Source organism: Manis pentadactyla, chromosome 8 (assembly GCF_030020395.1).
Source record: "Manis pentadactyla isolate mManPen7 chromosome 8, mManPen7.hap1, whole genome shotgun sequence".
Lineage (NCBI taxonomy): Eukaryota > Metazoa > Chordata > Mammalia > Pholidota > Manidae > Manis > Manis pentadactyla.
The window spans coordinates 91,492,669-91,619,587 of NC_080026.1; the positions used below are offsets into that span (position 1 = coordinate 91,492,669).

Sequence of the window (126,919 nt, forward strand, 5' to 3'; positions counted from 1 at the left end):
ACCTGGAGAAAAGAACAGAACTCATGGAACAGGGTAACGTACCAAAGCCGTGATCCAGCAGGACCCAAGCCCTTCCCCACCACAGCTCACTGGTGGGAGGAAGAGAAACAGAGAAAGGAGGGGGTGGAAGCCTAGGACTGCTAAACACCCAGTCCTGGAGATCTGCTCTGGGAGCATGAGCCTACACTGCAGGGTGCTCTGGAGATTAGTGGGGTTGGAAAGCTAAGACACATGGAATACTTGCAGAGACTGAGATTCCAGCTGCTTGTAGAAAAGAGGGACCCACACCCAGATGCTCTGGGACAAAAGAAAGGCAGACAGTCTGAGAGACACTTACTAACAGAGAGAGGGCTGCGAAAGAGGCAAGGATTGCACAGAGCTTGCTGCTCAGGACAAAGGGCAGTGGACAATATTGTCTGGGTGCACTCTGCCCAGCAGGTTGGGAACATTCAGGAGCTTCAGGCGCTCCATCCCCATAACTGGCTACACAGCTCCAAGGCCCCCCACAATGATACGCAGCCTGCTGCACCTTCCTCTGGGCCGGCACCAGCATGTAAACTGGCAGTCCTTGCCCTGGCATCAGGCCAGTGAGTGAGAAACCCCACCTACACTAGCTACAAACACATAGAGAGCTATATGCTTGTGCACTTGGCCCATTGGTTATGGTGGTGGAGACAGGAACAGCAGCCAGGAAGCAAGAAACAGCTCTTTCCTAACCCTAGGCAACAGCGTTGCACCCCCGTGACCCCAAACATTGCTCCAGGGGCTGAGCAGCTCCACAAAGTAGAGCTTCTGGGCACTAGAGAGTGGCACATAAAAATATGAAATGTCAAATGAACCTGGTTCAAACCAAAATCTCACCAACACCAGAAAAAGCACCAAGTGAAACAGAAATCATCAATCTTCTGGAAAGAAAGTCAAAATAAAATTCATAAACGTGCTCTTGCACGTACAGAAAAAAAATTCAAGAACTCAGGGTAGAATTAAGGAGTGAGATTCACTTATTAAAGAATACAATACATGAAATGAAAAATACAATGGAGGGATTTAAAAGCAGATTAGATATAGTAGAGGAGACAGTAAATGAAACAGAAATTAGAGAAGAGGAATACAAAGAAGCTGAGGCACAGAGAGAAAAAGGATCTCTAGGAATGAAAAGAATATTGAGAGAACTGTGTAACCAATCCAAATGGAACAATATTCTCATTATAGGGGTACCAGAAGAAGTAGAGAGAGAAAAAGGGAAAGAAAGTGTCTTTGAGGAGGTAATTGCTGAAAAATTCCCCAGTCTGGTGAAGGAGATAGTCTCTCAGGCCATGGAGGTGCACAGATCTCTCAACACAAGGGACCCAAGAAAGACAACACAAAGACATATAGTAATTAAAATGGCAAAGATCAAGGATCAGGACAGACTACTAAAAGTAGTCAGAGAGAGAAATAAGATCACATACAAAGGAAAGCCCCCATCAGGCTAACATCAGTCTTCTCAGCAGAAACCTTACAGAACAGAAGGGAGCGGCATGATGTATTTAATGAAATGAAGCTGAAGAGCCTGGAACCAAGACTACTTGATCTGGCAAGATTATCATTTAAATTTAAAAGAGGGATTAAATGATTTCTAGATAAGCAAAAGCTGAGAGAATTTACTTCCCAAAAACCATCTCTACAGTTTATTTTGGAGTGACTGCTATAAATGGAAGTGTTCCTAAGGCTAAATAGCTGTCACCAGAGGAAATAAAACTACAGTAAAGAGAGTAGAACAATTAATTTAAAGCAGATTCAAAATCAAATCAACTACCCCCAAAGTCAGTCAAGGGATAGACAAAGAGTACAGAATATGATACTTAATATATAAAGAATGGAGGAGGAAGAAAAAGGAGGGGGAAAAAAGAAACTTTAGGTTGTGTTTGTAATAGCATACAAATTGAGTTAAATTAGACTGTTAGATAGTAAGGAAGTTACCCTTGAACCTTTGGTAACCACTAATCTAAAGCCAGCAATGGCAATAAGTACACACTTATCGATAATCACACTAAATGTAAATGGTCTGAATGCACCAATTAAAAGAGATAAAGTCACTGAATGGATAAAAAAAAGAAGACCTGTCTATATGCTCACTCAAAGGATAGTTCAACCAGACAGAAAATAAGGAGACAAAGGCACTGAACAACACAGAACAGTTGGACCTAACAGACATCTACAAAACACTCCACCCAAAAGCAGCAGGATACACATTCTTCTCAAGTGCATATGGAACATTTTCAAGAATAGATCATATACAAGGCCACAAAAAGAGCCTCAGTAAATTCAAAAAGACTGAAATTGTACCAACCACCTTCTCAGACCACAAAGGTTTGAAACTAGAAATAACTTACTCAAAGGAAACAAAAAAGCCCACAAACACAGGGAGGCTTAACAACATGCTCCGTTAAATAATCAATAGATCAATGACCAAATAAAAACAGAGATCAAGAATATATGGAGACAAATGACAATAATAATTCAACACCGCAAAATCTGTGGGACACCACAAAGGTCATGCTATACTGCAATACAGGCCTACCTCAGGAAAGAAGAACAATCCCATATGGACAGTCTAAACTCACAATTAATGGAATTAGAAAAAGAACAAATAAGGCCCAATGTTAGTAGAAGGAGGGACATTATAAAGATTAGAGCAGAAATAAATAAAATCAAGAAGAATGAAACAATAGAAAGAGTCAATGAAAGCAGGAACTGGTTCTTTGAGAAAATAAACAAAATAAATAAACCCCTAGCCAGACTTATCAAGAAAAAAAGAGAGTCTATACACATAAACAGAATAAAAAATGAGAAAGTAAAAATCACTATGGACACCACCGAAACACAAATAACTATTAAAGAATACTATGAAAAATTATATGCTAAGAAACTGGATAACCTAGTAGAAATGGATAACTTTCTAGAAAAATACAACCTTCCAAGGCTGACCCAGGAAGAAACAAAAAAATCTGAACAGACCAATTGCCAGCAATGAAACTGATTTGGTAATAAAAACTACCTAACAAAAGCCCTAGACCAGAAGGCTTCAATGCTGAATTTTATCAAACATTTACTGAAGACCTAGTGCCCATTCTCCTTTTAGTTTTCCAAAACGTAGAAGAGGAGGGAGTACTCCCAAACTCATTCTATGAGGCCAGCATCACTCTAATACCAAAACCAGACAAAGACATCACACAAAAGAGAAAATTACAGACCAATATCCCTGATGAACATAGATGCAAAAATATTCAACAAAATATTAGCAAACCAAACTCAAAAATATGTCAAAAAGATCATCCATCATGATCAGGGAGAATTTATTCCAGGGATGCAAGGATGGTACAGTATTCAAAAATTCATCAACATCATATACTACATCAACAAAAAGAACAAAAACCATAAATCATCTCCATAGATGCTGAAAAAGCATTTGACATAATTCAACATCCATTCATGATAAAAACTCTCAACAAAATGGGTATAGAGGACAAGTACCTCAACATAATAAAGGCCATACATGACAAATCCACAGCCAACATCACACTTACCAGCGAGAAGCTGAGAGCTTTTTAAGATTGGGAAAAGGCAAAGATGCCCACCCTCCCCACTTTTATTCAACATAATTCAGGAGGTCCTAGCCATGACAATCAGACAACATAAAGAAATAAAAGGCATCCAGATTGGTAAGGAAGAAATTAAAGTATCACTGTTTGCAGATGACATGATAATGTATATTAAAAAAACCCTAAAGAATTCCCTCCAAAACTAACAGATCTAATATCTGAATTCAGCAAAGTTAAAGGATACAAAATTAATGCACAGAAATCTGTTGCATTCCTGTATACTAACAATGAACTAGAGGAAAGAGAAATCAGGAAAACAATTCCATTCACAATTGCATCAAAAAGAATGAAATACCTAGGAATAAACCTAACCAAGGAAGTGAAAGACCTATACTCTGAGAACTATAAGACACTATGAGAGAAATTAAAGAAGACACCAAAAAATATAAATACATCCCATGCTCATGGAAAGGAAGAATTAATGTTATCAAAACGGCCATCCTCCCTAAAGCAATATACAGATTCAATGCAATCCCTATCAAAATACCTACAGCATTCTTCAACGAACTGGAACAAATAGTTCTAAAATTCATATGGAACCACAAAAGACCCCAAATAGCCAAAGCAATCCTGAGAAGGAAGAATAAAGCAGGGGGATCTCACTTGCCAACTTCAAGCTCTACTACAAAGCCACAGTAATTAACACAATTTGGTACTGGCTACTGGCACAAGATCAGACCCACAGACCAGTGGAGCAGAACTGAGAGTCCAGATATTAACCCAAACATATATGGCCAATTAATATGCAATAAAGGAGCCATGGATATACAATGGGGAAATGACAGCCTCTTCAACAGCTGGTGTTGGCAAAACTGGATAGCTACATGTAAGAGAATGAAACTGGATCATTGTCTAACCCCATACACAAAAGTAAATTCAAAATGGATCAAAGACCTGAACGTAAGTCATGAAACCATAAAACTCTTAGAAAAAAACACAGGCAAAAATCTCTTGGACATAAACATGAACAACTTCTTCATGAACATATCACCCCAGGCAGAGCAAACAAAAGTAAAAATGAACAAGTGGGACTATATCAAGCTGAAAAGCTTCTGTACAGCAAAAGACACCACCAATAGAACAAAAAGGCATCCTACATTATGGGAGAATATATTCATAAATGACAGATCCAATAAAGGGTTGACATCCAAAATATATAACGAGCTCACACACCTCAACAAACAAAAAGCAAATAGTCCAATAAAAAAATGGTCAGAGGAGCTGAACAGACAGTTCTCCAAAGAAGAAATTCAGATGGCCAACAGGCACATGAAAAAGATGCTCCACATTGCTAGTCATCAGAGAAATGCAAATTAAAACCACAATGAGATATCACCTCACACCAGTAAGGATCACCACCATCCAAAAGACAAACAACAACAAATGTTGGTGAGGTTATGGAGTAAGGGGAACCCTCCTACACTGCTGGTGGGAATATAAATTAGTTCATTCATTGTGGAAAGCAGTATGGAGGTTCCTCAAAAAGCTCAAAATAGAAATACCATTTGAACCAGGAATATTCCACTCCTAGGAATTTACCCTAAGAATGCAGCAGCCCAATTTGAAAAAGACATATGCACCCCTATGTTTATTGCAGCAGTGTTTACAATAGCCAAGAAATGGAAGCAACCTAAGTGTCCATCAATAGATGAATGGATAAAGAAGATGTGGTACATACACACAATGGCATATTATTCAGCCATAAGAAGAAAACAAATCCTACAATTTGCAACAACATGGATGGAGCTAGAGGGTATTATGCTCAGTGAAATAAGCCAGGCAGAGAAAGACAAGTATCAAATGATTTCACTCATCTGTGGAGTATAAGAACAAAGAAAAAACTGAAGGAGCAAAACAGCAGAAGACTCACAGAACCCAAGAATGGACTCAGAGTTACCAAAGGGAAAGGGACTGGGGAGGATGGGTGGGAAGGGAGGGATAATCAAGGTGGGGAAAGGAAAGGGGGCATTATGACTAGCATGTATAATGTGGGGGTGTACGGGGAAGGCTGTACAACACAGAGAACACAAGTAGTGAGTCTACAGCATCTTACTACCCTGATAGACAGTGACTGCAATGGGGCTTGTGGGGGGTAGTTGGTGATGGGGGAAGTCTGGTAAACCTAATGTTCCTCATGTAATTGTAGATTAATGATACCAAAAAAATAGCATAAATTAACAAGCAACATTTATATATACATGATCCCATTTATAAAAATTAAAAAATACAAATATATACAGTAATTGTTTATAAACACAGATGGACTATCAAGAGTGGTCATATTTTTAAAAAAGAAAGGAATGTGTTTGGGAAGAGGGTTTTCACCTTTATCTTCATTTCTTAAAAAATATTTCCTAATAATGCATTACAGTAAAACGTTTTTAATTGGAAAAAGAAGCAATTATTTAATAACTGAGTAACTGGAACCATGTGAACGGAAGTCAGTTACACCAAGCTTGATAATAATTACTGATGATCATGGTGCTCAGAAACAGTATCTTAAACCTGGAAGTTACATGCCTAGAAAGCAAACAATCCAAGTCTTCTGAGTGATAAACAATTGCTTTTCCAAATTATGCAGCACTGCTTTTAACTTGCTGATTTGACTAAAAATTTTCCTATTTCCTAATTATAGTGTAGGTCAGCTTTGCCAGCTTACATTTCTAATCTAATCTACCCTTGAAATATTTGTCACCTGGCTTAGCAACATATTTAACTGATGAAGAATTCAAATCAAGAATAAGGAAATCCTACATACTAATAAAAAATAAAATAAAAGGACAGCAAGTAAAGAGAAGAGAAGAACAAAAGGATTTCACAGAGTGGAACTAGAATAGACAAATAGCCAATAAAAACATAAATAGATGCTGCATTTCATTAGTAATCAGAAGAATGCTATTTCAAGTCACAATGAGATAGCCCTCTTCACATCCTCTGACCCAGTAAGTCCACCCCTTGGAATATGAACTCTTGCACAAGTGTACCACAGGCATGTGTAATAAAGAAGCACTATAAGATAAAAAAAAATCTAAGTAGTCAACAGGAGAATGGATAAATTTCAGTATACACAATGGAGTATTATACAGCAGTGAAATTGATTACAACTAAATATAAATGAATCTTGGGAATATGATATGAAAAATAAAAATCTCAGAAGAATACAATATACTGATTGGAGATAAATGACAAACATGCTTTACCTTATATTTTTAAAATTAAGAAAAAGTTACACAAAACATTCAGTAGAGTAACTGCTGTGGGACTAGCCCCACAAGCAGTTGTATCAATTTTTTCAGACTATACCCATTTAAGTATTTTTTTGTAACTAAGTCAAAGTAATAAAAAATAATTCCTTGAAACTATTTCAAATTTTAGAAAAAGTCTAAATACAATATAAAATCAAGAAGCCATAAGAGAAAAATAAATTCAAATTAATGAAAATCAAAATTTGCTCTAAGGCAAAAAGATCTATAATCAAAGTCAAGAAAATTGGCAATGCGGGAAGAGAGTTATGCAATTTATATCCTTAAAAGGCTAATTTCCTGAATATGTAATAAGGTCCTATTAAGCAAAAAAAAAAAAAAACCCACAACCCAAACTAAAAAGGCAAAGGATAAGAGTATAAAGTTCACAGGAAGAAAAATACAAATGGTTTTTAAACAAAAAGATAACTAGAGAAATACAAATTAGACTTATAGTGAAATATACTATCTGTCAAATTAGCAAATATCAAAAAAGTATGATAAAATACTAGTTTGTGGATAAGGGTACAGAAAAATCTTTTAACAATCATACACTACTTTGGCATGTAAACTGGCATAACATCTAAGGAGAATAAATATCAAAATCACAAATGCACAAGCTATAGACCCCAAAATTCTACTTACAGCAATTTATATCAAAGAATGACTTGTAAATGTGCAAAATGACATTGCTGCATAATTTCAATCAGCAGAAGACTGGAAACTACCTGAACTGTCCAATAGGGGGTGAATTAAACTAATGGCAATGCATTTTATAGTCATCGAATAGCTCATTTTGGAGTCTCCTTTTATCCTGATGTGAAATAACAGCCAAGACATACTATAAACAAGGTTCACAACAGTGCTCACAGGGTGTTTTCATTTTTTAATAGGAAAAAAGAGAAAGGATAGAGAGGACAAAGAAGTAAAGAGAAAATAATTGGTAACATTTGATGCCTTGGAGGGAAACTTGATTGCTGAAAGGCGTGGGAGTTTTTTTCCTCACTATACATACTTTTGTATATTTTAAATTTGGAATCATGTGATTTTATTTCCTATTTAAAAATTAAACTATAATAAAAACTTGTTCAAACTGCACAGCATAATTTCCTAAATACTATCTGCAAACAAAAGTTTGCTTTTTAATTTTTGGGGAAAGTTGAACCTGGCAGTCCTTAAAAGAAAGAAAAGATTCTAACCCTACAAGAGGAGGCACATATTTTTCTTAATGTTGGAAAGTCTTCAGTTTTTTTACAGTGGCTAAATTTTCTTTTGTGAAGTAGCTTCTCATTTTAAGAAAAATAATGGAGTTGACAAACGTTCTGTTCAGTCCTAAAATTAGTATCTAAACTTGATACATAAGGAAAATACTTTTTGTTGTTTAAATTGGCCACACAATTTTTCAAATAACCTACCTCTTTCTGTACTTGTTCAATCTGCTTTTTGGCATCAGCCAATTTCTCTCTGAGCTCACCATAATCTTCCTTCCTCTGAAGATCTGCTTTCAGATTCTGGGTAATAGCAGAGCTTGCAGAGAGCTCCTCTTTCAATCTAGAAAATCACTTTTCTATATTAAGACACCAAATCACTCAGGATCACATGTGTAAACTAGTAACAATCTACAAAATTGTTATCTTTTCACAAATTCAGAATGTCTACACCATGAATGAATCCTTCAGAGAGGACTTAGTATGTTTTTATAAACAGATCTTTGTTTTGCATCTATCTTTTGGTTCCAAAGGTTTACATGCACGAAGTTCTTTACTTATCATACATGTTACACTTTAACAGATTAAGTTATGCCCACCTAAATTATTTAAGTTACTCAGGAAAATCAATGACATGCTTTTGCATATTTTGGAACATTTTAATTAACATTTATCTTACTTTTCTGTTTCTTGACAATTGGTTTCTTCTTCCTTTAATTGAAGTGAATGTTTTGCATCTTGCAAATTATTTATTAATTGTGCGATTTCTTCTTTCAGTTTAACTTCCCTGTTACTTAAATCTTTGGTGCTTTTGATAGAATCCTGAAGATTTGCTTGAAATTCCTTCAGATTTCTTTCTAGCTTTAAAACGATTGATTCCTTTTCCAAAATTTCGTGTTCTAACTTGGCGGAATGACACAGTCACCTTTCTGAGTTTCTAAGATCGTCTCAAGTTCCTTTATTTTCACCTTATAGCAAGAAACATCTTGGCTAAGTTCTGAAAGTGCTCTCTTTCCTTCAACTACATGCTGCCTTTGAACCTCAAGACTAATGTTTTTTTCTTGCAGCTCTTCTTCCAGCTGCTGTATAAGACTTCCTTTTTCTTTTAGTAGGTCACCTTGATTTTTCTTCTCCCTCTCTTCTGTTTCTGGTCTACTGTTTTCATCCTTACAGCCTTTTACTTCTGCCTGTAATTCTCCAATCTGTTGTTTCTTGGATCTTGCGACATTTTTTTGGAGGAGGCCTTTACAATCTCCTTACATTCTTCCCAAATAGCTTCAATACTAGAGTGGAAAGCACTCTCCCTACTGAGTTCCTGAATATGATAGTCTTGAACCTGCTTATTTACCAAATAATCATAATCCAAAAGATGTAACCATGTATTTGGCAAGTTATCCTCCTGAGAACCACCTGACAGATCCCTGAGATTGAGTAAATCTGTTTGAGATCTAAGAAACGGAATCAAGCGTATGCAGTTCATCTATTTTTTGCTTCATTAATTTCATTTGTGAAACATTATTTGTGGTGATGTTTCTTCTAGCAGTTTTTGTCGCCTTTGACAATTTCATGATCTCCTCCCCCTGGTCTTGATTTATACCTCTCTGCACAGGTAATTCAGAAATTACATTATCATAATTTGACTGCATATATTGGACCTCTATACTTAAAGCCACAATCTTTTTTTCAGAAAAAGAAACTTCCTGCTGCAAACTAACAATCTTTTTATTTGTTGCTGCTTTTTCTTCATTTTCATTTATAAGTTCACTCTCAGCAATGAGTAAACATGTTTTTGACTCTTCATTAGTTTCTTGTAAAACTCTGTCTTTCTTTTCTTCTGAGATGCTCTGTTGCATTTCTTCACTTTTCATCTGGTCTTCAGTGATAGCTGGACTAACATGTATAGGTCCATTAAAAATAAAATTATTATTAATTTGGCGATCCTTAGTAGAACCAAAAAGCTACCATACATGCCAATTGTCAAACATATGATAGCAAACTTTCAGTGAAAAACCGACATAAAGTAAAAAAGAAAAAACAGGTTGCAAAACACATAAGCCCATTTAAAATGATAGCTCCGTAAGTTAATGCAGAGTTAGCAGGAGCAGTACACCAAAGTGACGGTAGCTGCCTCTGAGTAGGATTACCAGTTATTTTTACTTTCTTTTCATAACTCAATATCATGTGAATTTTCTACCACAAATCTTTATTATCATTATAATATGGGGCAGAGGGTCAAGGAGATCATATTCATTGAGACACCCCAAGGCAAGCATCCCAAATCCTAAAGAACAGTTTAAAAGTATAATTATTACAGATCTACTAAATTAGTGATTTGAAAACTGAGTATCTTAAAATTTTCATAGGTGAAATTAGGGAAAAAATGGTTGAAATTCTGGTAAGTCTAACGTAGCCTTACCCTTCACTGGCTGCATTAACTGTCAATAGACTGCTTAACCCTATAAATACTTCCTCAAATGTAAAATGGAAATAAAATCACCTATCTCAAAGTTATTGTGAAGATCAAAATGATAAATAAGTTTAGAAAATTGGGCACGAGATGTAGTTAGGCATTATTAGGACCTAAAAAAACTTAAAGAAGAGTTCAGCTATTAAAACTAAATAAAATTTTGCCTTTTTCAGGCTCAGTATATACATTTCTAGAATAAGGTATTTTTACCCTCCCTACAGGATAGTGTTAAGAGTCCCAACTGGCTAATATATATGTTAAAACATTTTGTAAATGTTATACAAATATAAGAATATAGTTGGTATAGATTAAGCTATGCCCGGAATAGATGCACTACTAAAACTTAATAATGTTCATTTTGACAAAGGAACTCACCTCATAACTGGGTTATTTGTGGAATAAGCCAGTCTTCACTGGTTCAGACTCCTGTTCTACCTTCCAATGTAATTCTCTACTTAGGATGCTATTTTTACACCTATGACTTCATCATGGAAAAGACTAATCAAGAAAACTACACAATGATGTTAAGAGTCCTGGATTTTTTTCATAACTTAGAAATGTTAAAAAAAAAAAAAAAAAAGGAAGAAGAATCCTCTTGCCTTTTGAAAAGACAAGTTATAAAAATGTCTGAACCTTTCATCAAGAGAGAGAAATTAAGAACTCAGCAAGTTAAAAACGACAACAAATTGCTTGTACTTTCCTACACTGAATGAATGGCTTCTCATTTCCATGACTGTGCATTATGATTCCTATATCTGGAAGAACACAGTATCTTTTTTGTCCTTCACATCTACGACCTAACCTCTTCCCATACTTTCAATTGGCTAAGTTTTAATCACCCTTTAAGGCTCAACTTAATCATTTTCATCTCCAGAAAGTATCCCCTAAACTCCCTCCTATTCTCAGCTTCTTGCATATACTGACTACCACTGCATTATTACATTATAATTATGTCAAAGTGGTTTCTCTCTTACTGGGGAGTTCTTAAGGGAACTAGTTTTTATTAATTCATGTAACTCCTAGAATCTAGCACAGTACCTGGCAACATGGCAGACACTCAATGAAATGACTGAAATAAACGATTTCACACTTCTCATCCTTACTCTCTACCTTATTACAAGGGTGGTTCTCCCAGTTCAGGTACAAAAAAGTCAGACAGACTGAATAACACATCTAATAAATGCCCAAAGAGAGATCTGCTACCAGAAATTAAACAAAGCTTAACTAAAAAAAAAAGAAAGAAAAAAAAACCCAAAGGATAAGCCACTTTTCTAGAATGTTTATTATTTACCCCTGTAGTATCAAAAGCCATCTAATGTTGAGATGGTTCGGAGAATCATCAGAATGGTATATTGCAGCTTGACTGTCAAGCTACAAAAAAGAAAGGTCAACAGTCATTTTTTTACAAGATACCATTCTTGCTTCTTCTGGTTCAGAGAAAAGACACAAAATCACCTCTAAACAAAGCAAAGAGGATTGGTTATCAGTTTACTCAAACTCTTATGTTATTGCCATGTGTCTTACCATTTCTACTTCAAAAAATGATTTAAAGGAGTTTACAATAAAAACAAGGAAACCAGAAACCATTGTTTAAAACAAGGATTAAATGATGCATTGATCATCCTAAACCAAATAAATACGAAATTACTTAGATCTGCATTTATGAAACCCTTAAAGGCTTTACATGCCACAGTACATAATGTAATCTAAAAAAAATCCTTGCTATTAAGTATATTAAAACCATGTGAAAATTGACACAAGTGCATAAAAGAAACAAGCCTCTAAAGAAAAAAATCTAATTCCACTGAATTTCATTTATAATTCTATATAGATATGGACAGATAGATAGCTTTATGATCTGTGGACACCTAAGCACATCTAAGTTCCCTTCACCCCAGAGGCCCCCTTCCAATCAGCTGAAGCTTAACCTTCGAAAACTACATTTTCTCCTCCCTCTTATGTTAAAGCACTGTCAGCATAGTTTGTGGGTTATGTTCAGACATCAAATGCCCTCCTGTAAATTCTCAAGAATCCAGATTTGCACAATAGTAAATTGAATTTCACACCAGAATAACCCAGCATGCTTAGTAAATTAATCTTAAATTATATAATCTATTTTAAATTATCTTATTTTGAACAAAAATAGACTTTGTAATATAATTTGTAATGCAAAGTTAAATTCTTACACTGCTTTTAAATGTACTTTCCATATAAAACTTTAGTTTCTGAAATGTGTTGACAGTATCCTCTTTTTGATCAATTATACCTATCAACTCTTGAATTATTTGATTCTACATAATTATTTTCTTGAGAAAGAAGAAAAATAGCAATGTTTAGTAAATATATTTTAAGATAACTAAAATGTAAATGTGATGCAGTTTTAGAATTCCTTCAAATTTTAAGACTAAGCAAAAATGCCAGCAGCAAAACACTTTGCATTGTGTTGACCTTACCTTTGTTCAAAAAATAACATGTTTTCGTAAGAACTTGTTCGTTATGCTTCAGAAGATGGGAGACGGATGAAAATTAGGCTTGGGGTGGATTAATGATTGTGCATTGAGCATTAAATCCCCTATACAGAATTTTATTGTTGTTAACAACCATTTGATCAATAAATATGAGAGATGCCCTCACAAAAAAAAAAAAAAAAGTACACACTTCCAATTGTAAAATAAATAAGTAACCAGAATGTAATGTATAGCATAAGGAATATAGTCAAAATATTGTAACAACTTGGTATGGTGATAGCTGGTACCTAGAATTATCATGTATATAAATGTTGAATCACTGTGTTGTACACCTGAAACTAATGTAATACTGTGTGTCAACTACCCTTCAATAAAAAATAATTATCTACAAAAAAAAAACCAAAAAAAAACATGTTTTATATAAACAAAGGAAAGAGAAGTAACATAGCATACTGGGTAAGTGGACTCTGGAATCACACTGTCTTGCTTTGAATCCTAGCTACTCTACCTTCCAGCTGTGACCATGAGCAAGTTATGTACATCTCTGTAAAAATAAAAAATAACAACATATATTACAAAGCTGTTGAGATTTAAATGAGTTAATATATGTAAATCACTTAAAAGAGTACACAGTAAGTGTTCTATAAACATAAATATATATGAAGTAAATAAAAGAGCTACCAAACTAACTTGGTGATTTTCACTTTTAATTTAGGAGGCAGATTACAGGCTACTCAATTTCTGATTTACATAGTTTAATATAACTGAATTTTTACAACTAGCACCTACTATTTGAATAACTAGAAAAAATAAAGGAAACAATTAGGAATTATCTAAAGAATAGCTGTAGAGTCCTCTGCTAAGTACATTATTTGGGTTACTTCTTTAAATATTGGATAATAGATATAAGATCTTGAATTATTTATATCTGATCATATTTTAAAATATTTAGCTCTTTAGAAGAATAAATATAAGTTAAAATAAGAAGATTCATGCCAGAGAAGGTCAGGAAAAATATTAAGCTTAGAGGGCTAAATTCATTTCACCCCTATGTATATTTGCAGTTTTATATTTAGAACTGTATCAATGTCAAATTCATCTACAAACATTTGGAATAATTATCTGATCAAAGGTACAATGTGTTGACAGTATCCTCTTTTTGATCAATTGGGACATGGAAAGTGCAGGGCAGAATCCCAGTTCTGCCACTTACCAACCACAGGATCTTTGCTCAGTTTACCTAACCTCTCTGACTCATGTTTTCTCAGCCAAAAAATGAGAATAATACTTATTATATTATTTTGCTAGAGCTGCCATAACAAAATACCACAGACTCTGTGGTGCCTTAAACAACAAAAATCTATTTTCTCACAGTTCTGGAGACTAATAGTCCAAGACCAAGGAGCCAGCAGGTTTGGTTTCTTCTGAGACCTCGCTCCTTGGCTCGCAGATGGCCACCTACTCACGATATCCTCACACAGTTATCCCTTGTTGTGTGTTACCTGTGCCCTGATCTCCTCTTCTTATAAGGACAGTAAGTCATACTAGATTAGAGCTCACCCGCATGAGCTCACTTTTCTTCAGTTACCTCTGTAAAAGCCCTATCTCCAAATACAGTCTCATTCTGAGAGTGAGAATAAGAGTTTCAACTTGTGAATCTGGGAGAGAACACAATGTAGGCATTTACTTTTTAGAGTGACTGTAAGATTAGGAAAATATAAATAACTTGTCTAGAATTAGGAAGACTCTATGTTCTAATACCTCTGTTATAGATTAGTAAAGCCAGTGTAATTTGGGTAGCTATTACCTTTTCCTACCTATATAAACTGGTAGAAACATGCATATATTCCAAATGCTGATGTGACAAGAAAGGGTCCAGTTTTAATTCTCAGACCAGTACTATTTAAATTCAACTACCTAAAGTTATCTTTCATTTCATTAAAGGACATCTAAGGAGACAAATAGAAAATAAATATCCTTACTAAGAGAAAATACTTAAACCTACCTAAACTTTAAGTCACCACATATACAACTTAATGGGACTTTAGAAACTTTCTCAAACACTTACTTTGCAGGTGAGAAAGGTAAAATGACTTGTCCAAGGTCACACACAGAGTTAGTTTCTGGCAGAGCAAGTGCTGTTTCAGAGCTGCCATGCCAATGGGTTTCAGCCCCAGACAAGTTCACTGTGGGTTCAATGAGACCAAAGAAATGACAATGGAACATTCTTGGGGTGAAAGGGTTTATGCCCAACTTTATTCCCATGGTGGCAGGTCAATCACTAGAATCCCGCTGACTCAGAGCAATTCTGTGTGCAGCAAGCCAGCCTCTGCTTCTGGGCACCTCTGCCCATGCAGTCGTCTCAGTCTCTGTCCTTGGCACTGCCACCACTCCAGTCTCTGCTCTTCTGCAGCCATGCATCCTTGCAGCTGTGCGGCAGCCATGCCACCATGTTGTGCAGAGCACTTTATATAGAGTCAAAAACAATGTATTGCCCAGATGTGTGTAGTGAGTGAGCCGACCAGGAAAAGGTGATGATCCTGGTCACAGGAACCTTCACTTTACCTACAGTAGCTCACTACTGTTCTTTGCCCTGTTTCCATTGCCTCCTGTGGTTTGCCCAAGATCACAGGTTTATCTGCTTTAAAAATAACACTTCATGTAGGAAGAGTTTCACATGTAGCTGCCTTCCTAATTGGCTTATTTAACCAACACCAAATTTAAGCTAAAACCAATACTTTAAAATCTATGATCTAATTTTGCAAAATATTTTTTAAGTCCTTATGAGTAATTGCAGACAAGAATCTCACACGTCAAATAATATACATTTTCCTAGTTGAATGTGGAGAAAATAGATGTTTCTATGGCCAGGAACCTCACCTTACCCTAAAGTTCTTGATGATGTAATTGGCCTCCTGCTAGGCTAATGTTTTCACACCTGTTAGCAATGGGCCATTATTGACTGAGTCACTAGACAAACAGCTCCGCCTAGTGGAGAGATGAAGGAGAATTACAGACCTGCAGACTACCTTTGGTTTCACAGTCCTGTGTCTTCCAGATGCATAGTTTTGGATTATGATCGTGTGGGGAGGCAATTCCCCGAGTTCTACCCTTAACATGCTGTGTGACTGCGGGCAAGTCACCAGCCTTGTCTGAGCTCCACCCCCACCCTCGGCTTCCCTGCTGCCCCTGCCGGCGGTGCTGGAGATCATGGAATAGATGATGCTGAACACAGCCACAGTAGGGAAGAGGTTCTGGAAGTAGCGGAAGGCACGGCCAAAGTACCAGGTGTTGTGGCTGGTGTAGATGAAGCTGAGGCAGAAGGCAGCAACACCGAGGTTGGCCAGGCCAGGTGACGTTGAAGTAGCTGGTGACCATGTGCATTCTCTGATGGGCAAGGATGATTCAGATGAGTGCAGCAAAGCCTGTCGTGGGCCCCAGCATCAGGGCCAGGCAGGCTGTGGCCCCCAGCGCCAGCGGCCAAGCAGGCCTGGAGAAGGTCATGATGGCCATGACATTGCTCTCAAGGCGAGATGTCAGTGTCAGTCAGTCCCAGCAGCACAGGTCCCCATGGCTGCCTGTAGGTCTGGGTCAAGGGGCCTGGCTCCTCGGCTCCTCCTGGGCCCTGGTATCCTGTTCCGATATGCTATAGAAGAGAAATTCTCTTTGGTGCATGATTACGTGGGGGAGGGAGGAATAGGTGTGGAGCTCAGCACATCAGGGAAGCTGGAGATCACTGCTAATCTCAAGCAAAGATGAGTTAGGCTGAGCAGAAAGTGGGGCCAGAGCCATTGGCATGTCAGATTCCATGTCCTGGCCTGACTTTTGAAGTATTCTGGAAATCTCGAATACAAGACCCAATTTCCAAGCAGGAAATATCCTTGTAAACCATCTGTCAACCCCTCCACTGCAGAAATGGGAGAACAGATTCCAACAAGGGACACAGTCAGCCCAGGTTAATCAGCAAGCTTGTGACAATCCAGGACGCATACCCAGGTCTCTCCTGATGCTCGCTATTCAGGAAACGTTTGGATCCAACAAGCACACAGAAGCAGTCTGGGATCCCACGGGTCAACTGTGCAGAAGGCTGTCCTGCAGGCTTTGGGGGCTGGCTGGGCTGGGGCCTGGACTGTGCTCACGGGTCTGCCAGCTGCCAGCCCTGGGAGGTGCTGCCGTCCTGAGTGGGCAGGTGAGGGCCTCGGTCAAGGGGCTGCCTGCCACTTGCCCCATCCCTGCTTGGACAGCCTGGACTTGTCTCTTGAGGAAAGATTTATGACGAGCTGCCCAAGCAGGAAGAGACCCAGAAGGATAGGGGGTGGAGGGGTTGCTACATGGAGGGCACGGTCCATGGCAGGTTCAACATTCAGCCTGGGCCAGGAGCTGCATCTGAAAAGTGATTAGGAGCATGCTCTTGGGAGCCAGACTGGGTTTGAGTCCATTTGATGCCTCCTGGCAAGTCTCTTGTGGATAAAATAAAAGTTCCTGTGGCCAGGATTCTCACCTGGCCCTGGTTGGCTAGCTCACTACACATGTGTGGTCAATGTGTCGTTATTGACTCTATATAAAGAGCTCTGCCCTGGGTGACACGTTACTGACTCTATATAAAGAGCTCCGCTCTGGGTGACATGGTGGCATGGCTGCAGGAGAGCAGAGCAGAGGCTGGAGTGGTGGCAGCACTGAGGACAGAGGCCCAGAGGATGGCTAAGCCAGCTGAGAGGCCCAGAGGCACAGACCGGCTTGCTGCATGCAGACTTGCTCTGAGGGGATGGGATTCTAGTGATTGACCTGCTACTGCAGGAATAAAGTTGGGTGTAACCCTTTCACCCAGAGAACATTTTACTGTCATTTTTTTTGGTCACATTGAATCCATAGCAAACTTGCCCGGGCAGGAAACCCATTGGCAAGACATCTCTTAACTTTTCTGAACTTTAGTTTCCTCATCTGAAGAAAATTGGGAAGATAAGGTATACATCTCACCGTATATTTGTGAGTTTTAAATGAGATACTGTATGTGAAGTCGATTTCACACAAGGGCTGGCACACAAATCGAGAGAGGGGATTGTAGCACCATGGGAGGCCCCCAGGGAGCTCAGAGCCCTGCAGGAGGGAGAAGACGTAACTCAGAGCATTTCCAACAAGTCTCTGGTGTGGCTGATGCTGCTGGTCTGGGGACCTCACTTTGAGAACCGCTCTCTTAGGACGAGGACAGGGCTCACTGCCTCTTCTGTGAGCCCCAGACAGGCCTGAGTTTGAAGCACTGAGGGGCCAGTCTGGTTTGTCCACAGGAGTCCGTGGTCATTGGCATGTGCACGCTTGCTGGCCAGCAGGTCAAAAGGGTTACTCAGCAGCCTTGCTGCTCTGGGCTGAATGGCTGAGTCCATTGCCAGACAATTGTCTTGAAGGTTAGTCCTGTTAAAGGAGAAAAAAATTATAAATTCCTTTTTCTCCTGTGGACCCGTGAAGACTCCAGTTTGCTCGCTGAGGTTTGTGGGAAGCCCCCTCTGCCCCTAAGTGGAGGGGGCAAGACTGCGCATTGGTTCTGTCCGGATGGGCTGGCTGATGGCGCGGGTTGGGTACCCCCGGCAAGCAACTCTGATTCCGACTTTCAGGTGCAGGATGTTTATTAAGGAGTGCTCTGGGACCAGCACCTGGGGAAGGAAGGGAACGGAAGCAGGAGTGGGCGGCAGAGGAAGTTGAGCTGTGACATGTTAGCAGCCTTGGACAACCCCACGGGTTGGGCGGCTCTGCACTGGAATGGCCCTTTAGAGTTACCCTGTGCTGGGCAACTTCCACGTTGATCACTGGATGCAGGCTGCCTCAAGAAGAGGCATGACCTTGGACTAGGTAGCTCTCTGCGGCTGAGACAATGGCTGAAGGGGGTGCAGCGCAACACTTCTGCCGGCAGCACTCCCAGCAGCTGGAAGGGGCTCTTAGAAACACAGGGCAGCGTCTGCTGAGGCGAAAAGCAGCTTCCCCGGCTACACGGGCTGGCTGTGCACGAATGCTCCTCCTAATCTGTGCTCTCTTGCTCCCTAGGCTGGTGGCTTGAACGCCAGAATTGGGAAAGGAATTGTTTTCCACGGAGTTTGGAGGAAGAAGGTGGAGACAGCTCCAGGGACGCAGGAAGAGGGTGGGAGAGAAAGGGGGCTTCAGGAGGCCCTGTGGACTGGGTGCCCCTTAAATAGGATGAGAGCAGCCTTTTGAGGTCACTTGACTGGGTCTCTGGCCTAGAGACTGTGCTGGCCTTGGGCCACTTGGTCATGGCTTCAATGGGTCACATGCAGCATCATGGAACATTCGTGCTGGGAAGTGCTGTGTTTCACGTAGTCACCACAAGGTTCACCTGGACTGGGCAACACGGGGACAAGGACGACACAGACAGCATTTAATTCTCCTAAATGAATCTGGTTTGAAGGCTCAGACTTCATTCTGAGACTATCTCCGCCCTGCTTTTTGGGCTAAAATGTCCTTTCTTTCATGAAATGATGATGATGGTAGGGGGTAGGATGGTTTTCCTTTTTCTCTAAAATTCCTTACTCTCTAGAATAAAATGTTGCTGACCCCTTGTAGTCCCCTCAGATTTTGGTGGGATTTTTTGGTCCATGAAATTCAAAGACTCAGGAGTTCCATGTAGTTCCTCACTCGGAGAAGAGGCTGGGAGCCCCAGGAGGGGAAGGCCTCCCAGGCCCCCTTGCTGGCGAGGCGGGTGCACAGCCCTGCTCACTCCCTCTGTCCTGCATGGCCTTCACTGGCCTGTCTCCTCTCTGTCTAGGCCCCTTAAGACCGCCTTCCTGGTACCTCCCTCTCACATGGATGTGGGGGCTCCTCAGGGCCTGGGTTGTGTCTTGTTTATGTCCAAAATCTAGGAGAGTGGCCAACACATCACAGACGCCCTAGAGGTGTTGGCTGAATGAAAATGATGAACAAAATTTAAAACATGACTCATGGATGAGGGATGGGGCATCTTATGTATATATCGTCTATCTGTCCAGCTCTATATCTGTGTCTAATGAGTATAGGTATCATTATAAAGGCCTGAAACTAATAGAACTAGCCCCAATGGGGGGGTTTTAGGCAACTCTGGTGGGCAGGGCAGTGTAATGCTTGGCACCTTGGCACATAGTAGGCACTCAATAAATGTCAGGTGAATACATTAACAACAAACACTGAGTAAAACTGAAAATGTCGCCCTTTCGGGGTTGAAGGAAATAGAATTCTCCTTTTCATAGGACCTAAAGCTTAAACTAGAAGAGTATGTCTCTGCAGGTCACACAGGACTGTTGGAGTACATCGTGGTTTCTAGCATATAAAAAGTAATAATAAATTCCAGGATTTATTCCTCATGGATAGCCTCCCTTTGTCCATAAACCAGAGGTCCCAGGTTGTCCCCTTTAGGAGGTGAGCACCGTGCCCCCTGATCCCTGGCCTGAACATCGGTGGCCCCAAGCCTGAGACTTCAGCTGGGAGAGGGAGAGCTGGTCTCCACCAAGAACTCGGGCTGCGGCTGACACCTTTTTACGCACCATGAGCTTGCTGGGTACTGCCTCTTCCTGAAAGCCTGAAGCTTATCTAGCTGAGGAAGAGAGTCCGCAGGTGTTTACATCTGCTCTGTCCTGGTGTGCACAGGGCTCAAGGCTTTTAACACAGAACGGGTTCATTTCTCAGCATCAGGCTCCAGCAACATCTGTCCATCTATGGGAGGCAGAGGAGGAAGTAGGTGAGGTTTATCCTAGAAGGGGCACCCTAACACCTGCCCGCTGGTTGGGTGACTGGGGGTCACCCCAGTGGCAGCCTGAGTTTTGCAGATAAAGGGGACGTGGTGTCTTCACAAGGTGCTGGCAAATGTGGCAATGGGTGCTGTGGCAGGGATGCGGTGAGGACAGGTTGACAAAAGGTAGGCACCTCTCTGGGAGGACAGGGCCTCCCCTGCAGGGCTCCAATGATCAGCCCAGAGTCAGGAGAAAGGGCCATGTCTCTATCTTCATGAAGCCCCCAGCCAAGTTGGGGAGCCAGGTCCCAGTGCAGCAGAGAGAGCTCACGATACTCGTCAAATGGGACACCATGAACTTCGAGCTTCAGAGGAGAGAGAGAGAAACCTTTGGAGGTGTGGGGAGTGAGGGGTGCTGCTAGAGTGGCCCCTGGAAGTAACAGAGGAGGGGACATGGGGGTGAGCTCCAATCCTGACAGAGGGGTCAGATGAGCTTGGCTGGAGCTGAGGGTTCCTGCAGGAAAGGAGTGGGAGATGGGCAAGTATAAATCTCAGTCCACAAACCCAGGGGTGTGAGAAAGCTCCTTTCCTTATTCTCTAAAAATTAACTTAATCTTGACTCCAAGTCCCCATCTCATTGTGTTGGCAGGGAAATCCTGTTTCTCCTGGGGCCCCACCGGCCCGCATGCCCACCCTGGGCTGCCCAGAGTGCTAGGGCGTCCGTGGCTGGGCATTTTTTGGTCACTGGGTGTTAATCCATACAGGTAGCTTTGCAGATGCCTCTTCACCCTGTTCTGCAGGGTCCTCCAAGCCAGGAAACTGTTATTTCTAAGACATGCTGGGGCCCAGCTGGGCATTGGGTCTTGGAGATCCTTCTATTCAGAGTGTGCCACCTCCCCTCCCCCACCTGCCATGGTCATTCCTCCCAGGGCCCTGCCAGGGAGAGGGACTGAGTACTCACTTCTGGCCCCAAGTCCCCTCTCCCCTTTGCCCTCTCAAGGAAGGCCTTCCTCTGTAAAATCTCAGCCTCTTCTTCCAAACCCCACCACCCTTCATGTTCTTTCATGGTGTCGAGCAACCAAAAGAAACCATTGTGCTTTCCCCAAGGGCACAGAGACCTTTAACCTGTAGGTGTTCCTAGGAAGTGAAAAAACTAATTGGCATTTCATCCTTCAAGTGTGGTAAAAGGCAGGAAAAACTAAAGCTAAGTTTCCATATTGACATAATTGGACTGTCCATCTCCTGCCAGGAATGAGGCTAGAAAGGGAGAAAGGGGACTGACGAAGAGAGCCTTCAACAGCCTTTCGGGGACACTTTGTCTGAAGTATTCTTACTGGTCCTTCAAAGGCCCCTCCAGTGCCACCTCCTTGAGGATATATCAGCATGTGCTGTTTGGGCCAAATGGTCTTCTTGACCATTGATCCTGACCCTGGAGTGGGCCACCTGAGATCAGTTGCAAAATATGTCTTCCCTCACCTACCTATCATAGGGGAGCAGAGCCTGGCAGGCATGGCTCTACTGGAAATCACAGCTGACCGTCCTCACAACGTCAGCTTGGAGTACTCTAGTTTAATTCCACTAAGATGACATCATGAGGCCGGGGGGTTCCGAAGACCCTCTGACCAGTGGAAAACAAGAATGAACAAAGGTGTTCTGTGCCTTCAACTCATGATGGAATCCCATCTATTTCTTATCATACTTGTTAAAAAATGTTTTTCACTTGGCCAAATAGGTGCCTGGATTCATGTGCCCTTCTGTCCAGCCCCACCAGGTCCAGGTCACCTTTATCATTAGATTTCCTGCAACAGCCTCCCCACTACCCCCTGCATCATCTGGCTCCCCTTCACTCCATCCTCTGCCACAGTGATCTTTTAAAAAATACAGATCTGACATGCACGTCTGGCTTGAAACCCTACAATAATTCCTTTAGCTCTCAGGGATAAGAGGCAAATAGATCCCACTCCTTCACTCTGTGTGACTGCTGACTGCCCCTCAGGACCACTTCCCCTTTGTCTTTTTTAGCAGTAGAAGCTTCCTGTCACCTGGCTGCCCAGCCACCCACCACATTTCCAAGCCTCCCCTCCAAGCTGGATGTGGTCACATGATTAAGATCTGGCCAATGAGATGTGGGCAAAAGTAATATAAACGTGTATACTTACAACTTCAAGTTCTCATCTTTAAAGAGGGAGCTGATTGCCCCCACTTCTGCTCCCCTGTTCTTACTCACTGGGAAATGGGAACAGGAGCTGCCATCCTGAATCCAGAGAGGGAAGCCATGTGTGGATGGCTGAGCTCAGGGCTGTTATATGACAAAGAAAAAGAAAAGAAAGCAAGAAAAAAAACTTCTCTGTTATTTGAGGCACTGTATTTTGGACTCTATGATAGCACTTAACCCTAAATAATACACTAGCCTTCAAGGACTTCCTTGATACTTACTCAGGTTAACTATCTTTTTCTGTACTCCAATAGCATTTCTGCTTTTTCCTTCTTGTTAACATCCTGACCGATCATACTGTTTGAAGGATGTTTCCCTTACCAAGCTAAGAATTCATGAGAGCAGGTATTATGTCTGTTCTTGATTATGGCCATATCTTCCCTTCTCTCCTTTGTGATTAGCACATATATGCACAGGTACTTGCTGATTAAATAAATGAATGATTGAGCAAGTGAATAAACACATTGACAACAACTGAGATGTAATATTAGGAGTGCTTTTTGCTATAAGTAACACTGACTTAAACTAGAATTAGAAGTAGATGATTCCATGCTGAACACCTCAATGATTTCGAATTTTGGTGACCTTTATCTCATGACTACAAGATGGTTGCAGTAGCTCCAAATGTCACAGCCTTACACGACAGCATTCCTGTCCCTGGAAGGGAGCAGGAAGGAAAAGAATTCTCATTTTAGGCCTCTCTCTTTTGGCAGAGAGGAAAATCTCAGGACTGTCCCAGCAGAAGTCCCTTATATCTTATTGACCAGAATGAGGTCACATGACCAACCTTAGCTGCATGGGAAGCTGGGAGAAGATATCTTCCTTCTTTAGGACTCTGGTGGGCTTTGGCACCATGGCACTCACTGGGGCAGTGGGGAGAAGCCAATTCTAAGGGCCCTTGCCCTTTCTTCCTGCCATGGTCCCATTTGAAATGTCTGGGACCATGAGGTGTCACGATGTGGTCATAAATGATCATGCTTTGTTCTTGATGCTTATTGGAGAACGTCACTTTCTATCTCTTGAGATTCTCTCCTTAACACTGACCTACCCAGAAGACTGAGCTCAGCCAATGAGCTCACTTCTTCTATGCTGTTGTTCACACTAATGTATAATCCATCAGGTGTCATCTCTGTGGTCACAGCAGTTGCTGTGCACCATGTGCCTTGTGATGAAACAAGTTGCATAACCTCTTTGTGCCTCATCTTCCTTATCTGTGAAATGGGGCTAATTGTACAACCTCAAAGGATTGCTGTGAGGATTAAATTAGTTAACACATGTAAAATGCTTAGAACAGTGCCTGGCACACAGGGTAAAAAGTGTTTGCTGTTGTTATTATATCATATCCCCATTTCTCAGGTGGGAATATATGCTCAGAAAATAAATAACTTGTTCAAGGTTATGCAATTGAGGGAGCCAACATTCAAAGCCTGATCTGTCCCAACCCCTTCTTCTCTTACCACTGGGCTTCTCTGTGACAAGTCTCTCCTGAATTTCCCAAGGTTGGAGTGTAAGACACAGTGCCATAGACACTATTTTTTAATCTATTTAGGGCCCAGATTGAACCTCTTCCTGGAAGCTTCTCCTGCTCCCTACTCATGGCATTTGGCAGGCCCTCTGGGAAACATGAGATCTGCCCCTTGTGTCTTCTCTGGAGGACAGAGAATGTCAGTCTTGCCCACTATTTGGCCATCGACACAGATATAATCTTAGCCCTTCAGAGATGCCTACTCTGCATAAGGACACTGATGTCCAGGCACGGCACTCACGCGAGGTCAGACAGCCAGTGCTGACAGAGCTATGGCTGAAGCTTGAGCTTCCAGGCTCCCCGTCCAGTGCCCTTTCTTCTGCACTGGGCTTCCTCCATGACGTGAGCACTTTGCAGAGACAGTATCATCCAAAGGAGACCCTTACTCACAGTTACGCCAAGCGTGGCGCTCACCTGGGAGATCCTGGCCTGAGTATTAAGGGGAAACCATGTCTTACTCCTCTCTGACCTCCACTCTGCTTCTACCTGCGACCAGCGCGTCCCCTGCTGTGCTGCCTGCGGTCTGAGGGCCTGTAATACACAGATGATGACGCCAGAGGGCGAAAGCACTGCTCTAATCCTTGTAAAACCGCGGGTTTGAACAGCCTCTCAGATGATGACGACCCCGGCCGTGGTTGCTATTTATGGAGCCAAATCTCCTTGTGAAAAGCACGCACCGTCTCTAATACGCAGGTCTTCCCTGCCACACATCCCTTTCTCCTGTTGTATTCCGCATCTCAGAAAACGGATCACATTTACCCAGTTATCCAAACCGGACGCCTGGGCCTCACCCTCAGCTTCGCCGGCCCTGTCTCTCTCCACTGCTGCCTCCTGTCCGTTCTCCGTCCTGTCTTCACTCACCCACCTCTCTCCACCCCCACTTCACTCCAGCTCCCCATTCAGTTTACAGAGAGCCTCAGGCTCTTGCCCTGCTCTGGTGTAGGCCAGTGATTTCAAACTTTGCTGCACATTAGAATGACCTGGGAGCTTTGAAAACTCCCGAGGCCACGTCACACCTCAGGCCAATTAAGTCAGGATGTATGGGACTGGGAGCCAGGTATTACTGTTTTTTAAAGATCTCCACGTAGTTCCAGTTTGCAACCAAGTGTAGGCACTCCTCTTCCCTTGTTCTGAAACCCTCTTCCCTAACCTGGACAACTCCCACTTAATCTGGAAGGCCTCTCTTTAAGGCTACTGACTCCTGAAGCCTTCCTGAAACATGGATCCAAGCAATATGGATACTTCCCGCCCTGTATGGTTACTGCTTTTCCAAGTGTCTGCCTTGTCCCTTACCTTCAGCCCCTTCCTCACCGAGTGACACGACTGGGCTCCAGGATGTGTGGAAACATGAGTGGAACTACTCTTCACAACAGCAAGAGAGGTACATTTCACTAATCTTAGGATTTTGAATTTTCCCAGGATTTCGTTTTTGGAGTTGATCTGTTTACAGCATTTGAGGCATAAAGAAATATATTTTCTCTTCAAATGTGGATGTAGATGTAAAGACGCCTACTGTCAGTACTCTTAACACCAATGTTTACCTGTTTTCTGTTTGAGATTTCCAAGCTGTGGCTTATATCTGCCCAGGAAACTTGAGACTAAAATACCTAACACGCTTGTGGTTTATGGAAAAACTAAACCAAAACAACAATTTTAACCAAGTGAAACCAGGGAGCTGATGCACGAGTGAATCTGCAAGTGTCTGTGGCTAGGGCTTCTGCCTCTGCTGGGGAAGGGGGTGGGAGGGGACACCTGGTCTGCCCCAGGAGGCTGGAACCCATTCTGTCCTCTCCTGTAGTGGTGTACAAGTCAATGCCCCAGTTTTGCAAAGGGAGAAATCCAGACTTAAAGGCCAAGTGTGTCACCCAAGATCCTATTACAGTAAGCAGGAGAGGCAAAATTCAAACTCAGCCCTGTTTGACTATCCATATTCTTTCCACTATATCAGGATGGATCAAAGTTCCCAGATCTACTTTACCTTTGCTCAAAAATCTTTTAATTTAATTTTCATCAAAGTCATCAATATTGTTAAAGAAGTTGTGGGGAAAATTGAAGTTTCTATGGCCAGGATCCTCACCTGAACCTAAACTACTTGATGATGTAACTGGCCTACTGCTAGGCTACTGCTTCCACACCCAAGGCAATAAGCTATTATTGACCGAGTCATTGTATAAAGAGCTCTGCCCAGTGCACTGGGCAGAGGCAGAGACAAGCGTTACAGACCTGCAGACTGTTGGATGCAGGTGTCATTCTAGTGTTCGATCTATTGCTGGGAGAACAAGCCCGGTAATGAACCCTTTTACCCTGAGAATGTTTCATTGCCATTCCTCATTCTCACTGAATCTGTAGTGAACTTGCCCAGGGCTGAAACCCACTGGCAAGACAGACATCAATACCATAAACTTATAATGATAAAAAGTGGTTCTCTGTAATACTTTACCAACCCAATTTCTCCCAGAGGCAACTATTTCAATTCTTTGATATTATTCTGGAATTTATGCACCTAAATCTTAAAAGCAGAAAAACACTACTATTTCTTGATTTAGAAGTTTAAGTTATCATCCTCTTTTATTATTATTTTTTTGAGTTAGTATATATTTGGCCAATCTTATTTTTTCTAATTTTCTAAATTGAAGGAAGTCAGACATTTTCAGCTTCCCATTTTAAGTAAAAAAGAATTTAAGGTCATAATATTTCCTTTGAATGCAGCTTTAACTCAAGGGTTTTTAGATGTATTCTTCATTACTTTCTAGAAAGTCTTATTTTTACTGCTGTTTTCTCATTGGTCTAGGAGTTCTGTCAAAAAACAAGATTCAGCTGGGTAAATCTGAAGATCTAATTGGCTTTATTAAGTGATTCATAAATCAGGCAGCATCCCGTCTGGTAAGCAGAGAGATGCTCTGAGGAATTATACAAAATGGAAGGTTTTTATAGGAAGGGGAATGGGGCAAGAAATTATCAGCAAAAAAGAAAAAGGATTGTTTCAGGCAAGGTCACCTTCTCTTAGTGGGAGGAGCAGGGGTATTATATAGATTACCTCACTAGGTCTGACCAGGAAATTTCAAATTGACTGTTAAAAGTTCTCATTCCTAGGATAGGTTGAAACTCTAGTTAAATGTTGATTTGCTGTTGTGAGGGGCAAGTGACTCCATTTTGGGCTTGTTTCTTTTTTTTTTAAATTTATTTTGTTATCATTAATTTACAATTACATGAAGAATATTATGTTTACTAGGCTCTCCCCTACCCACGTCCCCCCCCACAAACCTCATTACAGTCACTGTCCATCAGCATAGTAAGAGGTAGAATCACTACTTGTCTTCTCTATGTTGCACAGCCCTCCCCGTGCCCCCACCCATCACATTATACATGATAATCATAATACCCCCTTTCTTCTTCCTCACACTTATCCTGCCCTACCCTCCCATTCTTCCCAGTCTCTTTCCCTTTGGTAACTGTTAGTCCATTCTTGGGTTCTGTGATTCTGTTGTTTTGTTCCTTCAGTTTTTCTTTTGTTCTTATACTCCACAGATGAGTGAAATCATTTGGTATTTGTCTTTCTCCACTTGGCTTATTTCACTGAGCATAATACCCTCTAGCTCCATCCATGTTGTTGCAAATTGTAGGATTTGTTTTCTTCTTATGGCTGAATAATATGCCATTGTGTATATGTACCACATCTTCTTTATCCATTCATCTACTGATGGACACTTAGGTTGCTTCCATTTCTTGGCTATTGTAAACAGTGCTGCGATAAACATAGGGGTGAATCTGTCTTTCTCAAACTGGAGTGCTGCATCCTTAGGGTAAATTCCTAGAAGTGGAATTCCTGGGTCAAATGGTAAGTCTATTTTGAGCATTTTGAGGAACCTCCATACTGCTTTCCACAATGGTTGAACTAATTTACATTCCCACCAGCAGTGTAGGAGGGTTCCCCTTTCTCCACAACCTTGCCAACATTTGTTGTTGTTTGTCTTTTGGATGGTAGCCATCCTTACTGGTGTGAGGAGATATCTCATCATGGTTTTAATTTGCATTTCTCTGATAACTAGTGATGTGGAGCATCTTTTCATGTGTCTGCTGGCCATCTGAATTTCTTCTTTGGAGAACTGTCTGTTCACCTCCTCTGCCCATTTTTTAATTGGATTATTTGCTTTTTGTTTGTTGAGGTGCATGAGCTCTTTATATATTTTGGATGTCAACCCTTTATCTGATCTGTCATTTACGAATATATTCTCCTGTACGGTAGGGTACCTTTTTGTTCTATTGATGCTGTCCTTTGCTGTACAGAAGCTTTTCAGCTTGATATAGTCCCACTTCTTCATTTTTGCTTTTGTTTGCCTTGCCTGGGGAGATATGTTCATGAAGAAGTTGCTAATGTTTATGTACAAGAGATTTTTTGCCTATATTTTTTCTAAGAGTTTTATGGTTTCATGACTTACATTCAGGGCTTTGATCCATTTTGAATTTACTTTAGTGTATGGGGTTACACAGTGATCCAGTTTTATTCTCTTACATGTAGCTGTCCAGTTTTGCCAGCACCATCTGTTGAAGACACTGTCATTTCCCCATTATATGTCCATGGCTCCTTTATCAAATATTAATTGACCATATATGTTTGGGTTAATGTCTGGAGTCTCTATTCTGTTCCACTGGTCTGTGGCTCTCTTCTTGTGCCATTACCAAATTGTCTTGATTACTGTGGCTTTGTAGTAGAGCTTGAAGTTGGGGAGTGAGATCCCCCCTACTTTATTCTTCTTTCTCAGGATTCCTTTGGCTATTCGGGGTCTTTGGTGTTTCCATATGAATTTTTGAACTATTTGTTCTAGTTCATTGAAGAATGTTGTTGGTAATTTGATAGGGATTGAATCGAATCTGTATATTGCTTTGGGAAGGATGGCCATTTTGATGATATTAATTCTTCCTAGCCAAGAGCATGGGATGAGTTTCCATTTGTTAGTGCCCTCTTTAACTTCTCTTAAGAGTGTCTTATAGTTTTCAGGGTACAGGTCTTTCACTTATTTGGTTAGGTTTATACCTAGGTATTTTATTCTTTTTGATGCAATTGTGAATGGAATTGTTTTCCTGATTTCTCTTTCTATTGGTTCATTGTTAGTGTATACGAAAGCCACAGATTTCTGTGTGTTAATTTTGTATCCTGCAACTTTGCTGTATTCCGATATTAGTTCTAGTAGTTTTGCAGTGGAGTCTTTAGGGTTTCTTATGTACAATATCATGTCATCTGCAAATAGTGACAGTTTGACTTCTTCTTTACCAATGTGGATTCCTTGTATTTCATTGTTTTGTCTAATTGCCATGGCTAGGACCTCTAGTACTGTGTTAAATAACTGTGAAGAGAGTGGGTATCCCTGTCTTGTTCCTGATCTCAGAGGAAAAGCTTTCAGCTTCTCACTGTTCAGTATGATGTTGGCGGTGGGTTTATCATATATGGCCTTTATTATGTTGAGGTACTTGCCCTCTATACCCATTTTGTTGAGAGTTTTTATCATTAATGGATGTTGAATTTTGTTGAATGCTTTTTCAGCATCTATGGAGATGATCATGTGATTTTTGTCTTTCTTTTTGTGTATGTGGTGGATGATGCTGATGGATTTTCGAATGTTGTACCATCCTTGCATCCCTGGGATGAATCCCACTTGGTCGTGGTGTATGATCCTTTTGATATATTTTTGAATTCAGTTTGCTAATATTTTATTGAGTACTTTTGCATCTACGTTCATCAAGGATATTGGTCTGTAATTTTCTTTTTTGGTGGGGTCTTTGCCTGGTTTTAGTATTAGGGTGATGTTGGCTTCATAGAATGAGTTTGGAAGTATTCCCTCCTCTTCTATTTTTTGGAAAACTTTAAGGAGAATGGGTATTATGTCTTTTCTGTATGTCTGATAAAATTCTGAGGTAAATCCATCTGGCCCGGGGGTTTTGTTCTTGGGTAGTTTTTTGATTACCGCTTCAATTTCTTTGCTGGTAATTGGTTTGTTTAGATTTTTTGTTTCTTCCTTGGTCAGTCTTGGAAGGTTGTGTTTTTCTAGGAAGTTGTCCATTTCTTCTAGGTTTTCCAGCTTCTTAGCATATAGGTTTTCATAGTAGTCTCTAATAATTCTCTGTATTTCTGTTGGGTCCGTTGTGATGTTTCCTTTCTCGTTTCTGATTCTGTTGATGTGTGTTGATTCTCTTTTTCTCTTAATAAGTCTGGCTAGAGGCTTATCTATTTTGTTTATTTTCTCAAAGAACCAGCTCTTGTTTTCATAGATTTTTTTTCTATTGTTTTATTCTTCTCAATTTTATTTATTTCTTCTCTGATCTTTATTATGTCCCTCTTTCTGCTGACTTTAGGCCTCATTTGTTCTTCTTTTTCCAATTTTGATAATTGTGATGTTAGACTATTTATTTTGGTTTGTTCTTCCTTCTTTAAATATGCCTGGATTGCTATATACTTTCCTCTTAAGACTGCTTTTGCTGCGTCCCACAGAAGTTGGAGCTTTGTGTTGTTGTTGTCATTTATTTCCATATATTGCTGGATCTCCATTTTAATTTGGTCGTTGATCCATTGACTACTTAGAAGCGCGTTTTTAAGCCTCCATGTGTTTGTCAGCCTTTTTCCTTTCTTTGCACAATTTTTTTCTCATTTTATACCTTTGTGGTCTGAAAAGTTGGTTGGTAGAGTTTCAATCTTTTTGAATTTACTGAAACTCTTTTTGTGGCCTAGTATGTGATCTATTCTGGAGAATGTTCCATGTGCACTTGAGAAGAATGTGTATCCTGTTGCTTTTGCGTGTAGAGTACCATAGATGTCTATTAAGTCCATGTGTTCTAGTGTGTTGTTCAGTGCCTCTGTGTCCTTACTTACTTTCTGTCTGGTGGATCTGTCCTTTGGAGTGAATGGTGTGTTGAAGTCTCCCAAAATGAATGCATTGCCTTCTATATCCTCCTTTAGTCCTGTTAGTATTTGTTTCACATATGCTGGTGCTCCTGTGTTGGGTGCATATATATTTATAATGGTTATATCCTCTTGTTGGACTGAGCCCTTTATCATTATGTAATGTCCTTCTTTATCTCTTGTTACTTTCTTTGTACTTTCTTTGTTTTGAAGTCTATTTCGTCTGATACTAGTACTACATCACCTGCTTTTTTCTCCCTATTGTTTGCATGAAATATCTTTTTCCATCCCTTGACTTTTAGTCTTTGCATGTCTTTGAGTTTGAGGTGAGTCTCTTGTAAGCAGCTTATAGATGGGTCTTGTTTTATTATCCATTCAGTGACTCTGTGTCTTTTGTTTGGTGCATTCAGTCCATTTACATTTAGGGTGATTATCGAGAAGTGTGTACTTATTTCTATTGCAGGCCTTAGATTCTTGGTTACCAAAGGTTCGAGGTTAATTTCCTTACTATCTAAGAGTCTAACTTAACTCACTTAGTATGCTGTTACAAACACAATCTAAGGGTTCTTTCCTATTTCCCCTCCTTTTTCTTCTCCTTCATTCTTTATATATTAGGTATCAAATTCTGTACTTTTTGTCTATCCCTTGATTGACTTTGGGGATAGTCAATTTAATTTTGCATTGGCCTCATAATCTGCTGCTCCACCCTCCCTAACGTGGTTTTACTACCTCTGGTGACAGCTATCCAACCCTAGGAACACTTCCATCTATAGCAGTCCCTCCAAAATAGACTGCAGAGATGGTTTGTGGGAGGTAAACTCTCTCAGCTTTTGCTTATCTGGAACTTGTTTAATCCCTCCTTCAAATTTAAATGATAATCTTGCCAGATAAAGTAATGTTGGTTCCAGGCCGTTCTGCTTCATGGCATTAAATACATCATGCCACTCCCTTCTGGCCTATAAGGTTTCTGCTGAGAAGTCTGATGTTAGCCTGATGGGCTTTCCTTTGTAGGTGATCTTATTTATGCCTTTGGCTGCTTTTAACAGTCTGTCCTTATCCTTGATCTTTCCCATTTTAATTACTATGTGTCCTCGTGTTGTCCTCCTTGGGTCCCTTGTGTTGGGGGATCTGTGGATCTCCATGGCCTGAGAGACTATCTCCTTCCCCAGATTGGGGAAGTTTTCAGCAACTACCTCCTCAAAGACACTTTGTATCCCTTTTTTTCTCTCTTCTTCTTCTGGTATCCCTATAATGCGAATATTGTTACGCTTGGATTGGTCACACAGTTCTCTCAATATTCTTTCATTTTTAGAGATCCTTTTTTCTCTCTGTGCCTCAGCTTCTTTGTATTCCTCTTCTCTAGTTTCTATTTCATTTATTGTCTCCTCGACCATATCCAACCTGCTTTTAATACCCTCCATCGTGTTCTTTAACGATTGGATCTCTGACCTGAATTCATTCCTGAGTTCTTGGATATCTTTCTGTACCTCCATTAGGATGTTGATGATTTTTATTTTGAACTCCCTTTTTAGGAAGAGTCATGAGATCCATATCATTTAAAACTTTCTTGGGAGTTGTATTAACAATTTTCATCTGGACAAGGTTCCTTTGGCGTTTCATGTTTGTATATGGTGCCCTCTAGTGTCAAGAAGCTCTATTCTGGAGCTGCCCAGCCCCTGAAGCAATGTCAGGGGTCGCAGGGGAGCGGTACTGGTGCCTGGGGGTAGGAAAGAGCTGTTCCCCACCTCTCGGCTGCTGTGCCTGTCTCCACTGTCTGAGCCAGTGGGCCAGTCACACAGGTATAAGTTTTTGTCCCAGAGCAGCCGGGTATGGATCACTGCTTTCCACAAGCAGCCAGAATCCCAGTCTCCCCAGGAACTCTGCCTGTATTAACTTTCCAACCCAGTAGTCATGCGAGTCTCATGAAAGCACCATGAAATGTAGGTTTGTGCTCCCAGAGCAGATCTCTGGAGCCAGGTATTCAGCAGTCCCAAGCCTTCCACTCCCTCCCTGCTCCGTTTCTCTTCCTCCCACCGGTGAGCTGGGGTTGGGGAGGAGCACAGGTCCCATGGAGGTTCTGGTACATACCCCGTTCGCTGTGGTCTGCTCTTTTCTCCTGGTGTGTGCAGTCTGATGCCGTCCTCTTTCCTGTTGCTCTCTCAGGATTAGTTGTGCCAATTAGATTTTCTAATTGTATCCAGTTTTAGTAGGAAGCCTCTGTCTCTCCTCTCATGCCACCATCTTTGTATTTTCCAGTTTTAATGAGATATAATTGGCATACTGAACTCTCATTTCTGACCCATTGATCCATATATCTATACTTACACTGGTTTGACTAGTGTTCCTTTGTGGTAAATTTTTAAACTGAGAAGTCCTCCAACTTTGTCCCTCTTTTCAAGGCTGTTTTGGCTATTCTGGGTTCCTTGAGCTTTTCTTCTTTTTTTAAAAATAATAGTTGTTCCTTAAGCACAAAGTTGAGAGAGTTACAAGTAAAATGAAGCAGATGAAGCCCTTAGACTGGAGTACAGAAAGGTTCCGTGGCTGGTAGCTGATGGTAAAATAAAGTGCTTTCCACATGCTGCTACTTCATTCTCCTGAGAGGTGCTGCCTTATGTGGAATTCAGTTTTTAACCTGGTAGTAGTGGAAGCACATGAGGGTTACGATTCTGATGGGAGCCCAAAGAAAACCCTAAATTGATTCAAACAACCCATAAAGTTAGGGTCAGAATTTCCCACAAATCTATGACGTCTGCTCCCCAGCCTTCTCCCTTAGTCTCTTTCCTTTGGACCATAGTAGAGGTAATTTAAAAACTGTGACATCAATTTAAGACAATGTGACAACACTTGAAAATCAGTGGTACATCCATACAATGGAATGTAGTTCAGCCATAGAGAGCAGTGAGGTACTGATACATGCTACAACATAGATGAACCTTGAAACATTGGAGTGGGTGAAAGAAGTCAGACACAACAGACCCCACATTATGTGAATCCATTGTTATGACATGGCCCAAATAGGGAAATCATAGACATAGACCATAGATTAGTGGTTGCTGGTAGATAATGAGGGTTAGGGGAAAATGGGGAGTGACTGCTAATGGGTATGGAGTTTCTGTTCGGAATGATGAAAATTTTCTAATTATATAGTGGTGATGGTTGCACAACTCTGTAAATATACTAAAAACCGCTAAACTATACACTTTAAAGCAGGTGACTTGTATGACATGTGAATTATTTCTCAATAAAGCTTATATTTTAAAAAACCAGTGGCATAGCTGCTCCATGCTTAGTGAACAACAAACGGGTGCCTTGAATGAATGAATGGGCAACTCACCCCTGTGTTCAAACAGCTCCACGCATTTAGTGAATTGTCCTGGGTGACAAGGGCAGATGCAGAGTTCTAAGTTGTGGTCTTTCCCTCAGGGAACTTGAGAGAGAGGATTAAGAACAGTGAAATTCACTGTGAGAGTTCTTTGGTTGTTCATTGGCCCATTACCATCCTCATTAGTTCAAGTAGTACTGAGCTCTGATTGTATGTCACATACCATTCTTAGTTCCAGAAACAGAGCAGTGTGCCAGAGCTTACAGCTTGGCCGAATCAGATAAAGGATGTCAGCTTTATAAAGAGAAGCTTTTTTTTTTTAAAAAAAAGAACTATTACTTAAAAAAAAAGAAGAAAAGCTCAAGGAACCCAGAAAAGCCAAAACAGCCTTGAAAAGAGGAAGAAAGTTGGAGGACTTCTCAGTTTAAAAATTTACTACAAAGTAAGATTAGTCAAGCCAGTGTGGTACTGGCATAAGGATAGATTTGTGGATCAATGGGTCAGAAATGAGAGTTCAGTATGCCAATTATGTCTCATTCAAACTGGAAAATAGGGAATCGAGAGTTCAGAAATAAACCTGTGCATTTATGGTCATTTTTGACAAGGTTACCAAGACTATTCAATGAAGGAAAATCTGTTTCCTTTCTAATGTTAGAAAATTTCATCATCCCCAAAAGAAACTGCATACTCCATTTCAGCGAATGATGCTGGAATAGCTGGATATCCACATGCAGAAGAGTGGAGTTGGACTCCTACCTCATACTGTATATGAAAATCAACCCAAAATGGATCAAATACTAAATGTAAGAATTCAAACTATAAAACTCTAAGAAGGAAACATAGGTGTGAGTCTTTGTGACTTCAGACTTAGCAATGGATTCTCAGACATGGCAGCAAAAGCACAAATAACTAAAGAATAAATAAACTGTACTTCATCAAAATGAAAAACTTCATGCTTTAAAAGTCACCATCAAGAAAGTGAAAAGACAACCCACAGAAGGAGAGAAAGTGTTTCCAAGTGATGTATTGATAGGAACTTTTACCTAGAACATAAAGAACTCTTACAACTCAGCACTCAACACAAATAACCCAAATTTTAAAACGAGCCAGGGATCTAATAGGGGCTGACAAGCACATGAAATAGTGTGCATTGTCATTAGTCATCAGAGAAATGCAAATCAAAGTTGAAAAGACAGAGAATAACAAGTACTGAGGACGTGAAAAAATCAGAACTTCCTGTGTTACTGTTGCAAATGTAAAATACTGTAGCTGCTTTGGAAACAATGGCAGTGCCTCAAGAAGTTAAACATGGGTTGCCGTTTGATAGAACAATTCTACTTCTATGTATATACCCAAGGGAAATAAGATGTCCACACAAAAAGTTGGGCACAAATATTCATTATTCATAATAGCCAAAAGGTGGAGACAACCCAAATGTCCGTCAACAGGCAAATGGGCAAATGAAAGAGTTATATCCACACAGTGGAATATTACTTGGCCACGAAGGAGTGAAGGTCAAATGCAGATCATGCTACATGATGAATCTTCAAAATATTTTGCTAAGTGTAAAGAGCTGGTCACAAAATGCCACAAATTGTATGATTCCAGTTTGATGTCATGTCCAGGATGGGCAAATCTATGGAGACATAGAGTAGATCAACGGTTGCTTAGGGCTGTGGGCAATGAGGGACTTGAGAAGTGGTGATATTAAAGGGGACAGGATTTCTTTCTGAGGTGATGAAAATGTTCTAAGACTGGTTTGTGGTAATGGTGGTGTAACTGAATATATTAAAAACCATTGAGTTGTATACTTTCAATGGGTGAACTGTATGGTGCGTGGATTATATCTCAACAACACTATTTCCAAAAAATAGAATAATAATATAAGATGCTTCCCTAGGAAAATGAGATGTTCCCTAGGAAGGGGAGTGAAATACACAAACAGACTTGTATTTACTGTGGTAGGACTGAGGGCTTACTAGACCGCCGGGGCTCAGGGTGGCAGGAGTGGCTGTCACCCTTGTATATTGGGACAGGATGTCACGTCAGAAGTAAAATTAACAGAGTTTAACTGATTTTTTTGAGCATGTCTGGGGATAACTAATAAGAATATGGCAAGGAACGTCTGATGGTGGCTTAATGGTTTGGAATCCTGCCCAAGGCCACCTCCCTTTGTGCTATATGGTGTCTCACTGTACAGCCCTGTCCTCTTTCTCTGTCCTGCAAATCCACCCCAGCACATACTGGGCCTGAGAGATGTAACCATGTCAAGCTGGTTTACTCTCACGTGACCAAGAGGGACTTCTGTCAGAAACATCCCCCGGGTGGAAACAACATATGTATCCATCTGCACATGAGTGGATAAACCAATGTGGCATATACATACAGCGGGATATCATTCAGCTGCCTAAGAGTGAAACACTGACACAGCTGAGGCATGGGTGAGCCTTTGAGGCTTTATGCAAAGTGAAAAAAGCCGTACACAAAAGGACAAGTACGCATCTTACTACGCTGATGGACAGTGACTGTAATGGGGGTTATGGGGGGACTTGGTGAAGGGGGGACCCTAGTAAACATAATGTTCCTCATGTAATTGTAGATTAATGATACAAAAAAAAAAGGACAAATACTTTATGATTCCTCTTACATGAAATATCTAGAATAGGCACATTCATAGAGACAGGAAGTGGAATGGTGGTTACCAGGGCCCAGGGGAAGGGGAAATAGGGAGTTATTGCTTAATGGTTATAGAACTTCTGTTTGGGGTGATAGAACTGGAAATAGAGGTCATGGTCACACAACATTATGAATGTTCTTCAAGCCACTGAACTGTACACTTAGAAATGGTTACAATAGTAAATTTTATGTTACATATATTTTACTACAATTAAAAAAAGATCCCTTGGGGAGTAAGTGGAGCTCTGGACTCATCATAGTAGTTGTCTTGAGCTTACCTGGAAGCCACCCATGGTACGGGGTAGACCTCAGATACAGGGCTTTCTGAGTTGAAATCTTTTATTTTTAGTCTATGGCTAACAGTGCCATTTTTGAAAAAGGGTAAAGAATTAGAGAAAGATGAGTGGGGCTTTGTGCTTAATTCAGTACTCCATTGCCCCAGAGTTGAGAGCAGGGCTGCTTAAAGGCAGTCTGCCTAAGGACCTTGGCTGGGAAAGGGTTTCTTTTGCCTACTCTTCCAGACAGGGCCGTGTTTGGATGACTCCTGCTCTCTGGCCAAAAGCACAGTGGGAGGTGGGAGGAAGGTGGGCCAAAGCCGAGAAGTGGGCAAAGCATGGGGCCGTCTGGTAACTCTTGAATCTGAAATGATCCCTGTTGTCCCCTTAAACAGAAAAGGGAGATTTCATTGCCCTGGATCTTGGCGGGTCTTTCTTTCGAATTCTGCGGGTGCAAGTGAATCATGAGAAAAACCAGAATGTTCACATGGAGTCTGAGATTTATGACACCCCGGAGAACATCGTGCAAGGCAGTGGAAGCCAGGTGGGTCCCTGCTCCCCTCCAATCAGCCCCAGTGGCCTGGCATACCCAGTGGCCGTAGGGTGCCTCCAGGAACCAGACCCCAAAGCTCTGGTGTCTTGAGCCCATGGAAGAAGTCCCTCATAGATGCGAGTGCAGAGGGACTCCTAGGTGAAAGGATGTGACTGCCCGTGGAGGCCCCACTGTCTGGACAAACTGGTGGATGGGATGGGAGGGGCTTCTGGGGCTTGCACAGGGTGAAGAGGGAGGCCCAGCAGCTCTGTTGGGTAAATACATTCATTCCCCAAGAATCCTGGGTGTTGGTTAACCAGCTCAGGTTTAGCAGGTGAGAATGCCCTTTCTTCCAAGTTATACACCTCCTCACCAAAGGCCTAGGTGCCCTAGGGAGTGGCTGTCACCTTGTGAGGCCACAAGAATTTGAGTTCACAGCCCTAGGGCTAATCTGCACTACTGGATTTAATAGTCTCCTAGGAGTCCTTGGAACAGAAAGCAAAGAGGCGTTGCTTGGGAAATCACCATTCTCTCCTCTCACACTTGGTACCCGAGGCCCATCCCTTTGAGGATGACCCCTCCACCCCCAAGGGCTGCCTGCCTTAGTGGGCTGAGGAGCTGAGGGCAAGCTCAGAAGGGCCTGTCTGCCCCTCTCCTGCCCATCTGCTTGTGGTGGGTGGTGGGCTCCTAGCTCACTGAGGACCCTGTGATCAGGGTGTAGGCAGCCTCCCATCTGGTGTTCTGGGTTCCATCAGCCCGTCGGGTGTGGGAGCTCCTCCTTGCCCTCTCCTGGAGATGTCCTGCTCCCCCAGTGTGTAGCTCACCTGCTGCATCATGGCTGCTGTCCAGGATACTGATTCAGAGCTCGCCAAATATTTGCTTTAGGGAGGGTGTGTTCATGGCAAGGTTCATGACTAAGTTCTCCAGGACACTCGTTTGTTCTGGGCTGGACTTCAAGATGAGACCCAGGAGCCTTCTCCTCTTGACTCCTCTTTGTTCCTAAATTAATGTGGGTTTGACCTGGAGCAAGCTCTCTGCCTTTTCTTTGAGAGAAAAGGGCTAATGCCAGCTTTTAACCTGCTTCCAGGGGTTTGGGTTCAGAGCTTTCAGACCATGTCACAGCGAGCATTGAAGGTGACACTGTCACTAGGATAGATGAAACACTTCTCCGTCAGCCACTGAAACGGGTGCTTCACTCATTGGATGGCCCTGCCTGGAGGCTCCCCCACTTATGCCTCATTCCTGGGCTCCAGAAATCGTCCTGCTCATCAGCTGTTTGCAGCAAGGCTGCCGGCTGGTATGTCTCATCCTGCCCCGTGGGCGCCGTGTTGCTCCTTTCTGCAGGTGGCCAGCAGCCTCTCGTTGGCATCCTGCTCTTCCCATTTGGCAACCAGTACTGACCTGTCACTCTCTGTTCCCCAGGGTCCTTGGGTTGAGCCACCTTGCCTGCTGCTTTATCATCTGGACTCTCCCCCTGCGCTGCGGGCATTCCTGTGGGCTTGGCCTGACCTTTTAGGGGCAGGGTTTGTGGATGAAGGGGAGCACACTTGCTACCTTCACTTCCACAGCAACTTTCTTCTTATTACTGCTGTCCCCAGGGCCTCCCCTCTCCATAACTCTGTCCTCATCTTCTCAGCCCAGGATCACTTTGTATCCTGCTGTCTGTTTCTTCCTCTGCCCCTTTTAAGCAGTTTGCAAAGAGAAGATGGTGATGAGGATTATGTGGTATTATTACAACAAAAACTTACATAGTACTTGTATGTACGCAGCACTGATCTAAATACTTTATATGGATTAATCATTTAATCACAACAACCACCCAATGGGGGTAGGTGTTACTGTCATTCCCATTTTATAGATGAGGAAATTGAGGCCCAGATCATAAGGAACCAACCCGTTGAGTCACACAGCTCATAAGTGATAGAGCTGGGATTTGAACCCAGGCAGTCTGGCTTCAGATGTCACAGTTTTAGCAACATGGAATACTCTTAGACTGCTTTTTGTCTTTGTTTTATGTATGTATTTAAAATTTTTTGACACTGAGGAAATGTGAAGGCTGTGGGCAAGGAGGAAGATCCAGGGGATGAAGCAAAGGACTGTTAATTGAAAAACAGGGGTGAAACAGGAACTTCCTTTCTTCCATAAGTTTTGTGTGAAGTTAAAATAAGTATTGGTGGCCCATTTTTCTGAGCTCTCTTAGGGATCTACAGAGTGCTCTGATAAACCAAGGGCCCCATTTTGCACATGAAGCAACTCAGCCTCACAGACTATGAACGGTGGTAATTCTTGGAGTTGTGATTCTCATCTTCTGTGATGTGCAACAATTTTCAGTAGATTTTTAAACCTTGTATTTGAAATGATACTATGCTCACAGGAAGGTTTTAAGATAAACACAAACATTTCCTGCATATGCTCTTCCCCTGGATTCTCCGGTTGTTTTACTTGCTTTGTCCTTCTTTGGCTCTTTCCCTCCCCCTCTGCACACACACACACACACACACATGCACACACAATATCCCAGAAGTTTCAGTGCAGTTTTAAGCTTCAATAATTTTGGAAGCATAAATGCAATCTTGTTAAAACATCATTTATTTAGTTTTGGGAATTTTGAATAATAAATGTTTAGGTATTTCTTGTAGTCATTGCCTGCCATTTTCAGTCAGAGAAACTGAGTCTCTGTGGTATTGGTAGAGGATTTTTAAAATAAACGTGTTGGCAGAAAAAAAATTTCTTTAGGCATTAAAATGTTGAGTTCAGAGGGGCTGGGTGACTTCCCCTCTCGCTGCTCACAGGCATAGGTTAGCCTGGGGGTAGCTTCCCTTCCAGAGCAGCTTCGTAGCCCTGGATTGTGGGCATTGCACAAACACGGTGTTTCATCCTCAACAGAGTACTTTGGGGTGGCTGTGTTTGGCTTGGATGTGGGGACCAGTCACAGGTCCCCATCCGTGCAAACTCACTTCCACAGCCCGAGCTCTCCCCACCACTTCCTGCCGGCAGCCTGCCTTTTGCCGTCCAGCTCTCCTGAAGGCCACTGGGGAGCCTGCAGCTTCTGAGCGCCAATGACGTGGGGTGTGCAGATGGATTTAGTAATGGGTTTATCATCACTCAGAAATAGAGGTCGCGGGAAGCTTAGCCAGGCTTCTCTAGGGATGGTGGTCATGAGTTCCCTCAGTCCATGCCACCCACTGCGGCCATAGCCTGGGTGGTAGTGACTCAGGGACAGAGGCTCCTAACTCAAAGCCGACAGGATCCCCTTTACCATGGCAGGAAAGTCAGGCTTCGGAGCTGAGTTAGCAGCATTCTGGGGAGAGATGGGGGTAGGGATATTGCCTTCCAGCCCCCTGTCCAGCATACCACTGTGGGCAAAGCCTTCGGGCAGATGGCCTTGTCTGGGCACGCAGGCTGCGGTGGCTTCCTGTGGCTGTGTGGTTTGGCCCTGCCAGCACTGCCTTCTGGGCCTCTGGAAGCTCCGTGGCTGTGTCAGTTCCAAGAATAAGGGAGGTCTAGTGTCACGACAGCTGTGTGAAAGAGACTGGGGTTACCTCGACTGTAGCATGGTTGCCCAAAGAGTATATACAGTTTGACTCTGAACAATGCAGGGGTTAGGAGTGCTGACCTCCCACACAGTCAGAAATCCATGTATAACTTTTGACTCCCCCAAAACTTAGCTACTAATAGCCTACTATTGACTGGAGCTTTACCAATAACATAAACACTTGATCAACACATATTTTGTATGTTATATATATCATATGCTGTATTCTTATAGTAAAATAAGCTAGAGAAAATGTTTTTTTAAACTGTTGGAAATCTCCAAAAATTGTCCAATGAACTTATTTTAAAAATCCACATATAAGTGGACCTGTGCAGTTCAAACTCAGGTTGTTCATGAGTCATCTGTATATGCTTTGGTTACATTAATAGAGCTAAGGAAAAGGAAGGTTCTTAATTCAGCTAAGCTCTTCTTTAGTTACAATTCATATGAAACATTATATCCAGTTCAAGGTATATTTTAGAGATGAGGGGGAGGAATTAGATCCAAAATAGAGGTGGTGAGATTTCCGTCATTGATAGTGTTCAAGCAGAGGCTAGGCGAAGTGTTCTGGGTTCTAGTGGACCATAAAGTACATATCCCAGACAATATGTTGTGGAGCAGGTGAGCTTAAATTGAAACCCATGAACTAAACTGTGGTGTAGTCACACCATAGAATACTATGCAGAAGTGAGGATAAATAGTCTAGAAGGATGCACGACTGTGTGGCTGACCCTCATACACACAGTATAGAGAGAAAGAAGGCAGACACCAAAGAGGGCACATTGTCATTCTATTTATACACAGTAGACAGACTGACGACACTAATCAAGAGTGTTAAAAGTCAGAGAGGCTGGCGATCCCCCTTGAGGGGTTGGGGCAATGGTAGTGACTTTGGGGGGCCCACCGGGTGTCTAGTGCTGATAACATTGTGTTTTGTGGTCAGGTGCTGTTGACATGGGTGGGTGCAGCTTCTGTGAACCCAGTGACCTCTACACTTAGGATTGTGAGCTCTTTGGTGTGTGCATGCACATTGTACTTCAGTTAAAAAGTAAAAATATGATAGTTTGAAGATTGTTAAATCACTCAGTGGGCTGAAGACTGTAGAATTGCTCATGGAACTTCTGAAATTGCAGAGAGAGAGGGAGACAGAGGGAGAGATACAGCAAAGGGGCCAGACAGGCCTCCCCAAGGGCGTCTGGAGACCCAGAGAGGCCTGTCTTAGGGAGGGATGAACTGATTCTCCATTATTTAAAAATTTCCTCAATACCCAGATAATACACCTTATTGCCCACTGAGGGGCCAGTTCTATTTGCAGGGTTTGAAATGCTTCCTAAGCTGTGCTGGCCCAGAGGGCAGGCTCTTTTTGAGGGAGTCTTCTCTGGCGTTCACACCCGCATGAATTTTCAAGCCCAGCAGCTGTGGGATGGGCAGCGGGGGTGGACCTGCTCCTTTATGCGTGTCTTGGAGGGAATCATTCATATTTTTCCCTAAAATGCCCAGTTGCCTTGTCCCTTCCGACTGCTCTCTTGTGCTTCCTCCAGCTTTTTGATCATGTTGCCGAGTGCCTGGGAGACTTCATGGAGAAAAAGAAAATCGAGGACAAGAAATTGCCTGTGGGATTCACATTTTCTTTCCCTTGTCAGCAATCCAAGATAGATGAGGTAAGGACGTTCTGGAGTATCAAGCTGTACGGAAGCCAAAGAGTGGAAAAACTAATGAACCCTCTTCCTCACTGCTGCTCCCTTCTGCTTACAGGATCGCCTTGCATGCCTTTTTCTTGGAACATTTTTGGGAATTAATACAAGGACATGAAATTGTGTTTATTTTTCAATGACTTTAGTTATTTATATATTTTTGGAGACAAAACATGGCATTTGTATCCATCAGGTAGAGAGAAGTGTTATTACTAAGCTCGTGCTCATGACTAGCCTGCTGCTCTGCAGGGTAGTAACATCGGGGTATGTGGCGCCCCCCACACTTCTGGGTAGCATCCCTGTGCCTCTTCATCAGTAGGCTAAGTGCCCTCTCCTGAGCACTGCTTCATGTGCTGGAGCCCGTATACCTGTATGACTTGTGCAGCCACATAAAGTTAGAGCAAGAAGGGGCTTGACACCTCCCAGCAGGCCAAGGCCCTCGTTCCACAGATGGACAATGAGGCCTTCCAAGGTCAGAGAGCTTATTAATGGCAGTTCTAGGATCAGAATCCCAGGCTCCGCTTCCCACCCAGTAGGCCCCTACCTGCCCCACCCCGCCTCCCCCGACACACACATGCATACACACAAGGGTTTCTGAGGTGCTCCATTTGGGAGGGCTGTGGCCAGTCCAGACCCTGTCTGCTATCTGCCATTGCTGCACCTCCAAGGTGTCAGATCACTTTGGCTTCCAGGGCTTCTCCCCAAGCCTTTCACAAAGCCTGTTGTTGGTACTGTTTCTCTTGGCTTTTGAGAACCGAGACATGACAGTCACACTCCCTGGGCAGGGAAAGTGTGGGACAGCCCATCCCACCAGGTGGGAGAGGGCCTGGGAATGACACGGCTGTGTTCCCTGTGCTCACTCATTTATTAGCGGCTGCTGACCGACCTCTGTCCCTGCACAGACCTGGCTAGGCCCTGGGTGACGACAGCCGTGAGCAGCCATGCCTGCCCGCCAAAAGGTGCAGCCTTCAGGAACAAGGCCTTGCAGAGGCAGGAAAGGAGTGTTCTCAGGAGCATCAGAGCCCAGCGGAGTGGAGCAGACGTGCCTGGCAGAGAGGTTTGTAGGCAGATAGGAGCCGAAGGCAGGGCCCCACCTTCAGGCCTTGACCCACATCTGGGGAGGGCTTCCTAGGTCTGGCCGTGCTACCTGTTGGGAAGCCAATGGATTACAGGCCCTAATTACCCATCCAGGGAGCCTGTGACCACTCCTCAAGACTGCCTGGGAACTTCAAGATTATCCAAATATAGGTCAACTGCCTTATTCCACAGATGAGCAAAATGGCGTTAGGGGAACTGCGCGCAAGAGAATGGGCAAAATCTTATGATTTCCAACCCCATGTTCTTTCTACAACACCATGTTCTCAGAGGTTTTGTGGTGGCGGTTGTGGGGGAGAGAGCTTGAGGGAAAGAAAACTGAGTATCCGTGGGCTTTTGGAATGCTGGCTTAGCTGCAGGCTGCTGCTGAGCAAAGAACCCCACATTCTCCCAAGTGTTCCCCCTTCCTGGTGCACCTGGCAGGCCGTGTGGCTTTCACAGCTAGTGAGGAGGCTCCATGCAGACATGCTCCCTCCTCTTCCTGTGTCATCCCTGGAGGCCTGTGAGGTCTCGGAGGACAGCTCTTCCTGACCCTGCCACCTTTATAGTGACTTTCTCCATTCCATGGAAAATGGTCAAGTATAACAATTACTTTTCTTTTCTAGTATCTTTGATTTTCAAGCAAAAAAAAAATACAAAAACAATATGTAAAACTACAAAATAACATAAAGATGTAAGCAAAAACCAAAATTCCTACCCTTCTACATTCCCAAGTGAAAACCATTGGATGTCTGTCCTTTTTGGTGTTTCTCCATTCATATACAAACAGAAACGGGTCATGTTGTCTAAGTAGTAGACTTGCTGCTTACAAACGGGGGTAAAGTTCCAAAGTTTGGGAAGAGGCATAAATCATACATAGTCAATACCCTTAAATCTCTAGGACCTGACTTTTGAAGTTCAATAGCCAAGAAGTATCTTATCATTTTATTTCTCTCCCCAATTTGGCTCTGACTTTGTTTCCTTGGGGCAGTGGAAGCCGAGGTCTGGTTTGAAAGTAGGGAAGAGCAATCAGGTAATAACAGGATTTCTCTTGTTCTCTATTTAAATGAAGTCTGGCAACGCGGCTGATATGCAGTCAGGTCTACATGCTCTGTGACACTGTGGTGCTGGCCAGCCTTTTGCTGTATTTCAGTGGGAGCTGCAGGTTTTTACCCATGGCGGCTCCCAGGGAAATCTGTCGTGTGGGTGGCTGAACAGGAAATGGGACAAAGTCTGGCTCTGTTACCCAGTGTGGTCTGGAGTGAGCCACTTGTCCCCTCTGGGCCTCTGCTTTGTCACTGCCCTTGAGCGGTCTCCCCAGGGACCTGGGGGTTCTGGAGGCCTCCCAGCCTGACTCCACCTACTCTCTCCTTGGCAGGCCATCCTGATCACTTGGACAAAGAAATTTAAAGCAAGTGGAGTGGAGGGAGCAGATGTGGTGAAGCTGCTCAGCAAAGCCATCAAAAAGCGTGGGGTAACTTCTCCCGGGCCACCTGCCTGAGCCATTTGGAGGTGGGGGAGCGTGGGGAAAAGGCTATGTTCTCAAACAGAGCAAGGTCCTTTCCGGGGGCAAAAGTACATAGCCTGAGGCATCACACGGGGCATCTTGAAGACCCCGGCAGGTGAGTGGTGAGGGTCCACAGTCCAGAGGTCAGGCGGTTCCAAGCATAGCTGCCCAAAGGAGCCCAACCCAGAGGACAGCTGGGCCGTGCAGGAGCCGGGCGTTGCCAGTGCAGCCTGCCATGGTAGAACAAGGGGCTCGTGGATGTAGTGGGATGGTTTGCAGAGCGCTGTGGCTCTGTGAGTGAAACTCTGCAAAGAATCTTAAGCCAGATGCTTCAGGGGACTGTGCAGTTCCTGTAATTTAATCACCAGGCTCTGATCCAGTTCTCTGAGTGGCCACAGTAATGAAAGCTGCACCACTAGCACCAGAGGTGCCAGGAAACAGGAGCTCTCCTGCCATGTTCTCTTTACCGCTGGCGATCTCTGTCCCCTCCTGCGAGTGGACAGTGGCACCCTTTGTCCCTGCCCAGGACTATGACGCCAGCATTGTGGCCGTGGTGAATGACACAGTGGGGACCATGATGACGTGTGCATATGACGACCAGCAGTGTGAAGTTGGCCTCATCATTGGTAACATGCGCCCCACCCTGTCCTTGTCCCTTCCTTCAGCTGGTGTTTCTACAAGGCACTGCGCCCTCCCACATGGTTTTATGTGGCCACAGCTTCTGATCTGTCTCTTCAAGGCACTGGCAAGAATGCTTGCTATATGGAGGAACTGAGATACATAGACCTGGTGGAGGGCGACGAGGGGAAAAAGTGCATCAACACGGAGTGGGGGTCCTTTGGGGATGACGGGGCCCTGGAAGACATCCGCACCGAGTTTGACTGGGAGATAGACCGGGGGTCTCTCAATCCCGGAAAACAGCTGTGAGTCCCGTTTCTTCCTTTTCACTTAACGTTTTCTTACTTGTTGCATATATGACTTAGGGGACACTTAATGAAAGGTTTGGGCTGGGAGATGAAAGGGGCAGAAAGCCAGGTGATCACAGAGGAGCAAGCCCATCAAGTCTGCGTTACCCGTCACTCCTTCTCTGGATAGGTACACACCTGTGGCGTCTACAGCTGTAGAAGCACATTTGCAATGATTGCTTTTGTTTAATGACATGATGGCTGTGTCTTTGTGAAAACTTGAAAACTAAATGCATAGAAGCATTAGTATAAAGCTAAGGCTTAAAAACATTTCCATATATTGTAGTCACCAGTGTTGCCTCTCAGGGTGAGAGAGGCCATGTGGTCCACGGCATGTCTGCAGAGCAAGGGAGAGTGTGTCTGTTCACTCAGCACATGTTTCCTGTGCACCTACTACATGCCAGCTCTGTGCTAGGCTCTGAGGATACAAAGCAGCACCTTCCCTTCAAAGATTTAAGATGTTATTTGGTGAGGTAAGTCACATATGCAAAGGAGTAGGTGAGAACCACATGAGTCATACAGATTTTAGGGAGATTGGAGAATGGAGAAACTTCTTCCATTAGTGTACAGACAGATGGATCAGAGTTGATAAAGAACATCAGGTTTATTGGGCAAGTTGTTTGGGCTTTGGAGAGGTCGTGGCTGTGGAAGTATGAGTGGCATTGTGCAGGGCAGTGTGGGTGTTGCCTCATTGGAGCTACTTACTTCCTGAAGCACATGCTCAGGTTCCTCTGTGATGTTAGCATGCTGCTAGCTCTCTCTTGGCCTCCCAGTAGCCTTATCCGGGAACTGGACGGCATCAGCGTGCTGAGAGGTGTTCACTGACCCTGTTGGCTTAACAGCCCTTATCCTATGCCAGAGAGAAATGGGAGCATTTTGAAACCTCTCATCCAAAAGATCTAGATATCCCAGGCTGAACAATTGGGCTTTCCACCTGAATTAATAGAATTGCATTACTGGCCTGTGCCCCTCCACTGGGAGTGGTGGTGGTCAATGGACTAGGTTTCTCAGTGAGAGAGTCCCAAGTTCTTAGAATTAGACTTGAATATCTACTTTGCTTCCTGCGACTAGGGCAGCAGCTTGGTGATAAAGGGCCCCAGTGCCAAAGCAGTGACAGCCAAAGGTTTTTTGCCCTCCCCAATCCATTGACCTAACTTCTAATTTTAACGTCTGGCCCCAGCTGGCATGAGGGTATTTCACGAGCCTGTTTATATGTTTCATGGGAGATCTGTGGATGTGCTTGATTACAGAGCTCCCTGAGGCACCTCGGGAGGTGTTCTGTAATATGTGGCATAAGCACCATAGTGCATCTCTGAAATCCTCAGATCTCCACATTCCCAAGCATATGTGACCCCAAGGGTTTCAGATAAGAGATTATGTGCCTGTAGTTACTATCAATCACTTAATCAGAAGTTGCCTTTCTCAGCAGAGCAGGTGGGGCAGTTACCTGTGGCAAGAGAGCAGTATGGCCTAGGTGTCTGTATCCTTAGCCCCAGTGTGAACACCCTGTGCCGGTTGGGTGGAAACCTAGATTTCTCTGACATCCACTTTGACGTATTTCTGAATTTTTCTGAAGGGCTGAACTGTATCCCCAGGCTGAACTGGGAACTGGGCTCACAGTTAGTTTGCAATAAACATTTTTGGAATGGAATGAAGATGGATATGTGGATAGATGGATGGGGGGTTATGGGAATGGGAGGTAGATGTAGGATGGGTGGTGGATGGGAGGTGGGAAGTGGCTGGGTGGAAAAACAGGTGACTGGACGACAGCGTAAAAGGGTGGGGTGAAGCCCATCTTCTCCAGTAGGCTTCCCTGCTTACTGATCACCATAGGTCAGGTCTTGTTGTGAACAATGCCAAAGAGATGACAAATTCTTGAATTGCGTCACATATTCCTGGAAATAGGCAACTGGCCAGATAGTTTTTTGCCAAAGCAGATTTTTGCTCTTCTCCCAGGCTCTGGCGTGAGTTTTTGAGTCTTCGCTTTGTCTTCTGTGCAGTGCCATGTTCTTCAAAGCCATTTTATCCTCACTGTGCCAGGGAAAGGTGTTTGTTAATTTAACTGATGAAGAAATGAATCCACTGCGACAATCTGATAGAACAAAAGTGGCCCAAGACTGTTGATGTTTAATCTGGCTTAAGGTTGGGGTTTTCTGCCCTGTTGAAAGTTTGAGTTTTTCACCGTGAGCTTTCAAAAAGTGTCTTCAAGAGGCATCCCATCATTTATGGACAAAAATCACCAGGGATGTTCTGGAGGAGTGGCTTTTCATTCCTGACTGCACACTGGAATTTCATGGGGGCCTTTGAAAACCATCCTGCTGTGCAGGCGTCCCTCACCCACCCATCTCCCTTCCCAGGCCTGATTGAGTTGGCCTGGGCTGGGACCTGTCCTCAGGAGCCTAAAAGTTTCCCAACTGATTCCACTTTTTAACCAGGCCTGAAAACATAGGTGTATTAGATTTGTGCAAAGCCTCTCATTGCCAAGGTGGGCTCTAGACCACCACACATCCATTCATTCATTTTGATTGAAGCTTGTGTTTATAGAGTTTACAGACTGTGTGTGCCCCTCCACTGGGAGTGGAGGGTATTTCCTTATCTGTGATATGGAGGTAATGATAGTGTCTGCCTCATAGGGTGTCCGTGAGGATGAAATAAGTTAATACATGGGAAGCACTTAGTAAACTGTGAGACACCTAACAAGGGCCATAGCTCATTACTAGCCAGACACTGCAGCCCTTTACTTGTATTAACCCATGTCCTCCATACAGCAGCCTTGTAAGTAGGGCCGTGCCATCATCCTGATTATCTAGGCTGGGAAACCAAGGCCCAGAGAGCTGAGCAGCACAGCCACTGCAGAGCCAGGGCTACGCCCAGGCAGTCTGGCTCCTGCCTGTTCTGAGATTCCAGCTCAGGGCTGCGCAGAGCCTGTTCCCACAGGTACTTGGGGCAGCACCTGGGCAGCTAGGATGCAGAAAGGTACTCTTCTGCCAGGGATCCTCAACACAGCCATGGCTGGAGTGGTTCTGTCTGGTCCTGTCAGGAGCGGGAACAATGAGAACTGTGTTTCTCTGCGGCCTGTGTTGGAGAGAGGGAGGGCTGAGTGCTCAGGTCCCAGCAGCATCCCTGGCTCCTGGGCCCAGCTCTGAACGGACAGACCGTTTTGCTCTGTTGTCACAGCAGCCTCCGAGGAGAGGTTGGCCACCTGATGTGGGCCTACCACTTTGGTTTGTCTTGCTCAGGGCTTCCTCTTGGCCCCTGCTCAGCCAGGATGGGGCCTAAGTCTGGCTTAGCTATTGCATCAAGCCCCAGTTTGCAGGCCTCTGCCCTGTAGCGCTGGGCTCACCGTGGCTGCGGCAGTGCACACCTCCCAGGGGAGGTGAGAGAGCAGATCCATTCCCTGACTGGCCAGTGGCTGAATGTGACCAGAGCAGTGGGATGAGCCGATTGGCTTTTAGCTGCTTAGAGCCCTCCCACGGAGTTTAGGGTCAGCCCAGTGCTTTCCAGCCCTAAAGCAAGTTCTTGGTCCTTTTGGCTAGAGAAGGAGAGCATGGCTGTCAGGGAGGTGACCAGTGACGAGTCTCCTGGAGAATGGCTGCATCTCAGCCCCGTCATCTACTCAACCTTCCCTCGGAGAAGGCATTTACCTTTTCTTAGCTGGGAAATGGAGAGACTACTTCTGGGCCACCCCCAACTCACAGGGCTTGGGGATCACCCTGCGAGCGTGATGGAGATGAAGGCCCTAAAAAGTGCAGTGTATTGTAGATTATCATATTCTGTTTATTTCTATCTGGGGGCCTTCTTGCCATCCCCAGTCTAAATCCTAACATTTTCCCTGCCCTGGGGCAGCCTTCCCTGCCTGCCCCTGTCCCTGTCCCATGGTGCTCACCTCCTGTTGCCCACCCTGGGGGTCTGGATGACACCTACCCCCTCTTCCCCCAACCCCTTGCTATCTCCTCATCATTGAACCAAACAAGTGCATGGTGTTTCCTGCCAGTGAGACTGAGCTTGTGGGGGTGAGGGGGTACCTTCTCCTCCTCTGTGTCTGCTGCAATCCTCGTGAGCTGCCCAGAGGTGGGCATGTAGGAAGGAACTGACCAGTGCCTGGGCACCTTTCTCCTGCAGGTTTGAGAAGATGGTCAGTGGCATGTACCTGGGGGAGCTGGTTCGACTGATCCTGGTCAAGATGGCCAAGGAAGGCCTCTTATTTGAAGGGCGGATCACCCCAGAGCTGCTCACGAGAGGAAAATTTAACACCAGTGATGTGTCAGCCATTGAAAAGTAGGTGCTGCCCCTTGAGGCCTTCTGGGGGGTGGGGCAGAGCAGAGCAATGGGTCCTGGTTGGGTGGGCTCATCCCTCAGGAGTGTCAGGCCTTTCTGAGTCAGTCTTCCCTCTCTCACTGACCCAACCTGCACTGGTCTCCCTGCAGGTACCTGGTGGCAGCGCATTAAAGAATATTTTAGTTCGCAGCAAATACTTCCTGGATGATTTAGTTACAAAAGCAGCCTCTTCTCCTTCACGCCCCCTGCAACCCAACACACACATAGGGTGAGATTAGAGGCCAGGAAGCAGATGATCCTAGTGGTGAACAAGGAACTGACTGAGCCTGGGGCCTGGGCCTGGAACTCCCCCTTGGGATTTCAGGACCTTCTCTGGACTGTGTTCCTGGGAACCTTAATGACCTTGAGATAATTAGGTGTTCTCTGAAGAAAGGGTTCTGTGGCCAGTAGGATTGGGAAATACTGCATATTTATCCTCCATTTAGAGATTGAAGTATTCATTATTATGTTAAGGAAAACCCAGTTCACTCTACTTAACCCATCATTTCCCAAACTTCTTTGTGCCTGAATCACCCTTCCCACTGCCCTTTACCCCCCCACACAGAAAGTTAACACCTGCTAACAGTCAGAAGTGTTCCCTGGCGTAACTAGTGTTGAGACACACTGGTTAACAGATGAGACAGGGCAGATAGATATAGAAGGACAGAGTCCAGCCAGCAGCCTATTAGCCTCAACTTAAGAAACACAGACTTCTCTGCTTTGACTGTTATTTGTGGTCCTTCACCCTGAGAGGGAAGGTGAACATGATTCTATTGGCAATGTGACATAGTTGGGCACCTCCAATTCTAAGGGACTCCTGTCTTGCGACTGGCTTCCATGTGCCACCAGGTTCTCTAAAGATACAGCTAGCTTGCTGCTGTAAATGGCCTTTCATCTCTGCATGAAGCAGTCATTCCCAGCACCCCTGCTGTGGTCCTGGAAATGCAGATAATGCAGGGCTCCATAGCTCTGGCTCCTGGGAGAAGATGCGCATTAGCTGTCTTTGTGGTTAGAGAAGGAGGCTGACAGAAGTGGAAAGGAGTTGACCTGGGCTTAACACTTCTGTCACATCCGCGTGCTGGCATTTGTCCCAGGATCACGCTCCTTTGGGAGCAGTCGGGGCAGTCACAGAAGCAGGGAGCCACACTACTGAGTTACTGACCATCTCTCTTCTCAAGCCTCCTGCTCAGCTGCTGGGAGAAGAGGAACAGGAGGCTCATCGCTTGTCTTCAAAGTCATTAACAAAGTCAGGAAATGCCTGGTTTGTTGCTGAGTTGTCTGCTGGTTTACCAAGAAAGAAAAATCCTCCTGAACTTCTAATAAAGGCTATCTCAGAAAAATGTGAACATCCTACTGGGGCAGATGTTGGAAACATTATCATTAAGATTAGAAGCAAGGCAGTATCACCCATTTCTATTAAACATTATCCTGGAGTTTGGGCCAGTGCTTAAAAGAAAAAGAAAAAGGAAAAGGAAATTAGAGACATAAGAATCAAAAAAAGAGGAAGTAAAAACTGTCATTATTTGCAGACGGTAATTGGATAGAACACCAAAAAATGTCTAGACAAATGAATAGAGTAACGAGAGGTTAGAAGTTGTCTGGAGAAAAGATACAGAAGTCAGCTATATTGCTGTGTATTGACAATAAGAATATCTACATATTTTAAAAATAAACCTTTTATTTTTAGGGTATTTCTAGATTCGTGGGAAAATTGCAAAGATAGCACAGGGTTCCCACATATCCTTGACCCAATTTTCCCTATTGTTAACATCTTACATTATTACTTCGGCACATTAAGAGAAAAAATATAAGAAAAAAATGTGTTTCTTTTTCCTAAGGACACCATCTATAATAGTAACAAAACTGTAAAGTACCTTGGAGTGAATCCAACAAAAGATACAGAAAACACTTAAGCAGAAAATTAAAATTTGACTAGAAAACATCAAGGAAGGATATGTAAGCCTTCCAGGGTAACTCATAGATCCCCAGAACAGGAGATCCCAAGCCTCCTGAGCACTGAGCCCTGGGGTGGAGGCAGCCAGAGCCACGTGGTTCTACCTCTCTGGGTGCCTGGCGTGTCATAGCGCATCAGAGTGCAGTTCTTTCTCCTGCTCCCCTTCTCATGCTCTTCTCAGGCGTTTGACCGTCTTAACTCCCATGCCATACACACAAGGTGACCTTCTGATCTTTCTAGGACCTCTGAGCCTCAGTGGTTTGCTCTCCCTGGTGTGGTCCTTACTTATAAATAAGTACGGGCCTCTAACCCCACAGGAATAAGGAAGGCCTTCACAATGCCAAAGAAATCCTGACCCGCCTGGGAGTGGAGCCATCTAATGATGACTGCATCGCTGTCCAGCATGTGTGCACCATTGTGTCCTTTCGTTCTGCCAACCTGGTGGCTGCGACACTGGGCGCCATCTTGAACCGCCTTCGAGATAACAAGGGCATACGCAGGCTGCGGACCACGGTTGGTGTCGACGGGTCTCTGTACAAGACGCACCCACAGTGAGTCTGCCCTTTGCTATCATTGGTACTCAGTACCTGTCTGGGCTCAGGACTTTCTCCAGAGGTCAGACTCTGGCACTCAGTGGAGGTTTTTGACAGATAAGACAACACCGATTTCTGGGCAGAAAGGTCAGAGCTGCCCACTTGGGAAGTTTCTGGCCCTCAGCTGATCTCACTAGTGTTGCTGTTGCTCTGCATGCTGTCATCTCTCCTCTTTTCATAAGTCTTGTTGGAGATTATGTAGTTCCCAGGATGCTGGGTGGAATTTGTCTATATTTTAAATTCTCTTGCCTGTCTGCATTTCATCAGAATCCTTCATCTTTACTATCTAGCTGGGGGCACAGTTGCAGTGCCCATATTCTTGTTTTAGAAGCTCCAGTGAAAGTCCCCCAAACCCTAAGACTTTACCTTTTTAAATGGGCAACCTGTTGATGCTTTGCATCTGAGAGCCAGAGGGAGGTGCCAGGGATCAGCGGTCCCCCTGACGACAGGGACTCATCGCCATGCTGCTCTCTGGTCTGTTGGGTGCTGTAGCTTCAAGAGCCTTCTGTGGCCACTAAGAGCATGGTTTGTACCATTTTGTGAATTCTAAAGGCGAATTCTAAGTCTTTATATACTACATTTTTGTAACTGCCTGTGACGTTCTTGGTGTGGGACCTCAGATATTTCTCCATTGTCTATATAGTGTATATGAGGTGGCCTTGCAGACACTCTACCTTCACACCCAGTTTGAGTGACAACTCAAAAATAAAACACGCCTTGTGTGTGACTTAAATTGAAATCGTTCTGTGTTGCTGAGGCGATAGGGTTTAAGCTAGTTAGATGCTGTTAACTGTTAATTTTATTTCTTTGTTTTCTCAAGGTACTTATAAAATTCTTGATAGTGAAACCAGCCATCTTTTGGTGGGGGGTGAATTTCTTGGCAAATTTGGAAATTACGGATTTGCAACATCGCATTCAAATTTTTTTTAATTGTAAAATTTACCGTCTGAACCATTTCTGAGTGTACAGTTCAGTTGTGTGAAGTGTGTTCACGCGGTTCTGCCATCACCACCACCAGCTGTCTCTAGAACTCTTCATCTACTACGTCCTCACATTTAAAAAAATTAACTGCTTGTTTATTTTAGAAATAATATATATTTGGTATAGAAATTTTAGGTAGTTCAAAAAATTACAGAGAAGTCATTTTTAATCCCCCCCACCCAGTTGATATTTTGGGATTCCAGTGTCCGCATTTCCTTTGGCAGGCAGCCTTCCATGGTTACAACAGACCGTAAGTATTGAGAAGGTTCTGTGTCTCACTGAATCCTGTCCTAAAGGCCTCTTCTAGCTCCGTGCTCAAAAAAAAATTTCTAGATGCTTGGGGCAGAGGGAAAGGGCCAAGTGAAAACAAAAAATTGATCATTGCCTCAATGCCAGTTACCAATCTAAGCATTTAATGAACTCACACGGCCCCCACTACATCACTGTCAGCTAGATACTGCCGCCCTCGAGGACTCCGAGGTCAGTGAGGGCGGAGCTCCCCGCTTGTCTCCTGGTCTGGCTTCCAAACACTGGGCTCTTGACCACTGTGCAGTATTATCTCCTTGTCATGCTGGTAGACAAAATCCTTTTTGGACCCTGAATTTTCTGTGTTCATTACACATATAATAATGAGAATCCTCTCTTTACATATGACTATGGGCAATTTCATTTTTCCTTTTTACTTAATCTGCATTTGCTACATGTTCTACAGTAGATATATATGTCTTATATAATGAGAAAACCAAGTATAGAAGATGGAATTAAAATGTGGAGAAAGAAAAGAAGGGGTCCCAGAGGTCCCTGACAGATGGCTCAATCCAACTGGGATGCACCCCTTCCCTCCCACCATCCTCCAGGTATTCCCGGCGTTTCCACAAGACTCTGAGGCGCTTGGTGCCTGACTCTGATGTGCGTTTCCTCCTCTCGGAGAGTGGCAGTGGCAAGGGGGCCGCCATGGTGACCGCGGTGGCCTACCGCCTGGCTGAGCAGCACCGGCAGATAGAGGAGACCCTGGCCCACTTCCGCCTCACCAAGGAGATGCTGCTGGAGGTGAAGAGGAGGATGCGGGCTGAGATGGATTTGGGGCTCAAGAAGCAGACACACGAAAAGGCAGCAGTCAAGATGTTGCCCTCCTTCGTCCGAAGCACTCCAGATGGGACCGGTGAGGGCCTGTGTGGGGGCTGACATGCCCCTCTGCTTTCCGGGCCAGTGACCCACTGAGAGTGGGACAGGGAGGTTGGCTTCTCCAGTGGGTGCATTTGCTCTGGGGTTGCATGATTTTGGCAAGAGCTAGACTCAAACTCTGCTTTCCATTTTTACCATTTTATCGCTGACCTGTCACATGTGTGACTTCCAGGCAAGCACCAGCTCTACCACCACAGCCCTGCTCAGTGGTAGAAAAACTTCTTGAAAGAACAAAGCTGGGCAAATCCTGCAGCACTGAGGTTGCTGTAGGATCTCTCACAAGCAATAAACCAGCAGAAGGATAAATACCCAATGCACCCTTCGTGAGCCCTGACAGTGTGCACGTGAGGCAGATGGGCCTGGGGATTTTCACACCCAGGCAGATTGGAGAACAGAATCCAACTCTTTATGTTGACCTTGCTGGTCCTCATTGGAGTTGCACTCTGTTGGTATTCTGAAGGGTTTCTTCGGTGCATCCTTGGAGTAATAAATGTCTGTGATATGAATGTGTTCTATGTGTAAGTTAACTTACTATTGCATTGTATTATTTATTGCATTGTAACCCACCCTAAACCTAGTGGCTTAAAACAGCAATCAGTTATTATTGATTACGTGTCTGAGGGTCAGCGGTTTGTTTATTACTCATATGGACCAGGCTCGACTCATGTTTGCTCTACTCATTCATGCAGTCACTGGTGGCCAGCTGGGAAACCTCCCTCACATGTCCAGCAGTTGGCTGGCTGTTAGCAGGGGTGCAGGAGTATCTGACCATGGGTCTCATCCTCCAGTGGGCCACGGGGCTTGTTCATATGGTAGCAGTAAGGTCCAGGAGGGAGAGGGAAGACTTCAAAGTTGGGACTGGCCTAGCTTTGCTTCTGCAATGCTCTGTTGGCCAAAGCAAGCAATGGGCTGGGCCAGATCCAGGGGGTTGAGAAGTAGATTCCATCTTTTAATGGGAAGAGCTGTAAAGTCAGTTTGCAAAGAGGCATGAGTATAGTGAGGAGAGTGATTGTGGCCATTTTTGCAAACATTCTACCCACTCACATAAATTGCCAATTTTTGTATGTAGTTCGCTAAAGTCAGGTCAGTGTTGCCAAGTGTTTCAGTAGCCCTAGTGAAGTTTATTATTATTTTTTGTTTATTGTGACAAGTGGCTCAGCCATGGGCCTTTTGTCCTTCTTGTGTGGCTCAAGGATCGTGATGGTCAGTGAGTGAGTGCCAGCCCCTCTCCGACCCTGAGCTGTGTGCTGGAGGGTGGACTTAGACTTTCTTCCCTGTCCTTAATACAGGCGTTCCCCTGGAAAGCATGAAGTCTTGGGATTACTGGCTGTCAGGAGACACTCATTTTTGATGTTCTTTATGTTCTTGACTATGACAGAGCACGGTGACTTCTTGGCCCTGGATCTTGGAGGAACGAACTTCCGTGTCCTACTGGTGAAAATCCGTAGTGGGAAAAAGAGGATGGTGGAAATGCACAACAAGATCTATGCCATTCCCACTGAAATCATGCAGGGCACTGGGGAAGAGGTGAGAAACATTTTGCCTTTCCACCACTGTGGCACATGTGTGTCACACACATGGGCAGTAGCATTGGTGGTTCCCCTAACCTGCTATGGGGTGCCTACAGCTGTGTACTTGTGTCCTGTGTCTGAAAGCATGGGGTACTTTCAGTGATGCTGGGCTTAATGATGGTTAGGAGGCTCTAAAAGATCTTCAAGGGGGGGTGCTTGCTCTGCATGTGTCATTGTGTGTACGTGTGTGTGCATTTATGCACTTGTATGTGTGTACCAAAAGTAGGAAACCAGAGCACAGTAACCCTTTCTTTTCTCCTAAAGCTGTTTGACCACATCGTCTCCTGCATCTCTGACTTCCTGGACTACATGGGGATCAAAGGCCCCAGAATGCCTCTGGGCTTCACCTTCTCATTCCCCTGCAAGCAGACGAGCTTGGATGCGGTAAGTCTCTGTCCTGAGGCGTTGGGCCTCGGGCGGTGCTGACTGGCCTGTGGCATGTGCTGGCTCAAGGCTTCCTCCAGTTTGAGGATCCTCCCTGGATGTTGAGTGACTCACATGTTACAGTGGGTTGACCCAAGTTTTATATCACACTCTCCAGTTCATCTTAAGCCTCTTCTCTCTTTTGTTGTTTAAAGTGTTCATCTCTTCTGGGATGCTTTCTGGCTCCTACAGGCAAAAGGAAGCTCTCCCTCCTAGGTGTTCCCTGTGCCTTTGACTGTTGCCTTGATGCTAGCATTTCTTACATAGGAGTGATTGTGTCTCTCTTTCTGCTATACTCTATGCTCCTTGAGGCAGGACTTGTGTTCCCCACTTGCCCCAGTACAGTGTTCTGTCAGGGGAGATACTTAAAAAGTGTGTTCATTGTTCACCATGTAAGAACTTGTTCGTTATGCTTCAGAAGATTGGAGACTGTTTAGAATTAGGTTTGGGGTTGATTAATGATTGTGCATTGAATCCCCTATACAGAATTTTATTGTTGTTAACAACCATTTGATCAATAAATATGAGAGATGCCCTCTCAAAAAAAAAAAAAGTGTTTTCAGTAGATGGGATGAAACAGGGTCGAAGATTAGGGCTTGGCACCTGCTAAGTACTAAGTGCTGGGTACAGACTGAAGGTTACAGTTCCGGTCCTCGGGGCCACAGGGGCCATAGTCTCACGGAGGGCCTCAGCTTCACCCTGGCAGCTCCAGCTCTGTGCCTAAGGGCTGTTGGTTCGTGTCGGGGGGATCCCAGCCAAGAGGACCCAATGGTGCAGAGTCACAGAGGCAAGACCCGGCCTGTGGTACTGGAAGGGCCTCAGGTGTCTCTGTGAGTCATAGGTGGGGGTGTGGCCAGGGAGGAGGCCCAGTTGGTGACATCCTATCGCAGGGGCCTTGGGCCAGGTTTGAGGCATGGGATGAGCAGCACTAGGGAGCAAGGAAGGGCCGCCTGCCTGTGCAGCCACTCAGCCCAGTCACTGTGCTGGCCTGGGGCTTTGCGCCTCTTCGGCCCCTTTAGATCTCAGCAGGGAGGTCATATAAACTTGCTTTTTGCAGTGTTTGAAGACCTGGTGATTTTTTAAAGCAGTTCACTTATACCATCACCTGGTGCTCATGGTGGTGCGCGTATCCCCAGCCAGTGCAGAACTTCAGTCCAGTCAGACCTAGAATATGCTTTAGGTAGTAAGAGTGCTGCTAAAAGTTTGCATTTCTCCAACAACTTATGTTGTTGGCAAGCTATTCTTTAGGGGAACTGGTTGGTTGTACCAGGGGTAGCACCATTAACCTTCTGTGCCTTACTTTCTCCATCTGTGAAATGGAGATTATAAGCTAGGCTGCAGTGGGCACAGTGAGGAGGGGTGGGTTCTTAGGAAGGACTATTCATGTCTTATCAGATTGGGCCTCAGATGTTCCAGTGCCATCTCACTATAAATTCTCAGCAGATGTTTAGTTGGAGGGGAGGGAGGGAAATTTTGTATTCTGCCCAGAAGTTTAGTAAAACAGGACTCTCCTGGTGCCGTTCCTGTTTCAGGGCATCTTGATCACCTGGACGAAGGGTTTTAAGGCAACCGACTGTGTGGGCCATGATGTAGTGACCTTACTAAGGGATGCTGTAAAAAGAAGAGAGGTAACTATTAAAAGGATGTTTTAAAAAAATCCTTACTGTTTTTTTGGGTTATAAAAATTGTACTTGCTTGTCATAAAAAATTCAAATAATAAACGTGTGACCTGGATAAAAGAAGTTTCCCCAACTATCAGCCATAAAACAGATGAAGGAGGGTTTAAGAAAGGTAAAATCATGACTGTCCTACAGATTGCAGAAGAGAAAAACACGTCCCCACCATGGGCACAGCCTGGCAGTATCAGTCAGAGTTCCCAGTTGCACACACACAGTGTTGCAGAGCACAGACATCACAGTCCCTCTGAGTATAATGGAATTAGATGAGAATAAGGGGACTCCATAATCCCATCGGAGCTCCGCACACACTCCGAGAATTGCCCTGCTTCGTGACAGCATCCAGTCCAGAGCAAAGCCCTGTTTCTTTGATCCCTCCAAAGCCACCAACACAGGTTCAAAACCTACAAGTGTTTCTAACACTTTCTGGGATTGCCTGTGTTGGAACCAGTCAGTAAGCCCAGCTTTGTTTGACTATAGGTGTGTTTCTGCTGGTGTTTGGCTGGAGGACATTGATAAAATTTAAAATGAAAAATTCCAAAGAATTTATATAACTCATTTAATGAGATAATCAGTAAGAGGGGGAAAAAAGATCAGTTCAGGTGTCTCCATTCAAAAGATCAGAGAAATACAAAAGCAATCTGGAAGGCTGAAAGGAATGGGTTTGAAAGAGGGAGGAATTGCACCCAGAAGAGTACGCTAGACAGCAGCTAATGTTTCATTGCAAAGAGGCCTGGTGATCTGTTTACCCATTTCACAACTCTTAATGCTCATGTTCTTCCAGCTTACTTTCCATGCATATAACATATACACACATATGCACATTTATTTTTACATGGTAAGCTACATATACTGTATTACAACTTCCTTTTTCCATTTACTATGAAAGTCACCTTTCGTGCCACTGCATATAGACCAACCTCACTGTTTTTCGCGTCTGTACAGGATTCCAGTGTTTGCCTGAGTCATGGTCTACATAGCCCCTTTTGATCTATATTTGGGTTATTTCTCTCTCTGGCTCATGCAAGTCATGCAGTAAATATCCTTGTATGTACCTTGGGGTACCTGCATGGCTGTTTCTACAGGACAGGTTCTGAGAAATGGATTTCATATTTCCATTTTGCTCTGTGAAATGCTATAACATTTGAAACTCCCAAGACAAGAGCTATTTGGCCATTGCCCCATGTCTTTTCTCCATTCAGCAGTTCCCTCTGCATTGCCTCACTAACTACGCAGGACCATCTGTGAAATGGGAAGAATACTTCCTTTCTTTAGAGCTCAGATTTCAGGTACATCATTAATAGTAGGTGTGTAGTCAGTGAAGGGGCATTAAATTACCTTTTATAGAGGCTGGTAAGAAAGCTGTTTGAGGTGGTGTGTTAGTGCCTCTCTGAGTGTGTGCCGCAGAGTGAACTGGCTGACTCCAAGCCAGGAAGCACTGTCCCTCCCCTAAAGCTGTGTCCTCTCTTCCCGAAGGAATTCGACCTGGATGTGGTGGCTGTGGTCAACGACACGGTGGGCACCATGATGACCTGTGCTTATGAGGAGCCCACCTGTGAGGTTGGCCTCATCGTAGGTGGGTGTCCTGGAGGTCTCTCTCCTTGGGGTGGGAGGGCTGGGTTTCCCTGCTCTGTGGGGCCTTGAGCCAGTCTCTGGAGGGCAGGATATCTCTCAGTTCCATCCCCTTACTGCCTCCTGAGTTTCATCCTGGACGATGGCTGCAGGGCTCGCCAGGGGCCTTCCTCCTCCCAAACACCCAACCTGACGCCTGTGACCTGACCGTCAAGACCAGGCTCTGCAGTAATGAGCCCAAATGGCTCACATGGCTTGGAGCCACGGTGGGAATAGCTGGGGCTGGCCTGGCTAGCAGGGCAACTGTTAGGCTTGTGCAGAGGGGCTCCGGGCAGGCATTAGGGTCCTGCAACTGGGAAAGAAGCAGAGTCCTCCCTCCTCTCCTGACCATGGGAAAAGTCCAGAGAGTAGTCTGGGCACCATTTTGCCCTTATTAGCCACTGTTTGTGAGTGGCCCCGGCTACTGAAGTAGATTACAAGGAGGTCGCTCTGTAGATTGTTTCCTTATAGTGCAAACACGGTAGGGATCTGTAATTCCTGAAGCATACTGACCTCAGCTGTGGGACAACCATTGGTCCACTTGAACCTGCTCCTAGTGTCGGGAGGCCAGGAAAAGGCCCATTTGTTAGTCAACATCCGCATATGTAGGAGCAGTGGCACTGCTGCTGTGCGGGGTATTTGCTAAGTACCTGGGAGATTGGTATAAGGCCCCAGCAGGCTCCCTCCTGGCGCCAGGAAGGCCTTTTCATATGCTGTCATATACTTTTGGCTCCTGTGGTCATTCAAAAACTGGGGAGTAGCTTCCAGTAGAAAGGTTGTCTGGGGCCTGGTTCTGGGGCTTTTGTTTCTTACTGTCTTTTCCAAAGCTTGCTTTCTTCACCCAGCCCCACCTTGCCTTCCGTGTATGAATGGACATAGGTAAGAACTGTACAGCTGGAGGGACACAGCGCATTCTCCACTTCGGGCCAGGCCCAGCCTGGGAGGGAGGTTAGGGCCGCCCAGTTCAGGGCCGCCCCTTAGCTGTGCTTGGCCCCGGGCACAGAGCTGGGACAGGTTCTCCATGGCTCCAGCTGCATTCAGAGTCACATTTTCCTTTCCTCATCAATTGATCTCTTTGCTCAAAACACCCAAGGGCAAGAAGTAGGGCTTACAAGTTTTAGCTTTCTTTGTATCCCTTCCTATTTCTGGGGCTTCTCTTCTCAGTTTTACACTTTGGCTGAAAGGAGCTAAGAAAACAAAACAAAACAAACAAAAAATCAACCGAGTTACACAGTTAGAAGCCTCTGCAAATTCTGTGTAAGTTTCTTTAGAGAGGATGGAAAGACCAAAGCCCTTTGCTCTGGTCAGTGCGAATGGCCTTGTACTTGCTGGTGGTGGTGGAAGCCTGTCTCCATCTCTGTCCACTCTGGAAGGTCCTGGCCATTCAAAGTGAGGACCTCAGGCCAGCAGCATTGGTATCACCTGGGAGCAGAGTCCCCGGCCCCACACCGCAGCCCTCCTGAATCAGAACCTGCATCTCGCAGGGCCCCCCAAGTGATATTGGCATTGATTAAAATATTTGTTTAAGTAGCCCCGTGCTGGGGAGTTGAGGGGTGAAAATCAGGCTTTTGAGCCCCTGGGAACCCTCAGATTGGGTGGGTACACTCAGGGAAATGTTCCTTTTCTCAGGAGAATCATGATATTTTCAGAGGTCTGTGATACCACAACAGTGAGAAACCATTGCTTTAGAAAGGCACTCTTGAAATGCTCAGGACACTGGCCTTCCTGTGGGCTTCATTCTGGGACACAGAGTAAAGTTTTTTGAGTAGACATAGTCCATGACCATCTTTGATAAAATAAATGGACATCCATGGTATAATAGTAGACAACTCCTCAGTATAATATGTGTGTGTGTGTGTACAGCTATGTATATATGTGTCTGCATGTATGTATATATAGAGAGAATGCCTTCCATTCATACACGGAAGGCAAGGTGGGGCTGGGGGAAGAAAGCAAGCTTTGGAAAAGACAGTAAGAAACAAAAGCCCCAGAACCAGAAATTATTCAGAAATTTCCAGTCTGAATATTGCCTAAACTAATGTCATTGAGGATACATCCATTCATTGTAAGAGTGTCTCCTATTAAAGTAAGTAGAGCCCTGCCTGGACAGGTAAACACATAGGCTCTCCATATTGATGTCTTCATATGAAGCAAGTTAATTAAGTGCAATCTGGTGGTTTAATAATCTGACTTTCCTTTTATATTTATAGACTTTCCTGGAAAATGTTAGGAAAGCAAAGCTATTATTTTCTTCATCTCAAAAATATACCCCATGTCTGGAATCTCAGGCCCTCGGCCTGGTTCCAGGATCCCCCCGCCCCCAGCACGACAGCACGGCCACTCAGTCCTCCCCCTGTGTGTTTCAGGGACCGGCAGCAATGCCTGCTACATGGAAGAGATGAGGAACGTCGAGATGGTGGAGGGAAATGAGGGACGAATGTGCATCAACATGGAGTGGGGGGCCTTCGGGGACAATGGGTGCCTAGACGATATCAGAACAAACTATGACAGACTGGTGGATGAGTATTCACTGAACCCTGGGAAACAAAGGTAATTCTTGTGGAGGAGACACGTAAGGAGTCAGGATGGGCAGGGTGTGTGCCTGCATCCTGCCTGTTACAGTGGAAGAAGTTTCTAGCAGGGATGGGGTTTGGACAGAGGCTTGGGAGACTGGTCCCTCAGGTTCTCTCCTGACCTGGGGTTTGGGCCCAAGGAGAGCAGAATAAGGGGAGGAGTGGGGGATGGGCATCCTACGTGCTACAGGGGGGCCCGAGTCCATCAACCCATCCAGGTGCTCTCTCTGCATAGAGGACAGAGTGGAGTGGCCACACCACTTCCCTCAGGGACCATGTTCATCTTGGAACAGTCTCACCTCCCCCATGCTCTCTTCTCCATCATACTAATAGAAGCCCCTTGGTCAGCAGGTTTTTGTTTTTAGTGGAAATACAACACACTTGACCTGCAATTGTCAAAGGACAAGGGAAATTAGGACATGGCCAGTGTAGGTGGGAATAGGGGTGGGGTGGGGGTCTGGGCAGGGGTGAGGTGAGGCCCAGGTCCACTCATGCTTCCCACAGCTGGCCTCTGGAACCACCCAGTGGCTGGTTGGAGCTTTGCAGCTCGGGTCTCAGGGACTCTGCCTGACATGGGTCAGGCCATCCGCTGCCATAGCCAGTGTGGGTTGGTCCCAGCTTTTCCCCAGGAGCAGAGAGAAGGGCTGGGGTAGAACAGAGCTGTTCTCCAGCCACCCTCAAGACTTTTGCCTTTTCCATATACCGTCTATGCTTACTTAATGGTTTTAAATCAGCTTATATTCCTTACTTAAATTTAATGAGGGAGAAAAAAAGGGAAAACCAGTATTAGCATAAATAACTGGTAACCATAAAATGAATATGGCAGAGAGCAGCATTCAATTCTAGCTACTGTTGCCTACCAAGGTTGTAGAGCAAAACCCCCAGTGATGATAAGGGAAGGGTTAAAGCCATATTAGCACCAAACTGAGATGGTCTCCTTGATGGAATAAAGACTGGGTAGGAATTGGCAATAATAGCGCTATTCCGTGTTTTTACTGAGGACCACCTGAAATCTGGAGTCTCCAAATTCCAGTGGGCACTCCCCAGCTTGAGGACACTGGGATTGGATGTGTGCTGTGGAAGCGCTGATGTCGTTCATCATTTCATGAGGCCCTTGAGCATGCACAGGGCAGGAGTTAGAAGCCCCAAGAACAGGTTGCCCTCAGGAGTACAGATGCCGCCTGAATCCTGCAGTCTGTGTGGCTTTCTCACTCTTCTGGGTGCTTGACCAGTACTCCGGGCTTCTGCAAAACCTTCCAAAAACCTCATAGGAACTTTCTTCTTGTTTCTTCTTATCCTTTGAAGACTCAGCTCAATCAGTTGCTTATTCTGCAAATACTCACTGAGCAATGACTGTGAGCCAGGCAGTGTGTGGTCTCAAGGCTTTTGCTGCAGGGATGACGAGAGGCAGTGGACCCAGGTGCAGGAGAGGGGAGGGTGTGTGAGAGCCTGAGATGGGCAGAAATAGCCTGGTCTGGGGGAGGAGGACAGGCCTCTCGGAGAAGAAATGTTTGAGCTGAGACGTAGTGTGGGATTTCACCAGACAATGGAGGAAGGCGGTGAGGAGGGAGACGGTGTAGCACTTAGACGTTAGTGCTGCTGGTTTTGTTTCTCGTCCAAGGGAGGGTTGAGAATCCTCCAGTCCTTCCTGGTTTACTTTCTGCCTCTGCTGGGAGCACAGGACTGGGCATGTAGATTGGGGATGGCTTCAGGGTAAGAAGCCCAGGGTTACTGGGAGCCTGAAGGTGTCAGTTAGATGCTCTAGCCTGTTCCTCCTGTTTTAGGTTTGAGAAGATGATCAGTGGTATGTACCTGGGTGAAATTGTCCGCAACATATTGATCGACTTCACCAAAAAGGGATTCCTCTTCCGCGGGCAGATCTCTGAGACACTGAAGACTCGGGGCATCTTTCAGACCAAGTATCTCTCTCAGATCGAGAGGTGAGCGGGGAGGGGTTTGTTGGAGGTGGACCTGGAGTAGTAGGCCCTGAGCAGTTGAATAGTGAAGTTACATAATTTTGTTATAAGTCATTTTCTTTTTACTCATCCTTTATGTTGGGGCATTATATTGATTTGCTTGAAATTATGTGTGTAAGTAGGAGAAAAGGTGCATTAGGACATTTGTATTGAAGGGGCACTGAGTCCATTGGAGCCAAGAACCACTGGCCTTGCCCACCCTCATTTCATCTGAGAGGCAGCCTGCGATTGTGTAGCTCGGTCACCCCGTGTGTGTGCCTCACAGCAGAGTGCTTCTGTCTGCCTCCTGTTTCTCTCATGTGGAGTGAACACTGTGTCTGCCTTGGCCTTTTCCATGGTGAGCTGTGAGAGAGGGTAGAACATGCTCTGTAAAAGCAAGAGCAGTTGTGCAAAAGCCACCTTATTTTTAGAATGGTCATAATAGCAAAGGTAACAGCGGCTCTGCTGGCGCCTGCTCACTGCTCTCCCCCATGCCTGATTCTGTGACCTGCACGGGAAACTCACTGCCCACCAGAACCGAAGCAGTGGAGTAGATGGCATCCAGAAGGCCCCTAAACGGTGGCTCTGGAAGACCTGAGCACATCAATGGTAGCATTTCACAGCCACGGGGGAGAGGGGCGCTGTCTGCAAATGGTGCTGGGTGCTCACTAGTGACTAGGAAACAAGTTCCAGTCTTCTTTCTTATTCTAAATTCGTCCAAGAGCTAAATGGGGGGGAAAAAAGGAGCCATAAAACAATGAGAAGAAAGTATCAGTGAATATTTTTCATAACATTTTTGATTGTGGTAAAATACATGTAACATTTACCATTGCAGCCATTTTGAAGCATATAGTTCAGTGACATTAAATTCTTTCACATCGTTATACAGTCATCGCCATCATCTATCTCCAAAATTTCTTCATCTTCCTAAACTGAAACACCGTATTAGTTAAACACCAATGCCCCATTTGTCCCTCCCCGAGCCCCAGCAACTACCTGCCTACTTTCTGTCCCTATGAATGTGACTACTCTAGGTACCTCATGTAAGCGGAATCATACAGTATTTGTCCTTTCCGTCTCTGGCTTATTTCACTTAGCATAATGTCTTCAAGGCTCATCCATGTTGTAGCACATGTCAGAATTTCCTTTAAAGACAGAATAATATTCTGTAGTATGTATGTGCACATTTAGTTCATCTATTCATCTGTCCATGGCCACTCAGGTTGCCTCGACCTTTTGGCTATTGTGAATAATGCTGCTGTGAACATGGGTATACAAACACACAGTCAAGTCCCTGCTTTCGATTCTTTTGGGTATATATCCAGAAGTGGAATTACTAGATCATACCATGATTTTATTTTTAATTTTTTAAGAAACTACCATACCATTTTCTGCAGTGGCTGCACCACTTTGCATTCCCACCAACAGTATACATGACGGTCCAACTTGTCCACATCTTCACCAACACTTATTATTTTCTCTATTTTTAATAGAGCCATCCTGATGCGTGTGACTTGGTAGGAAAGGTCTTTTTAAGCATAATTGTGAAGAAAGAAATCATAAAGAAAAAATTGCCAAACTTAGCTATACATAGCTTCTGTAAGTTAAAAAAAAAATCAGTCATCAAACCTAAAAAGTGAGAATCAAAGTAAGGAAAACATTTGCATTGTATATGACAGGATGCACCCTTGCACAGTGCGTGAGAGCACTGGCAGGTCTGGTATTGAGACCTGCTCGGTCCCACTGGCTGTGTGCTTTGAGTTTGAATTCAGTCTCCCAGCCAGTTTCCTCATCTTTAAAAGGGCGTGATCCTGCATATATCCATTGGTTGTTAGGAGGAGGAAATGAGGTCATGTATGTAAAGCACCTATCCCATACTAAGTCCTCAAAAAAGTGTTCTTATCACTGTCATTATCATCATCAGTCATTGTCATCTCTTTCAGTTTAGCAAGAACAGCCAAATATCCCAGGAGAACAAAAGTCTTGACATAATAGTAGTTCATATGGTCAATAAACAAATGAAAAAACAAAGGTCGTCTCAGGAATAGAGAAGATTGCAGATTAAACCACAGTGTGACACCATTCTTACCAAAGTGTCAAAGGTTTTGAAGAGACCCTTTCCACTGGGTATAAGTATGGGCAAACTCAGCTGGGGAGACAGTGACTTGACATAACTTCTGAAAGGCACTTGGAAATATGTATCAGAAGCCCTTTGATCCAGACATGTGTCCTAAGGGAAAAATCATTTGCACACAAAGCTTTCTGAATAGGAAACTTCACCAGAATGTTACTTCATAATAGCAGGAAATTACAAACAAATTTCTCTAAACTGGCTAAATAAACTACGATGTGTCCCCAGAATGAATACTATGGCAGCCTTTTCCAATCCTCATCTCAGATAAGAATGTGGGAAATTGCTCAGATGTATGAAACAGGGAAAAAGCAAGAAAGAAAACCACCTAAGAAGGATGAGCCCATTTGGCACATCAAAATTACAAAGATTTTCTTTGGTGATGTTTAAGAAAAGAAATGGGAAAGAAATATATAAATATATTAATAGCATTTTCCCTGGTGTTGGGATTGTGGATACTTTTAATTTTCCAATTTTCATTTTTCTGAATTTGGCAAGTTTTCAACAATTTAACATGTAATACTTTTTAAAAAGATACAAATAAATGTTATTTTGAAGGGAAAACCCCCCACAACCCAGGTAAGTACAGTGATTTGGGGCCCATCCTGCGGGGTCAGCTTCCAGGCTGTTCTCATGGATCCCACCTCATCCAGCTTCTTGGTTTTCGTCTGCCACAGTGACCGATTAGCGCTGCTCCAGGTCCGGGCCATCCTCCAGCAGCTGGGCCTGAACAGCACCTGTGACGACAGTATCCTTGTCAAGATGGTGTGCGGGGTGGTGTCCAGGAGGGCGGCACAGATGTGTGGCGCCGGTGTGGCTGCTGTGGTGGATAAGATCCGCGAGAACAGGGGGCTGGACCATCTCAGCGTGACTGTGGGGGTGGATGGAACACTCTACAAGCTACATCCGCAGTGAGTGGGGCTTCCGGTGGGTGGGCAGAGCTTCCTGGGCTGCTGAGTTCCCTTGATGGTTATGGGACATGATCGTGGGAAATTCTGCACTGGGACACAGCCTCCCAAAGGCTGTGCGGTCAGAGAGTGGGGCTTGTCTGCGACTGGGTAATGAGCTGCTGTCAAGTTTAACTGGGGTCCTTGGGGAGGTAGAGAAGTGGCTTCACTTGACCAGCTCCCACATCCTTTAACTAGTGACATGGCATGACCCACCCTGCCCCTCCTGGGTCCCTCTTAGGTCAGGCAGAGTCCAGGTGGGGAGCAGAAAGGGAGGTGAGGGTGGGCCTGGGTTTACCCACCAGCCTGGTTAGCTGCAGGCTGGCAGGAGGCCGCTTTTGGTAAGTGGGAGACGGAGTGAAGGACTTGGGGAGGAGGGCCCATTGATTTTTCACTTGCTAAATCAGTTTTTAAGAGGCTTGGAAAGGAGAAGATTTGACCCTGGGCTTTGTAGCAGGGAAGGGGTGGGGAGCGGCGTCCTTTCGGTCAAGTGTCTGGCACCCATTCCGGAGAAGGATATATGGCTGCATGTGCTCGTTGACCCAGTGCTTATCCCAAAGTGTAGCTCTGAGGAATAGAGTGACCATATTATTTACTGTCTGAACTGGTGTACTTTAGCCAGAGGAGAGAGTGCTACTAATAATTACCCTGGGTCATCCCACTTAAACCTAGTCATAACGTCACCCTACTTCAAAGCAGCCTTGCCCAACTCAGTGTAGGCATTCCCTGCTTTGGGCATGGCCACGACTTGGGATAGAGCCCTCTTCCTCGCTCCTCATCCACCTCTGTCTCTGGACCTTAGTAGCTATCCTCTACCTGAGGCAGCACACAGTCGTGGTTTAGACCTGGGCTTTGAAGCCATACACATACATGCTTAGATTTAATCCTGGCACCATCGTTCAGAAGCTGTGCTTCACTGCTTGCTTCATCTCTGCAAGTCTCACCTTCCTCGGGATAACAGCCACTGGCAGGCCTGGAAATGTAATGAATTGAGGGCCCCAAGTAGGTGTTCCTTAGAGGCGGTCAGTATTCCCTCAGCCTGGCCCTGTCTTATTTTCAGCACAAAATGCAAGAACCTAGAGTGACCTCATTTAGAGATTATCCTTCATGGGAAGGGGTGGGGCTGGGGGAATCCTGCTTTGAGAATGGGTGTGTCTGAGTGTGCTCTTCATGCTCCGGCCCTTATAAGCTGCACAGAGCAGCTTGTTTGGGGATTCTCAGTTGTGCCTCTTTGCTGACAACCTGCTTATGAATCTGATTGGCTGTGAGTCCACTTTCCTCCCAGCCGTTCTCAGTGAGTTGCTGCTGCTTCTGAGCAGCACCCCTGTCCTGTTTGCCCTCCTTCCTGATGAGGTCCAGCGTCTCGTCTCATCTTCCGCTACTTACCTGTCCCCGTTTTCTGTCTCTTTCAGCTTCTCCAGAATCATGTGCCAAACTGTGAAGGAACTGTCCCCAAAGTGTAAAGTGTCCTTCCTCCTGTCGGAAGATGGCAGTGGCAAGGGGGCTGCCCTCATCACGGCGGTGGGTGTGCGGCTCCGAGAAGAACCGAGCAGCTAAGAGTCCTGGACCCCAGCCTGCTGCCCTTCCAGAACTTCTCTCTTCAAGTGGCACTCCTGTTCTCCCCAGCGCGTTGTGCTGGGAGACGCCGGAGCCAGAGCCCCTCACTGCTGCGGGGGGGGAAACAAGCCACCTAATGGCACATAGCATAGGGTACAAAATAGAGTGTGTGCTGTTGATAATATCTCTCACCTCCGGATCGCCCTCATCCGCCCTGCCTCTCTGCATGATTTAATTTCAGCCTGGTTGTACATTCCCCATGTGTGAAGTTTAGTGGTGTTCATTTCTAATTTATGCATTTGTCCAGCAGTTATTTATTGGCCCGAGATGAAAAGTCATACCATCTGAAGGCCTTAGAGGCCTCTGCAGCCCGTCCTTGGGGACATCCTCCGTGTGAAATGTATTATCACCAGCAGACACTGCCAGGGCTCCTCCCGGGGGCGCGGTAGCTGCTTCCCCATCCCAGCACCCACTGCTCTCTGGCGTCCCGAGGATCCAGCGGGATATGTCAGTGCCACTGAATTGTGCATCTGTGGAACTGAACATAGCTGCACTGTAACAGTCTTGCATCCTGTCTGTCCTGGGGTGAGGGTGGGGAAAGGGTGGGCAGTCCTGCGGGTAAGTGTCTTGTCTCTGGGTAAAAGGAACCCACCAACAAACTGCCCTCACTGCAATGTCCCATCGCTTTTGTGAGCCATGTTGTACGACCTAGTAAACTTTGTACCAGTTCAAAGACCTGAGTGATGCTTTCAATGGCTGGGGAGCGGGGAGAACATCTGGGGGGTCCATAACAGCCAGACCCTGGAGGTTTTGTGGCTGTCCAGATTGAAGGAGCTTGAAATGAAGGCTGTGTTCTTCAGCCCCCTGCCTGTTTTAGGCATGAGGCCGTCTCTGCTCTCTCTGCAAAGTGTCACAGAGGTAGCCTCTCCCCTTGTCTCCCAGAACCTGCCCTGCTGGCTCCCTGCCCTTAATGCTGGGTCCTACCCTGGTCACAGGCTCCTGTAGCCTCCACCCCTCACCTTTAAGAAGGTATAGGGATGGAACGCTTCTCTCTACCCATAGCCTGGCCTCCGCACTGTAGCTGTAACAGAGAAAAAGTCGTCTTGGCTTTCAGGGGCTGTCTGGGTGTAACGAGAAGACAGTGCACCATTGGCCCTCTGCTTGCCATCCCCAAGCAGATGCTGCCCTTCACCATGCTCTCTGCTATCTCCAAGGCAACAGGTGGACTAGACTCCCAGCCCTGATACAGACGAAGCCTTGTGGCAGCTCCGGTAGCAGGACTGGTGCCCCCAAATCCCACCTTAAATTAACCCCTTGTGTAGAAATTGGCCCTTATCTGACCCTTTCATCCTACGGTACATCTGCCTCGTGCTCAGCTACACCATGACTGCCATGTTGGATTGCCCCCTGCAGCCCACTGATGGATCCCACATCAGTCCACGTGGTGGTACCCTGTGGCTGAGGTGCCACATGCGTCTCCACCCCATGACTACGGCTCCCCTTGGGGCTGACTGCATGCTCACTTGGTTTGGTGAGACCAGAGGCCCTTAAGTTGGCATTGCCAGTGCCTATGGCACAGTGATCTTTGTGAAGAACACAGATAACATTAAATAAACTCTTCTGGATGTGCATTTCTAGTGTTATGTGGTTTTTCTGGAGCACTGGGGTGTGGGGTGTGAGTCAGCAAGCAGGGAGAGGCTGAGATGAACTGGGCCAGGCCTGGAGCTTTCTTGGAGTTGGTGTCCTCTGCCTGCCTCCACCTCGCTGTAGAACTGAGGTTGAGAGCTGTGTGCCGACTTGCAGAAGGCATTCACGTAAAGTGGCTGCCATGGTAGTAATAAAGATCATGGCTGCTATTTATTAAGCACTTAATCTCTTTTATTGGCCTGCTAGTTTATAGGCATTATTCCATCATACAGCATTCCTCTGAGGTACTTTGGCCTTTGGGAGAGGAAGAGGCTGAGGGTCTGAGTGACGTGTATGAGGCAACACAGCTGAGGCTACTTTTGAGTCAACCGCCATCTACACTGAACCAGATCTGAGTTCCTAGATGCTGAGGCATAAAAGCCATGGATTGACTTACAGGTGATGGGCTTTGCAAAGTGAGACCGTCCTGTGTCTTCAGCCAGCTAGTGAATCAGTGTCTTGGTTTGGTGTTGCCCACAGGTGTTTGTGTTTACCCAATATTTATAAAAATGTGAGCCAAATTAAACAAGTCTGTAAATCTCACAAATTTGGATTCCCAGCTTCTCTTGAAAGATTTAGAAGATCTGGCAGCAATGGGCTCCCATTACTATGTGGCAACATTTGCCCAGAGCTCATCAGCTGTTGTCCCCTTTGGATGCCTATGCCCTCCAGTTTGCCACAGTCCCTACTATTCCCTATTACCCCAACAGTGGAAATCAGTTGCCTTATATCATCACGTTTGCAGTTTTTCTCTTGCACTGGATCCAATTTACTCATTTTGTACACTCCAGGAAGGAATTTGAGCTTGCAATTCTTGGATTACGTAAGTGTTGGCTCGCACTGTCTTCTCTGACTCTTCTTGGACCCCCTGAAGCATTGTCTGAGAGGGGTGCCTGGGTCATTTAGAGTCCGCTTCCACTGTAGAGTTCCTGGCTCATCTTGTTTCCCATTGATGTACTGAAGGGTGAGGTGTGGGCCAAACTTTCAGATCTGGTCTCAGCTGGCTACTTCTCGAAGGGAGCTATGTCTTGCTCTGCAGCCAAGCACAAGGATTCAGGGTTCAGTGGGCACCTCAGCTTGGGGAGCCCCAGCCTGCCCACCAGCAGCACCGCATCCCCAGCCATGAACAAAGTCTTTAGTGCAACAGCTGTTGACCTTCATGGGGAGGTTGGATTGTGCGTTAGCTCAGTGTCACCCTCCTCAGTTGGTGTGATGCATGGGCAACAATGGAAAGCCAGAATCCAGAGTGAAACCTCCGGGACGGAGGGTCACCTTGAGCCAGCAGGAGAGGGGGACAGTTACAGGAACTGCTGTCTGGCTGTCCTAACCTTCAGGAGCCAATCTCCCCTTCAGAGGAAAGTCACTGCCTCACCCCTAAGAGTCTACCATTGCTCAGGATCTCTGAAGAGACACATTCTTCAGTGGATTCATTTTTTTGGAAACAGCCAGAAATAATCGAGCTAAATCTAGTGATTGAAGCGGGTGATTAAATTGAATTAGACCACTTGTTACAACAAATAAAAAGAAACCAAGTACAGTTTTAAGACAACAGATTTTCCTGTTTTACTTGTTAGTTGGCTTCTAAAGAAGTATTCAAAGAGGAATAAAAAAATGTTGGCTTTGGTAATGTTAGGCAGAATGAGGATGCTCTCCCAACGGGACTGCTCTGAAAGAATACACACATGGAACTACTATGTTTTGGTGGCACATTTGCTTAAAAAATTAACAGCTCTCCCCATGGTAGCACCAAGGGTCCACTTGTAAACTAGAGATAAGAAAAAACAGACAATGAGTGGAGGAAAGGGGCTGGCAGAAAGAATGCTGGCCTATCAGAGAGGAGCAGAAAAGAATGGGACCCTGGGTGACAGCAGAGAGAGAGAAAGAACACTTGGTGAACATTTCCTGAATGAAGACTCCTGCTGGCATCACCGGCCCTGTGTTTCAGCTGGTGTCATCAAATACTGAATGATTCAGAAGTCATTTCAGGAGCTTAAAGAGCTCTGGGGTGTTGTTCAGAGCCCTAGGGGCTGTGTTGTTGCATAGCAGGAGAGTGACCAATGCCCAGACACGGAGGGCTGGGGGCCCCTCCCCGCGGTGACAGTCCCTGTCTCCAAGTTCTCAAGCAGCATACAGGAGAAATGTGTGGGGGTAAGATTATGGGCCTTGGAGATGATACCTGGCTCCATTACTTGCTGTACGAATTTAGGAGAGTCTCCCAAGACTGTTTCCTCATCTGTAAAATGGAGATAACACCTTCCTCTATTATCTACTTGCCTCTGAGGAGACAATGGAGGGTTCTAGCACCCATTAAAAAAAAAAAAAAGAACCCCAAACAAACTCAGTTCTCTCAGCTCCTTCTGGCCTGCCCCAGGTGGGTGGGATGTCTGAGCAATGAAGACCCTAATGGTGTTAGAAGTGTCCTGGACATGTGGGCAGGGCGGTGATAAAAGGCTTGAACAAAGAGGCCCAGATTAAGGCCAGCCTTAACTATGTCACTGCCTTGTTGAGGCCAGGAATCAACTTCCACCTCTCACCTGCTCTTACCTGCTGTACCTTCAGGGTTTCCTGAGGCTCAACAGCCTGCTCTGTCAGCAGGACTCCTGGATACTGGGGTTCCTGCCTGGCTCACCACCTCCCACCCCTCCAAGTGCCCCAGAGCAAAGGCCAGCTCCACACTGGGGCTCTACTTCCACAGGAGTAAAAGGGCTTCAAGACCCAGACCGTGTCTGTGGGAAGAGTGAGATCTTGGCCCCTTCCCTGCTGGCCTCTCAGCCAAGGTCACTTCCCAGCTGCCCAGAAAGTCCCTCAAGGTCAGGAAATGCAGGGAGTTCTTCACAAGGGAGCAGCCTGCCCCCCCTCCTGTCTTGGCTCCAGGCCTCCAGTTGAGTGCTTTGTACTGCTGGGGTCTCAGCTGTTCACCCCACCCAAGAAAAATCCTTTGTTCTTCCTGGTTGTAGGAAGCTCTAAAAAAATGTCAGGACAGAGTCAGTCCCTCCCTCCTTTACCGGGCTTCTTTCTTCCTCTCTCTCTCTCTCTCTCTCTCTCTGCTGTCCTGCCTCTCTCTGTCTCTCAGTTGAAACACCTCACCTAAAATGACACCTAGCTCCTATGACTTTCTATATCCTTTCTATCCCTTATTTTTCTTCATTGCCCTTACTGAAAACTATCTGATGTATATATTTATTAACTGTTTATCTTCCATATTCCTCACTAGAATGTAACTGCATGAGAGCAGTGATGTTGTCTGTTGTTTACTTTTATAACCCCAATAACTAGGGAACATGATATGAGGTTAATAAATATTTGTGAATGAAATAAATGGATGAATTTAAAGTCTTTCATGTTAGGTATTTTATAGCTCTTACTTATTGGAGCCATACCTCTGAAATACCAAGAAATGATGCCAAACTTAAATGGTCAGTGATAAAATACTGGGACAAATCCATTTATATTTACACCGAAAGGACAGTATATATTTAATGGAGGTTGGCTGATAGGGGAGGGCACAGTTGGGCATATTCGTGGCATTGTTCCAGGTGGGCTCCTCTGTGGGAAAGTGTTCTGGAAATGAGGCCAGAAGTACCTCATTCTTTGCCCACTAACTGAATGTTCTCAAGGGGAAGGTAATGCTGGCTGAATTCTATTTTAATCTATCAGGAAACTATCTCTGGCTACAAAGAACAGAGGTTCTAGCTAGGATTAACCCCTAACTTGTATATACTCTAGCAAGAGACTATCTGTTGCAAAGGCACTATGGCATAGTGAGCAGGAATGGATGGGAAACGGAGGGTCTGCATGAACCTGAGAATCCAGCCTCACAACCCACTTATTCCTAGTGGTGGTCATTCACTTTATATTTCTGGGCTACCAGTCTTCCTTTGGAAAATGGCCAGTTGAAGGTCTACTCATAGGGATGCTGTAAGGGTTAAATCTCTTGTGTAAGGGTGGTATGATTACTAAAAATTGTACCAATGATAATGTATACGTAGCCATTTGGAAGGAAAGAATAGTAAGTCAGCTGATTTAATTTATAAAATTAAGGGAATTTCATTCAAAAGGGAGAAGAAAAATAATTTGGAAGACTTCGGATCACAAAAACAAAACCATTTTGGAAACTTGCCATCTTTGCTTTGCGTTAAAAAGAGCCAAATACCTGCACATTGTCATCAAAACAGAATCGCTTTCATGCAGGCTCAAAGCCTCTCTTTCCTGATGTCTGAGTTCATCTGTGTCCTCCCGAGCCCTTAGAAAAACAGGATTTTCCTCCTTGCAAGCGTGTTTTAGAACAACCCAGAAAGCGTCTGTTCCTGGGTTTCAAAAACTCTCTATTTTGAGCAAGTTCCTTTGAAATACATCAAGGCAGACATTAATGTGAATGAAAAGGGGAGTTAGGAGCATAGTTATCTACAAAGTTACAGCTCTTTTTACATGTTGAGAGTCCCTCCCTTGCAGGTCCCACATACAATACCAATCGGTGCCCCCTAAAGCTTAAGAAAGTAGGAGAGTCGAAGCTAAACGCACACCGGATCAAGTCTGCGGGGAAAGAGGGTGCCCAGAGGCAGGGCTGGCGTCACGGGCTTTGTAGGCGCATCCTGAGCAGTCACACAGGGCTCTGCACTTGGAAGGATCAGCCCGATTTAGTGCTTTGCTATCACAATCTTGAAATTCTTATATTTTTACACAAGGGGCTCAGATTTAATTTTTCTCTGGGTCCCGCCAATCCTGCAGCCCGCACTACCCAGAGGAAATGCTAGGAGCCGCAAGAAACAAGGGCTGAAGAGCCCCAGCTGGCGGCTGTGGTGACTATCTCCACCCAGATTTCCAGGAAACGACCAACAGCTCTGGGGTCCGCCGCCCTAAACGTGCCAAAGCCACCGCGACCCCACCTGAAGGTCCGCGGGAGGCTGGACCAGGCACGTGTGCCATGTGCGACCCGGGGGTATTCGCGGGCCTGCGCGGCGAGGGTCGCGGGGCGGGACACGCTTTCCGGGCCGACCCGCCGGGTCCCCTCGGGGCGAGGCGTCAGCAGCCGCAGGGCGCGCCGCACCCGGCCTGGCTGGGCCCCGGGACCCCGGGGTGGCCGGCTCCTCCCAGCTGGGCGTCCGCCCCAGGAGCGTCCCGGCCCCACCCTGTAGCCCGTGGCCCCAGGGCCTGAGTGGACCCGCCCGCCACCCCTCCTGCGCGCAGGCTCAGTCTCCCCTCAGCCCAGGGTCAGAGAGCAGGCTCCCTAACGCCGTCAAGGTCACCGCCACTCCTCACCTCGCCTCCGACCACCTTTGGACAGCCTGCTAATTTCTTCATTTGCAAAAGTTGGGCCTCGGAAGAAAGAAGGCATTTTCCAGAAGTGACGAATTTGGATGAAACTTTTGGACGGCGCTCAGATGGCAACGCCTCTAGTTAGGCAACCCCTGGGGGCGCTCACCAGCGCTGGAGGGAGCCCGGGCCCCTGGGAGCGAGGGCTTCCCGCTCCCCGACCCCAGCCTCCTGCGCCGGGGTCCTCGTTACTCTTACCTTCTCAAACAGACATTTCAAACTGTTTCCTCCGACAGAATCCTGCACCTTCAAAATCATTCCATTTTTTTTCTTTTAAACTATAATTTGTTGCTTTAAAAAATAGAACAAGAGGAGGAGAGGAAAAGCAGGAAATTCTATCCATTTTCGCCCAGCCTGACGAAGGAAGGGGCTCAGCGTGAAACCGCGCTGTGTGCGCGGGGAGGAAAGCACAACCGCGGTGGAAATTTGCGCGGTGTCGTAGTGCCACCTAGGGGTTACGTCCCGAAACAAGAGCGGCCGAATCCCTTTCTGCGGACACATTTATCTGCAAAAATAGTCACAGGACGCGTTTGTACACTTTCTTCTCCAATCAGCTGGTCTCAGCATCCATGACTAGGAGCGATGGGAAATCTTCGGGAGTTTAAGAGAATGAAATGATACCATTTGGCATGTTAAAGGATCCCTCTGGGTATTATGTGGAAAGTATCCTTAGGAGTGGAGGGTGTAAGCAGCTGAGAGAACATAACTAGTTCAACAGTTCAAACAGAAGATGGTCGTGAAGCGGCCTAGGGTGGGGTTAGCGGGAAATAGCCACAGGTGGGGGCATTTTAAAGGACTTGCTGAATAATTGGCGGTAGGGCATAGAAGCCAGGTGTCAAGGATGAAGTCTTCTGCCTCAACAACTGAATCAACTGAATTGCCCCTTATTAAGTTATGTAAGACCAGAGGAAACTCAGTCCAAGGGCATGTGGTTCCACACAAAGAAAACCACAAGTAGGTAAAATCCCACGTGTGTTAAAAGAATCTGCCCCCCCCCCCCACCTCCTGACTGTGTTCCCCTTTTTGTTAGACCTGAGCTTGGGAGTCGAAGTCTCAATGCTAAAACAAGTTCAAAGTTTACACTCTAAGGTATGTATATAAAGTTTATACTCTATGGAAATGGAGGTGTTGATTATAACTCAGGACTTTTTCTTATCAGATCATAGCCAGGAAAGACATGGATAGGTGAAGAAATCCCAACAGAGAGGATTTTAAAAGAGAAAGTGGGACACAGTAAAGTTATTTGATATTTATCTCCTATGAGTCAGGATTTTTCAAGGTTAATTATGTAAGAACTCAAGGACTGTTAGCTATTTTTTTATCATCTATGTATTCCCCACTGTGTTTATATCTTGGACATTGAGAGTCTCCATGTATTTATTTGCTCGTCTAAGTATTTAATAAACAACTGTTATGAGCCTGTTGATGTACCCAGAATTTTCAGGGACAGAGATGAGTAAGACATGGCCCTGTTTCCAGGGGCACACAAACCTAATTGATAGTGTGTCCAATAGCTAGGGGAACTACAGTATACTCTGTGTAGCACCAAAACTCAGGAAAGATTGTCTGAGGAAGCTGAGAAGGGGCCTAGTAAAAGGTATCTGAGCTGCTCAAGGAATATGTGTTATTCTTTAATGTGTTTCTTTTGTTACTTAATGAAAATATTTAAATTTAAAAGGGCAGTAATGTCAGACTTGCATGTCAGAGAAATTCCTAGGAATGGCTCTTTTACTGTTTGTAAAGTGTGATGCTATCTTCCTTAATTACATTAGAAAGTAATGGTTCTCACGTCTTTGAGAAAGACAGGCCTTGCAAGAGGCTTATTTAGCTTTTAAAAATATTTACATATATTTCAAAGAGATGGAGAATTAATTTACAAAATTACAAGGTTTCTAATATAAATATCCTAGGAAAAGGGAAGTGAGGTGTCTTTCCTTATTTTCAACAGGGAGAATTAAGCCTCTTATTTATAATTTGTATTTGCCCTTATGACTGCTAGTCAACTACACTTAAGCATAAGGGAAATTTTATAGGTAGCTGTCTGAGAGCAAGTTCTCATAAGGGAAGGGGCTGTGTGAGTAGGAAAGGGCTTCTCTGAGTACAAAAGGGCTTTGCTGAAGCTCGATAGTAATCAGAGAGAAGAGGCCGAGAGCTGAGCACAACTTCTCCTGTTCCATCATTTTAATCTGTAATTTGTTTCTGAAACTTATTTAAACTCCTTCCAAGTTGAGCCATCTATCCTTCCTCCCATGCTTCCTCCTCAAAATACCCAAGCTTCCTCCTGAAAAACAATTAAGAAATTATGCTAAAAGACCTAAGAAGCTGCTCTCAGTTTGCCCAGTGAGATCATTCTTTAAGTGGTGATAGACAAAATGACTCTGAGCCCCTGCAAACCAACTCAGCATGACAGTTTTTAGTCCCTTCTGTTCAGAAGCACACTTCTGAGGACCGTTCCATGACATATTAGGAGACATTTTTTGGCCCAAAGATGATGCTCTCAATATGTATAGGCATTACATTACCAGTACACCTTGAAAGTAATTACTTCCGTTAGGCAGGAAAATAGATATGAGCAGGTGGAAAAAGAGTAAGGTCAGTAAAGCGCACTAGAAAGGACTCAGTTAACCAGTTAAAGCTAGAAAGCCAAAAAAAGACTCAGAGTTAATCAGTTAATCAGTTAAACCTCAAAAGGTCAGTAGGAACTTGGCTTTGAATGTTTGAATATTCCCCGGACATACACTGAAGAGATGAGCCTCCAAAACACTTAACTTTGAAAATCCAAGTGGATCCCATCCCAAGACCCAAAAGACTGTAATAATCTGAGAAGCAGCTTTTAAAGGGCAAATGTGCTTGGACTCCCCACCCTAGGGCCCAGCTCAGAGGCAGCCAGTCATGCCCAGACTTTAAGTGAAGGAAGCTTGCCTGCTTATACTAAAACAGTGGCCTCAGGAGCAGACATGAAATTTAACATACACATCTAGGATCCTGCTGAGCACTCTCTGAAGACAAAGACTGGCAGGCACCATCTTACAGTCTCCCTTTGCCATGCTCCAGAACATGCTCTCTCAGAAGGGGGCTTTTGCATATGCCCTGTGCCCTAATTTTTGTAGCTGCTGCCTAAGAGGATGCCACTTGATCACCTGGCTTTTGAGGGCTGGGGAACTTGTGTTCCTGGTCTTCTGGGACTGAAATAATCAGCACCACCCACAAAGGAGCTCATACTCCTGTCTGATACCCCAGTTTTTACAACTGCTGCCTGAGGCCACCTCTACATTGCCTTGTTCTGATGACCAGTGGGGCTTAGACTCACGGGTTCCAGAGAAAGAGCTCTTAAATGACTTGACTCCTAGAGCACAGCTAGACTCAACAAACCCAGGAGCTCAGTCTTTCTGCAAACACACATCTTGAACTGACTAATCCTTTCCAGCGACATCGGAGGGTGGGTGCTCTCTCTGTATTCACCTTCTGTCACATTCACTCTCTGCCACATTACAGAAAGTCAGTGTCTGGTGACCTGGTTTTTATGTTCAATTTAGCACCTCAGTTTTTGCAGCTGCCACCGAGGGGATGCCCCTTGATCATCTGGCCCAGGTGTCAGCGGGGCTTGCATTTCTTGCTCACATGAGACTGTTGCAATCAGTGAGATCATTTTTGGCAAGCTACCATGCCCAGAGCACTGAATAGGTAACAAACTGAGGTACAATCCCTAGTTTTCTGTGAAGAAGGGCCCTTGCTTGGCCTGGAACTTTAGTATGAGGGACGGGCATTAGGTTGGTGCACATTTAGTGGTAAAGGGAATTGCTCTCAAGAAATGTAGGCTGTGGATGCCATCTTGGCATTCACTTCTGCCTTGCTTCAACTTGCCAATATCACACTGAAAAGAGTTTATACACTCATCTGGAGCCCCAATTTCTGCAACTGCCACCTAGGGGAAACCTCCAGATAAACTGGCTCTGGTGGCCAACAGGGCTTATGCACATGGTCCCATAGGATGGTATATGTTTACATATTTTCAAAAACTGATCCTGAAGGTCTGGCTTCTACATAGCCTGAATCTAGGTGCTGAGATCCTCCCATCTGGGACACTGACAGGTTTTGGCACATCTCAACCACTGGAAGCTATTAAAAGTATGACAGACTTCTTGGACAGGCACAAAGAATCAAGAGACAGCAAAGAGAAGAGGCAGAGATGAATGACAAGTTCATCTCCTACACAAAGCCACTCCTTCAAGTCTGGGGAACATGGCTGTATCATCTACTATATAGAAACCAACACAGAGAGTCAAGCAAAATGAAGAAACAGAGGAACATATTCTAAATGAGTGTACAAGATAAAACCTCAGGGGGAAAAAAAAACCTTAATGAAATGGAGATACAGAATTTATCTATAAAGAGTTCAAAGTAATAGTCATAGAGATGCTCAACGAACTGAGGAGAAGAGTGGATGAACACAGTGAGAACATCAAAAAAGAGATGGAAAATATAAGAAAATACCAAATAGAAGTTACAGAGCTACGAATACAGTAACCAAACAATACCCTAGCAGTGTTTACTGGCAGTCTATATGAAGCCAAAGAAAGGACTGGTCAGCCGAAAGAGAAGGTAGTGGAACTCACCCAATCAGCTTAGCTATTCTGGAGCTGAACCTTAAGGCTTTTTTGCCTTTATGCTCTTCTGAGCATTGAGATGATATGTAGTAAGTCTGGCTAGTCTTCTGAAGAAACCACAAGGAGAAATAACCTAGAGAGACCACGTAGAGGCAGAGGGGCCAAGAAACTGCATGGAGAGAGATGCAAGTTGGCCATCCCAAAGTCCCAGCTGACCGTAGGCTTCCACTCATCCACACCACCGCATGGGAATGTGAGCGGCACCATTTTGGACTTCCTGGCCGCAGCTGCTGTCTGACTGCGTGAGATCCCAAGAGAAATCAGTAGAAAAACCAACAGCCAAACCCTTGTCAACCCACTGATACATAAGTAATAGCAAAATAGATGTGATTATAACATAGCTTTGGAGTGATTTTTTCCCCCCTGGCCAAGGCAAGAGAGAAGATTTCAACTCAGAAGACACTGAGAGAGGCCAAAACCAAAACCAAAGAGAATTAAATGGGAAACGAAAACAGAAGAAACCAAAAGAGAGGTCCCAAGTGTTTGGAGCATGATTCAGCCAAGAACTCCAAACATGTAATCATATTTGAAGCTTGCGCTTGGGTGGTAGAGTAAGTGGTACATAGGATAGCCAAACTCAGAAAGCTAGGAATGAAGTCATTAAGTACAATTATTGGCTGTGCTTTGTTCAAAAAGATTGAGGCTAAGCTCTTAAGATGTGAAACACTAATTTTCAAACATGCATGGTAACTCCCTGCTGCCTTGAGGCTTTATGGAATGTAAGCAAATTCAGCAGCTGGGGGAAAAGATCATGATGTACTGTTTGTCTACCCCTTTTTTAAATTTGTTTTAGTATTGCAACAAAAATATTTAAATTGATTTAAAAGCTGTTTTTGAGTACTGAATCCATTACTTTGCAACCCTGGGAGAACCCCTGTGGAATTTCCTTGTAATACTGTCATCTAGGCTACCATTCAAAACATCTAGATCAATAGGTCTGAGGTGGAGCCCAGGACACACATTCTGTTTATACACTTATTTTCTGTCCCACCGATGTCACACATGCTCAATCAAGGGAGAAACCAATGCCCTCATCTATATGAGGCTCTGAGTTGAGCTCTGGAGAAGATTCAGAAATAAGTAATGTGTGGCTGCTACCCCCAAAGAATATACAAATTACATTTGGACAAATTACATTATCTCAGGACAATAGGGTATGGTGGCCATTAAGCTATCTTTCCTTTGCTTTTCAGTATTTTATAAAATTTCAGTAATTAATATGTATGATTTTGTGATAGAATGAAAGATGTTTTTTAATACAAGAGCCTGAAATCTTTTTGCCTTCTCCTATTTGTTTTCTGTATAAATCAGAAAAATGTATTGACAATATCTGTGACTAATAGCTTGTAGGTAATATTGTACATAGTTCCTATAGGCAATGGTCTTACAGGCAACTAAGAATCCATGAATATCTAGAAGAGTGAAAGCTGAGTTTACAAAACCTTTGAAAAGTTTAAATAACTGAACAGGAGTAGGTATTCTTTTGCAAGCACTTAAAAGAGGAAATTTTAACGATTATTCCTTCTATGCTTGTTTGTCTAGGACAAAAGTTAACAAATCAACAGTTGTTACTTACAGAAGTTGCATTTTTAAGCAGTTGTATTATATAAAATGAAAATCTGGACCCCAGGTTCCCTCCACCCCACATCCACTTAGCTGGACTAAGAAAGGCCCTCACAGGGTCTGTTTATAGGTACTAGTCCTTTTCTGTCTGCCAGGGGCGATGTCTACAAAATCTTCATCTTGCCTGGTGCATTCTCTGACCTTATTTTTTAAGTTCTGAAAGGAAAATTCTTTCAGAGCTTGAGCCAGGAAAAGAATCTGCAGGTGACCCTCACTGCTGTGATCCACAGGGCCACCTTAAACAACAGCAAAACACAGTCATTTGTGGAATCTCTACTGCTGAGCCAATGCGTGGCCCAGCCCTGTAGACGGGAGACCCCCAAAGGGTAAAGGACAAAGGGGACCTTCCAGGCCGCGCAGCGGGATTGCGCGCTTCATGCTGTGGGTTGGGACCCGGAGGCCTTGCTGCGGGGCGGACTTGTGTCCACGGCTGTGACCGCGCTGGGCTGCTCGCCCGCTCGCCTACACGGGCCCCCCCCCTGGCGCTGTTAGGCTGACCAGAGTTCCCGGGGGGTTTCCTCTGCCTTTCCCTTTGATACTTATTTTTCGCTGTGGATCGTTTGGCTGGCTCGGATTTTGGCTCAGTTTGAAGGCAGTTGCCCCTGGGTGGGATTGAGACACAGATTTCTGCTCAGATACATTCACCACACGCAGTGCATCTGCAGTTACAGGTACTAATGCGACCTTAGGATTTTCTGTTCTTACAACGTCAGAGCCACAGGGTGGCTAGAGACAAAGTGAAGGTGGTTTAAACAAAAGAAAAAGTCGAATTACAATAAACCTCTGAATCTAAATCTTCATTAATCCCAAATGGTGATAAAATGTCTTATTTTTCTTTGACTTTGATCAAAGACTTAGCTAAACATTCTGTAATGTTTTATTATAAGAAACATATTATACAAAATAGAGTGACATAAAAATTATAGCAGATCATTTTCATCTGTCAATTTTAAACTTGCTTTCTTTACCCCAGAAGGTGTTTTTTGGTTTTGGGGTGTCTTCTCTTTTTTTGGTGATTGGTGTTTATTATTGTTGTTTTGGACACTCCAAGTGTATTTGCATTTTCCCAAAGCCTTTTCTTGTAAAGATCTCTGTAAAATAGAAAGACAATGCCCTCACTTTGGGATTTAAACTATGAAAATAATGAAGAACTTACTCTTGTCAATAGAACTGTCTAGAAGGAAAGAGACTTGTTGAGTTATATCTAGAAGACACCTGCGCAACTAATCATTCCAATGAACCTGGACAGGAAGGGAGTGGAATCAAATGTTTGTGAGGAGTGGACTTTGGCACTGTTGTTCTTTGTAGGACTGGTTAACTATTTTAACTTTCCATTCAATGGCTTTAGTCTCTTACAGATTTGCCTGCAGTGATCTTCAAACTATCCAGAAACACTTGTTCACCTGTTTTACTCCTCATTTAAAAGCATTCAATAACTACAAAACAATAACTAAACCTTATCGTGGGCTTACTATGGGCCAGACACAATTCTTGTCATGCAACAATAACTCATTTACTCCTACAACAGCTCAATGAGGCAGGTGGTATTTTCATTCCCAGTTATATGTCAGAGAACCAAAGCAAAGAAAAAGTGGCTTATTCAAGATCACAATGGGACTTAAGTCCAAATAAATTTCAGCCATATTCTTAACTACCGTTATTATTGTCCACTATTCCCCATTGTTACAGAACAAAAGCCAAATTCCTTAGCAGTGTACAGAAGACCTTTTATAAACTGGCCGCACTGTTTCCAGGAACTCCTGCTTATCTGTCCTCCAAAGGTTACTCATCCCTACACACCTTTCTTCATCTCTCACCAAACCATCTCCACCACTGGTGATTCATACTTTTCCTTTACAGCTCTACCCAGGTTACCTCCTTATGCAGATTTTCATTACTTTCATAAATTTTCCCCATACTAGTATATTCATGTTATGGATTCTTCTACTAGCACCTATGATACTATGTTGTAAGTATCCATGTCCATGCTTCTCTCTCTTTCTTAAAACAGTCTTTTTCCAACTGGGCTTGTACCTGTTAGTGGGTTGTGAAATCGAAATTGAAATGCAAAAATGCAGTGGGTCAAAACAAAAATTTTCTGTAATAAAGTAGGAGAGAAAATATCACATCATAAAAAAAATGAATACTAATTCATGAAACTATTGTTTCACTGTGTATGTGTGTTTGTGTATTGCTATGGGTTGAATAGTGTCCTCCCCAATCAAAAAAAAAATGTTGAAATCCTAATTCCTAGTATATGATGTGGCCTTATTTGAAATGGGCTCATTGTAGATGTAATTAGTTAAAATGAGGTCAACTGAAGTAGGGTGAGCCCTAATCCAATGCTGGCATCCTTTACGGAAAGGGAAGAGGCACAGTGAGAGAAGACACCCGAGGGGGGAAGTGCCAAGCGATGACCTGGTAGAGGTGGAAATGCTGCAACTGCATGTCAGGGAAGGTCAAGGATTAACAGGGATGCACGAGAAGCCAGGCAAAGGCGAGGAAGGATTCGCCTACAGGTTTCAGAGGGAGGACGGCCACCTGCCAACCCCTTGATTCTTGGATTTAGCCTACAGAACCATAAAACAACAGATTTCTGCTGTTTTAGGTCACTCCGTTTGTGATACTTTGTTACAGCAGCCCTGGCAGACCAACACATGTGTGTCTGTGTACCAGACTGCAAGGTAAAATGGGTTTCTTACTATGGACCCAGTCCAAAAATGTTTGAAACCATTTTTCTGGATTGTGTATAATTCAAAGTCAGTGATCACATCTTACTTGTTTTGTGTCTCTATCATGTGCTCAGCGTTGGCCATATAAGAGATTAATAGATGTTTGAGACCAATAAGGGGGAAGAAAAAGGTGGGAAAAAGGACAGGATAAGAGAAAGGAGAGAGAGAAAGAGGATGAAGGAAAGGCAGGAAGCAGGGGAGGGACTGGGGAAGGAAGGTTGAGGCGTTGGAGAAAGAAAGTGGATTCTGTGCTGGCTTCAGAGAGGGAAAGTACCAAATTTTGAAGCACTGTGGGGTTGAAATGGAGAATCAAAACCTGATTTAGAACAGATTCTAATGATAAAAGTCCTTTGGTGACTTCTTCTTTGTATCATTATAGATCTGGTGATTGAGAACAAATGTACGTTATCATAAATAATAACAGAAAAAGTTAAAAACTTTGCCCTATGCAAAATGGTTCACATTTACCCTCCAACTAGAAAGCCTTTATAAAATGGAGGAGTAATATTTAAAAATCCTCTGATGGGGCTTTATCATCCTGGGCTGGGACACAGAGCACCCAGCAGAACCGGTGTACACTGAATGGGAAACTGCCTTAGTTGCTGTAGCTGCCTAAAGATGAATTTTCATGTATTTTATTTGAAATATGTTATTTCTCCCCTGTCACATTTGCCTTTTATTTGTAGTTCCACTTTTTACAAATAAGTTCTTCACTGTTTCAAAAGTCACGTAGGCAGAAACTGTAAATGCTGTAAAGTATTCGGAAGTTTCCTGCATACTTAGACTGAATGGACATGGATACATTCTATATGCCAACACCTCCAGATAGTCATTTCCATTCTAACATCTTGATAGATGTCTAAGCCATTTAACACACTTCCAGATAGCACTAGAGGGCCAGCGTATATAAATGGAGGAAGAAGAAAATGAATAAAAAAATATTCCATCAGATTGCACCAAGTGAAAGTAAGGCTTACACCAAGCTAATCATCCTATCTCAGACCACTCAAGTGAGAGCTTTCCAAGGGCCCGAGAACTATCTACATGACTCTCCAGCATATATATATACATGTAAAATAAAAAGCAGGATATGTACACAGGTAAATTTCTTTTTTTTCAATTTATGAGTTTGCTCATAGGAAAAGTATTATGTAGGTGAAAACAATAATGTAAATTATATTTAACTGTGTACTTGTAATGAATTTCTTACCTAAACAGTGGCTATCTGAACATCCAGGCTGTCTGAACACTTCAGTGGTGTCTGAAGCCATTCAGTGCCCTGTACTGACTTCCCACTCTCTAAAGTTTAGGGAATACTTACAGGCATGTACTTCTATAAACCTTCAGTCTTGGGTCAAACCCACCAAATGAAATTGGCTTTTAAAGATTTTATAAACTCTAAAATCATAATTCAAGGAGTTGTCCAATACTGTAACTATTAACCACCCGTAGTGAGGTAGATAGGTAATATTTAAGGGGAAAGATAGCTGATTACTGGTTTACCTCTTTTTGTTAAAAATAAACCAGCTCCAGGGCAATCAAACCTCAAAAATCCTAATATCCCAGTGAACTGAGAAGACAACGTAACATAGTATCTTGTGTTAGGTTCTGATCTAGGGCTAGACCGGGAAAGCATTTGGTGCTTTGATATTGCTGCTATAGTCTCAGATATATGATTAAATTCTCTTGGGATGGAAGAAAGACCAATGGTGAATCTATCAAGAGGCCAGCAAGAAAACTCTGAAATGACTGGTGTCACAGCTGGTGTGCCATTCACTGTGTCATCACGACTTTAATAAAACAAATTCTTTACAGAAAACACAGCACAAAGGACAATTCATACCAACTTGAAAGAGCCAGCGAAAAGAAAGTGTTGGAGGTGTTCCCTGTATTCTCACTTCAGAAGGCTTGTGCACTGCTTCAGTGGGGGAGGTGGCTCGGTGGCTGAGTTTATGTGCTTCCATTGGTGGGGTTTCTCCTGTGAGTGAAGAGGGGTTTGAATGATCATAATAAATACCATGTGAGCAGCATGCCCAGAAAGAGTTTGCTATTCTTAACAGGTATTTCTGTAAAAAAGGTACAGTTTGTGCTATATCTAGATACTAATATTTTGACCAGAGGAGAGTGAAAGAGACTATTCAGTGTGGATATCTTATTCATAACTATACTTGGGTGGGTGGTTTTTAAATCTGAATTTTAAGTTTGAAAAGATTTTTGGAAAGGCCTCCACCTAATGTTGACATGAGAATTGTATACATTTTAAAGTGCATTAATGTAAACATAAATGCATATGATTGCAGTGAAATATTATTGAGTAGATTGGTGTCAGATGGGTAAGACTATGTTCTGTAGAGGTTAAGATAGCTGAAATCAGATGCAGATTTGTTGAGTAATGTATACTAGCAGCATGACCTTGATCAAGGCAGTTTGCCTTCCCAATTAGAAACCCACTAGCATAAACCTCACACACACAAAGTACTCAGTACTGCAGCACAATGATAATGACCACTTTGATCATGACTCTCACATTGATTCTAGCCTCCTCCTCATGGTGGATCTGCTGTGAATATTTGCTTTCTCTTGTCTCTTAATTCTAATTACAGTGTTTCTTCATTTCTTTCAATGGTGTTTGGTATATGGAAGACATTTTCTTGTTCAGTGCCTTTAGTCTTTATAGATGGCCCTTTGTCTTTACACCACAAATATATAAAGTTCTCTTTCTCCATAGTCCCTACAATGATTTTTCTTCCCCCCTACTATGCCTTATAAAAGTGAGCTGTTCACGTCACTTTCTCATGTAGGTGTGACAAACATCTGCTCATTTGAAACTGCAGTTCTTCTCTGCCTGCATTCTCTTGTATGAGAGCACCCCTTACCATTTGGAATCCATCTGATAATACATTCTTCTGCTGTGTAAAAACATAATTCTTCCTGTTTAACATTTGGCCCTGACATTGGAAGCATATCATGGCTACTATTCTGCATACTACACTAAGGCCAGCACTGGGCAAATTACACTGCCTTGTAATCGTTTGTCGAGCTACATTAAATTATATCATGAAGATGACATCATACACTGTTATGTCAGAAAGCCATTGAACAATCTTTCTTCAACTTACTGACTTCTTAGCCATCAGTTTCCTTCATTGAGGAACTCATGAACCTAACCTAATTTCAGTAGGACACCGTGGTGCCACAAAGTTTAGGCTATTCATTCCCCATAAGCCATTTATGTAAGGTATAATGAGGGAAGCGAACAAAAACGTATCAGTTACTTCAGCCTTTATATCCAGTTCTATCTGACATCATGTGGATTTTGCCAGTTTGCCACATTGGAATGTTTTTAATAGTGAGTAAGAAAGTCTCTGGGCCCATGCTCAAACGAGAAAGGAAGTATTTTCACGTGATGCCATCATCTTCAATTACATTGACTTCTCATGGGAGACAGGTCAACAGGACACTGGGGGCGTCATCTGCAGTGCATGGCTCACAGCATGGAGCCGGTGAACCTCAGCGTGTCTGTCCTTCCTCAGACAAGAGGCATAGTCACCACTAATCTAATCTGATGCTTAAAATATTTCAGGGAAAGGGACTTCACCAGCTAAAAGCTGACAAAGCAGTGAAGGTGAGAGCTGATTATTCAACAATGTCATTCCTAAGTAGAAAATAGAATGTCTTTCAAATCCATTGTGAATTGTTTTGTGAGGAAGTTGAGACTTATGTGCTTATATAAAATATTATGTCTAGACTCAATAGGAAAGGAGGGAAAGCCAGCAAAGATTTACAAAATAGGACAAAATAGAGGGGCCAAAGAAAAGAACATTTCATGGAACTTGTGGAAGAGATTTAACTGCAAAACTAGAGTAATTGAACTAGGAATGATAGGAAATCATGGTCATAAAAGAGGGTATATATTAAGATTTTAGAGGTAACACAGGATAGCAATAGTCTTATAAGAGACCATGAACACTTGTCCTAGGGAAATAATAGTGGGAATATAGAAAAGGAAGGTCTTCAAAAGCTTTTTAGAAGATAGAATTGACAATTGACACACTGTGAATTTTTACTTATGAGGAGCAAGGGAAAGCAAATTCATCCTGATTATAAAAGTTGTTCATGGGAATTCAGAGTATATTTGAGGAGATGGGATAATGAGGCAAGTTTTAGACATGATGAATTTGAGATTTATACTTGTTTCTCACACTAGACTGTAGTTCCATGTGGGCAGGGACTCTGTTTATACTGTTTTCCATACCTCCTGTTATTAACCAAAGTGTCTTGGATATAGTAAATGCTCAATAATGCTTTGTTGGTTGAAAGAATTCAAGGAAATATGCATGCAAAAAAACCCCAGAAAAACCTGATATCCAAAAAGTGAAAGTATTTCAATAAATTTAGGTAGGCTGTGCAATGGACCATCATACAGCCAAAAAAAGATATAATGGTATAAATATTTAATAACTTAAACTGATTAATGCTGTAAGGAATTGAATAAAAAATTATAAACTGTACCTATTTAAATGCAATAAAATCCTTTTTTATAAATACTTTATTAATTAAGCAGCACCATATAACATTATTGATATTTGGGTAGTAAAATAATGAGTGATTATTTTCCTGTTCTTGGTTATCTCTATTTCTAAATAGTCACACAGATGACTGGCATTATAATTGGCAGGTGTTTTGTTCCCTCTTGTTTTTATTAAAGATAAACATAAGCCAAATTGAGATCAAACAGAAATACCTCTGGTATAGTTACTGACTAATCAGCTGGTGTTCTAAGTAGCAAGGAAGAGTTAACTTCCAATAATACTTCCCTCAAGAATTGCGTAAGCAAACTCTTTAAGGTGAAGCCACTTTCTTGAAGGAGAAGCAATCTTGAAATTTTAGGTTTCAATTTTGTTGTCACTTTAATTTTGTTTTGTTTGGGCAATAAGTGACCGACAAAAGCTTTTTTTTAAATGCAGATTTGTTAGTTACAATAATAACAGCTGTCTCTGGCATAGATAGTATCTAATTTTCATTTGTTCCTTTTCCTCACCAGCAGTTTTGTGATAACCCTTTATTGAAAAGGCAGTAAAGAAGATCATTTCTTCCTTCTCATATACTTACTCACTAATTTTTCTCTCTACTCTTCAGGAGCTTATGTGGTCCTTGAATGCTCTTTTAATCTCTAGCTACATTTTCTTTTGTCTAGTCCTTTGTAATTTGTTAATGAGATTCAAAAATTTTGGAGATAAAGATGAGGTTGCCAAATTCAAAAATATAAAAGAATTGAGTTTAAAAGGATCTTAAAACTTATCTTAACCAACCACCTCATTTTATGAATGAGAAAACTGAATCTAAGAAAGAGGAAATAAATTGCTAGTAGGCACCTACTTCACTAGTTATTGCCTGCATTCTCTCAGTGCCTCCATGGCTAATCAGTGCCTTCCTCACTATGTGGTGGCTGTGACTGTTCCCTTCAGGAAAAGGAAGTTAGTCATTATGAAATCTGTACACCAAATGCAAAGGTCTTATCGACCTTTAGAGACTGTCAAAACTGAATTTTGCTGTCAAGCTTATTCTTTATTCTACTAGAAAACATTGTGTTTTGTTTTTTTTCTTTTGAGAGGGCATCTCTCATATTTATTGATCAAATGGTTGTTAACAACAATAAAATTCTGTACAGGGGAGTCAATGCTCAATGCATAATCATTAATCCACCCCAAGCTTAATTTTCATCAGTCTCCAATCTTCTGAAGCATAACGAACAAGTTCTTACATGGAGAACAAATTCTTACATAGTGAATAAGTTACATGGTGAACAGTACAAAGGCAGTCATCACAGAAACTTTTGGTTTTGCTCGTGCATTATGAACTATAAACAATCAGTTCAAATATGAATATTCGTTTGATTTTTATACTTGATTTATATGTGGATACCACATTTCTCTCATTATTATTATTATTTTTAATAAAATGCTAAAGTGGTAGGTAGATACAAGATAAAGGTAGAAAACATAGTTTAGTGTTGTAAGAGAGCAAATGTAGATGATCAGGTCTGTGCCTATAGACTATGTGTTAATCCAAGCTAGACAAGGGCAACAAAACATCCACGGATGCAGAAGATTTCTCTCAGAACAGGGGGGGTGAGGTTCTAAGCCTCACCTTTGTTGATCCCCAATTTCTCACCTGATGGCCCCCTGTGACTGTGCCTGTCTTAGGTTGTTCCTCCCTTGAGGAATCTTACCCATCTCTGGCTAACCAGTCATCTTCCGGGGCCATACAGGGAAATGTAAAATTGGTAAGTGAGAGAGAAGCCTTATTGTTTGAAAAGGTTAGCCTTTTGCTTCTTTGCATATTTATGCCCTGTGGCTTCTATGCCCAGCATTTGTCTTGAGGTATCTTTACCACTTGGAAGAATTATGATACTCAGTAAATTCGATATGAGGCACAAATTCTATTTGAGGGTTGTATTTAGGAAGGAAGAAGAAAAGCTATAGAAGTAGGAGGCCGAAGAAAACATGGGAAGATTGATTATTTCTTTGACATATCTTCTTATAGAGTAACTTCAGCATGTATAGGTTTTAAACTACTAATTATATTGTGCACACACATTAACATAATAGGAGTACAGTTACATAACCAAAGCAGACCTTTAATTACCATCCATCTCCAGTGAAACCAAGAAAACCAGTTAGGCACCTTAGGCATTTGTGAAAACTTATCTATGATATGGTGGATATTGTCCAACTGAACTTGAACAGTCTGAGAGAAATCAGACAAATTAAAACAACCCATTCCTGGGGACTGTTCATATCCCATATGTTCTTTTAACAGTAGATAGTCTGTAGCTGTAAGATTTTGGAGCGCTACAATTTGCACTTCTAATTCTTGGATGAGTTCCAACAGTATAGATCCAGTCAAATTTGTTGTTTTACTGTATGCACAGGCCAGCTTAGATATCTCCTTCTTCATTCCCATGGCAAGTCCAGGAACTAGTGGGATCAGTGCATCTATACCTGTAGCAGTGCGTGGATCTTTGTTGGGGCTTTTTGATGATCATCTTCTGGCAGGAGTCTTCCAGAGAGTGCTGATGTTGGTAGTTCTTTTTCATATCGTATCTTAGTTGATTTTTGGGGTAGCCAAATTAGGCTTTGATCCTCTGTATAAACACAAACAGACCTTTTGCCTACACTTTTATATGCCCTTTATACCCTTGTGTAGAACTCATTGGAGGTCACCACATAGGAACTGCCTTTTTTTTTTTTTTGGTATCATTAATCTACATGTACGTAATGAATATTATGTTTACTAGGATCTCCCCTATACCAGGTCCCCCCTATAAACCCCTTTACAGTCACTGTCCATCAGCATAGCAAAATGTAGAATCAGTACTTGCCTTCTCTGTGTTGTACAGCCCTCCCCTTTCTCCCACCCCCCATGTATGCTAATCTTAATACCCCCCTTATTCTTCCCCCCCTTATCCCTCCATACCCACCCATCCTCCCCAGTCCCTTTCCCTTTGGTACCTGTTAGTCCTTTCTTGAGTTCTGTGATTCTGCTGCTGTTTTGTTCCTTCAGTTTTTCCTTTGTACTTATATTCCACAGATGAGTGAAATCATTTGGTATTTCTCTTTCTCCGCTTGGCTTGTTTCACTGAGCATAATACCCTCCAGCTCCATCCATGTTGCTGCAAATGGTAGGATTTGCCCTTTTCTTATGGCTGAGTAGTATTCCATTGTGTATATGTACTACATCTTCTTTATCCCTTCATCTATCGATGGACATTTAGATTGCTTCCAATTCTTAGCTATTGTAAATAGTGGTGCGATAAACATAGGGGTGCATTGGTCTTTCTCAAACTTGATTGCTGCATTCTTAGGGTAAATTCCTAGGAGTGCAATTCCTGGGTCAAATGGTAAGTCTGTTTTGAGCATTTTGATGTACCTCCATACTACTTTCCACAATGGTTGAACTAACTTACATTCCCACCACCAGTATAGGAGGGTTCCCCTTTTTCCACAGTCTCGCCAACATTTGTTGTTGTTTCTCTTTTGGATGGCAGCCATCCTTACTGGTGTGAGGTGATACCTAATTGTAGTTTTAATTTGCATTTCTCTGATAATTAGTGATGTGGAGCAACTTTTCATGTGTCTGTTGGCCATCTGTATTTCTTTTTTGGAGAACTGTCTGTTCAGTTCCTCTGCCCATTTTTTAATTGGGTTATTTGTTTTCTGTTTGTTGAGGCGTGTGAGCTCTTTATATATTCTGGACGTCAAGCCTTTATCGGATCTGTCATTTTCAAATATATTCTCCCATACTGTAGGGTTCCTTTTTGTTCTATTGATGGTGTCTTTTGCTGTACAGAAGCTTTTCAGCTTAATATAGTCCCACTTGTTCATTTTTGTTGTTGTTTTCCTTGCCCGGGGAGATATGTTCAAGAAGAGGTCACTCATGTTTATGTCTAAGAGGTTTTTGCCTTTGTTTTCTTCCAAGAGTTGAATGGTTTCATGACTTACATTCAGGTCTTTGATCCATTTTGAGTTTACTTTTGTATATGGGGTTAGACAATGGTCCAGTTTCATTCTCCTACATGTGGCTGTCCAGTTTTGCCTGCTCCGTCTGTTGAAGAGACTGTCGTTTCGCCATTGTATGTCCATGGCTCCTTTATCAAATATTAATTGACCATATATGTCTGGATTAATGTCTGGATTCTCTAGTCTGTTCCATTGGTCTGTGGCTCTGTTCTTGTGCCAGTACCAAATTGTCTTGATTACTATGGCTTTATAGTAGAGCTTGAAGTTGGGGAGTGAGATCCCCCCTACTTTATTCTTCTTTCTCAGGATTGCTTTGACTATTCAGGGTCTTTGGTGTTTCCATATGAATTTTTGAATTATTTGTTCCAGTTCATTGAAGAATGTTGCTGGTAGTTTCATAGGGATTGCATCAAATCTGTATATTGCTTAGGGCAGGATGGCCATTTTGACGATATTAATTCTTCCTATTCACAAGCATGGGATGAGTTTCCATCTGTTAGTGTCCCCTTTAATTTCTCTTAAGAGTGACTTGTAGTTTTCAGAGTATAAGTCTTTCACTTCTTTGGTTAGGTTTATTCCTAGGTATTTTATTTTTTTTGATGCAATTGTGAATGGAGTTGTTTTCCTGATTTCTCTTTCTGTTGGTTCATTGTTAGTGTATAGGAAAGCCACAGATTTCTGTGTGTTGATTCTGTATCCTGCAACTTTGCTGTATTCCGATATCAGTTCTAGTAGTTTTCGGGTGGAGTCTTTAGGGTTTTTTATGTACAGTATCATGTCATCTGCAAATAGTGACAGTTTAACTTCTTCTTTACCAATCTGGATTCCTTGTATTTTTTTGTTTTGTCTGATTGCTGTGGCTAGGACCTCCAGTACTATGTTAAATAACAGTGGGGAGAGTGGGTATCCCTGTCTAGTTCTTGATCTCAGAGGAAAAGCTTTCAGCTTCTCGCTGTTCACTATAATGTTGGCTTTGGGTTTATGATATATGGCCTTTATTATGTTTAGGTACTTGCCCTCTATTCCCATTTTGCTGAGAGTTTTTATCATGAATGGATGTTTAACTTTGTCAAATGCTTTTTCAGCATCTATGGAGATGATCATGTGGTTTTTGTCTTTCTTTTTGTTGATGTGGTGGATGATGTTGATGGACTTTCGAATGTTGTACCATCCTTGCATCCCTGGGATGAATCCCATTTGGTCATGGTGTATGATCCTTTTGATGTATTTTTGAATTCGGTTTGCTAAAATTTTGTTGAGTATTTTTGCATCTACGTTCATCAGGGATATTGGTCTGTAGTTTTCTTTTATGGTGGGGTCTTTGCCTGGTTTTGGTATTAGGGTGATGTTTGCTTCATAGAATAAGTTTGGGAGTATCCCCTCCTCCTCTATTTTTGGAAAACTTTAAGGAGAATGGGTATTATGTTTCCCCTGTATGTCTGATAAAATTCCGAGGTAAATCCATCTGGCCCAGGGGTTTTGTTCTTTGGTAGTTTTTTGATTACCGCTTCAATTTCATTGCTGGTAATTGGTCTGTTTAGATTTTCTGTTTCTTTCTGGGTCAGTCTTGGAAGGTTGTATTTTTCTAGGAAGTTGTCCATTTCTCCTAGGTTTCCCAGCTTGTTAGCATATAGGTTTTCATAGTATTCTCTAATAATTCTTTGTATTTCTCTGGGGTTTGTCGTGATTTTTTCTTTCTCATTTCTGATACTGTTGATTTGTGTTGACTCTCTTTTCCTCTTAATAAGTCTGGCTAGAGGCTTATCTATTTTGTTTATTTTCTCAAAGAACCAGCTCTTGGCTTCATTGATTTTTGCTATTGTTTTATTCTTCTCAATTTTATTTATTTCTTCTCTGATCTTTATTAAGTCCCTCCTTCTGCTGACCTTAGGCCTCATTTGTTCTTCTTTTCCCAATTTCGTAATTGTGACATTAGACCATTCATTTGGGATGTTCTTCCTTTTTTAAATATGCTTGGATTGCTATGTACTTTCCTCTTAAGACTGCTTTTGCTGTGTCCCACAGAAGTTGGGGCTTAGTGTTGTTGTTGTCATTTGTTTTCATATATTGCTGGATCTCCATTTTGATTTGGTCATTGATCCATTGATTATTTAGGAGCGTGTTGTTAAGCCTCCATGTGTTTGTGAGCCTTTTTGCTTTCCTTGTACAGTTTATTTCTAGTTTTATGCCTTTGTGGTCTGAAAAGTTGGATGGTAGAATTTCAATCTTTTGGAGTTTACTGAGGCTCTTTTTGTGGCCTAGTATGTGGTCTATTCTGGAGAATGTTCCATGTGCACTTGAGAAGAATGTATATTCTTTTGCTTTTGGATGTAGAGTTCTATAGATGTCTATTAGGTCCATCTGCTCTACTGCATTGTTCAGTGCTTCCGTGTCCTTACTTATTTTCTGCCCAGTGGATGTATCCTTTGGGGTGAGTGGTGTGTTGAAGTCTCCTAGAATGAATGCATTGCAGTCTATTTCCCCCTTTAGTTCTGTTAGTATTTGTTTCACATATGCTGGGGCTCCTGTGTTGGGTGCATATATATTTAGAATGGTTATATCCTCTTGTTGGACTGAGCCATTTATCATTATGTAGTGTCCTTCTTTATCTCTTGTTACTTTCTTTGTTTTGAAGTCTATTTTGTCTGATATTAGTACTGCAACCCCTGCTTTCTTCTCACTGTTGTTTGCCTGAAATATGTTTTTCCATCCCTTGACTTTTAGTCTGTACATGTCTTTGGGTTTGAGGTGAGTTTCTTGTAAGCAGCATATAGATGGATCTTGCTTTTTTATCCATTCTATTACTCTGTGTCTTTTGATTGGTGCATTCAGTCCATTAACATTTACGGTGACTATTGAAAGATATGTACTTATTGCCATTGCAGGCTTTAAATTCGTGGTTACCAAAGGTTCAAGGTTAGCCTCTTTAGTATCTTACTGCCTAACTTAGCTCGCTTATTGAGCTGTTATATACACTGTCTAGAGATTCTTTGCTTCTCTCCCTTCTTATTCCTCCTCCTCCATTCTTCATATGTTGGGTGTTTTGTTCTGTGCTCTTTCTAGGAGTGCTCCCATCTAGAGCAGTCCCTGTAAGATGTCCTGTAGAGGTGGTTTGTGGGAAGCAAATTCCCTCAGCTTTTGTTTGTCTGGGAATTGTTTAATCCCACCATCATATTTAAATGATAGTGGTGCTGGATATAGTATCCTTGGTTCAAGGCCCTTTTGTTTCATTGCATTAAATATATCATGCCATTCTCTTCTGGCCTGTAGGGTTTCTGTTGAGAAGTCTGATGTTAACCTGATGGGTTTTCCTTTATAGGTGACCTTTTTCTCTCTAGCTGCCTTTAAAACTCTTTCCTTGTCCTTGATCTTTGCCATTTTAATTATTATGTGTCTTGGTGTTGTCCTCCTTGGATCCTTTCTGTTGTAGGTTCTGTGTATTTCCTTGGTCTGTTCGATTATTTCCTCCCCCAGTTTAGGGAAGTTTTCAGCAATTATTTCTTCCAAGATACTTTCCATCCCTTTCCTCTCTCTTCTTCTTCTGGCACCCCTATAATACGGATATTGTTCCTTTTGGGTTGGTCACACAGTTCTCTTAATATTGTTTCATTCCTGGAGATCCTTTTATCTCTCTCTATGTCAGCTTCTATGTGTTCCTGTTCTCTGATTTCAATTCCATCAATGGCCTCTTGCATCCTATCCATTCTGCTTTAAACCCTTCCAGAGTTTGTTTCATTTCTGTAATCTCCTTTCTGGCATCTGTGATCTCCCTCCGGACTTCATCCCATATCTCTTGTGTATTTCTCTGCATCTCTGTCAGCATGTTTATGATTCTTATTTTGAATTCTTTTTCAGGAAGACTGGTTAGGTCTGTCTCCTTCTCTGGTGTTGTCTCTGTGATCTTTGTCTGCCTGTAGCTTTGCCTTTTCATGGTGATAGGAATAGTCTGCAGAGCTGGGACTAGTGACGGCTGGAAGGACTTCCTTTCTTGTTGGTTTGTGGCCCTCCTCTCCTGGGAGAACAGCGGCCTCTAGTGGCTTGTGCTGGGCAGCTGCGCGCAGACAGGGCTTCTGCTTCCTGCCCGGCTGCTATGGAGTTTGTCTCCACTGTTGCTGTGGGCGTCGTCTGGCTTGGGCTGCTGCTCCAAAGTGGTGGAGTTGTGTTGGAGGGTGAGCGGCAGGGAGGCTATTTATCTCTGTAAGGGGCCTCCCTGCTCCCTGCAGCCCAGGGGTTAGGGTGCCCAGAGATCCCCGGATTCCCTACCTCTGGATTATGTGTCCCGCCCTGCCCCTTTAAGACTTCCAAAAAGCTCCCGCCAAAACAAAACAACGACCACAAAAAAAAAAAAGTTTTTTAAATTAAAAATAAATGAATAAATAAATAATGGCCGCTCTTTTTTCTTTATTCTCCGGTGACAGCCTCAGGCATCTGCTCACCGGTCTTGCTGCCCTGTTTCCCTAGTATTGGGGTGCCTATCCCTTTAAGACTTCCAAAAAGCGCTCACCAAAACAAAATAGAAAAAAGAAAAATGGCCGCTCACTTTTCTTATGTCCTCCGGCGCCAGGCCTCCGGTACTCTCTCACCGTTCTTGCTGCCCTATTTCCCTAGTATCCAGGGCCCTGCGCACGCACTGTGTCTGCGCTCTGGCCCGAATGGCGGGGGCTGGGTGTTCGGCAGCCCTGGGCTCCGTCTCCCTCCCGCTCTGCCTATTCTTCTTCCGCCGGGAGTTGGGGGATGGGCGCTCGGCTCCCGCCGGGCCTGGGCTTGTATCTTACCCCCTTTGCGAGGCGCTGGGTCCTTGCAGGTGCGGATGTGGTCTGGATGTTGTCCTGTGTCCTCTGGTCTTTATTCTAGGAAGAGTTGTCTTTGTTATATTTTCATAGATATATGTGGTTTTGGGAGGAGATTTCCGCTGCTCTACTCACGCCGCCATCTTGGCTCCAGGCCTGGGTATTTTTCAATAACTGAGGATAGCTAGGGTTACCTTGCCAATACACATGTGCTTATATAGTAAAAGCTAAGTGAAGCAGAGGAGTTTTGATTATTTCTTGTTATCAAATTGTAAGTTCAATTGATTTTTTCACTAAGGTGACTTGTTAGACACAATTTACTCAAGTCGAGTGGCAATTTAAACTGTATCTAGATCACACTCAAACAGATCAACTCAAAGGGAAAAGTATCATCAAGCAGATTGTGTTCACACACATTTGGCTGATTGAAAGAACTTTTTACTTTTTGACCTTCCACTACAATGACTTTGAGACCTAGTCCCAGCAGCTACTCTATAAAACCCCAAGCCTAGTTTGCAAAGAGAAGTGAGTGTTCAAGATGAGAAGGTAGAAGGAAAAAGAAGTCAGAGTGGGATCATCACCCCACCCCCACAGCCATCTCAGTCTCTGTCCTTGGCACTGCCACCACTACAGCCTCATCTCTCCTCTCCAGCAGCTGTGCCACCATGTCACCCAGAGCACTGGGTGGAGCTTTTGATATAGAGTCAATAGCAACGTATTGCCCACACGTGTGTAGTGAGCTAGCTGACCAGGGCCAGGTGAGAATCCTGGAACCTTCACTTTGTCCACACTCCAAGATTCTTGCCTCTCAATCTATGTGCCCTCAATCCTCTACAACGGTCTCTGTGCGAGTAAGATGGAACATTGTAACCAAGTTCCATAACATCTATAACAATATACAAATAACAAAAATTAAGACAAATTATAATAACCCTCAAGCCTGAGGAGATCCATTGCTACCAGGTGGTCATCCTGGCTGTAATCAAACCAGTTCTACTCAAATGAGTTAACCAAAAGAACCATGGGAGGGCCTTACAATACCCACCTTCTCCAACCTCCCCAGCAGAAAGTCTTACAGACACACAGGCCAATCTTGTTGCTGTCTCTGGCTTCTGCTTTGTTCTCAGCGGCTGGAACTGTTGCTCTGGTCTCAGTTGTTACCACAGCTCCAGTAAGTGTCTATTTGACTTTCCACCCAATTTCTTTCTGTCTGCTCCTGCCTTTATCAAATCAACCCACATCTGGGTCCTTGTGACCTTCATGGGGCCATTTAAATTCTTCCTTTGAGTAGCAGACCATATTTCCTTTTGTGCTTTCATTGCTTGAGCCTAAGGATATAAGCAGATTATAAAGTGCTCCACGGCCTGGGGAGGGGGCTGCCCCTCTCCTGGAGGAACCCGCAGTTGCCAAGTCTTTATTTTCTTTCAGAATTTCAACCAACTTTTAAGCAGGTGGGGTTTCAACCTAGGAGGGGCTGATGCCTCCGGCACCAGCAGGGCCTCCACCCCCACCCGTTCGCCAAACCTCGGCTCCTCCATTTCCAGGGCTGACAACTCCATTACCTCCTTCACCTGCCCCACGGCACTTGGCAGCCTGCACTCTCGTGCTGCTTCTTGTGCCACTGCTTCTCGTGCTGCTTCCTCTCAGGCTACCATGACATCCTTTACCATTTCCACAGCACCTTGTAGTGACACCATTTCAGTCATCAACACATGTTTTACCTCCTCAATGGCACTTTGCAGCTCACATTATCGTGCTGCCTCTTCTCATGCTTCCTGCAGGAAGGCATTTTTCTCCCTTATGGCTTTTCTCAGTACTGTGAGAAAAAACTCCCCACCATTCCAACAGCCTCATGGGCACTCTGTTTCTCTAAGCAATTCCCTATTTGGCCGAGGGACAACTTTACTGCCTCAGGTGTCACCTCCACCCCTTCCCAGTCTTAGAGTGGGACCCAGTCCTCTAGGAGGCAAGCCACATCGGACCACACGTCCACTGGGGGACACACCAAGGCCTCCCCATCCGCAGGCACAGCCCACAGAAACACTCCTCACCTGAGAGCAGCCCGTTCTGTGCCTCGGTCAACAATGAATCTTACCAAAGTTGCCAACTGCCTTGCCAATGGGTTTCAGCTCCGGGCAAGTTCACTTTGGATTCAATGAGACTGAGGAATAACAATGGAACATTATTGGGGTGGAAGGGTTTATACCCAACTTTATTCCCATGGTGGCAGGTCAATCACCAGAATCCCATTCACTCAGAGCAAGTCTGCACGCAGCAAGCTGGTCTCTGCCTCTGGGCCTCTCTGCCTGCACAGCCGTCTCAGTCTCTGTCCTTGGTGCTACCACCACTCCAGTCTTGTCTCTGCTCTCCTGCAGCTGTGCAGCCTAGAGCACTGGACAGGGCTTTTTATATAGTCAATGACCACGTATTGTCCACATGTGTGTAGTGGGCAAGCTGACCAGGGCCAGGTGAGAATCCTGGCCATAGGAAGCCTCACTTTCTCTGCAACATACACACAGACACATACAATTAATATTTATTTCAGGATCACAAGGATTTTTTTCTGCTATGTTTCATATGCCTGTGGAGAAAATGAAGGCACATGCAGATGCTCTCTGAGGGGACAGGATTCTAGTGACTGACCTGCCACCATGGGAATAATGTTGGGTATAAACCTTTTCACCCCAAGTACGTTCCATTGTTATTTTTCGGTCTCATTGAATCCATAGTGAACTTGCCTGGGGCTGAAACCCACTGGCAAAACAATGTCTCACAACAAAGATATTGATATTTCTGACTTTTCTGGCATGATGACATGCCAAGCAAGGAAAAATTTAATCAAGCGTTCAGGAATCACTCAGGTTTACATATGTGTGATTGAGGAATGTATATTAATTGGAAAAGAAAATGCATTGTCACCAAAAAGAATATTGATTCTATCATACAGATGGAAGGTGGCTGCTCTAGCTATCTTCAAGAACATCATCTTTGGCCCTTTAGGGTTTATTCTGTACTATAATTTCAAATGTTTAAAAGTCATATTCTTTCTGCAAGTTTCAAAATTATTCTTCCTCACATAAAAAATTCATTCTTTTATGCGAGTTTCCTATTTTAGCACAGTTTATTTATTACTAAATGGCTTCATAAGACTTCAGGATTTTAAGACTACATACATTTACTTCTAATATTGTAAAATTAAATAGGGGAGGAAAACTTTTCCCTTTTCCTCTTCTAGGTTCTTCGGCTGGTCGAATATTAAGTTGACATAAGATAGATTAACAGAAGAAAAATTAAGTTCATATGTATGCGGGCTCATAAAAATATGACACTCAGAGAAATGACCAAAGGGGGCAACTTCTATACCTTTTAGAAAAAGAGACAATACATTTGTGAAGAATTGAGAAGGCAAGAAGTCTGAGCTTGGGGTAGTAAATTAGTGAAGAAGTGACATGTTTTGTTGTATAACCCTCCTTGGCTCTAAATTCTCTGTCTCTGGTGACAAGGGCGCGGCCACCCTCCTGGACAGGGAGGGCACCTTTCACATGGGAGACTTACTTCCTGCTTTCCGGGAGGCAAGGGAAGGTCGGTGTGGCTTTGCACGGACTGTTTCTTAAGAAACTTTAATTCAAAATAATCAATATGTGAAAGTGGCATGTTTTGGGGGTGGCGTATTTTGCTTCCCTTTAATATCCTTTTAATTGAATGTGGAACATTTAGTTACACTAGGAAGGTAGGAAATTTGACTAACTCCTTGTTTTCTTATGAAAGTCTTGACAAAGAGAATTTTATATATTAATTTTGATCTTTATTAAATCTCTTCTTAGAAAGAAAGCCAGACTGAAGATGACAAGGTAAATGTGTCCTCAATTTATACTTTTCTCTGTAGAAAGGCAGGAAAAAAAAAAAAAGAAAAAGAAAGGCTGAATATTTTCTCTCATCGTATGAAACAATACTGTGCTCTCCTAGTAGTGTTGTGTTCAGAGAGCCCTCTAGAAAGTTGATGTGTTGAAACAAATAATTATTCTCATCTCTTACTAGATGATATTGTTATAATTTCAATAAGGTATCTTTTCAAAACAATGCAACATGAATTGTGAAGCATGTGCTATCTTAAATTGTGAAGTATGTTAGTGTTTGTTAAAACCTTAAGTGGCCATTGGAAATTATCTTTCTAATTCACCTCCACATCGCCAATTTTACAGGTCAGGAAACATATCTGTGGAAGGATCACAGAAACGATAAAGTCATGACTGCAAGTCCCTGGGTCCTGACTGTCAGCCCTAATGCCCTTTCCACGTCAGCCATCTCTTGGCTCATTGAGCTGGCCTGGAGCACAGGACGGTACCCATCTGACAGTTATTGAGTGTTTTCTATGTGCAAAAATGAGAGGAACCCTGTCACAGGGAGGGAGACACTCCCCAATGAGCTAAGAAACATGGCACCACAGACTAAAAACAGCAAAGAACTTCCTTTGCCGATAGAGAGGGATTAGCTAAGTCTCTACGTGGTGTGGGCTTTGAGAACAAAGTGGGCACAATTCAAGGGCTTTCACTTTTCCCGAGTGGAGTATTCACAAGGTGAGTGGAAAAGGAATTGGTCAGGGCCATGGAGGGCATTCTGATAGTCACTGAGGGGGAATGATACAATGAAAATGAAAAATAATGTGGCTGAGAAAGCAAAACAGAGTCCCAATAGTAAAGTTTGTGAACGTTAGCTGAATTGTGACTTCTGAATCTTTGTCCACAACTCCTCAGTTACTCATTCTCCTTAATCTGGGAACAATTCGGATCTATTGGAGGCTACATAAAAGTGAATTCTGCTTCTAGGTGGGCTCTGGGCTAGAAAAATGTATGCCCACAGGAGGTCCGCCACTCCTGCCACATGTAAATCAGAGCTTCCCAATCTGTGGAAGAGGCATATGGGGTCACATATGTGCTGAAATATTGAGCCCTGTACCCTCAGGGAAGCTGGATGTAGTCCAATGTAGTCAGAGTCCCAGACCAGCAAACCAGAAATATGCTGTCAGGGATGGGGAATGAAATAGGAGGTAAGATGATGAAATAAATGAATAAGGCAAAAAAAACCCCACATTTGAATTCTGTAGTCACCTCAGAAAGCTACCCATGTACTGAAGAGAAACAAAACCTTTTATAAATCAGGTGGCCCTGATAGCAACTCTCCTTCCACCCTTGAGGTGGTTCAACAGGACTAAGGTGGTTCCACAAGAGGGCAGCAACCTGCCAGGTCCTGGGTGTGATTTGCAAATGCTCTAAGTAAATGACAGCTGAGCTCCAGTCCCTCCCTGGCTTTTTCGAACACTTCTCGTGACCAGAAATCTCCTTTTGTCATATGGTCAACTGGACTATTTCTGCTCCCTCCTCCAATAAGTAAAGCTGTACGGGGAGAGATGCCCCCCTCTCCTGGTGCATTTCCCAAGGGGCAACCAGATGTACCCAAGCAAAGGCTGGGGAACCACATGTATCCTGCTAACTTTTTGCTTCCCCAATAAACCTAGCATTATCCAGGAGAAAGTAAGGTTTTGTATCCAGTGGTTACACTCTGACTTTAAAATAAACTAAAATTAATTGCAGAGAGGCAAACTGGTAAAAAGGAAAGCCTCAGTGTTTGGAGTGATAGTCTTGAATTTGAACAAAACAGTGCCTCTAGCACATAACAAAAATAAAATGATTTAAAAAATCATGAAATATTTGGAAAATAAAAAAATTTATTTTTAAATAACTCATGGATCAAAGATGATTTCACGGTGTTAACAAGAAAAATATTTTCAACTATATCATAATGAAAACCCAATGTAGCTAAAGAAATTGTTACAGAAAAATTTCTACTTTCAAATGCATGTATAGGAAAAAAAAAGATTAGAATTATCAACCTTCCCTCTTTGAAATCTAAAAAAACTTGAGAAAATTAAACCCAAATTATGTAGAAGGAAATAATATAGGTAAGACCCCAGATCAACAAAATAGAAAACTGATGAATAGTGAGTATCAACAAAGATGAAATTTGTTTTTTGAAATGATTAATATAATTAATAATACCATAGAAAGACAGGATTGATCCAAAGGAATGAAAGATAGAGAGAATACAAAAACTGAAAAGGGTAACAACATAAATACTATAGCTACCCAGAGGTAACGGAAGATTATGAACAATTTTATGCCAATAAATTTGATAAGAGGTGAAATGGACAAATTTGCAATATTTTGGAAAATCACAATTTGGAAACATGAATAGAAAAGATATATAATTCAATTATCTGTTAAATTGAATTCATCATTAAAAGCAATGTATAAAGAAATCTGGCTCACAAGGCTTCATTGGTGAATTATAACATTTAAGGAAGAATACTAACTTCACTCACTCTCTTTGTGAGGAAAAAAAGGGGAACATTTCCCTGATTGCTTTATGAGGGAAGCGTATCACTGATACAAGACCTTAGGGGTTAGAAATAGACTCCTGAGAAATCACTTGCCAAAAATAATTTAAGATATTAGCAAACAGAATCCAGTAGCTCTTTCAAATATATCATTATCTCCTTATGTAAAGAAACACTGCGAAGAGAAAATTTCTACACTGGGCATCTTGAGAACATTATTTCTTCAGGTCCTCAGTGAACCAAAGTATGCTCCATTTCACTTCTTCAACATTAATTGAGTGTAAATGAGCCTCTTCACAAATCCTGGGGGCGGGGGGGAGGTTATTCTGTGTCAAGGGATTTGTCCCCGCTGGTAGCCGCGGGCTCATGGAGGCTCTGGCTTTTGTTGTGCGCGCCAGCAGGGCTGTCCGCCCAGGCCAAGAGTCACCGGGGAGCCCGGGGCCCCGGTTCCCTCCCGGCCCGCATCCGCCGCCCCCGCCACCCTCTGCGCCGGGTTACCCACTCGAGGAGGAGCCAGGACGGAAGGCCAGGACAGCGCGGGGTACAAGTACGGCTGGGAGGTGCAATGAAACGTATTTTGCCCGGAAGAGAAGTATTTTTCCCGGGAGAAAAGAAAACTTTGGTGTTAAAAGAGCGCACCTACTTCGGTCAGGAAAACATAACTAGCGCAGGGAGCAGGGGATGGGAAGGCACTTTTACCAGCAGTGAGAAACGCGCACGCTACCACCACTACCACCAAAATCTGGGAGTGAGTTTGGAATTCACCTCTCTGGTTTCCGAGTGCTCCGGGATAAAGCACAGAGCACGCGGCGCCCTGTGGCCTCATTCGTGAAATGCAAGCACCAAACGGGCTTCCCACCGGAGAGGCTGGTTAGGACCCGACTCAAGATGGAAAGAGGCGAACCCAGCGCCGGGCAAAGCATGTCACACCAAGCTTCGTCTGCAAGAGCAGACTTTTCCGTCTACGGACAAGGCACTGCTCACAAGGTCCTCTCCCTCAGGCATTAGGACAGATTGACTGAAGGACCTAAACTCAGGCCAGCATTCTCTGCGCGTGGGTGGGCGCCCAGGGGCGAGACTTAGTCAGGAGACAAAACTGACCCTGGGGTGCTGTGGGGAGTCACTCCCTGGAATCCATCACTGCCTACGGTGGCATTTCTGCGGGGTTTCTCCTCCAGGTGGTCAGAGCCAGAGCTAGGTGGAGAGCGGTCTGATCGCGCTGCAGCAAACAGAAGCTTAGTGTAAGCACCCTCATAAACATTACTTCATTGTACAATAACTCTTAAGCTTTATAGGTAACATAAATACGAAAATTGAGATAAGGGCAAGGAGCATTTGAGCACGCAGCGCATTGCATATATAGATCTGATTTAGGAAGTAGGCACGTGGGGGTGAATAATAAGGTGGCTGAATTTTAAATTCATTCTGAGTTCTTATAAAAAGTATCTCGGTGGATTTCCACTAACAGTGAAAGTGACTTAGGAGGATGTTTAAACTGCAGCGAATATCAGAAAGACATTTCCTGGAGGTCTCTGTGTTGAGCTCTTCATAATCCAGTATTACTTGTTACCTTTGGTAATGAAATAATACCACAGTTCGGAGTCAAGAGGACACTTACAGAGGAACTTGACATTGCCAGGCTATTCAAGTGTGAGCAGTGGGCCCCTCTGACTGAGCAGGGTAGAGACCCGTTTTGGGTGCTCAGGGTCCCCTGGGCTTGGCCCCTGCACTAGCAATGCTCAGTAGGTCCACGTTACAGTGTGGTGTATTTTAAGGTTGGTTCTGCAGCTGTAATCTCAAAGTGTATTGAATGCACAATCAATTCTTCCCTTGAAATTCATTTTAATGTAATATAATTTAAAAGGATAAAATATTGGACTGGTACTGATGAAAGATTGAGTATAATTTTGAGAATACAAGAAAACTTGTTTTACTTTTGAAAACAAGTTGAAAAAGTGAATATCCAGAGCTTGAGAAAATCAATTCAAAATCTCTTCTTTCCAGTCAACATTTCTTTGAGAGGCTGTTTTCTTTACTGTGAGTGATACTAAAACAAATAATAGAAACAGATTTCATGAGCCCTGCCAATGTCTTTAATTCAATCCAGATCAGAAAAGTCAATGAGCAAGATGCAACCTTTTAACCCACTGAAAACTTCAAATATTGATAAACACAGCATTTCTTTACAGGTACCTTAATATAGGAAATTGCCATTTCACACTTAATTTTTAAAATGACCATTGCAGAATGACAAAAATTTGAGTTTACCAAAAATTCTCTAAATTAATTGCTTATACAATTATTTCAATGAAAAATGTGTCCAGTTTGTGTAATTCTTTACTTTCTCCCTGTTAAGCTGATTTGATTATATCTATTGAAATGCAACTTCAGGCAGTCGAATAAAAAAGTATAATTGGGGTTGTCTTTTTATTTATTCGATTTTTAAAATTTTGTCAATAATGCATTATTTTTTGTTTTACAAAAACGTCGGTCTGGAAATGGAAAAATAAAAGTCTCTTTCACACAGATGGTATTGGAAGTCCTGATCCAGATTTTATTTTTCCTCCATCTTTTGCTCTGAAATTTGAGATTTTCATCAAACTTTGTAGAGAAGGAATTGAAGTAAGGCCACTGAAAGCTTTCTGAAAAGCTGTCAACTGAACAACATAACTCACATTTAATTTTCTTAAATAGTTCCTTCCGAAGCTTCCTAATAAAGCAGGTCATGGTTAGTCGTTTGTTGTCTGGTTTTGTCTTTGCTGTCTGCCTACAGTCCGCCATCCTGCTTGTTTCCATTTGCCTTTCCAAGCCAGGCGCAGCCACCAGTTGCCTCGTGGGCGGCTTCCCGGCCTCCCACCCCACCCACTGGGGCGGTGGAGGCGATGGCTGCTGGGCACGGCCCTCAGAGGCCCGCGGCCCTTGACCCCACTCCCTTAGTCTGGATGCTGGGATCTGGGCGAGGGGGCAGCCGCCGTGGAAGTGAGCGACGGGGAAGATACTCTGTGTCCCGTCAGTCCGGGGTGGGATGGGCGCGGGGTGCGAGGAGCCTGGGGGAAGGACGAGGGCGCCGGGCAGGGGCTAGTGTTGACGCGGTCATCTGAGCATCAGGGAGGCAGGCCGCTCCCAAACTGTGGGGAGCACATCAGCGCAGCGCCCTCTCCGACGTGGGCGGGGAGGGGTTGATACCCAGAGCTGATCCTACTCCACCCAGTACTTTCAGACGCCAGGACGTAAGCGGCATCATCTTCGGAGGCAGGCTTTCTAGTCTCAAGTTTTTCCCCGGGGGGTCTCTAAGAACCACGCAGAAGGGGTCTGGCCCTCCGAGGTTTACGCCTCCGGCGAGCTGCGGACGGGGCGGGCTGGCAGCTGCTGGGGGAGGGCAGCCCCGGCGCCCACATCCCCGGCCTTCCCGGTGCCCGCAGCGGCCCTTGCCGCCCACTCCTGGGGAAGACGCGCTCACGGCGGGCGGGCGGAGACCATCGCCCTGGCGCCGGGAAATAAACGTCCCCCCACTCACCCCAGGTCAGGGACATGTACTCTAGGGAGAGGGTGAGCCCGCGCGGGGAAGGCGGGGATCCCCCGGACAGAGCAGGAGACTCTGTGCCTGGCGTCCCAGGTACCGCAGCCTCTAGCGGTCAGACCCGCAGTGCTCTACTGCCAGGAACAGGCCCACCACTCCATGCTCTTTCTATATTCCTGTTACAGAATACTAAAATGTTTTAGACCAACACAAACTGATTTTTTATGCAACAGTAGTAACAAGGACGTACCTGCTTGTGTCTTAGTCATAAGAGCTTCCTAAAATTTTCAAACTTTGGGAGGATGTGTGTATTTAGCAATTTGCAGCAACTTATTTCACATTTCAGTAAAATATCTCTGTAACTCATTAAAAAAAATGTACATGTGACACATTCCACAACATGTGAATGTTGCTTTTGCTGATCTATATTAATTTATTTTTAAAAGATAGTCTGGTGAATGTACTGTATAATTTAAAACACTGTGTTGTTGTTTACTACAACTTCCTAATGGCAATAATTGCATACATTTTACTATCTTCAAAATTTTGTATGTTTTATATATTAGGTGAAGGCAATAAATTTAAATAAATGTAATGGGAAATCTATAGCTAAACATTAGTTTGAATTAACATAATATATCCTAAGCATGCATAGAAATAACTATTTGTTTCAACTGTAATGTACAAACATCAACTAATGCAGCTTCAAAACGCATAGAAGTATATTTGCAAATAAAGCAAAGAAAATTGATGTGCATTGTATTCAGATCTAAATGCACACTAAAAGTATGTTGCATATGCTTACATACCTAAATGTTTTTCCCCTCTCAGCTTTATTGCAGACTGATAAAATTGTAAGATACTTAAAAGTATACACTGTGATGATTTTGTATATGTACATTGTTTAGAGATTTCTAACATCAAGTTAATACATCCATCATATCACATATTTACTATTTTTTTTTGTGAAAACATTTAAGTTCTATTCAGCAAAATTCAATTATATAAAACAGTATTATCTATAGCCAATGTTATACATTAAATCATCAGACTTTACCTTTTAACTGAAAGTGTGTATCCTATTGCCAGCCTTTCTATTTTCCCCAGGTCCCAGCCTCTAGCTCCTGGCAATCACTTTTCTACTCTGTTTCTATGAATTCAACTTTTTGTTGGTTGTTTTGTTTTGTTTTTAGATTCCACATATAACTGTGAAACCATGCGTTATTTGTCTTTCTCTGGCTTATTTCACTTGGCATAATGCCCTCTGGGTTCATCCATATTGTCACAAATGACAGGATTTCTTGCTTTTTTTAACGTTGAATAATATTCCATTATATATAACATTATATGTATGTAATAATATTCATATATATATATATTTCTTGATCCATTCATCCACTGATGGGCACTTAGGTTGTTTCCATGCCTTGGCCATTGTGAACAATGCTGCCAGAACATGGGAGAACAGATACCTCTTTGAGATAAGGATTGTGCTTCCTTTGGATATGTACTTAGAAATGGGATTGCTGGATCCTGTGATAATTCTAATTTAAATTTCTTGAGAAACTTCCATGCCGGTTTCTATCCTGGTTATACCAGTTTACATTCTCACCAAGAGTGTACCAGGATTTCTTTTTTCTCCACATCATCCTCAGCATTTGTTAGTAAGGTTGTAACATCCTATTAGTTAAACTATGTCACAAAATTAATATATTTTATAATACTGATGATCATATATACATGCATATATATGTGAATATAGTTCATCCTTATATAAACATACACTATATATGCATATCTATATATGAAAGATGTGTGAATTACAACACTTCACAAGAAAAACTGGACAGTTTACATTACCGTTTCCATTGAAGAAAGCCAGGAAAATTTTGTTGTTGATATTACTCTGTATTTTTCTTACCTTTAAAAATTATCAAGTAGGGATTACATGTGTATTAATATCAAGAGGCCATTGTAGTCATTCATTTAACATAAAAATAACCTTGCAGATAACTTTAGCTTATAATTAAAATCTACTCTGACAGTGAAAACTTTAGATAATAACCAATCTAATCTGAAATGTTTAGGTAAGTGGTTAAACAAGTGTATCTCTGAGTAACTATATGGTGGGTAAAGTTCTTCTATAAGTGTTCCTTAGGAAAAGCATGTTGTCTGTTGGGATACATTTGCTTGTACGAACACCATAGGAAAATTGTATTTCTAAACAAAACTCAAATTAGTCGAGAGAGAGAGAGAGAGAAAGTAAGTCCATACAACTGGGGTAGAAATTAGAATTGTCATTGGTAAAGAAGCTGTAGCCATTCAAAACAGCCAGAAGCTGAGAATATTTGGTCACTTTTATGGTTCACAGGATATTTAGACATGATTAAAAAATGGTCTTATTTGTATTTTGTTTGACCACAGTCACAGATGACTTCTGATTATTGATAATATTCTCTAAAAATTAGTTATGTTCTGTAGGCAGCAGTGTATCATCTTGTCAGCAATCAGGACATAAAAAAAAAAAACTTTCTAGAGTTTCTTAACTCCAAGAACATAAGACTTGACCAGCATTTAAGTGTTGTACATCCCTTTCCCACCCCACCTCTGGCCCATGTTTCTTATTAAGGATTATTAGAAAGTTTCATCCAAATTAATCTTCTAGAATATCCCATGTCAGTGTCTGAAATAAAAGCAATTGCGTCTGGGAAGCTGAAAGCACAGAAGCATTTGAGGTTTTTTTGGTAAGATTCATTTGCAGTAGAAGGTGATGAATCATGTAAGATTTATTTGCAGCATACTGAAATACCATTTTATCAGCAAGTTTCCTTGGCTAGCTCTTATATCATCTGCAAATCTAAAGAGATAAATACTTCAGATAGTACTCTGATATATACTAAAGGACTGTCAAGTGAAAACTGATGAACCTAAAAGCTAGAAAGTAGGAGTTAGTTCTCGATATGAAGAATACTAGTTTAGAAACCTTTTAAATAGTGCATTTATATGTGTTCCAAAATAATGCCTGTTGCATTTATTTTGACTTTAGATTTTAAGGTATTTTCACACGCACCTTTTCCACTTAATTTGCTTCTGTAAAATAATCATAAGAGCCTATATTTGTTGAGTGTTTAAAATATGCTAATAATTACACAAATTTATTTCCATTTAAACTTCACAAATATTATGCAGAGGATATATTTACCTCAGTCATCTTGCTGATGAGGAAATCCAGAATGAGAAGAAAAAAAAAAAAAAGGTCAATGTAGTGCAAACAGAGAGAAGTACAGATAACAAACTACTGAGGATTTGCCAGCTGCTGTGGAGCCCTGTTACACTCCTTGCCAGAAGACAGGAATTTGCATGAGTTCATAGATGTAAAGAGGATTAGCAAACTGGGACTACAAAATAATTTTCAAACATTGTAAAGTTAAGGAAAATGAGATGCAGAGACGTCTCAAGATCCCATGGATTAATTCTGACTGTTGCTCAGATTTTTGTGATAGAGGCACAGTGCGATGTTCAGTTCTCTGTATACTTCCTTGGTCATGTCTCAAAGAGTGAAATGGAATTCGGATGTACAGGAAAAGCTTTGTAAAATGACCTCCACTTGACTGATTTCTTGAGTAGTAAGTACTCTCAATTCATACCAACTTGCTGACTAAAACAAACTGTCTAGTGCTCTTAGCAATCTCAATACTTAGCTAGGAAGCTACCTTCACATTATGCCTACCAACTCTGGTCTGTTACACCATCATCTTCCAATCTACATTCTGTCTGACACTAGGGTTTCTACCTATGCATAAGTGACAGAGTCACATATTCAGACTCAATAGAACATAATCCATTCTAATTACAATTCTTTCTCCCTTGCTTACACTTCAATCAATGGAATATTCTGCTTGGTAAAACAATTTGATGTATTATGAGAGAGTCTGTAAATCTTTTAGGACAGACATGTGGAGATCACTGTCTTGTTTTGAGGACTCAGTTTCAATAATAATCATGGTTGATTTTCCACTGTACATATTTGAAAACTTTTACAAGTTGATTTTCTCAAAAGGATATAAATCCCATTAGAAAGAATTCTTGTCTGGTCTGTTCACTACTGGCTCCCTAAAACATTTCATAAAATAGACATGCAATAAGTATGTTTTTTAAAATGTTTTTAAAATAACTGAATTTGGAGATAAAGGGAAATATTCAGGTACTTCCAATGAAATGGGCTCTGAAATCAAGCTCTGGAGATCAGATGACAGTGGGGTTTATTTATTGATACTTCACAGTAAATGTACCCTCTGCATACTATTTGTGAAGTGTAATAGTGTAATAAAGGACATGAGGGACAGACAAGAGATGAGGTCCTTGGCTGTCAGAAGGAGGTGTATAAAAACTGAGCCTCCTAGTTAAAAATATTACACAGTGTCTGGAAACACACACAAAAGTGTCTGTAGAGATGAGTTAACAACCTAAATTGAAAGAATATCCAGCAGAGCACAGTCTGTGAGTGAGGTTAGGTACTGACATCAGTCAGCCTGCTTGGGAGCAAGGCTGAGGGGTGCATGTCCACGGTGAAGAGGCTGGCACCCCCTCGGCCAGTGATCCTGGTACCTCATGCTTTCAGTGTCTGAAGATCTGCATGAGATCATACATGTAAAATGGTCCTTTAAATGTGGTTCTGTCCCCTAGAACTTGGACACATTTCCATATATCCTGGATTAAAGGGAGATCTGTGAGAAAACTGTCATGCTATACTCATATATACCGGTCTCCTATTCCAACCATTTGTCTTTGAATCAAAAGTACGAACTGTTTTCTTCCATGGTAGCATTTCTGGCTGTGGCTCCTCGTACGGGTAGACTCCGAGTTGGCTTATCATGCTTGTATACCAGACTTGTTTGATATACTCAAATTTTAGGACAAATGGGTTAGGTTCAGACTGAGACCATTGCTACAAAGCAGTAATTCTCACCCTTCCTATGGTGTAATGTTATTAAGAAATCAAGCGGATGAAAGGTCAGGCCCCGAGGTTGCGCGGGGCAAGGAACCCAGGCTGGAGTGGTCCCACACATGGGTTTCCATACAAAGGTCATGGTGCCTATACTTGAACTTTACTTGTATTGTTTAGTATTAGAAATAATTGATAGAGGAGCCAAGATGGCGGCGTGAGTAGAGCAGCGGAAATCTCCTCCCAAAACCACATATATCTATGAAAATATAACAAAGACAACTCTTCCTAGAATAAAGACCAGAGGACACAGGACAACATCCAGACCACATCCGCACCTGCGAGAACCCAGCGCCTCGCAAAGGGGGTAAGATACAAGCCCCGGCCCGGCGGGACCCGAGCACCCCTCCAACCAGCTCCCGGCGGGAGAAGAGCAGGCAGAGCGGGAGGGAGACGGAGCACAGGACTGCTGAACACCCAGCCCCAGCCATCCGGGCCAGAGCGCAGACACAGTGAGTGCGCGGAGCCCTGGATTCTAGGGAAACAGGGCAGCAAGACCAGTGAGCGGGTGCCTGAGGCCTGGTGCCAGAGGACATAAGAAAAGCAAGCGGCCATTTTTTTTTTTTTTTTTTTGCTGTTTTGTTTTGGCAAGCGCTTTTTGGAAGTCTTAAAGGGATAGGCACCCCAATACTAGGGAAACAGGGCAGCAAGACCGGTGAGCAGATGCCTGAGGATGGCACCGGAGAATAAAGAAAAACGAGCGGTCATTTTTTATTTATTTATTTTTTTTATTAAAAAAATTTTTTTTTTTTTTGTGGTCATTGTTTTGTTTTGGTGGGTGCTTTTTGGAAGTCTTTAAGAGGCAGGATGGGACACTTAATCCAGAGGTAGGGAATCCGGGGATCTCTGGGCACCCTAACCCCTGGGTTGCAGGGAGCAGGGAGGCCCCTTACAGAGATAAATACCCTCCCGGCTGCTCTCCCTCCAACGTGACTCCACCACTTTGGAGCAGCAGCCAGAGCCAGGCCACGCCCACAGCAACAGCGGAGATAAACTCCATAGCAGCCGGGCAGAAAGCAGAAGCCCTGTCTGCGTGCAGCTGCGCAGCACAAGCCACTAGAGGTCGCTGTTCTCCCAGGAGAGGAGGGCCACAAACCAACAAGAAAGGAAGTCCTTCCAGCCGTCACTAGTCCCAGCTCTGCAGACTATTCCTATCACCATGAAAAGGCAAAGCTACAGGCAGACAAAGATCACAGAGACAACACCAGAGAAGGAGACAGACCTAACCAGTCTTCCTGACAAAGAATTCAAAATAAAAATCATAAACATGCTGACATAGATGCAGAGAAATACGCAAGAGATATGGGATGAAGTCCAGAGGGAGATCACAGATGCCAGAAAGGAGATTACAGAAATGAAACAAACTCTGGAAGGGTTTATAAGCAGAATGGATAGGATGCAAGAGGCCATTGATGGAATTGAAACCAGAGAACAGGAATGCATAGAAGCTGACATAGAGAGAGATAAAAGGATCTACAGGAATGAAACAATATTAAGAGAACTGTGTGACCAACCCAAAAGGAACAATATCTGTGTTATAGGGGTACCAGAAGAAGAAGAGAGAGGAAAAGGGATGGAAAGTATCTTGGAAGAAATAATTGCTGAAAACTTCCCCAAACTGGGGGAGGAAATAATCGAACAGACCACGGAAATACACAGAACCCCCAACAGAAAGGATCCAAGGAGGACAACACCAAGACACATAATAATTAAAATGGCAAAGATCAAGGACAAGAAAAGAGTTTTAAAGGCAGCTAGAGAGAAAAAGGTCACCTATAAAGGAAAACCCATCAGGCTAACATCAGACTTCTCAACAGAAACCCTACAGGCCAGAAGAGAATGGCATGATATATTTAATGTAAGGAATCAGAAGGGCCTTGAACCAAGGATACTGTATCCAGCACGACTATCATTCAAATATGATGGTGGGATTAAACAATTCCCAGACAAACAAAAGCTGAGGGAATTTGCTTCCCACAAACCACCTCTACAGGACATCTTACATGGATTGCTCTAGATGGGAGCACTCCTAGAAAGAGCACAGAACAAAACACCCAACATATGAAGAATGGAGGAGGAGGAATAAGAAGGAAGAAAAGAAAAGAATCTCCACACAGTGTATGTAACAGCTCAATAAGTGAGCTAAGTTAGGCAGTAAGATACTAAAGAGGCTAACCTTGAACCTTTGGTAACCACGAATTTAAAGCCTGCAATGGCAATAAGTACATATCTTTCAATAGTCACCATAAATGTTAATGGACTGAATGCACCAATCAAAAGACACAGAGTAATAGAATGGATAAAAAAGCAAGATCCATCTATATGCTGCTTACAAGAAACTCAAATCAAACCCAAAGACATGTACAGACTAAAAGTCAAGGGATGGAAAAACATATTTCAGGCAAACAACAGCGAGAAGAAAGCAGGGGTTGCAGTACTAATATCAGACAAAATAGACTTCAAAACAAAGAAAGTAACAAGAGATAAAGAAGGACACTACATAATGATAAATGGCTCAGTCCAACAAGAGGATATAACCATTCTAAATATATATGCACCCAACACAGGAGCCCCAGCATATGTGAAACAAATACTAACAGAACTAAAGGGGGAAATAGACTGCAATGCATTCATTCTAGGAGACTTCAACACACCACTCACCCCAAAGGATACATCCACTGGGCAGAAAATAAGTAAGGACACGGAAGCACTGAACAATGCAGTAGAGCAGATGGACCTAATAGACATCTATAGAACTCTATATCCAAAAGCAACAGAATATACATTCTCCTCAAGTGCACATGGAACATTCTCCAGAATAGACCACATACAACGCCACAAAAAGAGCCTCAGTAAACTCCAAAAGATTGAAATTCTACCATCCAACTTTTCAGACCACAAAGGCATAAAACTAGAAATAAACTGTACAAGGAAAGCAAAAAGGCTCACAAACACATGGAGGCTTAACAACACGCTCCTAAATAATCAATGGATCAATGACCAAATCAAAATGGAGATCCAGCAATATATGAAAACAAATGACAACAACAACACTAAGCCCCAACTTCTGTGGGACACAGCAAAAGCAGTCTTAAGAGGAAAGTATATAGCAATCCAAGCATATTTAAAGAAGGAAGAACAATCCCAAATGAATGGTCTAATGTCACAATTATCGAAATTGGAAAAAGAAGAATAAATGAGGCCTAAGGTCAGCAGAAGGAGGGACATAATAAAGATCAGAGAAGAAATAAATAAAATTGAGAAGAATAAAACAATAGCAAAAATCAATGAAACCAAGAGCTGGTTCTTTGAGAAAATAAACAAAATAGATAAGCCTCTAGCCAGACTTATTATTATTTTTTTTTTGTGTGAGGGCATCTCTCATATTTATTGATCAAATGGTTGTTAACAACAATAAAACTCTGTATAGGGTGGTCAATACTCAATGCACAATAATTAATCCACCCCAAGCCTAATTTTAGTCAGTCTCCAATCTTCTGATGCATAACGAACAAGTTCTCACGTGGAGTACAAATTCTTACATAGTGAATAAGTTACATGATGAACATTACAAGGGCAGTCATCACAGAAGCTTTCGGTTTTGTTCATGCATTATGAACTATAAACAGTCAGTTCAAATATGAATATTCATTTGATTTTTATACTTGATTTATATGTGGATACCACATTTCTCTCTTTATTATTATTATTTTTAATAAAATGCTAAAGTGGTAGGTAGATACAAGATAAAGGTAGAAAACATAGTTTAGTGTTTTAAGAGAGCAAATGTAGATGATCAGGTGTGTGCCTGTAGACTATGTGTTAATCCAAGCTAGACAAGGGCAATAAAACATCCACGTATGCAGAAGATTTCTCTCAGAACAGGGGGGGTGAGGTTCTAAGCCTCACCTCTGTTGATCCCCAATTTCTCACCTGATGGCCCCCTGCGACTGTGCCTGTTTTAGGTTGTTCCTCCCTTGAGGAATCTTACCCGTCTCTCTAGCAAGACTTATTAAGAGGAAAAGAGAGTCAACACAAATCAACAGTATCAGAAATGAGAAAGGAAAAATCACGACGGACCCCACAGAAATACAAAGAATTATTAGAGAATACTATGAAAACCTATATGCTAACAAGCTGGGAAACCTAGGAGAAGTGGACAACTTCCTAGAAAAATACAACCTTCCAAGAATGACCCAGAAAGAAACAGAAAATCTAAACAGACCAACTACCAGCAACGAAATTGAAGCAGTAATCAAAAAACTACCAAAGAACAAAACCCCCAGGCCAGATGGATTTACCTCGGAATTTTATCAGACATACAGGGAAGACATAATACCCATTCTCCTTAAAGTTTTCCAAAAAATAGAGGAGGAGGGGATACTCCAAAACTCATTCTATGAAGCAAACATCACCGTAATACCAAAACCAGGCAAAGACCCCACCAAAAAAGGAAACTACAGACCAGTATCCCTGATGAACGTAGATGCAAAAATACTCAACAAAATATTAGTAAACCGAATTCAAAAATACATCAAAAGGATCATACACCATAACCAAATGGGATTCATTCCAGGGATGCAAGGATGGTACAACATTCGAAAGTCCATCAACATCATCCACCACATCAACAAAAAGAAAGACAAAAACCACATGATCATCTCCATAGATGCTGAAAAAGCATTTGACAAAGTTCAACATCCATTCATGATAAAAACTCTCAGCAAAATGGGAATAGAGGGCAAGTACCTCAACATAATAAAGGCCATCTATGATAAACCCACAGTCAACAATATATTGAACAGTGAGAAGATGAAAGCATTTCCTCTGAGATCGGGAACTATACAGGGATACCCACTCTCCCCACTATTATTCAACATAGTACTGGGGGTCCTAGCCACGGCAATCAGACAAAACAAAAAAATACAAGGAATCCAGATTGGTAAAGAAGAAGTTAAACTGTCTTTATTTGCAGATGACATGATACTGTACATAAAAAACCCTAAAGACTCCACCCGAAAACTACTAGAACTGATATTGGAATACAGCAAAGTTGCAGGATACAGAATCAACACACAGAAATCTGTGGCTTTCCTATACACTAACAATGAACCAACAGAAAGAGAAATCAGGAAAACAACTCCATTCACAATTGCATCAAAAAAAATAAAATACCTAGGAATAAACCTAACCAAAGAAGTGAAAGACTTATACTCTGAAAACTACAAGTCACTCTTAAGAGAAATTAAAGGGGACACTAACAGATGGAAATTCATCCCATGCTCATGGCTAGGAATAATTAATATCGTCAAAATGGCCATCCTGCCCTAAGCAATATACAGATTTGATGCAATCCCTATGAAACTACCAGCAACATTCTTCAATGAACTGGAACAAATAATTCAAAAATTCATATGGAAACACCAAAGACCCCGAATAGCCAAAGCAATCCTGAGAAAGAAGAATATAGTAGGGGGGATCTCACTCCCCAACTTCAAGCTCTACTATAAAGCCATAGTAATCAAGACAATTTGGTACTGGCACAAGAACAGAGCCACAGACCAATGGAACAGACTAGAGAATCCAGACATTAATCCAGACATATATGGTCAATTAATATTTGATAAAGGAGCCATGGACATACAATGGCGAAACGACAGTCTCTTCAACAGACGGAGCAGGCAAAACTGGACAGCCACATGTAGGAGAATGAAACTGGACCATTGTCTAACCCCATATACAAAAGTAAACTCAAAATGGATCAAAGACCTGAATGTAAGTCATGAAACCATTAAACTCTTGGAAGAAAACAAAGGCAAAAACCTCTTAGACATAAACATGAGTGACCTCTTCTTGAACATATCTCCCCGGGCAAGGAAAACAACAACAAAAATGAACAAGTGGGACTATATTAAGCTGAAAAGCTTCTGTACAGCAAAAGACACCATCAATAGAACAAAAAGGAACCCTACAGTATGGGAGAATATCTTCGAAAATGACAGATCCGATAAAGGCTTGACGTCCAGAATATCTAAAGAGCTCACACGCCTCAACAAACAGAAAACAAGTAACCCAATTAAAAAATGGGCAGAGGAACTGAACAGACATTTCTCCAAAAAAGAAATACAGATGGCCAACAGACACATGAAAAGATGCTCCACATCACTAATTATCAGAGAAATGCAAATTAAAACTACAATGAGGTATCACCTCACACCAGTAAGGATGGCTGCCATCCAAAAGAAAAACAACAACAAATGTTGTCGAGGCTGTGGAGAAAGGGGAAGCCTCCTACACTGCTGGTGGGAGTGTAAGTTAGTTCAACCATTGTGGAAAGCAGTATGGAGGTACATCAAAATGCTCAAAACAGACTTACCATTTGACCCAGGAATTGCACTCCTAGGAATTTCCCCTAAGAATGGAGCAATCAAGTATGAGAAAGACCAATGCACCCCTATGTTTATCGCAGCACTATTTACAATAGCCAAGAATTGGAAGCAACCTAAATGTCCATCAATAGATGAATGGATAAAGAAGATGTAGTACATATACACAATGGAATTACTACTCAGCCATAAGTAAAGGGCAAATCTTACCATTTGCAGCAACATGGATGGAGCTGGAGCGTATTATGCTCAGTGAAACAAGCCAAGCGGAGAAAGAGAAATACCAAATGATTTCACTCATCTGTGGAATATAAGAACAAAGGAAAAACTGAAGGAACAAAACAGCAGCAGAATCACAGAACTCAAGAATGGACTAACAGGTACCAAAGGGAAAGGGACTGGGGAGGATGGGTGGGTAGGGAGGGATAAGGGTGGGGAGAAGTAGGGGGGTATTAAGATTAGCATGCATGGGAGGGTTGGAGAAAGGGGAGGGCTGTACAACACAGAGAAGGCAAGTAGTGATTCTACAACATTTTGCTATGCTGATGGACAGTGACTGTAAAGGGGTTTATAGGGGGTACCTGGTATAGGGGAGAACCTAGTAAACATAATATTCATCATGTAAGTGTAGATTAATGATACCAGAAAAAAAAAAGGCAGTTCCTGTGTGGTGACCTCCAATGAGTTCTTCACAAGGGTATAAAGGGCATATAAAAGTGTAGGCAAAGGGTCTGTTTGTGTTTATACAGAGGATCAAAGCCTAATTGGGCTACCCCGAAAATCAACTAAGATACGATATGAAAAAGAACTACCAACATCAGCACTCTCTGGAAGACTCATGCCAGAAGATGATCATCAAAAGCCCCAACAAAGATCCACGCACTGCTACAGCTGTAGATGCACTCATCCCACCAGTTCCTGGACTTGCCATGGGAATGAAGAAGGAGATATCTAAGCTGGCCTGTGCATACAGTAAAACAACAAATTTGACTGGATCTATACTGTTGGAACTCAACTAAGAACTAGGAGAAGTGCAAAGTGTAGCGCTCCAAAATCTTACAACTACAGACTATTTACTGTTAAAAAAACATATGGAATGTGAACAGTCCCCAGGAATGGGTTGTTTTAATTTGTCTGATTTCTCTCAGACTGTTCAAGTTCAGTTGGACAATACCCACCATATCATAGATAAGTTTTCACAAATGCCTAAGGTGCCTAACTGGTTTTCTTGGTTTCACTGGAGATGGCTGGTAATTACAGGTATGCTTTGGTTATGTAACTATACTCCTATTATGTTAATGCGTGTGCACAATTTAATTAGTATTTTAAAACCTATACATGCTGAAGTTACTCTACAAGAAGATATGTCAAAGAAATAATCAATCTTCCCATGTTTTCTTCGGCCTGCTACTTCTATAGCTTTTCTTCTTCCTTCCTAATTACAACCCTTAAATAGAATTCGTGCCTCATATCAAATTTACCGAGTATCATAATTCTTCCAAGTGGTAAAGATACCTCAAGACAAATGCTGGGCATAGAAGCCACAGGGCATAAATATGCAAAGAAGTAAAAAGCTAACCTTTTCAAACAATAAGGCTTCTCTCTCACTTACCAACTTTACATCTCCCTGTATGGCCCCGGAAGATGACTGGTTAGCCAGAGACGGGTAAGATTCCTCAAGCGAGGAACAACCAAAGACAGGCACAGTTGCAGGGGGGCCATCAGGTGAGAAATTGGGGATCAACAGAGGGGATCAACCTCACCCTCCCTGTTCTGAGAGAAATCTACTGCATACGTGGATGTTTTATTGCCCTTGTGTAGCTTGGATTAACACATAGTCTACAGGCACACACCTGATCATCTACATTTGCTCTTTTACAACACTAAACTATGTTTTCTACCTTTATCTTGTATCTATCTACCACTTCAGCATTTTATTAAAAATAATAATAATAAAGAGAGAAATGTGGTATCCACATATAAATCAAGTATAAAAATCAAATGAATATTCATATTTGAACTGACTGTTTATAGTTCATAATGCATGAGCAAAACCGAAAGTTTCTGTGATGACTGCCCTTGTACTGTTCACCATGTAACTTATTCACTATGTAAGAATTTGTTCTCCATGTAAGAACTTGTTTGTTATGCTTCAGAAGATTGGAGACTGACGAAAATTAGGCTTGGGGTGGATTAATGATTGTGCATTGAGAATTGACTCCCCTATACAGAATTTTATTGTTGTTAACCATTTGATCAATAAATATGAGAGATGCCCTCACAAAAACAAAAACAAAAACAAAAAAAAAGTACACACTTCCAATTGTAAAATAAATAAGTAACCGGGCTGTAATGTATAGCATAAGGAATATATTCAAAATATGGTAACAACTTGGTATGGTGATAGCTGGTACCTAGAATTATCATGTATATAAATGTCGAATCACTGTGTTGTACACCTGAAACTAATGTAATGTAATACTGTGTGTCAACTACCCTTCAATAAAAAATAATTATCTACAAAAAAAAATTGATAAATGTAATGGTAAAAGAGTAAAGTGATAGATTCTGGATCTCAAGTCTTCCCCTATAGGAGGATTTTTGTGAAGAATGACAGAAGTACAGACTAGTAAGTTGCAGCTCGAATGAGTTCATCCATTATTGCCCAAATCATTACACAGTAAAGGATTCATTGAATGGATATATATCAATAGTGGGTATTTTCTGATTCCATGGATTATACATAGAAATGATTAGTTATTCTGGTCATTATAGCCCTTGCTGGGTATTAACCAACGTATTAGCCTGCATCCTTACTCCAGTTCTTGGAGTAAGTAGCTAAGGCACTATGGAATTTCTCAAACATTCTGGTCAAGGATAAAAAGGAAAGCTTGAATTGAGAGTAAAGGACTGAAGTGTGAGATCTTGAATTGTCTTGGTATCTCAGTCACTAGCTCATGAACCCAAATAGGACTCTCCTTAACCAGTATCTAGACTTCTATTTCCTGCAGTCATAAAAGAAAGCAAAGTTATAATTACTATTATTTTAAAATTAAGTAACAATATACAAATTAACATAAAATTTTATCTAGCATTCAAAATGCTTTCACATATTTTATCCATTTGACTTAATAACTTTGTTACTGTTGCCTTTAAATTTTTTAATGTTTTTAGACACATTATATTTCAATCATTCTTACATTTCAAAAAAGATTTTTAAGGGTTAAATGGTATGAATTTTCCTTCTCATGTAACTTTAGCTCTATTCTAATGATTATCATAGTTAATGTTTTCATTATTAGTAATTTTCTAAATTTTTTGCAGTTTTGTTCTTGGTGGCTCTTTAGATTCAAAGGTTATATAGCAGAGCTCTGAATTTTCCAACCAGCTGTAATTTTTACATTCTGTTTCTTGTTTCTACTTTTTCTGAAATTACAGGAAATGCCTCAATATGAAAGCATTTTATCTTTCAAAAACATTTGAGCATCTCTTTGTAATCCCAAATGGTGAATTATGGTAAATGTGCCACAGACACCTGGTGTTAAACCTTTGTTCAACCTTTCATTCCATTAGTCTGCTAGTCTACACAGCAGAATTTTTAAACTACCTTAATGGACTGACTGCAATTGAGATTCTGCCAGGGCAGCAGAGATTAGGTGTGACTCTTCAGGGAAGACCAAGGATGGCTTTGTCCTTCCTTCCGTCCTTAAAATGCTCCTTCATTGAGTCTTTGCACAAACATGCATGTGGCTCTGAGCACCTAATCCAGGCCAGGCCCTGCACTGGGATGAGCCCTCGCATTCAAGACTATGCTGAGGGTATCACACATCCTGAGAGGACAGGAATTCCTTCTCTGTAGGGGCTACTCCAATTCTCATGTTACAGGTGAGGAGACTGAGGTTCAGACAAATGAGATAGCTTCTTAGTCACCCAACTCAGGGGGGAGCCAACACAGACCTTCAAACGCCATGATCATTACCGTGTCTGTCATTTGCAGTGCTTTTCCTTGGGCCTTGGAATATTCCTTGGAATATGCTTCCTTGCACTTCTATACTTAAGGATTCCTTCTCCTCCCCACGGAGGCCTTCTGGGATTGCACCATCTTCAGATAGTCCCCTCCATTATCGTCGCTTTCAGCCCCTTGTCTGCTTCCTTCTTAGCAGAAATTGTCTTACTATAAATTTGTGTCGGCTTTCCCCATCAGACTGTGAGCTCACAATGGCAGTTATGCTCTCCTTTGTCTCTCAGGTCCTATCCCAGGGCCTGACACACAGCAGCTTCCAGGTAATTTGAAGAATATGTGAAGGATGGATGGGATTGCGTGGTGTCTCAGTGCCACCCGGGGCCCGATGCAATTCTAAATTTGGTCGCTAGATGGCAGGGCTGACTTGTAATTTCTCTTTGGGACCAAATCTTAAGGATGATGATATTTAGGGCACGGGAGCCCCTCTCTCTCATCCTGGCTCCTTGAAAGCCACACAGAGTCGCCTGAAAGGACAGGACCTTCCCCCATCACATCGCTCTTTAAACAGGGGAGTCCACTGGGGGTCAGGTGTTCCTGGGACAGTCCTGACTACTGAGGTCTCCCATGTGGCTGTGGACCACCTGTCAGGAAGCTCTCATTCTCTGTCTTTTCTCATGGGCTAGGGATCCTATATAATACACCATTTCAATTAGCCCTCCAACGTATTTCCGGTTTTTTAGTGCTTTCTGTATGTGAACTGAACAGCCGGAGGACTGAGACCCGAGGGTGAGACTCTGCCTAGTTCACAACACTCAGCTCAGGATGGACTGGAATCAGATGTGTGTATGCTCCCTTTCTTGCCCTCCCTCCTACCCTGGGGGGCTGGGCACCGGAGGGAATGTGAAAGAGGGACGGCTGGCATCTAGCTCAGGCAGCCCTGGCTGGAACTAGTGTCTCCTCGGCCCTCTGGCAGAGGACGTCTTCCTCAAGCCCCTCCCCCTTCCATTCCACTGCCAGCCACCCTCCCTCAGGGTCTACGCCTTCCTGGCCAGGGCAGGGCTCCCCTGATCCTCACGTTCCTACTCCGTGGATGTGGTGTGGATTGACTGGGGCCCCTGACCTAAGTGGGTGTATTAGTAGCTCTGGCTGCCATTACAAGATACTTCAGAACAGACATTTATTTCCTCATAGTTCTGGATACTGAAAATCCCAGATCAAGGTGCCAGCAGGGTTAGTTTCTGATGAGGCCTCTCTCCCTGGCTGCAGGTAGCCCACTGCCTTCTGCCTCTGTCCTCACACGGCATTTCATCTGCATGTGTGCAAGAGAAGAGAGGTCTCTGGTGTCTCTTTCTCTTACAAGGACACATTTCCTATCAGATTAGGGCCCCATCCTGATAACCTCATTTATTTTTAATTACCTCCTTGAAGGCCCTATCTCCATAGTCACATTAGGTGTTAAGGCTTCAACTTATGATTTGGGGGTGGGGCCCACAGTTCAGTCCCTAATAGTGGGTCACTTACAGCTGGAGTGGGCTTGGGCAGGGGACTGGTCTTTTCCACTTCCTGTGGCAAAGGACAAGGTCCTTGCTGTCCTACCTGAAGGGAAGTCCAACCTTCCTTTAAGTGCACATCTCCTGTGTTCAGGACCGTTCCGTGGATTAGCACGGACTCTGTCATGTGCACAGATGTGACATGCGCCCGCAGTAGTGGTCTGGGAGCTCCCGGGTATACCTTGCTAGATGCTGTGTGTGTGTGCATTTGTCTTTTTGAAAAGGCGGCCCATGATATTTTCAGATTCTCAAAGGATTCAGGAGCAAAAATGAGCAAGGAAACAACTAGTATGAGTGGAAGCAAAGGATGGAACTTTGAGAAGGTCAGACATTAGTCGCAA

At 43.2% G+C, this 126,919-nt stretch overlaps 1 protein-coding gene and 1 long non-coding RNA gene across 2 annotated transcripts; one reads left to right on the plus strand and one right to left on the minus strand.

The window, feature by feature from the left end:
* Positions 1-21,012: 21,012 nt before the first annotated feature.
* LOC130684476 (hexokinase-1-like) lies at positions 21,013-72,057 on the plus strand. The gene is made up of 17 exons (XM_057505374.1): positions 21,013-21,133; positions 38,041-38,189; positions 43,254-43,373; positions 45,859-45,954; positions 46,514-46,613; positions 46,727-46,910; positions 51,075-51,230; positions 53,541-53,774; positions 55,655-55,959; positions 57,361-57,509; positions 57,818-57,937; positions 59,509-59,604; positions 61,129-61,228; positions 63,630-63,813; positions 65,621-65,776; positions 68,600-68,833; positions 70,282-72,057. The coding sequence occupies exons 1-17, from the start codon at positions 21,013-21,015 to the stop codon at positions 70,424-70,426; spliced, it is 2,649 nt and encodes an 882-aa protein (XP_057361357.1). The 3' UTR covers positions 70,427-72,057.
* Positions 72,058-72,286: 229 nt separating this feature from the next.
* LOC130684597 (uncharacterized) lies at positions 72,287-77,795 on the minus strand. The gene is made up of 2 exons (XR_008998930.1): positions 77,624-77,795; positions 72,287-73,145 (listed from the first exon to the last, which is right to left on the minus strand). It is a non-coding gene; the product is annotated as an uncharacterized LOC130684597 (long non-coding RNA).
* Between the last annotated feature and the right edge of the window lie 49,124 nt (positions 77,796-126,919).

Coding starts and splice junctions, on each gene's coding strand:
- LOC130684476 (XM_057505374.1), top strand. CDS start 21,013: ATGAAGCCCCCAGCCAAGTTGGGGAGCCAGGTCCCAGTGCAGCAGAGA. Junction 21,134..38,040: donor AGAGAGAGAAACCTTTGGAG/GTGTGGGGAGTG, acceptor CCCCTTAAACAG/AAAAGGGAGATTTCATTGCC. Junction 45,955..46,513: donor AAGCCATCAAAAAGCGTGGG/GTAACTTCTCCC, acceptor GTCCCTGCCCAG/GACTATGACGCCAGCATTGT.